Genomic DNA, 144,179 nt, shown 5'->3' with positions numbered 1-144,179 from the left:
TTGATATGTCTGTTACTTTTATTGTTTAGGTTTTCCTTTCCTCTTTTTATTTTTTTCCTTGTATTTTATTTATTGGAAAATCTATGTCTCATCTGTCCTGTAGATTTTTCCACATTCTGGGTTTTGCTGATCTTCATCTAACCATTTAGCTTGTTTCCCTGGCCACTGTTGATTCCTGTAGCTATTGCTAATCTTTAGTCTCATTTTTTGTCTCTTGACTCCATCCTTCCAGCCATACATATACCTACCACATAATAGAGACAACTGAAAACAAAACCACTAGATAACGAAGTTTGATAGTAGGACGAAGTCATCTCTATTGTCAGTGATTCTAAAGTTTTCACCTGCGAAATTTAAATCTCACTTGTTCTATTGAAAGAGCATCGCCCCCTTCTACCCCCTCACTGTGGTCTAACCAGATAATTATTCACAGATGATTCACCACTTGTCTCAAAAATGTGTATTTAAACAAAGGTAAACATTACCACATGTAAAGCATTAATTTGTTTTGGCTTTTGTGTCCCACTCCTGCGTTTCTAATTTCTTTTTGTTTACCAGACGATGCCTGGTGCCCAGGGATCTGCGATATGCTAATCTGTTCCCCATTCACTGTGGGATTGAGGTCACCCCTCAGGGAGCAGGCTTTCATCTGATTAGACATATTGAATGGCTGATTTATTTCCATTCAGGCCTCTGCAGAGCAGGCAGACAGTGGACTCTCCCCTGGGAGAAGGTGGGCCCGTTACTAGACAGAATTTGATACACTCACAGCTGAGAGCTCCTGAAAACAAAGGCGGGGGGCGGGCAGGAGGCAGGAGAGAGGGTGCCGTGTGGTATTCAGAGCAGGTAGTTGCAGTTTAACAATCGGACAAGCCATCCACAAGCTGACCTGTTGTGCATGAATGCGGATTGGTACGGTGGTTTCAGGTTTGGCCTTTTGGGTGATAGTAGCGTTGACTCATATCCACTCATTGGGCCTCAGCATTCTGTCATCTCTCGTGCTCTTTAAAGCCTCTCCAAACTCTGTTATGTAAGACGTGTATATGCTAGTCAGCTCCATGCATCCTTAAATGGCTTTGTTATAAATAATTCTCAGTTGCATGTGGCTTCAAATCTATTTTATCTTTTGGGAGAGTAGTTATTTTTATTGCCTCTGAGTTCCATTTTATAACAAATGAATTTGCAAGCAGAAAAAAGCTTGAAGAAATGAAAACCCAGAACCACACTACTGGAGAAAGCGCATTTGGTGTTTGAATGTCAGGGTTTGAAGGAAAATTTGGACGTACCCAGAAGTACAAAGCGGTGAGCATTGCTGGAGCCACTCTCCAGACAGGTACCTCAGGAGGTTGCCACTCAGTCTAAAACCCTTGTGAAAAAATGAGATTTGCTCAACAATTAAAAATAGGCATGTCCCATGCCTTTAAAGGGAATGGAAAGTAGGTGCTTGGGAAGAAGGGCATAACAATACTTAACGTTATAGCCTTGGCAATTTACAAAATGCTCTGTCATTTTAATTTTAAGACATCCTTGTGGGGTGTGGCAGTATGCTCATTTTTAACAGAAATAAATGAGGTAAAGGGAGATTAAATGACTTGCCCAAAATCACAGAGTAAAAAATGGGTTTGAGAACAGGTCTTTGGATCCCCTCTGCACGGCCCCCCACTAGCCTACACCACAGAGCCCACATGTTTCACAGTATCAGCCTCCCCATGTTTTTCCTATTGCTTCCCAGCTGCCTTTTCTGGTCCCTGTAGGGACAATAGGAAGTGGCCCCTTCTCCTTACTTCCCTTTTGTGCACTGCTGGATATCTATGTGCCAACTAACTTACAGGGTATCCTTGAGCAAGTTGCTTCTTTTTACTGAGCTTCATTTTCTTAATCCTTATGATTTCTACTACTTAAATGTTCTATATTTTGATTATTAGAAAAATTTATTTAACAAAAATGTTCGGTATAAAAATATACACGACTCAATTTTTATATTGTAGTAAAACAGGTGATGTGGAGAGGAGACATGTGGAGGTAGCTGACTTCTCTGGTGAATCCAACCATTCTTCATACTCGTTCCAAGGCTTCAAACATGGTGGTACTATTTCTTCGTATTATCATCGTTCCAATACTGTTCTGTTACCCACTAGTTGCCATCTCCACACATTCATCTATTGCAAGATTCATAAAGTGATCAAATCCCTACAATATTCCTTGGATAGGTCTGTCATCATTTGGGTTGAGGGTTTGATCCCTGGTCAGGCACATTCTGGAGGCAACCAATCAATGTTTCTCTCTCACATTGATGTTTATATATAAACTTCAAAGCATAATGAAAACAATGTCTACCATTTCTTGAGCCCTATTGAGAATTAAGTACTGTACTGAAACCTCTTATACGCATTGTTTCTACCTCAACATTAACTTGACTGTATGGTAAGTCTCCTGAGCCACAGGGGAGCAAAGCAGCTCATCCCACGTCTGTGCACCCTCATCATCTTTTGCCTGAATTATTGCAACAGCCTCTTGGTTGGTCTTCTTGTTTTCACTTCAGCATCACCACTTCCATTCCCCACACAATGTTCAGAGTAATCTTGTTGAAATGTATCAGAACAGGTCTCTGCCCTGATGGCTCCCCATCCATACCACTTCGCTGACCAAAGCTCAGACTCCCTAGCACTTTCTTCCTTTACACTTCATGGTGTTCAGAATAATGTCCCCCACCTGCCAAGATGTCTATGTTTTAATCCCTGAAACCTGTGAAATTGTTACCTTACATGGCAAAAGGGACTTTACAGATTTAATTAAGGAACTTGAGGTGGGGAGTGGCTTTTTGGGTGATTATCCTGGATTATCTGAGTGGGCCCAATGTATTCACAAGTGTCTCTTATAAAGAAAAGGAGGAGGCAGCGGGGAGGGGGAGTGGGGAGTGGTCATAGAGAGATCTGAAGATGTTAGGCTGCTGGCTTTGGAGATGGAGGAAGGGGCCGTAAGTCAAGGAATGCAGGCAGCCTCTGGAAGCTAGAAAAGGCAAGGAAACTAATTCTCACTAAAGCTTACAGAGGGCATGTGGTCCTGCTGACACCTTGATTTCAGCCCAGTGAAACCCATGTGGGATTTCTGATCTACAGAACTGTAAAATAATAAATGTGTGTTATTCTAAGTCACTAAGTTTCTGGTAATTTGTTACAGCAGCAATAGGAAATGAATATATATACTCTCTCGCTGATGTTTTGTACTTCTAACACAACAAACTTGTTCTGGCTTCAGGGACTTTATACTTCTTGTTCCCACTGCCTAGAGTGCTCTGCCCTAAAACTTTGGAATGACCACCTCACCTGAGGCATCTTACCTGAGGCATCCCATCTGCCCATCTCTCTCTGTCACCTACTTTATTTTGTTTTCTTTATGTCATTAAGACCATGTTAAGTTACCTTATTGATTAATTTGTTTGTTTTCTTTTTGTCTCATCCAACAAATATAAGCTCCATAAGAGAAGGGTCTTACCTGTTTCTTTTGTTGCTATATCCATGTCTAGGACATTGTCTGTCACACAGTGTCCCTCTGCCTCACTGTAGACAAACAGTAAGTGATTTCAGGGGGGGGGTTAGAAATGGCAGTAGCAGTACTCAAGTCAGTTTACCCCTAAATATTTATAAAATATGCCTATTGCTCAGCCATCTCGCCTCGCTCTGTAGATGGTTTCTTCTGTAGCTGTGCCAGTTTGGAAGTGGGGAGAAGTGAGATATATTCAGAGGAATAATTTTGCCATGCTTTTCTTCTCATGGTTGGCATTTTGTTAGTCACCATGGAAGACATCTGGGAAAAGAGGAGAATGGATTCATTTCAGAGGTCCTAATGAACTATAACACTTTAAGACTCTTACAATATCTAGTATGTTTACTGTATATAGAGTAAATTCAATATTTATATTCCACTTTTATAATTAGAAAACTTGAATATTCATTTAACTTCATTCTAAGAGGCCAGATCCAAAGAAGAAAATTCAAGTGATTTCTTACAAATAGATATCTGCCCCGTCCCCCCATATGAATATTGGCAGTAATATTAATACCACACATTTACATAGGTTGACATGGTTCTCCTAGAACATGTATTCTGAGATTTGTGTGGAAAACATGGAAGTCAATACTTTAATAGATGTCATTAAAATCATTCTAGAGCATCTCAAAGAGCTGGAAAATGTCAACAAGGGACAGTGTTGGTTGGCTCTGAGGGCCTGGGCAAGAGTCTGCAAAGGCATTCCCTGACCCCAGCACCACAGTGGTTGGTCTAAGTGAGAGTATGGGGAGGTGGAGAAGAGAAGGGGAATGGCCCCAGGCACACCAGGCATACAGCACTCTAATCAGTGTTAGCTTCCCAGAGGAAGAAGTACTGTCTCTTTCTTAGTCCCTCCATTCAAAATCCCATGAATGAGTCTCATTGGGTTAAATGTCTGTCCCTTAACCAATTTCTGTGCGTCTCATGACTACCTCCAAATTTAGGGTCAGCATCAACTCTATTTAACAGTTTCAAGGAGAGATGGAGAGAGGCGCTTTCCTAAGGAAACAGGGATGTTATTACCAGAAGGAGAAATAGACGCTGGGCAGCCAAAAGCAAGATATCTCTTCTACATTCCCTGATTGCTAAAGGTGGAATTTCAAGCATCAAGACTCTTGGATAAGGGAGATATTTTTGAAGTGCTTCTTTTGGGTCCTTAGATAACCCCGTGTTACCACCAGCCTACTTAAAAAGCACTAAAGAGCCATCTGGTCCGGGCTTACTATTCTATCCATATGCTTACAGCTCTAGTTTAAATCCCTTGGCGTGTAAAATCAGGTAACAGCATTTAAACATGCTGAATTCTGAAAATGTTGAGATTATAAATAGTGCACCATATTTTATAAATGCAAACAGCAATTTTAAGAACTTTAGTATCTCAAACCCTCCAGCAGGTTTTATGTTGTTTTCTATTTCATAGTGTATGTTAGCTAGTTAGTTTTGTTTTGTATACTTGAAAAAAGATGATATTTTATTATCAACAATTATTCCTACTCTAAACAAATGATATTAACAAAAACTTTCTGTACAGATAAAAACTTCAAAATGCTTATTTTTGTTTCTTTTTTTAATTGTTGACACTATTACAGATGCTCCCCATTTCCTGCCCCCCCTTACCCACCTCTACCCAGCCCCAGACACACGTCCCTCCCTCTGGCTATCACCACAATGTTGTCTGTGTCCATGGGCTATGCATTTATGTTCTTTGGCTAATCTCTCCACCTTCTTTTATATAGTCCCCTTCAGTCCCCCTCCCCTCTTTAAAATGCTTATTTTATTTCTTAAGGCTATGTTTGTTTGAATATTTTAGAATGTCTTTGTGTTTTTTACTTTCTATACTAGGTTGGTAAAAAGTGTGTTATGTTTAAAGTGAGTTAAATTAAAGCTTTATTTCTTATGAAAATAAAAAGTGAAGGGTATCAATTGTGTTGCTCTGATTTGAATATATGTCCCATGTCACTGATTTGCAACACTTAAATTATATTCTTTTCTGAAGTTTTACTTTATAGGGCTTTGCTTAATATTATTTTATAAAAATATTTTAAGTATTATTTTATTTTTATTATTTACATTTGTATTTTATAGATGGTTGGACTAGGCATTGAAGTTTATTTCATCAACTTTACTTTGGTTATGGAATAAATTCTAATCTAGATATACTACAATCATGTCTTCTAGGATTTGTCTGCCACCTACTTCTCCAGGTGCTTATCCCCCCTTAAGAATTTTATTAGGGGTATCTGTTGTTTTCATTTATCCTGCATCCCTTTTTCTTTGTTAAGGGCAACAGCCTCTTAACTGCTCCTTCTTTACTCCATGTGGTCCTGGTGGGACTGCTAACTGTGACAGAGATGCTTTTTGCAGAAGACTTTAGTAAGTGATCCAGGTTAGGCTAGTTGGTCACTGGAAATAAAGATGTTGAGAAATGGAGAAGCCATGAGATTGGGTGGACCATTCATGTAGATACTGAAATCCAAGAATGATGATGACAGGAAAATGGAGGAGAGAAAGACAATAAACCTGGTGTTGAAATCTCTGAGAAACGTGTGGGAGTGACCAGGAGGACAGGGAGAACCACTGCAAGGAGGCCTGGAGGCATGTGCCCTGACCGGAAATCGAACCCATGACCTCTTGGTTCATAGGTGGACACTCAACCACTGAGTCACAATGGCTGGACATTAACCGTATTTTTAAACATAAAAATAAGATTTTATTGAAAATGCATCTGTTAATGAAATGGAAGGGCTTTTTTCCTTCCCAGTGGATTTGTGGATGATTATTAGTTATAGCTAGAATGGGACTGAGTTCTGCCCCAATTGTATTCCTGCATTTGCTTTCACAGATATAAATGCTGAGGCACTTTATTCACAGAAAGAAGTAGACGGCAACGGGAGAAACTTGTGGCAGTGCTACTCAATTCCTCAAACTCCTTTCAATCGTATGCCCAAAATCATGGGATAATCTATCATTTAAATTATTTTTCATGGTCTATCAGGTGACACTTTTGTTTCCAGCCATTGCAGTCATTCCCTTCAACACTAAGACTGGCTTCTAATTTTCTGTGTTTTGTGCACCTGGGGTCAAAGCATCATCGTCAGACGTGGGATCTGTGAGAATGCCTTTTTTTTTGTTAAGTGGAAAAATGGCAATTGTGAAAGGGGTGGAAAAGAGACCACAAGCATGTTCTCAGGCAGATATGTTTTAGGAAAGTGTAGAAATGAGATTGAGGATGTAACATTGATTCCCTTAAAGTTGTCCATGCTCTGGACCACTCAGAGAGTCTTCATGTGCATGGGCAGAGAGTGGCTATCCCAGTTCGAAGATTCCTCTTAATGAATCAACAGGCATTGGAACAAAGATGGTTGGAGAGCAACAGAGTTAAGGCAGTCCTGAACTGATTGGTCATGGCATTGTGGTTAAGAGAAGAGCTCTGAAATTTACTAGCTGGATAATCTTGTGCAAATTATTTAACCTCTGCCTTCTTAATTCTTAATCAAGAAGTAAGGGCAATAATGACACCTATTTCATATGGTTGTTGTGAGGGCTAAACGAATTGATTTGTAAAGCACTTAGAACAGTGCTTGACAAGAAGTAGTCACTCAATAAATCTTTAATATTAATACTAGGAAATAATTACACGTGACATAAAAATGAAGATGATAACTCCTAAATAAGTTAAAGTTCCATATATACTTTGTTATTACTGAAGCTAACTGGTTTAATTTGTAAATTAAATAAAAAGTCCAAGTATTCACAGCAAGTAGGGGCAGAGCCAAGATTCTTACCCAGAGTTTGTACTGTTAATGTCTTGCTCTGCTGACTCTTGAAACATAAATGCAACAAAAATAGATGAAAATAGAAGGTATATGAGTTGTAAAGTTATCCTTTCTAGATCAATGGTAGCCTATGTAAGGTAAAATTTATAATATGCTTATTTCAGAGTGACAAGAAAAGTGGTGTGTTCTTTCTTCATCTTGGATAACCACAGAAAGTTCCATTATTTCCATTTAGGACACCTCCCCTCCCCCCACACATATACTTATTACTAAATATATCATCCAACTTTTGGTGCTTAGAGGTTCAGTTGCCTTGCTACTGTTACAGGGGCTGCAGGCAGATCATGTTCAACAGTTTTATCTTCGTTAAATGAAAATTAGAGGTTTTTTCGATATTATTTCACTTCTCTGGTATTTCTAATTGTCCCCAAACCACCCCATTCTCAATTTCGGTTTTAGGTTTGATAGCATGTACCATACATTGACAAATACAACAAAGAGCTTGAAAACCCTCGTTTGAATAACATCGACTTCAGGAACAGCTGCTAAGATAAAATAAATCCAAGAGACTCAGCAACCAGAACCCAATTGCTTTTCTTTTTAAAGGGACAGGCAGATTTATATATGACTACCGAAATACAAGTAATAAAATCAAATAGAAATTTATAACTAAGATAAAATAGAATTGCCAGTTGCAGAATAAAAGGATTTGAACTGTTTTGTTGATCATACCACCTCAGCCTTCTGTTGTATAATTCATATTACAGAAAACTCATTAAAATACTTTTACCAAAGTCTGGGTTTCAAATAATGATGCGTAAAACTCTTAAGGAAATCTAGCATTAAAATGTAATCTTAAGAGAGCGAACTCATGGACATGGACAACAGCTTGGTGATTGTGCAGGTGGAGGAGGATGGGCGGGGTGAAAGAGGGCATAGAGGGGATAAATGGTAATGAGCAAATTAAATTTAATTAAATTTTAAAAATAAATACAAAAATGTAATGTTATAGAATTGATAAATGATACAGAGATTATTTGTTCTACAATGGTGTCATTCATCATGCAAAGAGAGTATAGTAATTTTCTTTTAAACATCGTTTCACTAGTACATTTAGGACATGATTTGATTTCTAAATATATTATTTACACATGACTTTTGCTAGAAAAGATTTATAACATAAAGCAAGTACTAGCAAGAAAACATAGTACTGTACTATGGCCTGAAAATCTCAGCATAGCAAACCGTTTTGTGAAAAGAGCATTAATTATCAATGAGCATTAATTGTTCTGGCCTAGTTAAATGTATGTGTGTGTGTGTATATATATATGAAAAATGTTAATATCTTAGATATATATTTATAATTCAAAGCATAGAAACAGTTCCACATTTCCTCTGCTTCTCATTTAATGATCCCAGTCAATCAATCAGTCCTTTGTAAATAACTCCTACACTTCATTTTCCACTGACTTTTGCTCACTTGGCTGTTTCCACTTGGGACACTTGAGTATATTTGTACCAATAAAATGAAATATCACACCCTCAGGTCACTTTATGAGAGTTCTTTTTTTGGTGTACTATCAGATAAGATGCTTTTAACTGCAAGTAATAAACAACCTAACTAGTCATGATTTAGGTCACAAAGCACTTATTGTTTACTAACCAGAATGCCAAGAGAAAGGAAGCCCCAGGTTGGTTTGGGAGTCAGTGATGTCAACATGGACCCAGGAGCCTGAGCCAGTATTTCAGCCCAGGCAGTCTGATTCATGTGCGTATGGTACAGGCCACTTCTCTCCAACATTTAGACTGTCATTACTCTGTCTTCCTGGGAGACTTTGAGTTTCTGTGGGAGCAGGGACTTGATATCCCCTCAATGGTAATCATTGGCACATGGTAATCACTCAATGAATAGTCATTAAACCATTGAGGAAATTTTGAAATGAGAGCAAGGGAGGCTGAGACTATGTAAAATAAAAGGGTGCTTTGGTGCAGAATTAAATTAGAACATTCAAGTTGATGCTGGACCTTTCTGCTCTGTGGTTTTTAAATAGAATTCAGTATAACTGAAAAAAAAAACAAAACATTTTGGGTCATTTATAATCCCCTCACTTCCTTGTAGGGTCTTTTGTTGGTTAATCAATACTGTGGGTTTAAATTTACAAGTTTAGAAATGTAGATTGAGCTAAATTGCTCTGTATGAGAAAGGTTTAGAAGCCACTGTAGTCAGCAAGGTTAGCTGTGTGTGTGTGTGTGTGTGTGTGTGTGTACTGGAAGAGAAGGGAGGTTGAGAAAAAACCAGGCAGCTAGAGGAGAGACCCAAGAGGAGAGATGTATGATTGGTGAGGTTTTAAAAAGTGAAATGTTATTCGCTATGTGATGAGACCACGTAAGTTTTCAGTAAAAATCAAAATATACGTACTATGAATACTGAAGATAATGAATATGTTTCAAGGACTTCAGTTAACATGGTCAAATTGTTATATCAGAATTCCAGACAGTCCCCCTGAATGCTCAGCATGTTCAAAATGATTGCCTATTGTGTGTGTGTGCACGTGCATGTGTATCCACTGCATTTATTGAAGGAGGCGTGCTTTTCTCTTGGAAATACAGTATTGGAGAACTCCTCTGGTTGGTACCTGACCACTTCTTTACGATAGCACCTTATTAACTGTTTGAGTAATTTATGCACAATCAAGTTTTACATGGCACATTTGAAAATTAACAAATCAATTTGGGAACAAATGGAGAGCTGGAAACCATTGTGTTAGAGCTTGATAAAATTCTATCAGGCATTCTTGCTCAAAAAGAACCCTTTCAAAAGAAATAGTGGGGCAGAACACTCATCAGACCAGACAAAAATCTAAAGTACTCAGGATGGAGCACCCAGAAGATGAGCAGGATTCCTCTGTTCTGTGTGCTTGTGTCTGGCGGGCTGAGGTAGGGCAGGGTGGGGAGGGCAGGGTGGGTTTTGAGCAATCACAGCAGTCTGTTTTTCCTGCAAACTCAGCCAACACTTTATAAGTGGCACAGGGCTGTCATTTCAAGCTGGACTACTACTGGCCCACAACCAGAGGGACTGGCCAGAAATGAATCATCTTTGGAAACGCAGCATGATGCACAGATTCCCTCAGATGGCCAGAGGAGCCCAGCCCAGCTCACCGCGAGGCCCCCTTTGGAAGTCAGGCAGCAGAGCTGGTGGCCCGGGGTTGCCAGGCGTGCAGAGGGAAGGCTGCCTCGAGGCCCTGCGCCAGCTCCTTCTCCTCCTTGGAGTACGCTCTGGCCACTTCAGCCCACATTGTGGGACTCTGAGGTCTTGCGGCCCTTGGAAGATGTTCTATACTATTTTGCAGTTAATTACTAACAGCCTTAAATTTTCCTTGTGAGTAAAATGACGCCATGGATATGGAGTTCCCAGCAGAGTATCCAGTAAGACTTCATTTATACACCCTGCCAATGCTGGGAAGAAAGTGCTGGCAGAACACAGGATTAATAAGTGTGGGGCCATTAAGGAACAGTGACTCAGCCCATCTCCTCATCTGTTATGGCATACAGGCACTAACAAGAAATGCTCTTCACGAGATCCAGAAATTGTTGCTGCTATTGAAATAATCCAGATGGTATGAATTATAGAAACTGTAATTCACAAAAGCCCATCATTACCCAGATTGAATATACATGTTAGTAGAAGCTGTGTGGCCTGAATGTTTGCTAGTGGATTTGAAACACTAGTTTCTGAGAAACACATATTAGTAAATAAGGGTAGATTATTAACTTAATACATATTAAAGTCAGAGATTATTTTTTTTCTGCAGAATTAAAATATTTTAAAATTACAATACTACATACTTATAAAAATTCATGTATAACAGGAGTTAATAAAATGAAAAGTGGATGTTTCCTTTTCTCCTATCCACCTCCCACACAATTTCACCATTAAAGGTTTGGGGCTGGGGCTACAGAGGCAAACACAGCCAACAAAGTCCCTGCCTTCGTTGGGCTTACATTCTAGCACAAGGTTACAGGCCATAAGCAAGCAAGCAAACTAACAAAACCAAGCCTGGGAAGTTTGCTTTATATATGGAAGTGGGATCCAAATGATGAAAAAGAATCATAGCCTTGAACCCTAGGACAAAAGCCTTCCAGGCTGACTGGATGGCAGGTGCAAAGGGCCAGGGGACAAAAAAAAGGGGCTGCTATGGCTGGCACTTGTGTGCCGAAGTGAGAGTTCCAAGATGGGGACAGGAGCCAGATCATGTGTGTGCCCGACTGGGAAGAAAGTTCAATTTCATGCTAAATACAACGAGAGGCCATTAAAGGTTCTTAATTGCAGGAGATTGGGGGAGAGGAGTGGAAAGGACTTGATTTTCATTTTTGAAAAACTCTGATGTAATGGGGGCAAGAATGGAAGTCAGCAGACAAGATTGCAAGAGATTCATTCACACATACACACAAACACACAGTGTTTAAAAAATATATGTGCTTTTCTGAAACTTGTTACCGGTATACATTTTTAGAACTCCTCTCTGAAATTATGTTCAGAGTTAGTTTACTGTCTACCTTAGAAAATCAAACACATCTTGCTTTCTGACCTTTCCCTATCCACCCAAATGCAGTAACTTAGTTGGAAAACACAGGTTTGGCATTTTAACATGGCTCCAGGATGTGTTCATCAGATTTGGCTCTGACTAACTTTTGGATTGTTCCAAAAATTAGATTCTCAAAGAAAGAATTCTTTTCAACATTCATTGCCTACTAATGTGATATCTTTTGAGCAGCATCATTGTAATAAGTATACAGTAGCCTGCCAAGGTGATTACTCTGAAATTAAAAACATTTATTTGAAGTTATGTTTATTTATCCACCAAAAATGATTGAGTACCAACACTAAGTACAGGCACTGTTTTAGGCACTGTGGATATATCAGTGAACAGCAAACGAAATTTCTGCCTCTGCTGGGATTACATTCTGGTAAAGGGAGATGGACCAAACAAATGAACAAACAAATAAAATACGTAAATGCTATATTATGGTTGAAGATTACATTAGAGGGAGGTAAGAGATTTGGAAAGCCATGGGGGGTTTCCAATTTTAAATAATGTTATCAGGTTGGGTCTCACAAAGAAGGTGACTTTGGGTAGACTAGGAAGGGGAGAGGTAAGCAATGTAGATGCTAAGCGGGAGGACATCCAAACAGAGGGAACAGCTAGTGCAAAGGTCCTGAAGCACTAATGTGCCTGGCAAGGTTGAGGAACAGTGAAATGGATAATGGTTACTTGAGTAAGGGAGAGAGTTGTAGAGCACAAGATCAGGGAGGTGAGGAGATGGAGGACAGGTAATAAGAACCTCGTAGCTATGGAAGAATTTTGGCTTTAACAATGAAGGAGGGGAGCCAAAGGAGAGAAATGACATGATATAAATTATATATATATGTTTTTTGTAATTAAAAAAAATTATCTTTATTGTTGAAAATATTATTCTTTGGTTAATCTCTACCCACCCCCCACCCCCCACCTTCCCTCTGAGATCCGTCTGTCTGTTCCATGCCTCTATGACACTGAATCTATTTTGTTCACCAGTTTCTTATGTTCTTCAGATTCCAAATATAAGTGAGATCACATGATATTTGTCTTTCTCTGCCTGGCTTATTTTGCTTAGCATAATACTCTCCAGGTCAGTATTATTCATACTCTCTTTAAAAGAATGACTCTGACCGCTGTGATATACCTGGACTATAGAGGAGTAGGGGTGGAAGTTTTGATGTTTTCTAAAACAACACTTGATATCACATTCCCTTAATTTTGCCAAAAGAGGAGAAAGTAGTCAAAGTAAAGCATTTAAAAAATATTTCATATAGCACCTTTTCCCTTTTTCTTTCCTTACCATAGCAAAGTTCTATCAAGTCCAATTCCTTTAGCCCTGTGCTTGATGTGTCCTTACACTATTTTCAGGCTGACGCCAAATTCCTTGTCTTATTCTATATGTCAGTCAAGGTCTTCTTGGCTGCAGGTAACTGAATACCAGACCCAAACTGGCTTAAGCAATAGGCCATTTACTAGCTCAAACGTGAGCAGTGTGGAGGTGTACAGAGCCAGAGTAGGTTAATTTATCTACTTAGTGACAACTGGGTTGCCTTCCCTGTTTTTTTTGTTGTTTTTTTTTTTACCTTTTCTCTCATTGTTTCGGGATATGACACTGCAGTTCCAAATATGTCTTGCTCACTGGAACATGGCCAGGGCAGAAAGTAAGGAAAATACTTCCTATGGGCTCCCAGGGCCAAAACCCTTCCCCTGAAGCACCCCCCCCACCCCCACACAAGTACACATACTTCCCATTATATACTCACCAGAGTTAGGTCACCTGCTCAATTCCTAAAACAGTCATTGACAAAGGATACATCATACCAAGATAGGTTTAGACCAGTGGTATCCCCAAGACCATCTCAGGAAGTCTACAAAATCAAAACTATTTTTATTATAATACTGAAATGTTTACTCCAATTCTCTTACGAATGTACAGTTTTCCAAAGGCTACCTGAGATAGTGCAACAGATTGAATGCAGCAGATATGAAAATCAAATTATCTTCCATTAAGCCAGACATTAAAGATATTTGCAAATTTTTAAAGTAATACCACTTTTTCAGAAAAGTTATTTTCCATTAAATTGTACTTTTTATGTTAAAATGTAATTTTTATTATTCTTTATTTTTTATTAGTTTTTAATCCTCACCATAGGATATGTTTATTGATGTTTTAGAGAGAGAGAGAGAGGGAGAAATTGATGTGAGAAACATGGATCAGATGTCTCCTGTAGGCACCCCTGACCAAGGATTGAACCCACAAACTATGTGCCCTGATGGGAACTGAACCTGCGACCCTTTGGTATATGACCTTTCAGTGTATAGGACCTTGCAGTGTACTGGTGGACATTTGTACCAACTGAACCACACTGGCCAGGGCTTATCATTTTTTAAATAAATATTTTTAAATCTGTTTTAATTTCTAGTATGGTAAATATCAATAGATATAACCCACACAAACAAAAGCTCGTTGGGGTTCTCAATAATTTTTAAGAATGAAAAGTGGGTCTAAGAGCAAAAGGTTGAAAACCGTTGATTTAATCAGAAAGGTCTGATTCATCCTTGGAGTTGGGAGCGAGGCCTAATGTTTAGGAGTTTATCTTAACCTGACCCAAACTTTCTTAAAATCTGATTCTGTAAGTGGTTATGTCACAAAAGGGTATGCTGGACGCTGCTTATTTAATTCATCTATCTCAGCTCTGCTAGCTAATCAGAGTGTGGGCTCTCGCTTGACTGTGAGGAGGTGAAATAGTCAAACTGAAGCCTTAAGTGTTATTTCACAGAAAAACTGTCATTGTAAGTTGCTTTTTAAGATGGGATAGGATGTGTGATTTGGGAGCCGAGAGTTGAAATTGCAAAACCCCTTTTTGGAGCAGAGGACCCCCGCAACACATGTCATCAGCACTCTGGGGTAGGGAATAAGGTAATTATTGCCCCCCCCCCCCAGCCCTGCACTAACAGTGTCCTTAACAATGATGGGTCCTAACGGGTTAGTGGGCTGCCATTCACCTAAGCTCCATAGTATCCGGCAGAGCCTCCAGATCGCTTAGTTTAGGCCAAAGACAAACAGGAGGAATTCGTTGGATTCTGAAGTTGTCACCATGGCGTGCTCATTTTCTTGCCTGTCTTTCATCCAGGATGGGGGATATGTGCGTGTAAATAGGGAGGGGGCACTCGTCCCTCCCTTGTTCCTCATTGTTAATATTTCTTTTTCTTGTCTCATACTATTTTGGTATTTTAGTGTCATAGTGCTTTCTGGAGCCTCCTTAAAATACCAAACCTTTCCCCCCCTCCTGAGTAAAATAAATCCTTTGGCCTCCACACACACACACACACACACACACTCCATGAAAGTACATCTTTGTGTTTATAACTCAATTCATATGCCTGCGATTTCCCCCTCTGATCTTCTTTCCTTCCTCAGGCCTCTCTCCCTCCCGGAGAGCTTTAGGGTGACGGCGAACAGGGGAGGAGCCCGCCTGACCCCGGCTGCGGGTGCAGCAGGCGCACATTTTCTTCTCACATATTTTGCTGGGTGGATGGGAGACATTTCTGCAAACTTCTAGATCATAAGTGCCCTTTCTTAGTCTTCCCATTGTCTCCCGCCTAGGTCATCTTCTTTGCCCTAATTTTACATGTAACTTTCTCCAGGTTGGGTCGTTTGCACCCACCGTTCCCGACGCTTGAAACTTCCTTCCCTGGCCTGACCTAATTCTGGAGGCCGGCTGTCGTTTGGTTCATTTCTCCACTTTCACAAGTGCACGTGGCTCGTCGGGGACCGTCACTTTCGCTCGCTGGGGTGGGTGTTGGGGTTCACTGGGGCCCGGAACACGTGCTTTAATGCACCACAACCCCCGTTCCCCCAGGGGGCCCCGAGCCCCGCGGGCAGGAGGAGGGGCAGGGAGCGCAGCCCGGGCGGGTGAATCACGGGGCGTAACAGGTGCCGCGGCCGCAGCTGCGCCAGCATCCTGCCCGGCTCTAGGGATAAGGTTTTCTTCTTCTCGGGGTTTTTTTGGAGGCGGGGAGGAGACTCCGGAGGCCCCCACGGAACCAATGCGGGCCGCGGTTGTTCATCGCCTAGCAACGGGCGGAGCCAATGGGAGGCGGCCAGGCCTGCGGCGCGGGGCGGGGTGGGAACCTCGCGAACCTGCGGAGGCGGGGAGGTGGCGGCGAGGGGCGGAGCGGGGCCCGGCCTGGGACCGGGAAGGCGGGAGCCGGAGGCGGAGGCGGGGCCGCCGGCCCGGGGCGCTGCGAGCCGCGCGCGGTGCGGGCCCTTGGGGCTGCGCGATCCCGTCTAGGACGCCGAGCGGTGTCCCCCCTCCCCCCCCGCGGCTCCCGGGGACGGTGACGGTGAGAACCTAGCCCCGCGGCGGGGATAGTGACGCGCCAGCTGGGGAGGGGCAGACCCTCCGGGGGTGGGCGCCGAGGTGAGCGTCGGCACCGGGCTCGGCGCCCCGCTTCTCTACGAGAGGGTCGGCGCGGCCGTTGGGGCCGTTGGCGGAGGCGGGCGAGCGTTGACCCCGGCCGCGCCCGGAGGTGGAGGTGGGAGGTAGGTGCCAGCTCGGGGACCGCTCCGGCCGGCGCTGCAGTGCTGTGCCTACCGGAGGGGTCGGGCCCGGGGAACCTAAATCCTCTCCCGGATGGGGAGGGTGGCGCCTGGCGTGGAGTGATGAGCGACGCGGGGACCTGGGGGTGGAGGGGATGGCCCCGTGGGGCTGCGGTGTCTGCATAGGCTGCGCGGCGTGCGGGCTGCGGGGTTGTTAGCGGGAGCCGCGAGCCCCGGGAGCCGTCGTTAGAATCGAGTTGCTGGGTGGCCCGGGGCCGCTGCAGAGGAAGAGAACCCCGGTGATAGTTAAATGTCTAGGGGAAGAACTTCCATCATCTAGGAAGCGGGCGTGGGTGAGAATATTTCGGTGTAGAATTTTACAGTGCGGTACAGTAAACTGAATGAGGAGCTCCCTGCCCCCTTTTATACTATGCTGATCGCCCAGTTATGCAAGTCACTTGGGCCCAGGAAATGGAATCTGCTAAATAATTGGTTCCCAGCACCTGTAATATGGGATCTTTAGATTATTACCCCACTTCAGGGTTTATGGTTAATGATTGCTCCATTTTCACTACTCGCATCGCTGATAGGGTTCTTGCTGAGTATGAGCGAATTGAGATTTCCCGTTTCTGGACACCATAATGGGGTATTAGAAGAGGCACTCCTCTGAGGGTGGTTCAGACATGTAAAGAGGGGGTTTCCTGGAATTAGAAAATGCTGGGCTTCCCTAACAATTCAGATTGGAGTCTAGGTCTAGAGTTGGCTGCGAGTGATGGGTGCCTTGGAATCCTTCAGGACTAAGGAGGGATTGGTTTTCTGTTTTAAGTAGAGGAAAATTCTGGCAGCCTTGACCCTGACCTGGAAAGGTAGGGTATGACTTAACACATTTAGGGGACTGAACAGAATTTGAAAAGAGTGAGAGATCTGGAGAAACAGAGAAAAAATGCCTTTAGAGTTAAAATTTAGGTCAAGCTATCTTGAAATGTAGAAGAAGATGGATTTATGAACTTGGATTCAGTCAGCAAAACTTAATCCATCCAATCCTAGAACTATCTTAACCTACAGGCCTAGGAAGCTTAGGTTATTCATTCAAACTAAACGAGGAAAAGCTAATAATTTGAAACTATTCTGCCTGTGGTCAGTGAAAGTTTCTGAAAATGGTTCTTTGCAAAGAGAATGAAGTAACTGATGGTTAAAATGAAGGCTTTTTTTTAGTGACTTGCTGGGTCTTTTCAGCCAAGTCATTGTATACCCTTTCTTCCCTTCTCTTCCCCACGTGTACAATGAAGATAATAAAGCCCCAGGGTTAAGTAACAAGAGTGGAGCAGCTTGGAGATAACTGCAAGGACTTGTTATTCTAGGATGAAATGTGAAGATCTCCTCCTAACACATTGCACCATATGACAAGACTTGTTAAAGTATATTATGTTCCATACACCCTGAGGCGGTATATAAGAAAACTAAAATGTTAATTGTTCAGATGACTTGCCAAAGCCTCAAGGCCAACACGAAATCAGGTTATATTCTTGGCCTACCCAAAATCCTGAGATAGCTGCTCTTTAACAAAGCTGGGTATGACACAGTTTTTATAAAAGGAGGCATTGAGTATCTTCTATGTAATATGCACCTAGAGAGCCCAGAAGTGTGTGATTTTAATTCATATCACATGCTTAAATTGGAGCAGTTCCAAAGCTTTTTAAGGGATGTTTTTCCATACCGTTTGACCAGGTCACAGAGAGGTTTTGGTATTTCCTCAGTGGGTCTGTTTTGTGTCTTTGGTGATGGTGATCATGATCATGATTAGCTGCTGATGAAGGTACAAGCTATATTGAATTCATGAACTTATAGATTGAGATAGAATAGAAAAGTGTACCATTCATTATTGATAATGGAAAACTATCTAAAATTTTTACTTTTTATAGGTCAGTATTATATAGTACCAGCAGATTTACTGAATTATGCTTTAAATAATTTATTGTTTTAATAAATATTAAACACTTACTAAGCCTCTACTTTGCCAGACCTGAGGATAAAAATATTGAGTGTTGCCTTGTGAAGTTTGTTTTAGGAAATTTATAGTATAGTAAGGGAGAGAGCAAAAATAGAAAATAAAAAATGCAAATATGAGAAGGCTTTAGAAAAGAGAATTTCAGCTGTGTCCTGACCGAGGCGGAGGAGGTGGTAGTGTCGTTCACCTGTTGAACACTTAATGGCGTGTTCTGTGCGCTGTACCGTTGGGGAAGTACAGGTGGTTTGGTAGTTAGAGCCAGGTGGGGTGGGTTAGTGATAAGGTTAGAAAATCAGAATATGACCTTTGACCAGTAGGTAATAGGGAAGCTTAAAAGGTTTTATCCAGGGGAATTATATTATATTTGATGTTTACTTTAGAAATATTTCCACCAAAATTGGTAATTTGAGTGATCCAAAAGTATTCTGAACATAGACAACCTAAGTAATATTTGAGAGACAACAGCCCTACACAGCAATTAAAAATTTTAAAAATATTTTATTGAAGCCCTAGAAACTTTAAAATAAATATGGTTATTCATATAACCAACCTATATTGAATATCTTTTTTGTTTCTGTATTTTATTATTGAGGTATAATTGACATAACATTAATTTCAGGTGTATAATAATGATTCAGTATTTGTACGCATTGTGATATGAACGCCACAGTAAGTCTGTCTTCTACTTTTAAGGTCAAGGGAGTAGAGATGCAAGGATAAACAAGATACAGCCCTGTTTCCAAGCAACTTGCAATTCAGAAGGAGAGATAACGCAATTATAATGCAGTGCAGAATCTGAGTGTCATAAGAGGCATAAAAATGTCACATTTTAGCAATGTATGAATCTGAGATGAGAGAAGACAGAAATTCAAATTAATAATAGTTCTTAAATAGAATTTAAACTGTGGCCAGTTTAACAATCAGTGCAATCTTTTTTTTTTTTTTTTTTTTTAATATATCTTTATTGATTTCAGAGAGAGGAAGAGGGAGAGAGAGAAACATCAGTGATAAGAGAGTGGTCATTGATTGGCTGCCTCCTGCACGCCTGCTGCTGGGGATCAAGCCTGAAACCCAGGCACGTGCCCTGACCAGGAATCGAACCTCAATCTCCTGGATCCTAGGTCTATGCTCAACCGTGGAGCCAAGCTCCGCAGGGCAATCAGTGGAATCTTAACTAACATTTACAGTTCTCATCTATTAACCTTTACTTCATATTCTGCCCTCCTTCTTAACTCTTGAGTGAAATTTTTGGTTTGACCACCATGCTACTAGCTATGTGACCTTGAACAAGTAACTTCTTTCCCTTCTCTGTGTCTTGGTTGCCTCATTTTACATTAGGGATGATAACACCTACTTCTTAGTGTTGTGATGATTAAATAAGAAAATATATTAATATCCAGAACAATTCCTGGAAGGAAAAATAGCTTACATTTACTGAGCACTTAAATTTCTATTTGATATAGAATACTATAACTGAATAAGAACTAACTTAAAGAGAGGACTTCTGTCTGTCACTCATGGATCCACCCATGAGCATCTGATAAAGCCTCTACGTTCAGAGAGGCCAGATACGTTCTGTTAATCTAAGCTTCTGAACAAATTATCTTTGTTTATTTTCTCCTTATTTGCTGATCACTTCTCTGAAATCTGATTTCCATTTTTGCACCTCAGCTTTGTCATAAAGTCACTAATCACCAAATCCAACATATTTTTCTACTTGGATCTTGCCCTTTTTATGGCATTTGTTTCTGTTCATCATTCCTTCCTCTTGAAAACTTTTTTCCCTTGGCTTCCTAAAGCCTGCCCACCCCACTGTTTTTATCTCTTACATCTAGGTCACCTTCACTCACCTGTTATATGTTGATGTTCTTTCTGCTTCCCCTTTTTTTCTGTATGGATGCAGCTACCACATATATGCTAAATCTGCCTTGATGTCTAATGACCTCCAGGCCCTAGTTTATCCCCATTTGAATGTCTCATGACAGCATCTCTAAACCCAGTGAGTTCATTATCTCCACACACTTTGAACCAAACTCAGTTTTATTAACCTTACTCTTCTGTCTCTTTACTTAAGTGACACTATTTTCTGTCTGGTACCAGAGACAGATTTTTACATGGAGAATAAATGCCTTCCTTTTGTATACTTGTCACCATGTTTATTAGTTCAACTTCTGAAGTAATTCTTATCTGTCCTTCGCTATCCTCATTGTCACTGGCTAAGTCAGCCAGCCAGCGCCTGACCATCAACTGCCCAGTAATATTTTTGTGCTGAGGCTGCTGAAAATGGAGCCCATTTTGGAAACATTAAATGGGAGGAGACTGCTAGAATATTGTTCTAAAAGAGTTGTAGCTCTACATATAATTTTAAAATTATGTACAGAGTTTGAGTGGCCAGTAGATGCTGTAACCAAGATAGGTAGCAGCCATTGCATGTACTTTTTACCTGAGAGTTAGTGGTCTGGATTATAAAGGTCCTGGTCTCAGGTTAGTCACTCTGTTGCCAGTTGATTGTAATCTGGTGGTTGTGCTTTCCTGTCTAAAAGATGGCACCTTCAGCATTACTCTTTCTATTCTGTATCTACGTTTTAGAAATAGCCTTCCCAAGATCGAGCATGTAAAAGCAAGACATTTTAGAAATCTTCAGTAAATACAAACCATCATCAGCTGTGTTATTTTTTTTAAAGGAGATGGGCTCAGAGAATTTATATCACTCGCTCTGGATACTGGTTGAGTGTCAAGAGGAGGCCAGAATCTGTGAGGCTTTGGAATCACAAATATCTAGTTTTTATACTTACCTTCCAGATTAAATAGATGGGTTTTTATACCTGCCTTCCCGGTTTGTATCCGGATGAGTTAACTAATCTCTTTGTTACATCTACTTACTAGGGCCATCATAAGGATAAATGCCATAGCCAGTGAGCCACATCTGGCTGCAGTAGAGGCTCAGCGGTGGTTCTCTCCTACAGTTCCACACAGTTAGCTAGCACTGGAGTTCTTAACTTCCCGTCCCTGGATCCTTTACAGATTTGTGGATGCTTCATGGATCCTCTGAAATGAGCTAGAACTGGCTGTTTTTATACTTTTAAGGAGGGAGGGTCATTGGCATTGAATTCTGTGACCCAAAACAGTTTAACCCCTGAGTTGGTGGTGGTAGTCTGGCCTAGGACCCAGGGCTCTTGATGTCTCATAGCCAGACGGGGTAGAATTTAGAATTGTTTGAAATATTTGAGGGACAGTATATATTTAAAAAACACATTTTAAAAGGACTTTGGGTACAAAGAATCAGATTAGTTATATTCCTTGGCTCAAGACACATTCTCATAATTGGTCCATTTATTTAATTTTAATAATATAATAGGCACCATCTACATAAAGCTAAGACCTTGACAGCAACCTTAATGTAACCAGCTGGGCCCTCCATCCCTTTTCCTGCTTCCCTCACCTGAGGCAACTATTTACTGACTCCTATATTCATGATTTCCTTGGTATCTTTTAAAATATAGCTTTATTGTATCTAACTATATGTTACATGTCCTGTCTTTTGAGACATTTTTCACTTTATAATGCTGAAATTCATCCACTTAAAATTATATTGCTGAGGCTTATCTATATTGTATGTCACTGAAGTTGTCTTGCTGCGTGACATTTTGTTTTACAGAAATGCCACAGTCCATTTTCCTGTTGATGGGTGTGCGGTTGCTTCCAGGATTATGCTCTTATGTTAGTTTGCCATTGTGAAGAGGGCTGCAGCTTATGTTCACACCTCCTGGCTTATACCTTCTTGGATTTATACCTAGAAGTGGCTGTCTAGGTTGTAGAGTGTCTGAATAGGATATATGAGTTTCAGCTGCCATGCTGCTGGTTTTTCAAAGGTTCTCCCCGCCCTGCAGTGTTTAATAAGCCTTAGCCAGGTGTTCGTAGGACTATTATTTTCAACTTTCATTTAGTACTTTGGAACACTTTTACATTATTGGAATCCATTCCATAGCACCCTTAGAAAAGAATACCTTTTCGACATTCTGAAATCTAAACTGCATAAACAAGAATACTAGCTGCTTATATATAGAACCACATTCTATAGAGTACTACCACATTCTCACACTTTATGTGTCAGAGCACATGAAGGTCTGTTAAAACACTGATTTCTGAATCTGTAGGTCTGAAGTGGGACTTGAGAATTTGCATTTTTAACAAGTTCCTAGGTGCTGTTGATGCCGCTGGTCCTGGAACCACAATTTGAGAACTAGAACCAATGATTGAATTTGGGCTAAACATTGAAAAAACTGTTACAGAAAGATGATTACACTATTACAGAACACATTAATGAATACTGATTAGTTTCTTTGTTATTTCCATTGCCTTTAGTAGATTTTGTTACCTCTTAATTATTTTAGTAATGAAATACCAATAAATGGTAATTGTTTTTTTATCTTATTTGGACTTCTTAGCTGACTTTCAACTTTACAAAGTAAGCTAGATTTAAAAATAGTGCTTCTTTTTTGTTCCTTTTCTTGTAATCCTCATGTAAGAGTATGATTGCTGTGTTCCTACCTCTGCACTGGAAGAATTTGAAATTGGTGTACTGTCTGTAAATTGTCATGCTCTTGATTCGTACACTAAATCACCTTCCTGCTTCTCTTAGCTGGCACTAGTCAGGATTCAGAGGGTGTGTTGATTGCCAGAGGGAGAGGGGGTGAGGGTAGTGGAGGTGTGCCAAGGCGGGCTGGGGGTCGGAGGGAGGGAATGGGGACAGAAAGAGACTTTGCTTGGGGCGACAGGCGCACGATGCAGTGTGCAGATGACGTTTTATTGAGTTGTACACTTGAAACCTGTATGGTTTTGCGAACCAATGTCATCCCAATATATTAAATTTTTTAAAAAGCCTTTGTAAGTTACAGCATGGCTAAAGTATTGATTCTTGTTTATCATAATATTACAATGCCATGCTTCCCACTAATATGTCATTGAACTTCATTGACATTCATTCAACAAACTTTATTGGGTTCCTACCCTGGGTCAATTATGATATCTCAAAATAAAGGAGGGTACAAACAGTATGATGACAGGCCTGCTGACCAGAAACTCTGTTTAGGTGGAGAGAAGAGTTTCATTACAGTTGGATCTGTACTGTGATAGGGTTAATGCAAAGTGTTTTGGAAGCACAGAGAGAAGGGGGTGATAGTTTGGGGAGAGCCTGGCAATTTAGGCTCTCTATTCACTAGATTTTTCAAAAATGCTGTTTTGAATTGCTTATTTGAATTTAATATTTTGTCTGTTTTTGTACAGTTCACATTCCAGTTACTCAATTGAAATAGTTACTGTCTGATTGTAATTTAGTCTCAAGGTGAGATGATAGAGAAATGAGTACCTGTGTGTGTGTGGTTTGAAAAAGCAGCTCACATTTTGTATATTCCCTCCCTCTCCTACATGAAAGCAAGGAGGGTGTGATAATTAAATGTGTTGGACTACTGTGGGTTGAATCTTGGCTTTGTCACAGCCTAGATATGCCGCCTTGGGCAAGAAAACTCTCTGGGCCTCAGTTTCCTCATCTGTAGTAGGGGGAAAATAACTTTGAGTTATTTTGAGATTGGATGAATTAATATATGTTTTCATGTGCTTTAACTTGTTTCAATTAAATGGTTTATGCATAACAAATTTTGTTTTTATTGTTAAAATTAAGTAGAATCTCATTGGTTAAACATGTGGTTGTGAAGACAGCATGTGCACATTCTGTTATAAAAATGTGAAGAAGAAATTTTGATATAAATAGCTATACTCGATTCCATTTTTGGTCCCTTGAAAAATGTAACAATCATAGATGACCTGAAAATTCTTTAAAGGTCATCTAGTGTGACCTCCTGTTTTTACAGATGTGGAAACTGAAAACCAAATAAATTATGACCTCAATGGTAAGATGATAGAAGTGGTAAATGATAGAAGTGGCACTGAGAACCACAGCCCCTGACACTCTGTCTGGTACTCTTTCAATACCCTGTGCAGCTTCCCTGAAATGACAGTGCCCTGAAAAAACTAAGTTTAATTGGAGAACCAAGACCAAAATAGATGAAAACATTAGCAATAAAAAATCTGTCTATAATGAAATACCAGAAAGTGTGACATAGACTCTAAGTATCTACCTATGTAACTTTGTGAGCTGCTCTCTTGAAGCTGAGAAATGCACCTTATATGGAGGTTGATAGATTAAGAACATTATTTTTTTGAAAAGAATCATAATAGTTATAAATCAAAGTCAGTCTCCTCCCTTCTTTCCTCCCACCAAGTTCAGATTACAACTGAGCTAGAGGGAGCGTCCACCTTTGCTAGGTTGGCCAGTACTCTGTGTCTTTGCTCTTCACAACGTGGGGTGGGCTGGATCCCCACAGACATGCTGTGACAGCACAGTGTCAGTGTGAAGACTGCATCATCCCTGCTCACTTGTCTGCATGAATATGTGCCATACGTGCTAGCTTTGTAATTGGTTGTCTCAGTTGATATTTCCACTGAAGGGCAGGGGTGCTACTGTCTGGGATTGAAGTGGGAATACTTTCACACACTTTATTTCATTAAATCTCCATCAATCCACTGCCTCTAAAAATGTTACGAACTATTCATGCCTCTAAAACATTCCAGCTGTATAAAGGTATGTTATGGAAGAAAAGAAAGCCCTGGCCCATCCCTCACTACACCCACTCATCTCATTCCCCAGGAATGTCATTGGTAACAGTTTGTAACTTTTCCAGACCTTTCTCCTAAATGTATTTAGATATTTTGATTTAGCAAAAAATGATCTTACTGTTCTCGTTATCCATAACCTTTGTTCATGCTACACATGCAGATCTCCTTCACTTTAATAACCCTAAGTACCCCTCCTTCACTTTAATAAACCCAGAGTACCTCTTCTGGCTGTACCATACATATGTATTTGGGTTTTCACTGTTTCTCTATTGATGGATATTTAGATTGTCTCCAGTTTCTTGCCATTACAAATAACACTACAGTCAACAGTTTCATCATATGTCATGCTTGTTCATGTATGTGATTGAATATGTGATAATAGATGCCTAGAAGTACAATTGATCAGTGGGAAGATTTACACATTTAAAATTTTTGTAGACTCTCAGGTTCCCATCTAAAACTACAAATTACTGACCTCTGGTAATGTTCTATTTCCTTTATATAATTGATTATCTGAATAACTCTGAGACGTTTTATAATTTCTAACTAGCTTTTGCCCAACAGGGCTGCTTGTGTTAAGGTACTGTAGATTAACTGACTAATCTGGAAATATGTTTATTCTTTATTACTCAGGCTATTCTGCCATTAGTTTTGGTGTATGAGACTGGTGCTATTCATTCCCATTGCCTCTGCTTATCACTGTGACTTCCTTTTAAAAACATGGATTTTTTTCTCCTATGAAAAACATTCACTTATAGAAAATTTGGAAGATGCAAAAAAAAAAAAAAAAAAAAGATTATCCATATCTTTTTTTTTTTTAAATATATCTTTATTGATTTCAGAGAGAGGAAAGGAAAGGGAGAGAGAGAGATAGAAACATCAATGATGAGAGAGTCATTGATCGGCTAGCCCGCAACCCGGGCATGTTCCCTGACCAGGAATCAAACCCCGATCGCCTGGATCCTAGGTCGATGCTCAACCGCTGAGCCATGCCCGGCCGGGCAATCCATATCTTTATGTGTGTGAAAATGCACGAAGAAAGGGATGAAGTCCTGCCCTTGCCCCTCCCTTTTCTGCTCCCAGGTTGGTCTTCTAGTTTTTCTTGTTCTGTCTTTATAGGGCAGAATTTATACCTTTGCATATATACTCATGTATACTTTTTTAAAGACCAAATAAGATCATGTTAGATATTGTTCAGCTAACAAAATACCGTGGAACTCTTTTCAAATTAATAAGCTATCTAATAATAGCTAACTGATATTTTTGAACCGTTGCCGTGTACCCAAGACCCTTTACATGTATAAATTATTTAATAAAGTTATTAATAAATTTTGCAGCTAATTTTATTATGTAACCACATTATAATCCTTTGAGGTAAAGATGCTTTTTACTCTCCTTTTGCAGATGAGGAAAATGAAGCCAGAGATTTTTATTCAGGGCCACTTAAGTGCTGGGAGTGGGCTTTGAAACCAGGTGGTCTGACTTTGGTCATCCTGTGCTTTTAGTATCATAGCATACTGTTTCTCCTACTGCAGGAATACTTGGTTTAAGGGTGTATATATGGAATTTAATGTAGTTTCCTATTCAGGTACTAAGAGGGTCCCTTTCTAATGGCAAATTCTGGCTTGAAACATCACTGAGATTGTATCCTTCAACCGAAAGGGATACCTGTGAAAGATCTTACCATAATTTGTGCCTTCACACTATTTTGTTCAGTCTTTGTCCAGTTGGGAGATTTGATTTAATGAGTGGTTGTAGGAGATACTGCTTCCTGAGCTTCACATCCACTGAAGCCACAGCATATGATGGTTAAGAGAATGGGCTCAGAGCCTGGGATGGGAAATACCCCCAGCTCTGCACTCGCCAGCTCTAGGACCTTGGGCAGCCTAACCCTTCTGTCCTCAATTTCCTTATCTGTAAAAAGGAAATAATATAACACATAGGGTGGGTGTGGGGACTGACTTCATAATATATGTAGAGCATGTGTTTGTTAAATCAGTCCCCTGTATCCTAGGCACACTGTGCTTAGTTTTTTATCCGTTACCTCATATGTACCCACAATCACCCCACGAAGTAGACAGTATCACCCCGTTTTCCAGGTGAGGAAACTGGCTCAGAGGGACTTGGTCAGAATATGACCGCTGTCTGACTCAGGCCTGTGAGGCTTGCGTTGTTTGCACTGGGCTTTCCAACTGTAATCCTCCTCATAGCAAAAGACTCCGTAAAGGGGGCAGATGATTAAGGGAATACCAGATTTTGAGTTTCAGCCATTCAGATATATATTAAAATTTAACTTATGCAGAACTTATTTCTGTGAAAATAGCTATACTATTAAATTATGCCACTTAGATGAAGAAATAATTTAGATTTTAAATTTTGTAAAAAAGATTTTTCTAGAGCTTGAATTTTTATTGTTTCTATTCTGATGTGCATGTCTGAATTGGGATTTTATTTAAGCAGAGGCATTTGTAATGGAATTAAAAACTATATAGTCTCCTTTGGGAAAAAAATATCGTAGAAGGTGGTATTAATTTTTTAAACAATCATAATTTGGTTTTTGAGAGAAATAACATCTATTACAGTATGCTGGTAACTACATTCTCAAGTTTTATGACTAAGTTTGTAAGACAGGACTAATGTTCAAAGACTTAGTTTTAACAATTTTATTTTTTTAACTCAACGGTTTGGTAGCTCTAACTCCATGAGATTTTAGCAAAGACTTTAGTTAGCTGTTTGTGAAAATCCTGTGCAATACTTAGCAGCCCAGATGGTATAATGTTACCACATCCCTGTATAATGAGAAGCTATTCTTTTCTGACTCTTGGTTGAAGTTTGTTTTAGAATTCTGATTAGGTAGGCAATTGCACCTTCTCAAGTTTGAATTGCAAGTGAACTTGAACAGGTAAAAAGTGTACAGTGTGAAGGAAATCTTGTAATCGTGATGCTACTTGGGTTTCTGCTGAGCTTTCTTTCACTGGATAGATGCGTTAGGAGAGATTTGGGGAACGAAGAGCAATACTTTTCTCTAAAAGACTCACATCTTTTGCATCTTTTCCATCACTCTTTTCCTTTACCCACTTTTGCTTGCTGGAATGAACATGTTAATTTGCCATCAGTTATTTACTAGAGTATTCATTGATTATTCCATCTATTAAGATGAAGGGGGAGAATACAGAAATGTAAAATGTGTGGTGAAGACTAGCTGGGAAAGATGGAACGAGCTAGGAAGCGTATGGCACACTCCCTCCAGCCTGTGCTCCGCCTGTGCGTGCTTCCTTCCCCTCCTCCAGACTCTTGCTTCTTCCAAGCCCAGCTCAGCCACCGTCATCCCCTCCACACAGCCCACGAAACCCCATTCCCTAGCTCCTCCATACACTGTTTGTTAGAAGCTAGTCACTAAATCCATCCGCACTCAGAGCAGAATAACCCGAAGGTATGGGTACCAGGAGGCAGGCGTAATTGAAGGCCGCCTTAGAGGCTGCCTCTTCTGAAACTCTGCAGGTGACTGACGCATATAGAGTCCCGGAGTCTCTGGGTAGAGGGAAGGGGAAGCCAGCCAAGGAACTTTTCTGGTGGGAAAAAAACAGGTGTAATTAACCTGACTACAAGTGTTTTTGCTGAACTATAAAGTTACTTTTGATGTCTTAATATTTATTACAGAAAATGGTAAAGAGTGTTTTCCTCCTCATTAAACTTTCTATGTAAATGATTTCATTTCTGGGGATTGTTTTTATGCCTTTTCAAAACAAAGTGTGTATAAATGAGAGAGGCTATTGTTTGTGGCATAGCAGAGAAGTTTTTAAGTGTGCCTGAATTTTAAGTACTAGATATGTTCCTTTAAAGTTGTATGCTCTGAATGGAATCATTAAAATAAATTATGGGAACTCAGTCTTTTAAAGAAAGTTGATGAAAATCTTTTTATTATATTCTACTTTGAAGACAGATATATCTGAATGTACAGTGTTGAAAGGTTGAATGGTGATAAAGTGAAAGAGCACAGTTTTAAAACTGAGATCTGTGTCCAGACTTCACAACCAATTAGAAATGTGACTTCAGGTAGTGCTATTGACTTCCCTGAGCTCAAGTTTCCTGCCTGTAATATAGATAAGTATATGTGAAAGAAAATTCTTTGACATGAAAAAATGATAGATTTATGAAACTTAGTAAAATTATTTTCTTTCGGAAAGGGTATAATTATATTAAATTTAAATGTCTCACTGCTTCCCAATTTTCTGTCAGGATTCTAACCTAGAAAATGCTACTAGATAATTCTTATGTTCTGCAAAATCATTTACCCAGAAGAAACCAGAATACCCTTGCTTATTTTACATCTGCAGTATATGGCATTGGCACTTTGCAACCCCTATTAACCTAGAGGGAAGCCAAAGTAGTTCTTCGGATATAGTAAGATAACATTTTTTTTCTGAAATGATTACAGTTTTACTGCAATTAGTAAGCTTTTCTGTTATGAAGACTTATTGAAGTGTACATTGAGAAATACTTGGGATGAGGAAGTTTATTAGATGTTATCCACCAGTAAGAAACAAAACAATGTGTCTGAATAGGCGAAAGAATTTTTTTTAAAAAAAGAGATCAGTTATTTAGTTTTGTTCTTCATAAGAAACTTAGAACACCGCTTTGTGAGGATAAAGCCCATCTGTGGGAGCACAGAGTGGAGGTGGCCCAGGAGCTGAGGAGCAGCACTGATTTGGCAGGATTGGCAGTCCATGGCTTTCTGGTCAACCTCGCACTGCTCTGGAATCTTGTATTTCTTTTTCTCTGTTGAAGATCTCACCCTCCTGGTGTCTGGGCTTGCACAGCTTCTTGAACTAAGCATCAGTGAGATGTTTGGGGATTTTCACACCACTGATGATCAGTTTTGATGTCAGTGGAGATGGCAAATTTCTGGTATGTTCTATCCTCTGATTGAGGGACAAGAGGTCCAGTCACAAGTAGCAGGCCGCTGCTCAGCTGCTTCGGGAAAACCGCCCTCTTGCCTTGGGGCGCCCAGTGAGGAGGATCGGAATGGCCTGGGGTGACATGGGCCGCAGCTTTCTCACGCCCACCCAAGGGTTTCTTGCCCTGACTCAACAGCTTTCGAGACGCATCTTCAGTAGGACAATATCTTGGCATTCTGCAAAGTTGAACCACTCGGATACCACCATTCTTGTTGCCACCAACTGGTTTCGTGGCAGTAGCGAGAACTTTTCCTTTTTCTCTTCAATCCTGGCTTTAGCTGCTGAAGACTTCCTCTGTCCACGGCCTTTCGGGAGCACCTGCCAGTCCCTCTGACCAGGGCAGGGCTTCGCCTGCAGGCGGCTGCCCTTCTTAGGCATCTTGGCCTTGAGGTGCCCTTCCTCCCTTTCCCAGCCCCGCCTCCAGCATCAGCCTTTTTGGCTTCAGGTTTCTTCTCCTTAGTATCCAGCTTCTCAGTTTTTTCACCACCATCTTGCAAGATGGGAAAGAGAGGAGAAAGAATTCTTACTTACGGAATACTTTATAGGTTTTTATTTACTTTAATATATTTCAGAGTTGTTCCAGTCTTGGATAAATGAAATGATGTTTACAAGATGTTTAAATTCTTTAAGCTTAATTTTTTGTTCATAAAATTCACTTGTGATTTTGACCCGTCTTAGAACCTGGGCAGCTGTCCTAACCACTGGTATAGAGAGAGAATTGGGGATTACAGATTACTGGAACCAAAACACGATTCACATTCACTATTAGCTTTTTTCCTTTCTTCTTCTATAATGAAACTGTAATAACAATGCTAGCATAACCAGATTTGTTCTTATATGACTTATCATGGATAATTATGCCCACTATATAATGGTTTGCTATGACTTAATATATGATAACATATGTATTATGTCGTATATATTTATGTAATATGGAACTTAGTTCTGGGTTTATTAAGTCTTTCTTGGAAAAACTGGTTGGGTAACTTTTATCACAAGCCTTTTACCACAATTAGTTGCGTCATTGAGCAGAAGCGGACATAGAAGCTTCTAGATTGTGTGGAACCATGTACTGTTAGTAACTTCTTTGTTTCATAGCAGCTTAAAATGGAGTTCTGGTTTTCATCGTGAACATTTAACTAGACCTGCCTGAATATTTTGCAGTGTTTTGTTTTTGTTTTTGTTTTTCTGAACAGGACAGGCAGCAATTTGCTGTCTAAACCTGTGGACACTGGAGAGCTAAATTCACAGAGAAAGAGTAACTGGCTTAAGTTATAATTTTAAAGAAGATATGCAGTAGACACATTATGGTGTTTGATGATCTTTTTGTATGAGGAGAAAAGGCACGTAGGGCACTATTGTGTCTTTTTCAAATATCTTGAAAGAAAAAAAAAAAGGACTTGGAAAGGTGCCATGGCTGTTTCCTTCTGATCTTACTCCCTCCTCCCCCCAAGTTAATGATTGCAAAGTTAACCCACTGCCAGGTGTGTGTTTTTATAAGGATGTTTGTCTTCAGACCTTCTAAGGATTTATGTTCAACTTTTATGAAGGGCAACAGTGCATTTTGTTACAGGTTTTAGAATCCTGTCATTTCAGCAGTCAGCTCTGTATCTTGATGATAACAACCAATAGTAATTCTAGGTGTCCGTCCCATATGTCAGGCAGCGTGCTAAATACTTTATGTGCATTATCTCACTTAATTCCCAGAGGAAACCATAATAATGACAATTTACCAGTAAGGAAACTGGGGCTTGGAGACGTTAAATAACTTACCCAAAGCGGAGCTGAGTTAGAGTGGATGGGTTTGTTGTTCCTTGGACCCTCCTATCTCTGAAAGCCAAAAGTAAAATCATTGTCTGTCTTGATGCAAATTCAGCCTTTATCCTGCTCATTCTGTTGTTGAAGGCGCCTATTTAAGGACACTGTGAAGTGCAAAATGAGTAGAAAAGTGATAAAAGATCAGTGCCACTGGATGACCTTCTGTGTGTGTGTGACATCATAACATGTAATACATAACATCATTTGCATTAGCATAAAGAGTATGCTGCTATATGACATAGGAATCATCTGTGATTTTTTGTTTGCCTATATTTTAATCCAGCTGCAAGTCCTGAAGTTTCTATCTCCAGAACATATTCCCAATTTATCCACCTGTGTCTTATTCTACTGTTAGAACTTTAGTGTAACACTGGTCTTGCCTCAACTCTTGCAGTAACCTGGTTTCTTTCAGCCTCCACTATTGCTCACCTATAATCTACTCAGAGGGTAGAGTAGCCGAGTGATCTTGTTTTAAAGTGTAAAGAGGTCATGTTGCTTTCCTGCCAAAATTGCTTCAATAGCATTTTATTGCAATTCAGAGAAAGTCCAACTGCCTACCATCTATCCTTGCTTACTGTGCTTCAGACGTACTGACCTTTACGTTTTTCATACTTACCAATTTCATTTCCGTCTTGGGTCTTTCCCCCTGCTGTTTCCTCTACCTGGGCTGACCCCTTATCATTTAGGTCTCAGCTCAAATGGCAGCTTCCTAGTGCAGCCTTCCTTGACTAATCTAGATACCCTCACCCCAATACTCTCTCATGTTATTGTGTTTTATTATCTTTATAGTTCTTATGACCCTCCTAGTGTTGTGTTAATGTAATTTAAGTTACTCCTTTCTTATCTATTTCTATCCCCACCAGAATGTGAACTTCTTGAGAGCAGCGCCTCCCCTGTACCTAGAGTAGTGTGCCTGGCACAATTAAAAATTTATTGAATGAATGAAAATTTTCATCTCACTTTAACATTGTATTTTGAATATGTCCCCAACAGTCTTATATATTCAGAACAGGGGTTGTGAACTCTTGATCCACAGTCCAGATCTGGCCTAAAGAAACATTTTGTCTTATTAAAAAGTGTTGTTTGAGGTGCTACTTACATCCTGTCAAATGTGCAGATCTTAAGTGTACAGTTTGATGAATTGCACTACTGTGTATACCTTCGTAACCACCTTTCAACCAAAATATGGAAGGCTCTCTCATATCCCCCTCCCCTGCCATTCCCTCTTTCCACAGGATAACTTGAATAGTTAATCTTTTTAATTGGCTTCTAACTAAAAATTGGGAGAGTTCACTCAAAACTCCAGAATTCCAACTAAAAAATGGAAAGACGTAGCAACACAGAACGTGCTTTCTCTTTGGCCACAATTTGTTGTAGCTGAGAAGCAGCTGTCCGAAGTGATGGCATGTGTTCTCAGTGTGCCTCCAGTCTTGACCTCTCCTCCTGCTATCCCTGACCTGGAAATCAACTTCCAGTTGCCATCTATAGTTTCATTGCATTTTTTTAATGATGGGGAAATATTTATTTCTTCAGTTATTTCTATAAAAATGGAAACATGAATGGCAGACTAAAAAGGTTATGTTTCTTAGTCTACTTCATTCATACGCATTTCTTGCCTTATATGTATTATTAGCTATCCTAATTCTACTTGGTTATGTTTACAGGTTGCACAGTGCCCTGTTGCAGAAATGTATCATTTATGTAAACAGTCTCCTACTGTGGAACATATAAGTGATTTCTGTGGCTTTTTTGATACTGTAAAGAATAATAGATGAATTTTTGTACAAATCATTGTTTTATTAGGATAAAATTTTAGAAATGGAATTTCTGGATTAAAATATATTTTCATTTTTAAGAATTTTGATACAGTTGCCAAATTGCTTGATAGCAGTATAAGTTGATATAATCTTGCTGGAGAGTAGTGTATGGCAGTATTTATTTCTCTTCATCTATGTCAATACTGGGAATTATAATTGAAAAGTTTTGCTAATATAGTTTGTAAAAACAAAATTGAGAATGCTGGCCAAGAATTTTTTCATCTTATCTGTGTAAATAAGAATTATACTTATTTTAAAGCATATAATACAGAACTATTTATTACTACAGTGCTGTACCTTGGGTTTATATTTGAGTTAAATCATGTACCATGTACCTTCTATGTGAAGTAATGTGAATACCTCAGTATAACTGGAGAAGCCTTTAGCCTTAGCCTTACACATACATGTGTACAGACACACACAGCACTTATTAAGTTCTACCATGTTCTATGTGGGTGTACACGAGAGTAAATAAGGCAAAATCCTCTGTTTTGAAGCACATAGAACCAATTCTTACACACTGGTTTTATATTTGCTTTCATATTTTTAATTAGATGCTTTTATTCTATAATTTTCCTTTTAAGGAGATGCCTACCTAGAAGGGTGACAGCAGCTGGACTAAATGTTTCACTGCTGAACTGGTTCCTCAGGTATCCTGGCTCTGGCGATTGCTATGGGAGATTGGATGACTGTTACAGATCCAGGTAACTGAGTTTAAAATAACTATAAGCTAAAGCAGTAATTATAAAGGTGATTTTTTCAATGAAACTGTAAAATAAGTACCACAGGTATTGAAGATGTGACTGATGAGAGAAACAAATAATTATAAAATGTCTAATTTCCATCTTTAGTAAAATTATTAGGGAGAGCTAAGAATTGTGCCATAATTAGTGGGTTAACTGCTTTGGATGGATGATCGATCACTTGATTGTTACTGTTTTTGAGGAAATTTTTATGCATTTGAAATAAATTCATTGGCTGCCTCAATACATTTCTCTGATATACTCCTTTAATCACATAAACTTTAGTGCATAGACAGGTGATGTTTGTATGTTATTTAGGAATCTAAAGCACTGCAAATTAAGGTAGCATATTGTAGCTTAACATGCCTAGTAAGAGCACCACTTTATAGTTGTGTCTTTTTGGAAAAAAAAAATATAGTTTTCATACAAAACCAACTTTGCCTTAATTTGAAAATACTTAAAAATATATAAGTCAAAATCTTTGGTAATGGAGATTATGTTAACATTGCATGCACTTTTATAAATTATTTACATAAGTGCCTTTTATTCTTTCAGAAAGCAAAAATATCTCTCAATATACCTCAGAAACAAAGATGTCTCCATCAAGTCTATACTCACAGCAAGTGCTATGTTCTTCAATACCTTTATCAAAAAATGTGCACAGTTTTTTCAGTGCCTTCTGCACAGAAGAGAATATTGAACAGAGTATTTCATACCTTGATCAGGTAATGTTTTTTTTGGGTTTTTTGGTAAGAAGCAATAGTATAAATCATGTTCTATAATAGAACATATTGAAGTTATGAGAACACTTGTTATTACAATATATTGTTGTGTGTTGGTCCAAGATTTGTATTAGATTTGTGAAGATCCTTGGTGATCAACTAACTAAATAAAAGGTAGACCTTTTTATCTGGAGCAGGTTGGCCTCCCATTACCCCAGGGCCTTCTCCACTGTGAGTCTCCGCCTTGTTTTACTGATGTAGAAACCTGCCTGCCTTGCTCTAAGTAACTGCAGAGCAGAGGTGAAAAGAGCCCAGTTCTCTCAGTTCTTTGTTCTTAACTGTCACAGGATAGTTTTCTCAGAAAAGATTTCTATCTTTTGTTTCTTTTCTAAGTTGTCTGGTAACCAACTTTTAGGAATACATTTTCTCCTGCCAGGAATTGACTACTTTCGGTTTTCCTTCATTATATGAAGAATCCAAAGGTAAAGAGACAAAGAGAGAATTAAATATAGTTGCTGTTTTAAATTGTATGAATGAGCTACTTATACTTCAGCGGAAGAACCTTCTAGCTCAGGAAAATGTAGAAACACAAAATCTGAAACTGGGAAGTGATATGGACCATCTACAGAACTGCTATGCAAAACTCAAGGTAGAAATTATGTCAATTTGAATTTCAATGCCATTATATCATTTGTGTTGGTAGTGACCGAGTGAATCTCACATTTGACATATATAGGACATATTAACTGGCCCAGAGGCTGTAAGTTCAGCCATGCCAAATGGTCTGGCATGATAGGAAATTTTAAACAAGAGGGTGTCAAGATTTTTGACAGTCTGAGAGTTACCCAAATTATAGTCCTAAATTTTCTCTATCTTCTTGAGATCCATTGCACAGAGATTATGCAAGTCTCTGTTTATGTCAATTATGACATAACTTGAGTGGCTTTTATATTTTATAAAGATAAAGAGGACTTTAAAAGTTCTCTAGTGGTTTCATGCAGAACTTGGTGCAGTTTCTCTAGAAACAGGCAGAATGAATTGAAAGTGAGCATCTTATCCCATACTGATTCCAGGATCGCTACCGTTTCTCTCTGGGAAAAATCTTCAGAGTTTACCGCCTGGAAGGGAGAACTGGTGGCAGGCTGTAGTCTCACCCTTTCAGACATAGCTTTGAGTCACTTTTGGCTCTTTCTCAGAGTGTGCTATAGAAGGATTAAAAAGTATTAAAAAGAAAATTTTTAAATATTCAGTAGTGACATCACTAGAATAAGTGAAGAGCCTTTCAGGGGATCCGTTTTGAAGCTCTTCTGAATATACATAAAAAATTTGGTACATAAAATTTGATACTTAAATAAGTTGTATAACTTTATAGTACTGAGCTCTATAAGTGCTTTAAAATGTTTTGTTTACCTCTAAGCTTCAATTTTAGTGAACAAACAGTAGTATGTATAGCTTGTTTTTACTGGTCTTTTAACAGTTCACTTGCTCTGAAGCCTGTGTTAATTTTAATCAGAGTCGCATGTGAATGTTTTAGGAACAACTGGAAACCTCCAGGAGAGAAATGATTGGGCTTCAGGAAAGAGACAGACAGTTACAATGCAAGAACCGGAATTTGCATCAGTTACTAAAAAATGAGAAAGATGAGGTGAGTTGTCAGTTACTGCAGATAAAGTTTAAGTGAATTTTTTAAAAAACAATTTGATATGACCACAAGAGCCACTTCACTTTAAAGCAAGAAAGAACAATTTATTCATCCTGTGTCAAGTTTTGTGGTGGACCTCTGTGTACAATATTAGATCATATGTAACTGAGGTCAGGAACCTTCCCCACAGCCCCCTCTGCCAGGCACATCCATTTGGCTTACATGTTAGTCATAGCTCGTGACAGCCAGTGTCCTTTACCATCCACCCTGGATGCACAGGTACCGTCACTTCTTCTCAGGCACAGACGGGGTGCTTTACATGCAGATCTTTTACTCTCTGCCAAACCCATACTTCATATCTGGCCTGCCTCTTCTTGGATCATCTTAAATACTGACATTGTTCATCCAATCAAGCAATTAATTGATTATTTTAGCACAAGAGTTATTGTTTAAAATGACAAATCCCATTTTAAAATCTCATTTTTGAAGCTAAAGGCATAATTCTAATCTATTTCTGCTTTAATGGTTACTTAGTATATTTGGACCTATAGAGTTAATGCATTTGAAATTATTTTTAAATTTATGTAAGAAGAAACTGTTACGTTTTTATTGCTGTGCAGTTTGATCCCTGACCTTGTGATAACTGTAAAAATATAATACATAATATAATTTCAGTGTTGTATATTTTGTTTTAACTATAATTAAAGACTGTTAGGAGAGTGTATTTCTTTAAGGACCTTGTAGTGACTTATCTTACCGTATTTGGTTATTTAGTAGTATATTTAGTAACTGGTTAATGAATTATCTTAAACCCCAAGGTTGCTTATATATTTCCTTGAGTTCTTTCTCAGAAAATTTTGACTTGGTCTGTTGATTATCCATAAGTGGTTTGAAGTAGTCCGCCTTCAGTAAGGATCAGTTAAGCATGATCGTCTCCAGCAGATACTAAGAATGCCTGTGTGGAATAGAACTTACTTTCTATTAAGGGCTGCCTGAGAAGCCATAGTAGAAATTAACATTGACCATAGTGCCCGGCATGCAGTAGATACTCAGCAAATGTTTGAACCGGATTCTGCTGTTTGTACTTATTCTAATTTGATAACTGTTTATGGTCAGAGAAAAATGAACCTGTTTACCTGCTCCCATGAACCATGGCTAATTTGCCTTGTCACAGATTGATAAGGAATCAGGTAATTCAAGTCATTCATATAAGGGAGTCACTACAAATGATCAGGTGAATTCGACTTGTTTCAGGTGAAGCTTTAATCACTTTAACACTTCCAAAAATGACTTCTTGGCTTTTCAGTGACCAAGAGCCTATGTGTAAGGTGAAAGGTATAGAACAGTGATTTTCAACTGGCGCACCCCAGGATTTTTAAAGCATGCAACACCTGACTAGTCAGGGGCACTGACCTCTTTTCCCTTAGACTGTCAAATAAAAAAATGACAACAGCCAACACAATAGCTGTCCAGTGTGACTGAATCAAATTGTATTTATTTTTTTGGTCAGATCAGCAAAAAAATTTTTTTTTTTAATTTTTTATTTTTTTGGTGTGCTGCCGAATTTTAGTAATTAGTTTATGTGTGCCATGAAATGAAAAGGGTTGAAAATCACTGGTATAGACGATAATTTAGAAAGTTAGCAACACTGGAAATTTCAGAATTAAAAATTCGATGTGATTCATTTTAATGATACAGTATTTTAAAGAGTGATTTCCAGTAGCTATGGAGAGGGGAGAATCATCTTAGAATTTGAAAACTATTTTATGGGGAAGTGACTGCTAGGACCTCCTTTCTCTTTTGAATTTGTGAGTTTTAACTGGGTCTGTGAATCCCAAAGGGACACATTTGATGGAAATTCTTTTTTCAGGTTCAAAAATTACAGAATATCATTGCAAGTCGAGCTACTCAATATAATCATGACATGAAGAGAAAAGAGCGCGAATATAATAAACTAAAGGAGCGTCTGCATCAACTCGTTATGAACAAGAAGGATAGAAAAATAGGTACGGAGCGGCTGGCGAGGGGGCGAGGGGCTGCGGGGCTGCGGAGCAGCGCCTGTGCTGCGGCGGGAACGCGAAGGCGCCGAGCAGTGGCTCCTGAAGTGTTGTTTTCATGCTTTACACAGTTCTTTAAAGATGGCATATGTCCTATAAACTAGAAATTGAGGCAGCTGATGAATAAAAAGTAGTAATTTTGCTTCGCTTGTTAGTTGCATATAAGAATTGCATTTCTTGTTAACATGACAGGTGTAGGACTAATCTATAGAGAAAAACTAAGCCGGGGACACTTTACTCTTCTATAGTAAAGAATCAATAATATTAAAAAATCAGGATCAGTTTCTAAGTATCAGCTGAAGTATGCTATTGGTTTAATCCTCACTGGAGGATATTTTTTCTATTGATTTTTTAGAGGGAGTGGAAGGGGGAGGGTGGGGGGAGAGAGAGAAACATCTATGTGAGAGACACATTGATTGGTTGCCTCCCACACGTCCCAACTAGGGCCAGGGATCGAACCTTCAACCCAGGTACATGCCCTTGACCGGGAAGCCAACCCATGACCCCTCGGTGCGCAGGCTGACACTAACCACTGAGCCACATGAGCCAGAGCAACAGAAGTGTGTTTTTGAGAAAATTGTTTATCAGACCAATAATTTGTTAGAGTTCCTTTAAGTTGATTGTGCATTTTAAAAAATACATATATTGATTTCAGAGAGAGGAAGGGAGAGGGAGAGAGAGATAGAAACGTCAATGATGAGTCATTGACTGGCTGCCTCCTGCACGCCCCCTGCTGGGGATCGAGTCCACAACCTGGGCATGTGCCCTGACCGGGAATCTAACCGTGATCTCTTGGATCATATACCAGGTTGACTTATGTCCCTGGTGTGTCATAGAGTGTATTAGGGTTTTAAATACTTAAACATGTATGGTGAGAATTGGTTTTGTTTTGTGTGTTCTTATTTGTAGCTATGGAAGTTTTAAATTATGTGGGGAGAGCTGATGGAAAAAGAGGATCTTGGAGGACTGGTAAAAGTGAAGCTAGGTAAGGTCCAATTAAATTGATAAATTTAATCAGAGTTTTATTTTTATACTGTATTTTCATACTGACAGTTTTTTTTTTCAGGAATGAAGATGAAATGTATAAAATTCTCTTGAATGATTATGAATATCGTCAGAAACAGATCCTAATGGAAAATGCTGAGCTTAAGAAGGTTCTTCAGCAAATGAAAAAGGAAATGATTTCTCTTCTTTCTCCCCAAAAGCAGAAACCTAGAGAGAGAGCAGACGATAGCACAGGAACTGTAAGTGGCTCTCTCATAAGTCTTCACGTTGCTACTTAGAACAGTTGAAACACTAGACAGGTATTGTTAGTGGGGACACTATTGGTATTTTGGACAGGACACTCTCTGCTAGGCTACCCCGGTCACTGTGACAACCAAAAAAATGTTCCTCTGCTCCTTGGCATGTCCTGGGAAATGATGGAAATTATTTTCTGAGTACTTAATCTGTGCCAAACAGTGTGATAAGCACTTTTATAAGCATTGTGTCATTTCATTCTTATAATTTGATGCTTTCGATACTATAATTATCCACATTTTATAGATGAAGGCACCTGAGGCACAATAGTTAGCCCAGTATCACACATGACAGAGTCAGGATTTGAATCCAGGTCTGTCCTACTCCAGAGTTTATGTTTTAACCACGGTGCCAAATAATCTTTGAGTATTTTAAGTATTGTGTACTTATGCAGGCTCCACTTTTCAGAGAGTGGAACCTTTGTTAACATTAGGAACCAAATAATCATTCAGTTCATAATAAATTAATTGAGTGTTCATTATGTTCTAGCCCCTGGAAAGAAAATGCTAAAATGAATTAGACTTTTCCCGTTGTCTTTGTTTGGACTGCTATAACAAAGTACCATAGACTGGTTTATAAATAACAGAAATTTATTTATCGCTGTTCTGGAGCCAGGAAGTCCAAAATCAGGGTGCCACCAGATTCGCTGCCTGGTGAGGGCCCTCCTCTTGGTTGCAGATTGCTGACTACTTATTGAATTCACACATGGTGGAAATAGGGCCAGAGAGCTTACTGGTCCTTTTTATAGAGGCACTCATCTCATTCATGAGGGCGCTACTCATGACCTAATCACCCCCCAAAGGCCCCACCTCCTGATACCATCCCACTGGGGGTTAGAATTTCAACATGAATTTTGAGGGAGCACAACATTCAGTCCATTGCATCTGCAAGAAACTCTTTTTGCCGGGCCGGGCGTGGCTCCATGCCTAGGATCCAGGAGATGGGGGTTCGATTCCCGGTCAGGGCACAAGCCTGGGTTGTGGGCTAGGCAGCTGATCAATGACTCTCTCATCATTGATGTTTCCATCTCTCTCTCTCCCCCTCGTTTTCTCTCTCTGAAATCAATAAAGATATGTTTAAAAAAAAAAAAAAAGAAGAAGCTCTTTTTGGGAGAGAGACACATGTAGAGAAGTTACAATTCTATAATTATTATAGGGCTATAATAGGGTGGTGAAGTGTGTAAAACTAAACAGTTATGGCAATGAAGGAAGCCATCACAGAGCAAGTGACATTTGGGTTGGCTCTTAAAAAAATGAGTGGGTGTTTTTGAGGTAGGAAGCATGGGAAAGCATTTGACGAAGGGAGAATAGTAATGTGCAACGATCTGAAAAAAAAACAAGTCACATAATGGTGAAAAGTTCTCTTAATTTAATTGCTTTACATAGAAGTTTAAATTCTGAATTCAAGATCCGTGACTAAAATCTGAAAATAACAATGCTGATAGAAAGTGCTAATTACTGGCCAGTCACCAGAACGTGTTTTTGTATACCCTCCTTTTTGAAAGTTTGCCTTACGCCACTTTGCTTTTACGAAAAACCTACATTAGTACGGGTTTTCACTAACCAAGAGAAACCCGAAGAGCATTTTCCCTTTTAAATCAGTAGTAATTGCTCCTTCATTTTACCCCATTTCAGTTTATAAAAGGTTCAGAGAGGCTCACTCTACTTTCAGGTATATCGGGGAAACTGGTATTTATTTGTGGTATCACAGATTCGTCCAACCCATAAACCCATCCCACCTCTTGCCTTTTTTTTTCCTTCTTTAAAAACAACATTACCTGAATGTTCTTTTAAACTCCACAATTTGGGGCCTGCTTGACGTCTTATATTTAGTTAACCTTTTCTCCCAAAGTCTCTCTGATCAGTTCTTAACATTTACTAATACCTCTCCAAGATTAGCATAGTTTCTGTTATTTCTGTGGCTGCTTAGTTTTTGGCCCAACCTTTACTAACCTCTCATTACCAGCTTTTAGTCAGAAAAAGTATGTGGTAAATAAATAAAGATCTTTCTCAGATAATTAAATCCCCCCTCTCCCCAGTTACTCAGCCAGCAGTAGTATCTGTGTAATTCATAATTCAAATGTTTAGGTTTGGAGAAACAATCTCTTAAGTATATTTTCTGTTTTTAAAATATCTGTTTCTCTAGATACTTTTTCTGTTAAAATTGAAGTACTTTCCTATGAGTTAATGTCTTGTTAGATTTCATAAAGAAAAATAATATCCAGTTTTATTTTTTAAAATTATACGAGAAAAATAGGATTAACAGTTGCTTTTACTTTGGAGTTTATTTCACCAGCTTATTTAAACAGCCTAAGGTTGGAGACAGGTTGATGTAACTTTGTCTCGATTCTGCCACTTGTCTGTGAGACTTTGGGCAAGTTACCCGACTTCTCTAAGCCTGAGTTTCCCCACATTGTAATGTGATTTGAGGATTAATTAACATATGAAAGCATCAAACACATTAGACAGGTAGTCACTCTTCCTCACACAGCTCCTTGACTCTTGTTGATAACTATATTTGGATTCCGATTCAGGTTTGAAGAGACCTGAATTGGGGAATTTCCACCTCCAATATTAATTGTTTTTTCTCAAGATATTTCTGTTTAAGTTCTGGGTCATATATGCTTAAGATACAGCACAGAAATGATTTTGATAAGTATTTGGTGATCTGCTCACTTCTGCTTGAGTATCTAAAGCCATGTTAAGATTCCAGTCTTTTCCTCTCTTGTAGGTTTTCTCTGATGCTGAAGAAGATCCGGGGGAGCTGGGTAGAGAGAGTATGTGGGACCTTTCCTGTGAAACTGTGAGAGAGCAGCTTACAAACAGCATCAGAAAACAGTGGAGAATTTTGAAAAGTCACGTAGAAAAACTTGATAACCAAGGTACCTACTGCCTAAATGCATGCATATGAGTAGTGACACTCAGTAAACTTACTTTTCAGTCACTTAAAAAGCCATGTTATGGGCTCAGGCCTGAAGTACTTTAGCTCAGTTTGGTGGTTTAAAGAGCAAGACTGTGTGCTTCTAGACCAAGGCTTAAATCTCACTGAGAAAATACACCTGGCTCTCAGAGTGAATCTCTGAAAAGAGGACATCATGATTCATGTGCTCTGAATGCACGATGCACCTGGATAAGGTGATCAGTCTCTTACTGAATCTGGAAATCAAGAAATATCAGTCATCATATAGTACAAATATGAACCTTTTACTTATTCTAGATACTTGTATCTAGGTCCTAATAATCCATTTTAATTGTTTTCAAAATAATAGCTGTTAAGTGTTTTTGTGTCAGTTAGGGAATCCATAACAGAATATTCAGGTCTCTGTGTGTAACACTTAACAGTTTGGTGCACATCTTTCTAGACCTTTCTCTCTGTATTTGCAAAATATTTATTTAAAAAAGGACAAAAACCAAAAATTGAATATTTTAGACACCTTTCCTGTCAATACAGATAGTATAGATAGATCTACCTTGATGAATATATCCTTAATATTTTATAATTATTAAAGTTTACATGCTTTTAAATCAAGAAAATTAAATTTCTGCTCAGTAAGTGAAGTCTGTTTTAAAAAAAATTATTCTAAATTGTCAAAAATAACAAATTCAGTTCCAGTTGTCTTCAGTAATAAAGAGCAATCAGCAAAAGTATTATAAGTACCTACATTAGTTTACATGAGATTTTATTGATTGGCGTGAGTCATCATTGTCTGTTAGTAAATAGCAAGCATGTGTGGACTTCCTGTTTGTTGAATTTAATACCGGAGAGCAAGATCTGTAGCAATGCATTGATCTTTGAAAAAGTGTCAGAAGAATATAGTTTATGAAGGCTAATTATATTTCTCTTCTTGACTATAGGTTGTCCATTTTTAATTAGGACATAATCTTGAATAAATATGGATTACAAATTAAATGTTGGCAGTAAAGGTCCACTTGTATGGATATCATTTTTTATAATTCCTTATAGTTGCTTTGCTTTTTAAAATTTTTCAAGTGTTAAAATAATAGCAATTTGATTTTGTTATAGCTTATGAAATTTTTGAAGAGCACAGGGAAATAGCTATCTTTCAGAAAGCCTCTGGGATTCCAGAAGGAGAGAAGTTCTGAGAGCCTTGATTTTTAAATATATGTCCAAAAGACACCATAAACTGAATGGTGACTGTTAAACTTACGTCAACTCACTGCTCTTGTGTTAGTTTCAAAGGTGCACCTAGAAGGTTTTCATGATGAAGACGTAATCTCACGGCAAGACCATGAGGAAGAAACCGAAAAGCTTGAGTTAGAGATTCAGCAGTGTAAGGAAATGATTAAAACTCAGCAGCAACTTCTACAGGTAAGTGTGTTACTTTTTAAACAATTCTTCCTTGAGAATGACCAGAATGTTACTGAACCTTACTGAATTTTTATTCCTTTATTTCATAAGCTGTGTAGTATTTGATATTTGTCTGATCTAAGCTGTTCTCTGCTTCCTAACAGGTAGATTTCATACCATGGCCTAGTGGCCTTTGCCAGTTAGAGTAGAAGCATTTGGGAAAAGACATACATCAGCTGACTCTCTAGTTCTTCCTAATTTCTGTCCGTTCCCTAAAGTTTAACCTGCCTTCCCTTGTTCCATTTCAACTTGGTGGAGAGTTGCAGGGACCCTCTGGAACTTACTATGTCTTCACTCTAATAGCAGCAGCTTGCTACTGCATGTGATGACGATACCACATCCCTGCTGCGAGACTGTTATTTGTTGGAAGAAAAGGAGCGCCTCAAAGAAGAGTGGTCACTATTTAAAGAGCAAAAAAAGAATTTTGAGAAAGAAAGACGAAGCTTTACGGAAGCCGCCATTCGCCTGGGATTGGAGGTATTTTAAACAATTGGCTTTCCTTGTAGAGCTTTTGAGAACTGTGGGAGGCCTCAGTAGAATGCATCTAAGTTCTGTGTCAAGTGTTTAGCTTCACAACCGAGAGCTCTTTTGGGCATATGTCATCTATCCATGTGTGTAGGTGTGGTGTCAGAAGAGCATGCTTGTAGTTTTGTTTTTAAAAAGGAAGTGTGGTGAAGAGTACAGTTCTCCCTCTTTCCAGTCCCTCACCCAGGGATGTGTGCCTCACCAGTGAAGTTTGGACTGTTGTGTATGCACTTCTACAGCTTGCTTTTTTTACTTAGCGGTGTATTACCTACACATTTCCCTTTCAAAAATTATAGAAGTAATGTCAGGACATGGTGTAAAAATAAAATCAACCCATACAAAAAGCTACAAAGTGAGACAGTGTCATCCTTTCTTATCATCAGTTTCATTCCTCAGAGGTAACCACTGTCACAAGTTTCTGTTTATCGTTCTTCTGGAAAGTATTATTCTAACTTTAATATGTTTCAATGTTGTTGTTTTCTTTTTGTGTTTTGTGTTACAATAAAACTTTATTTACAAAAGCAGGGGATAGTCAGACTAGTTTGCAGCCCCTGCCTTTCCTGCCTCCTTAAATAAGAAGATACTACTTAAGTATTTTCTGTTTCTCAATGCAAACATCAATATACGTATTAGAAAATTTATAAATTATTTATAAACCAAAAAAAAGGTTGAAATAAAAATCACCTATATTCTGCCACCCAGAGATTAGAATGTACACTTTGATGAATATTCTTCTGGTAGAAAGATGTTCTTTTTGTGTGTGTGATGGAAAAAATAAAATGAAAACGTATGATTAAAATCAAATATTACAACACACACAAAAAACATTTTTCTTGATGCCAGTCTATTGATTGCCTGCTGTGAAAGACAAGGCATTTAATGCCCCTATCTTACCTACCATCTACACTGTTCCTCACTACATCTGGTTTCTTCATAACATTGTTACTTTTTAAATTACTTTTTATTTTAAATTGTTTTTTCTGGTTAACCAGCAAAGTAGAAGCATTAAACATTTACTCAAAGTATTAGCTTATCCTTGCAATGAAAGATGACATTCTACTAGTTATACTTGTTCCACTTCTCTTGCTTCTGTACTTCCCAAATTTTGTGATATTATTTTCATTGTCAAGTGTTATCACATTTATATTCTGTCCTGTAATATAATCCAGGTGTAAGTACTTTGTGTAAGGTTGAGACTTAAAAATCGAAAACCAGGAAAGAACATTGATAACATCACAATTATGTAAATATTATTCATTTTATAACCAAGTAATATGTTTGGACACATAGAAGATATTCTGTGTCATTAAGATTGCCACCTGGAAGAGAATCTTCTGTGTACCACTGTGGAGTGAATTCTTTGACTTTCTTTGAAGCTTCTTTTAGGATTTCCTGACTCAGATTCAGTGTCGTGTTTCTTATACCTCACGCTGCCCTCTTTCTTAGGTTCCTTTTTCAATATGCTGTATTAGCTTATTCAGTTTCTCATAAGTAGTGTGTGAGTGAAAATATTTTGAATTCTGGAATGTACAAAAATGTATTCATACTTTATTAGTTTGACTGGATATGGGAGTTAGGTTCCAGCTTTTCTCCTTGAAACTTTGAAAAAGTGATTCCATTTCTTCTTGTATGTGGTTTTGCTAATGAGAAACCTGACTACAATATAACCTAGAATACTTTGTAAATACCCTGTGTTTTGTTTCCCCCCACCCTGCTCTCTGGAAGCTTTTGGAATTTTATATTCGTAAAGTTCTGAAATTTTACTAGAACCTGTACATGGCTCCTTTTAGCCTGAAGATACGGTATATTTCTTTAGGGAAATTTTCTTCTGTATTTTTCCTCCTCTGACTTCTCTCACATTGGGAACTTCTTTTAAACAGATGTTTGGCCTTCTGACTGTATCTATAGATTGACTTCATGTTCTGAATTTGGGGATATTCTCTCACCTTATCTTGTGCATCAGCAACCTGGTCTCCAGCAAGGCCAGTTTTCTTATTCAGTTCATCCACTGAGCTTTTATTTCAGAGTTTATCTTCTAAGTTTTTAATGTCTTTATATTTTGCTTTTCTTTATATAGCATTGTATTTTATAGGTGTTCATAAATCTGTCTGATAATTTGTATTACAGTTTTTAAAAAATATTTTTTCTATCTTGAACTGTTATCCAGGATCAGTTCTCTTTATCTTGGCCTTTCTTCTCTTATACTGTTGGTTTTCTTCAGTGTGTGGTGATGCATGGTTTTGTATTAATATTTATGAGTGAAAGACTGTATGTTGGTTATTTTAAAAAGCTAACATGGATTTTCTCCATGATTGTGAAAGTAATTTCCTCAGTAGCTATATTTCTCAGGAAACAAAAACAATTTGTTTATAAAACAGCATTTTCTCTGTTTTATAGGATCACCTCTGTTTCTGAGCCCATATCCCCCACCCTACTCCAAGAGATACTCTTGCTACTTTGCATATCACTCCCAGTTCTCTGCGTGGGAATCTCTCTGCCTCTGGTCCCTGGGGGACCGTAGGGCTAGTGAGGGGTGGGAAGGAAGGAAGGACTAGAAACCTGAGGGCTGGGGGAGAAATCCATTTAGGAATCATCAGCTGTGCAGAAGGGGGAGGTTTGACATATGCCCCCTTGTGGTTTAGTGGTGCTGCTGGTACTAGTAGATGGAGAATGACAGCAATGCTTGGTAAATGACAGCAATGCCTTACCTTCTTTTTTTATGTGATTAATTTACAATGGGGCATTTTCCTGTTGTTTGTGATTTTATATTTATATTTATAATGTTCGGTATGTTCAAAAGTTATGCTAATATTCTCTATGTTTAAGTAATGCTAATATGCTATTTTTTTTTTTTTTTTGCATTGTCCATTTGAAATTATTCAAAATTGATGTGAAAAAATGATTAGTTGGTTTATTAGGTGAAATGGGTGACTTTTTATTTTTTAAGCAATTTTCTTAAATGAAATTTTTCTTAGTTTTCTAGGTTAATTCATTTGACTTAAGAAATATATATGTAGGATAGCCAGAAGAGAAACACAAATAGCTAGAGAAGTCATGTGAAATGACAGCTGTGTGAATGTTCAAATATTGATCAGTGTCTCTTGGGTTTGCCTGTTATGGTAGAGAAAGGCATTTGAGGAAGAAAGAGCCAGCTGGTTAAAGCAGCAATTCTTAAACATGACTACCTTTGACCACCAGAATTCAGAAAATGTGAGACTTTCCAGTGCCTTCTCAGGAAGTGAGTATTTCATAAACTCTTTAATCTGAAAATGCATGTAAATAAAATAGTATAAATTATTAATATAAAACTTTGGAGAGGATCAGTAAGAGCTTTCTAATTGGAACCAAAAAAATCAACTTTAATATTTTATTTGCCATAGTCAAAATGGGAATGACAGGAAGACTGTGTATACCAGAGACAATTTATGTTGTGTAATAATGTCAAGTTTTTGAAAACTTACAAAGCAGAAGTATTTTTAAAACGATCCTTCTGAATGTTTGTGACAAAGGTTACAGGATGAGCTAGACTAGAGTTCTGTCTCAGCCCTTACTCAGGACTGCGAGGGCTTCCTCACAGTTAATCGCCTTCACTATGTTTAATACTCACCATATGTACTGTCTCCTTTTGCCCACAGGTTCTGATCGGGACAATCTTACAGTGCACTCAAGGCCACGGCAGAAGCCCTTCAGGGTGTCTGGCGGGTCTCCAGTTTGTACCTCTAAACTGACGAAATCTCTTCCTGCTTCTCCTTCGACTTCAGACTTTTGCCAGACGCGTTCCTGTGTGTCTGAACATAGGTACTGGTGTATAGGTCATCTCTTGCATACGTAACATTGCTAGGGTTGCATTGCTAAGGAAAAGTTGGTGTGTTTATAGTATTAGCAACAGTAGAGGCTCTTGAGATGAATCCAATAGATTGATTCATTTATTATGCAAATACTAATTGGGTATCCATTATCTATAGACAACTGTTAGGTATTGGGAATACAGTTGTGAACAAGGCAGATCTAATCCCTGTCTTCTGGGAGCTAAATGATATAATGTGATTCTTTTTATTTCACATCTAAAATACAATTTTAAATATAGTGTCATTTACAGGAATCACTTATTATTTTAAGTACTTTGATTTTATTAACTAGAAGGGTATTGTTTTGACAGTCTTTGTAAAGGACGTATTTTAGAGTTTTTTTTACTGAGCCCATTTCATTGGTGTTGAAGGGCAGAGCACTAGGGAAGCCTGCTCATCTTGACTGGAAAAGAGGGCCTGTGCCCAAGGATGACGGGGCCCAGCACTGGCTCCCCAACCCAGGAAAACCATGTATGGCTCTGAACTGCTGCATTTCGGTATATTCCCCTGTCTCCAGGTGTTAAAACATTTTCTAAGATATAATATCAATTCTCTGCCTCATAGCCTATTCCAGGATTAGCTTTGAACTAAGCAGTTAGACCATTGCTAGTGATACAGAGAAACAGAAAAGAGCTAAGGCTGAGTGGGACAGTGTGCTGATGATTGCTGTCCTTTGAAAGGAGGTGACAGTGACCTGAGAGCCTGCCAGTTTGTCGGTGCCTTAGAAAGCAGGAGCCAGCCTGCAGCCACTTGGCCTGTTGTAGTGAGAGGCTGGTGTGGAATAAAGTGTTGAAGAAGCCAGCCAGCCCTCGGACCAAGAATTGTTAAGTAGATGAATTTAAAACAATATGAAGCTTTTAAAAAGGACAAGACCCTCTAACTTATAGTTGACTTTTGAAAGGATTAGGACTCTAAGTAAATATTAGAGGTAAAGAAGAACTGGGGGAAGGCCCCTCCAGGCAAGTGTAGGGACCCTGAAGTAGGGACTCTGGTATGCTTGTGGGTGGTGAGTGTAGTTAGCAAGCAAGACCAAGAGGTGGCAGGGGGTGTGGGGAGCACATCCTTTAAGGCCCTGGATGAGTAGATTGGGGTTAAAACGTTATTATGTATAAGTTCAAATATATGTAAATTTAGAGAGAATAGGAACAGGAAACCCTGTGTGCCCATCACCCTGCTTCAGCATTTGTCAACTCATGATATTGTTCACATCAACCCCACTCTGCTGTCCCCCCACATACACTTGAGATTTCATTTATAAAATAGTTTAGTCTGTATTGGTAGGTCAGATATTATTCTAAGGGCAGTGCAAAAGCATTGGAGACTTTTAAGCAGGAGACTGAAAAAAAAAATTAAGTTTTAAAAAGGTTACTCCATATTTACGTAGGAAATATTCTGGGAGCCAGAAATATAAGCCAAGAGACTCAGGAGGCATTAGTGGAGCGGAGGTGAGAGATGATGCTACTGTGGGCGAGGGTCAGATCCTGAGGGTAGAGATGTTTGGGTTTAGGACATATTCTGCAGTTAGAGCCAGTAGGCTGACTGACAGGTTGAGTGTGAGAAGTGAAAGTTTATTTAATGTATAATAAATAAATAAAATGTAAGATCAGAGTATTTTCTTATATAGAATGTTATTGAAACACCCAAATTTGACCAATCAAATCTATGTATATAAATTTAGACATAAACCCTAGTAACCATTTACAAATAATGCATTTTGTATCTAAAAGAGAATATGGCGTAGTTGCCTCAATTATTTTTACATATTTAAAATTTTTACCTTTTTAATTAATTATTTTTAGTTGTGAAATATTTGATGTAAATATTTCTTGAAGACACTATTTAGTGTTTAATAAAAGTCTGACATTTAGTACTATATCATAAGGTGGTGTGAAATTGTCAGTATATGTTAAAGCACTTAAAACAGTACTTGGGCCATTGTAAACCTTTGGTTTACAGGCTATAAAAATAAAAATATATGTAAACATAAATAGATTATAAAATGCTTTTCTGTTTCTTATATTCCAAGATTTTACACTATACGATGACATTAACATAGAAACAGAATTTTGAACTTCAGTTTCATTAAGCTATTCACAGTTGCTGGCCTCGCAGGATAAACCATAGGAAAGAATTTGTAACTAGTTATCAGGAGAGAAGCTGTTGCCGCTTGACGTAGTTCTTGAAATTTTATATTTGGTAAATTTGGGTTTCTGCTCCTGAAGCACCTTGGATCTGGGTTTTGTAATAAGGTTACAGCAGAGTAATCAGGAGTATTTGTGGGTAATTTCTCTAACGTCCTCATTGCTCCTTCGCTGCAGGATGGGATTTTACAGACAGGCTGGGCCTGGGTTCCCTGCGGAGTAACCGCACTGAGTTAGAGAATTGAGTTGGTCACTGACCTTATCCCATCTGAGCTGGCAGGGATTCTGAGGCTGAATTATAAGCAAGCTCCTTTTATTTTTAAAGCTATTTTTAATTATGTTTTTGGTTTAACTTTTTATTATTAAAGCAACATTTTTTTTTTTTTTTAAAGATTACCACATTCTTAGATCAAGTTGCTAAACCAAAGTCAGAAAACATGAACATTTAGGAAAAAAGTTTTTGTGAAAAAAATTATATAAGGTATTCACTTGATAAAAATGTATTATTCATTGGCTCAACCCAGTAAATTTGAAAGTTATCACTTAACTAGATGTCTTTGTTTTGAGGCTGATTGCAGAGCATACCTTTGAGATTGGATGGCAGAAGGTAGGAGCTGTGTCTGTGTTCAGACACTAAGATTGTTATTGCCTGACACAATTAATTGAGCACTGTTGTAAGTGCTTAGTATATGTTAACTCATTTATTTCCTACCCCAACCCTATGAGATAGGTTGTGCTATTATTTCTGTTTTATGGCTGAGGGAGCTGAAGAACAGGGAGGTTTAACTTGCCAAAGGGACATAGTAAGTGGTCCAGCTGGGGCGTGGACTCTGAACCACTTTCGTAGGCACGCATTAACATCTGAGTGGGTGAAGGGGTGGGCAGGGGAAACCGTGGTTGCACAGGTGGATGAGTGCTGACAGAAACCGCAGAGAGATTAGAAATAGTGGCAGAAGGATGGGGATATGGGCAACATTAGCTATGAAAAGCCACATGTTTGCCCGGCCGGGCGTGGCTCAGCGGTTGAGCATCGACCTAGGATCTAGGAGATCGCAGTTAGATTCCCGGTCAGGGCACATGCCCGGGTTGCGGGCTCGCTCCCCAGGAGGCAGCCGATCAATGACTCGCTTATCGATGTTTCTATCTCTTTCTCTCTCCCCCTCTCTCTGAGATCAAGAAAGAGATATTTAAAAAAGAAAACACACATGTTCTCTGTCTGGCTTGGACTTTAGTTGGGCAGCGAGCTCTTTAGAGTTAGAATAAAGAGATAAATAAAATAAATAGGTGGATAAGATAAAAGTGAATAATTAGGCCATTTTGAAACACTTCTTTGTTCTTGGTCAGTGTGTTCTCAAAATATACTCCGCATAGAGCGAGGGAGCGGCCAGCCTGTAGACACTGAGGCGTAGCTGAAGCACAGTTGGAGGAGTGGTCATTCAGATCCACCTTTCTCTCCCCACAGCTCAATCAACGTGCTGAATGTGACCCCTGAAGAGACTAAACCGAGTCAGGCTGGGAGAGAGGGCGCAAGTCAGAAATGGAGTGTGGCATCGAGGCCTGCGTCGCAGGAAGGCTGCTGCGGATGCTCCTTGACCTACACAAATTCTCATGCAGAGAAAGATGACTTACCTTAGACATGCGGACTGGCATTTTTTTCATTAAAATGTCCATCAAATTTCACATCTAAATTGAAACAGGGTGTGTCATAAAGTCAATCATCTCTAATAATTTAAGATGCTCTGAGTTGTTTGTTCGGACTTCCTGTTCTTCCCCCAAAGAACTAAAATGTTAAATCTATTTAAAAGGATATAAAGGTTTGGATATGTATTTTTAGTAACAGGCATCTGGTTCTGTGAATAAAGGAATGTATAGATGTTTGGGTGAAAACAAAAGCACTAGAATGAGTTTCCTCTTAAAGGTATTAAAAATAGCACTTTTAGGAAACTGATTGTTGTCAATGTTTTAATTTTGTCCCATATATAGATGGCATTGAGAGTTTAGCTTTTACTTGAATGTATACTGTAGATTTTTAACAAAGCAAGTTCTATATTTATTATGTTCAGTGTGATTTGAAATTTGCTCTTTCATGTTTTAAATAAAGTGAACTTTATGTATGTTTTGTACATAGATATACATGATTATGTTAAGAGGCTTTAAGATTGAAAAATTTTACAGACCCATGATTATAGTATTTCATGCCAACAAACTTTGTTAGTGGGATTCTGTTTACAGGTGTATTAGAGCCATCGCTGCATTACGTTTAAGAATTTTTTGAACCCATTTGAGCAATAAATACTCAAAAGCTATTCCATGAAGCCAAGTTCTTTAGATAATTAACATTACTAACGTACATTTGTCTGATTTCTACAGCATTATATTTTTTTTATATATGTAGGATATTATTATTTTTCAAAGGAGTGTTGATTATGGGGTAATAGAGGTAAGACAACAAAAGTACCTTTGAATAAAGCAATTTAAAAATATTGGCTCAAGATGTTTGGATAATAGAAGATATTAAGATATTTAAGCTGTTTGGATGGTGATATTTTCTTTACCAGATGGGTACCAGTACTGTACCAGCTGTACCAGCTGAGGCTTTGTATAGTTGTCAGTAATTTTTTAATAATTTTTCAATGAGGTATTTGCCACTAATGTTAAGGAAATCTGACAATGTACAAGCATCGGATGTCATTTTCAGAACTGATTGCATGTTTCTTCATATATGTCATTTATTGATAGTAATGGTAATACGTGCAGACCCAGGCTCTTTCCAGGATTTTCATCAAAAGTTTTAAGTGCCTAACCTTATCTGTCTCTGTATATAGAAGCCTTCACAGATCCCATCCTTGCTGGATATTGTAGTTTAGGTCCATTTTCTAGCAGTTCAGCCACTTACATATACTTGCCCTGTGTGGCTGTTCTATTTAAATTTGTCATGTTTAAAACAAAAAGTACTTTTGTCATTCATTCACTATATATAGTATAACTCTTGGGAATTGTGTTGCAGCAGCCATTCTTTCCGGGTTAATAGGCTATCATTGAGTATCTTATAAGATTAATATAACTACTCATGAGAAATTAACCACATTTATAACCTCAAAAAATCCAGCTCTTGAACAAAAGTAAATTAGTCGCTCACTCCCTTCTGCTCAATGCATGGTCATTTCTTTACCATTTGAAATATTAGAAAATGATACAACATTTCAGAGACAATGCCATATTCCAAAGGAAGAAACAGCTGGGATATAAGTCTTTTGCTATTGAGCAGTAATGTGATCAAAGAAAAACAATAAAAAATACTTAGTCAATGATACATTTGTCAAAAAAATTCCTCCCCAGAGGTTTCCATGATAGACTGCCAGAAATAAACATTCTAATTTTCATAGTAAATCTCTTACTTTAGGGAATATTGCATTCCATGACAATGGATTCCTACAAAGCAGCATCTGTTTTTTGTTGTGTTTCCATTTCAAAATTGGTTGAATTCTCATATTGGAAAGAAAATTCCTTGAGACTTAACCTTAAAATCTAAGGTGTGGAAGGAACAGTAAAATGAAGGCCAGGCTCATTGTACTTTGATAGAAGTCAGCAGAGATCTGCTAGAAGTTGTGTTTTAGTTAACAGTATTAATTAACAGTATTAATTTTGCTGTACTGTGTATCTCACTCCAAAATGATTCTCAGTCACACTAAACTTCCCAGGATGTGGAAACGGCTGCATGTTGGAAAACTGACTCCACACGAAAACTCCTAGGATTTGTTTCCTTTTCCTTTCTAGGTATTTGCAGTGTACGGTACTAATACAGCTGCACTGCAGGCTGGGGTTTCGCTGGGGTACCACAGTGTACTTCAGCCTGAAAGTCCTCCTGGTAACCTTAAATGTTTTCTTGTTTACCAATATGTAAATCTGAAATATTTTGTACTTGAAGTTTGTTTTAACATGACATATCCATTTTGAATTTTCAAAGCATAAGTGGCAAAGAAAATTTAAGAGAAAAACTTTATTTCTTACTCTTAAATTTTGTATCTTCAATTTATGATGAGAAACTTAATAGAAGAATCATGCCAGAAAATATTAAATTTTAACTTAATAAATAGGTATTTTCTTGTAGAAGCAATATATTAAATGTTTACATTCATAGAACAGTCCACAGCAAATTGCTTTCCTCATAGCATAACTAAAATACTATTGTTACTTAGAGTTTCATACCTTACTGGACTTGTCTGTAGGCCTGTGATGACATGATTTCCATGGGAAAATGTATTCCATGGTGCACAGTGAGCAGAGTGAGTGGCCTGGAATCGTCTCGACCACCCCGGGGGGTGGAGCAAGAGAGGTTTTGCAATGTGTGCTCCCCGAACGCTGAGAGAGAGCAAGCCTCTCATGTGATTGCCCTTTTGTAAAAACCTTCCAAGTGTGTTGCCCTAAGTAAATCATGCTCTTATTTCTAGATTGGATTTAAAGTATGGGTCGTGTAAGTCTAGTAAATACACTTTTCCATGTGTTTGTCCTTAATTTTTTTCAATCATGATAAGCATTTATAAAGTACCTGCTGTATGTCAGGACCTATTTCTACATCCTAGCCGATGGGGATCGGAAAGCACACTCCATGCCACTGAGATCTCGGAGTTGAGTGAAAGACCAGCTCTCTAAGTTGTAATAACTAATAAATGCTCTTTAGACATTGTCTGTTAATAAAACTTGGACTGATTGTTCTGCTCCAGGACTTCGTAACAGTGATCTGGCGAGGCTTCCCTTCCAGTTAGTCTTGGCATTATGTCCTATGGAAAGTACTATGGAGTTGATATGTTATTGTTTTGTTTTGCTGCATTTTGTTTTTATTTTGTTTTTAACAAAATACCTGCAAAGCAGTATAAGATTTTCTGCCCACAGAAGAATGTATTGGCTAGTAGACGAAGTATTTACAAAGCTTTGGGCCATGTACATAAGGATAATGAAATAGGTTATTCCAATCATTTTTCTAAACAATGTGTTTTTTCAGGCTGGATGTAAAGTAGAGTGGACTATTGATTAAATTGTTTGATTTATATAAAATCTTCCACTTGACTGGTTAAAATTTATTTTGAAATTTTAACATTTACAGATAACTGATTTTGAGGTGTTAGGAGTTACTGTAGAGCTGGTGATTCATAAATATCTGCAATATTTATATATCTTATGTTCAGAAATATTTATACCCAGTATAATGCGTATTAACACAGTAAGCACATAATATTTGTGAATGAGAAATATAAATTGAAACAAATAGCAAATCACTTCATTGGCATAAACAGACTATAAATTTCAGATCAAAGTCCTAAAACTTTTCCCAGGAGGGTAGGAACTTTTGGGGTATACTTCTAACCCTATATAGCTTGGTTACCTGCACAGAGCATTAGGATGGAATAGGCCATGGTACAAACAAGCACAAAATCGGTATGACTCAATACAAAAGTTTAATTGTTGCTCATGAAATGTTCGACATGGGTTGGGCAGTCTTCCACCGTCCTTATGCCACCTGGAACATGTGGCCCCCAACATCATCAAATTGGAGAAAGAACCTACCGGCAGGTGATGTTGGCTATTAAGGACCCAACTTGAAGAGAGATGGTTTCCACCTTCATGGCTTTGCCAAGAACTTAGGCCTACAGCCCGAGTCTAACTACAAACAAGATGGAGAGAAAATAGCTGTTTGGTGATCAAGGACAGGATTACACGTAGTTCGTGCTTGATAGTTCATCCATTCAGTTACTTATTTAAAAAACAGTATTAAATAAATAAAAAACAGTATTCTGTGCAAAGGACTTGTTGCTGATTAAAGGCTTCAAATATTAATTTTTATAAGGAATGTATTTGAGTCCTCTAACCTTTTCATAATATGAAATTTTAAAATGTTCACATGCTGGTTTTACAGTTACTAAAATACAGTGCACAGAACACATTTTCTTTTGTGTGTTACCATGTGAGAGATTATTATTAAGCATGTTTTTAGAGCTGGTAACAGACTCACGTTAAGCGATGAACCTAAGGTCACATAACTAATAAGTGATAAAATCACAACTTAAAAACCGAGATCTTGTGATTTCTAAATTTCCAACTTATTCCAGACTGCCACCGTGCCTTTCCGTATGGCTTCTTAAGTGCAATTGTTCCATTCTTAACCCCTAATCGGCCACCTTATCATCTACACCAAAGGTACTTACTCTTTATTTGGTCCATGTGAGAAACTACCTTGTTTTATGATGGTTACTGTGGCAATCCCATGCAGAATTGGACCTAAGCTTTTAAAGATTAGGGCATTAAGGCTATCATTGAAATAGTTTAATAGCAAATAATACTCAATACTGAGTGATCCAAGATACACCTGGCTAGCCTACTTTTTCTGCCTTGTCTTGGCAAGGTTAGTGTGCGCACCATGTCCCTCTGTGACTAGAGGTGACCAGAAACACTTTTGTCCAAAGGTCCGGTAGCTTTTTGCAGATATTTCATCATGAAAAATTAAAAAGTAGTGGAATTAAGTAATGTATTTGAATATTTTTACTCAATTTAAAAAGAGCAACAGTTTGCAGGACAGGTGAGATTTTCTGGTCACTCTGCTGCATCTGCAATAAGATGATCCATTTTCTTATTTCCCGTCTGTAAGACAGTTTCATTCCTGGTTACAGGTCTCCATTTTTTTTTTTTTTTTTAAGTCACTGATGAAATTTTTGAGTGCTGTGCCCCGAAATCTGTTTCCTCCACATTCTGTGGTTTTTATTGTGCAATTTTGCACAACATGGTAATTGTTGGGAGAGCATTTGTATGAAAGCTGAACTGATGAGAAAGAGTAGCCTTGCTCTGGCTGGTGTGCTCCTTCGGCCCATGCACTGAAAAGTTTTGGGTTCAATTCCTGGTCAAAGACACTTAACCTGAGTTGCAGGTTTAATTCCTGGCCCTGGGTCAGGGCACCTGTGGGTGGCAACCAATCAATGTGTCTCTCTCACATCAGTGTTTCTCTCTCTCTCCCCCGCCTCCCTCCTTCCCTTCCACTCTCTCTAAAAATCAATGGAAAAATATCCTCAGGTAAGGATTAACAAACAATGAAAAAAGTACTAGCCTTTTGTCTGCCCATTTATAACACTGCCTCTTGTAATTCCATGCCAACTTCCTCAATCTACACATCTGTAACCAACTGTTCTTTGCAGGGCTGAAACTAACCAACTTTCAGATAGCTACCTAAAATTCACTGAACCTTTGCTGTGTGCCAGGAACCACACTAAACCTTAATAAGCAATGCCTTTTACTTCTCCCGAGTCTTGGAATATTCTGCCAGAAAGAGCGATGTACGCCTGAGGCCCTGGGCCGTGCTGTACCAGTGTGACAACATTGTTTATCCTCACATTGTGACTTACGATGAAAGCCTGCTCTTGCCCTGTTGGGCTGGCGTCTGCGTAGCCGAGGTCTGTCACATGGGTGCTTCCTGCCTGTGTGACTGACTCCCAATAAAAACCTTGGACACCAAGGCTGAGGTGAGCATCCCTGCTTGGCAACACTTTGCACACTGTCGTGACTCCATTAGGAGAGGCTACATGGAGGCTTGTGTGTGGCTCCTCCTGTGCCTTTGGGTTTAGCCCATATGCCTTTTCCTTTTGCTAATTTTTAACCCATGTCCCTTTTGTTGTAATAAATCATGGCCATGAATATAACAGCCTTTCTGAGCCTTTCCTAGTGAATCATCAAGCCTAAGAGTGGTCCTGGGGACCCAGAGAGGTCTGGGCTAGATACTGAGTTCTGGGAATCGACACATAGGTAGTGATAGGATCTATGGGCATTCATGAGGTCAAAAAGCTAACAGAACAGGAAGCAGAAGGTAGTGCCAAACTTGGCTCTCACTGGCACCCAAAAGGTAGGTACGGAAGCAGATGAGCCAGGATTTTGAGGGTGAATCTCAAGAAGTTATCATTAATCACCTCTAGGCAGGAGAAAATGTCAAGGAAGTTCAGGTTAAAAGGTTGAATTTATTAAGAAACATCAAGTCTACAGCAAAAGCTGATTTAAAAGCCATTCAGTATTTCATAATAGTGGGCGAGGGTGTTTCCTCCTTAGAGAAATTTCACTCTTGGCCCTGAATTCAAATAATCACAATAAAACTTTATTCCTGCCAAGCCATCAAATTGCTGTGTGGCTGGGAAAGTGGGGATATTCACCTCCTATTTCTGACAAACCTTCACAGAGTTGACAACGGTCAGGTTCACGAGAATGAAGGAAATTCACCGTTGGGACCTCCGGTTCAATAACATAGCTATGGTGTCATTGCATAACAGACCCAGATAGACTCACATCTTTCTGTGCGGTACCTACTGCTCCACACACTTTTACCACCAGCAGTTGTAATACATCTTTGCAAATTCTACTCCAGATTGTACTAAATTAGTGTTTTCTCAGTCTTTGAAAATCCTGTCACTTGTAGTTCTATGCCAGCTATTGATAGAGGCTAATTCTTCTGTCACTTCAAATTTGCCATTGACTCCTCAAAAAACCAAACGAAACCAAACCAAACCAAACAACAACAGAACACAACTGGGCAGTATCAGTAATAGCTTTGGACTCATCAAGAGCCAAGGGCAACCACTTGCCTTGGTTTTCTAAATTGACCACTGATGTTGCTCCCAATGTTCTCAGCTCTTAGAATAACTGTTCTTGCCAAAAATCTAATAGTCTTGAGCAGGTTCATTTGGTCTGGACACATTTCTTCAGCTGCAGCAATTTTAATCTTTAACTCACCACTGGTAAACAGCCTCGCTAACAAATGAACTTCTTGGAAACTCAGTTTGATTGCAGCCTCATTTTCATTTCTTATTTTTGTGAAGAAATTCTGCTACAATAAGATATTCCATTTTAAAGTTTCTAATTTTTTGGACCACTGCTTTGCTGTGAATTGGAAATTCTGTGAAGAGTGCTTATCTAATAATGTCTGTAACATGCATTGTATTCTTTCAACACGGCTGTAGTGTCATTGCATAACAAAACCATGCTTTGATTTCGAGCTTGGTAACCACATTCCCCTGTGCCTCAACAGTATAGTGTGCAAAGTCCACCTTTCTCTTCTGGTTTGGTCATGATGGGCATGCACAGATAATAAAAAGAGTTTTTAAATGTCACTGTGTGGTGAAACCTATGGCACTTGAAATATTGTCAAATTATAATTGCGATTTGTACTTCACAGTTATAACTGAGCAGCAGAACAAAGCAATGAAAGCATCACATACGGCTCCTGTCATGACGACTCCACTCAGCCATTCAAGGAAAGGAAAGCCGTCATAATAGTACGTAGCTGCATGAAAATGATTGTGTTAGTATGAAACTTCAGTTATGGCCTCTGAAGCAGAATTTCATGTTTTGTTTTTTTTTAAATATATCTTTATTGATTTCAGAGAGAGGAAAGGAGAGGGAGAGAGAGAGATAGAAACATCAATGATGAGAGAGTCATTGATCAGCTGCAGCCCGCAACCCGGGCATGTGCCCTGACAGGGAATCGAACCCTGATCGCCTGGATTCTAGGTCGATGCTTAACCGCTGAGCCATGCCCGGCCAGGCCATGTAATTTTTATTGGCCACAAATTCTTCTTCTTTTGAGGGAGACAGTTGTGGACTTGATCAGATTGCTGGGCCCCTCCCTCAGAGTTTCAGATTCATTCAATCTGGGGTGGTGAGGTCTGACACTGCATTTCTGACAGACTCCAGGTGGTACTCCTGCTGCTGGTCCAGGACCACTCTCTGCGAGCCCTGGGAGGCCAGAGAGCAGAGGGTGGGAGTGGGGAGCCAGGAAAATGTGGGCAGTAGAGCTGGGCTTCACGAGCTAGCTCAGGAGTTTAGATTATATAAACAACGACGGCAATAAAAACTGTAGAAGTTTTAAGGTGAAGAGGATACAATCAGATCTAGGTGCACGAGTGCATTTTAAGGACACACAACCTCAGAAAAGACGACACATTGAGGAGTCGAACCAGGGGAGTTGCGGGTGGTCTGCCACTAGCTGTGGGCGCCCAGTCCCCAGCCTCTCAGCCCAAGCCTCTCCCCGGGGTGTGGCTGCTCCTTTCTCTTCATCGCGGAAAGAGAGGTGCCTCTCCTCTCCGGGGTTCAGGTTTGCACTGCTGCCCGCCATCTGCTGAGCCATCGTCTCTGGATATGCTCCCTCCAAGCATCATCGCCTTTTCCTCCGCCGCCCCTCCTGTTGGGCATAGCTGACGCCCACCCTTCAAACACAGACAAGCTCCCAGAATCACACCACCCAGCTGCTCCTTTTGGCTATTATTGATAATTTTTGTTAACCAAAAACTTCTCAACGAACAGTCATCGCCTGCCCCGTGTCCCCACACCCCGTCCTTACCTCAGTGTCATTCTGCTCCTGCGTAAACAACGAGGTTGCGACTTGTTTGAGTGATTTGCCTTAATTGTGTCACTCATATCACTGCCAAAATGTCTTAAGAGAACCCCACATGAAGAGTTCCTGTAAAAATAGTTAACAGATGTTGAAAATGTCACAACAGAATTGAAGTTTTAAGCGTTCAAGCCTTTCTTCATCTTTTTATTTCAAAACAGCTTACAGGAAATTCACGTGATGGAAATATATGACTGTTCCTAACTTAGCCAGCGTAACCCGAAAATGTCTAAATGATGCAATTAAAATAAAATTAAGACTTATGTAAGTATAATTTCGTTGAGATGGGTGTCTTATACTCTCCTGGTCTGTCTCCCTGCTCCTTTGAAACCGGGTTTATCTACCTTTGTACTCATTACTGCAGTAAGGTGTTCATGAATTTTTTCTAAGTGTTTTAAAGGCTTAAGATACAAATGGGGCTTTTGGGATACAGGGAGCGTAAGCAAAGTCTCCTCTTAAAAACTGTTCACTCAAATGTCGTAAACAAACATGGAGCGTCACTGTCTCCAGCTCAGGCTCTTGGATGTGTGACCCGGTTTATTTCATGAACAGGCCGTGTTCTGCGTGCTGCTTATAGCTAGAGCTCTCACACTTCTGAGCTTTCCCCTTTCTTCTGGACCATTTATATTTCTGCTGTAAATCTTTGATGTCATGTAGTCTTTTCACAGGTACCTTCCAACAGTGAGGGAGCTGGAACATTTCCAAAAGAAATTTCTGACTAAGGCCTATCAGAAGAGTTAAGAAGTTACAGAAACTGGACAGAGAGGCCCATTTGTTGTTAGCACATTGCTCCTTTTCAATGTGTTTCTTCCACTTTCTGCTATGGCTTTGCAAAAATTCACAGTTTTCTCAACAGTTCATATTCTTCCCCGGAAGCAAAAGGAATGATTTTATTTTTCTAATCAGTGAGAACACCAGCAATTCTGTCATTATTATCAGAATTTCCTAGGGTTAAGGGCTTCTCTCGTTTTAAGGCAAGGCCTGTCCTCTTTTAAACACAGTTCTGAGTCCACTTATTTTACTTGATTAGGGGGCACAGAACAGAAAGCCTGTGATCTTATTTCCCAGGCTTCCCTTCCACTGAACCCACCCCTCCGGACAGTTCACACTGCGGGGGATTCACCCCAAATGTGCAGGCAGAGCTGAGGCTCTGCAGCATTCCTGAAGGGAGCCCTGCAAAGCCCAGTGAGATGGAGCTGGGGGATGGTCAGGGAAAGGAGAGGAAGAGGTGCTCTCTGTCCCTCTCTAACTCCAGTAATCACCCCAAATGGAAAGAGAAAATTGGCCACATCAAATATATGATGCACTCCAGTGAAATCCAGTGTTTATCTTACCAGTATAAATAATTATTTTAATTGCCATGTTGTCATTTACAAAACACTTTAATATATATTATCTCATTAAAACATGCCCAGTGAATAATCATAGATTTAGATCACAGGGTCTATCTAGTATATTCCAAATACATTTCTGAAGCCCAGTGTTTGAATTTGGTGGTTTGATTATTACCGACTCTAGTCCTTTGCTTTTGCAAAGATGCCAACGAATTCCCCATTTCTCCTAGTTACCGCTCCACCCAAGGCTGCTTGTGCTCTTTTGTTTCTGTGCATAACTCTTGGCTACACAGCTGTTACTGCAGTTTCTTTTTTCCTTTCATCACTGTATTCGCTTGAGAGTGTACCTTGGGCCTGAAACATTCCCTTACATGGAGAGAAGGAGCCCTCACAGCCTGTGCTGGACTATTGCCTTCTTTGAAAAAAACTTTCCCTGTTCTGAGTGCCACGTGTACTTCTTTGTTCTGTTTAAAGTGTGTGCTTCACATGGGACCTAGCCAACTCCACTGCTATCTCTGTTCCTGGGGAAGAGGGAAGGGGGTTCATTACCTGTAAAAATGGGGAGGGGCTTGCAGTTCATCTCCCTGCACCAGCCCCACAGCAAGCAAGATCCACTGGCCACCAGGGCTCCTGGGCAGGTAGATCATCTCAGATTGTGAAGGACACAATTTGAAAACCGCTGATCACATCAGTGTGGCATTGATTCAGGAGAGAGGGCACCAGGTGCCATGCCCCTGTGGTGCTGACTGGGGGAAGGTGCTGGGGAGCTCAGTGTAGACTGGGAGGCCAGTCACATACACAGTCCTACTAGTTTTCATAGCCTTCTCTTGGCTGGGCGGGTGTTCTCAGATGTTCTCGATCTTGCCTGCAATCATCCAGTTGTCGTTTCTGCCTTCTTGAATGCCCTATCTGGTGGGCGAACTCCAACGATGCCGACTGCAGACAAGAACACTAAATTTAAATTTCTGCTTTGTTTAAAATGTTTTAACACAAAAACCGGCACAAGGATGTTTATAGCAACTTTGTTCATAATTGACAAACGTTGAAAGCAATCAATACGTTCTTCGGTAAGCGAATGGATAAACTGTGGTACATCCAGACAATGGGATACTATGCAGTGCTAAAGAGAAATAAACTATGAAGCCGTGAAAAGACATGGAGGAAACTTAAAGCATATTCCTAAGTGAAAAAAGCCAATCTGAAAAGGCTACATACTGTATGGTTCAAAATATGTGAAATTTTGGAAAAGGCAGAGCTAGGGAGGCCGTGAAAACACCAGTGGTTGCCAGGGCCTGGGGATGGAGGGGGGACTAGACGGGGCGCAGAAGTTTTGGGGGGCAGTGAAACTATCCTGTACGACATTACAATGGTGGATACTTGCGAAAACCCACAAAATGTGCACACCAAGAATGACCCCTCAAATCGCGCCCGGGCTGCAGGGCTGGCGCGGCCCACGGCGGTGGGGAGCGAGTGGGGGCGGTAGTCGGGCCGGGGGGGGGGGGGGGGGGGGGGAGGCGGCGAGACCCCACCCCGGGGACCCGACGCCTCCGTTCCAGGAGGGGGAGCGAGCGCTGCGCTTCCACCCGCCTCTTCTTGACGGAGCCAAGTGCGCAAAGGCTGCCACGAGGACACACGAGGGAAACACTTTATCCGTTCCAGCGGCTGGAAGGACACTTGGGCTGAAGGGGTCCAGCGGGCACAGCCTCCGACGTGGGCAGCAGCCCGCGGAATCAGCGAGACCTTCCAACAGCCGTCGGGGGCGGGCGCCGAGCGCGGGGGAGGGGCGGGCCCGGGAAGGAGGCGCGGGTCTGCAGCAGGGCGCTGCTGACGCGCGAGCCAAACAGGGCGGGCGGAGGACGCCTGGAACCGGGTGGCGGCCGCACCCGGGGCACCGCAGCCTCCTCGCGGGGGGGAGCTCGGGTAGATTGGAAACGAGGAGCGTTCGTGAGCAGGGTCGAAGTTACAGGGAAGGTTCCTGAGGAACTCGAGCCGTGGCTGGTTGGCGGCTGGGGCGCTCCCCCAGACACAGCTCCGGAATAATGCAGCATGTCCTGTGTGACTCCACGGGGAGAGAGCTCTGGAAAGCCTGTGCTTGGTTTCCTCCGGCCTCCACCCCATGTGCCTTTTCCCTGGGCTAATTTTGCTTTGTATCCTGCTGCTGTAATAAATCTTAGCTGTGTGTACACGTTTTTGCCGAGTGCTTCGAGTTTTTCTAGTGAATTACTGAACTTGGGAGAGGTCTTGGGAACCACCAGCGCAGGCAGATGTGCGTTTTCTTCTGTTTTACAGAATAGCCTGATACTGTGGGAATCAGAAGGCTCTTTCTTGTTGGTGAAAAGATAGCTAGATTCAGTGAAACCATTCATATTAAGAGCATACTACTTCATTGAGTTTGTCAGCCGCAGCCCTACACCACCGTTACTGTGCATCTCATTAATAAAATGATGTTTTCCCTGACTTTCATCTTGACTGCCTGTTTCCTCCGTGACTACTGACAAGTGGCTGTGTGTGTCGTCTGCAAAGTGTCCAGCAGGGCCCAGTCTGAACCTGATGCTCTGTGATGCTCAGCAGTTATTATGGGATTTGCCATCTTTTTCTTGGGGGGGGGGGGTATTTACATCTTCCCTCTTCTACTTTAGATCTATTTCTTGTTTCCCTTTTTATGCCTCTTTACTTCCTTGTTTTGGTGAAACATTCTCTAGTAGTTTCTTGAGAAAGGGTGGATAATAAATAATCCTTTGAAAGTCTGCATGACTTTCCCACTGGATTGATAATTTGGCAGAATTTTAAGTGGAATCACATTCTTTTAGAATTTCAAATACTTCATTGTCTTTGAGTTTCAGGTGTTGCTGTTGAGAAATCCGACGACAATCTGATTCTCTATCCTACATGACTTTTTTTTCTCTCTGGAAGTTTTTAGGATTTACTCTTTGTTCTTGAATCCTGAAAACTCATGTCCTTCAGTCCTGAAAGTTTTTCTTAAATATTTAATTCATTTCTTCCCCTCTGGACTGCTCTTCCAATTCTGTTGTCTTTCTCTTTGAAGAGTATTTTTGCTCGATTTCCCTCACATCTTCTGTGCGCTTTCCCCCCTCACTTCTGCTATCTTCCAATTTCCAATAACTCAATTTTCCCACCCCACCCTTTTTTTTATTGCATACTGTAGAGGCTACATCTTAACTTTCTGTGAATATTCCTGGGACTTTTTTCACCCTGCAATGTCTGTTTCTCCCACATTCCTCTCTCTGTTGTTAAGGCCCCTTCCTTTTATATTATTGGATTTTCTTGTTTGCTGTCCATGACTTAGCAAGATAAAAAGTAAAAAGGGTGGGAGCTCTGAGTGAAGGGGTGGGTCGTGCTCTTGGCTTTGAATTTCAGTGCAGAGTGCCCTGGTGCACAGTTTGCGGAGAAGAGCCCTGATGCCAGTCTCTGGTCAGGCACAGTCACTCATTTCCCTTTCTAGGTATAGTACCCAAGCAATTCCTAGAGATTCTACTCTCTCCAGAGAATTAAACCTCAAAGCGCCAGCCTAGGTGGGAAAGGGGCAGCTGCCTGGAGACACAGACTGGAGGGGAAAATGTAGTGATCCAACTGCTTCTCATGCAACTTTCCTAATCCCCCTTGTTTTCAGCACCCCCCCTTCAATCCTAATTTTTGAGGCACCTCCTGCAGCTCCAGAGCCTTTGGAGGCGTCTATAGTTTAAACTGAGTTGTTCCTCAGCTTTCCCCACTCTTGGGGCCTGGGGCATTTACCTCTCCTACCTGTGCTTTCCAGCTTCCAAAATTTTGTTGCTGTGGTCCCCCCATCCTCGTGGGCTTTGGTGTGACTGCGGGTCACTCATGCGAGGAAGCGGAATGAGATGACTAGTTAAACCACCACCTGAACTCAGAAAGGATATCTGTATCTTCAGGATCTTTTGGCCATTCCAACCATGTTGCTCTTCCTTCCTTTCCAAGGACCCCTACTTCTCCCTTTTGGGGGAACCCTCCACCAGCCTACTCCACAAGGAGCGCACGCACAGCTAAGAGCTGCAGGGTGCTGGTGGGGACAGAAATGGTACAGAGGATATTGGCTTGATTAAGTCAACTGGTGGGCTGTGACCAGCTCCCTGGAGTCACCTGTCACAAAGGCCTTTCTGTAGCCCCCACCCAGCCCGCGCGCACCCAGCCGAGGCTGAGGCCCGGCCCCTCCCCGTGCCACCCCGCGAGCACCGCCCACCCACATGACCCGAAAAACTCCAGGCCCCGCCCCTCCGCGCCCGGCCCGAGTGACCCCCGGCATGGCCAGGCCACCGCCCGGACCCCGGCGCCTCCGAGGCGGCCGGTGGAGCGGCGCCCCCGGGATCGCAGGCCTGCTGCTGCTGCTGCCCCTCGCGGCCGGGGCCCCGTGCCCGTGCCGGGACCCCGCGCTGTGCCAGCCCGTCCGCCGCCGCCCCAGCTTCGAGGTAGGCGCCTCCCGCCTGCCCCTCCGCGCCCGGTCCTCTAAGCTCAACAAGAACTCAGAGCCCTGAAAGGAGGTGGTGCGGGTGCTGAGACCATTTTGAACACTCGCGCAGGGACTTTCTTCTTCTTGATTTCCTTCATCTTTTAAATGAGGAAACGCGGGCTCCGAGGGGTTGAGTAACTACGCCCACTTCTCACAGCAAGTTCGAGCCCAGACCCGGCTCCAGGCGCGAGCGCCGTTGGTTACTGCGGTGTCGCTGCGGCGCGGCAGCGGGCGGGCGGGGAGCTGGGCAGTGACGCTCCCTGAGCAGCGAGGGGAGGACGCCGCCGGGAGGGGGCGCTGCAGCCGCGCGGGCGGGCAGGGTGCTCTGCCTCCCTCTGCTTCCCTATACCCACCCCCTTTCCTCGGGCTTCTCAACCACCACCCAAAAAGGGGGGTAAAAATGGGCCTTTCGGTGTATTTTCCTTCTACTCACTTAACAATTTGTAAGGCCTTAGGCAACTTGAATCAAACTGTTTCGGAGGCAGCGTGAAAACTACCTGACCGCCTAGAGTTTGATGACTGCAGCAGAAACTGGACATCAGAGAGGTGAAAAGGCTAAGTCCAAAGATGATTATTTTGTAGTGCAGGAGCAATTGCCAGTTCTTAATCTAGCCATTTCAGTTTGTGCTGGGCAGTTCAATGCCAATTTAAAAAAAAGTACACATTGTTTAGGAGAAAAAAATAAAAGTGGCGTAAAGTTAACGATGGAGAACCTGCCTAGAATGGAAACCTAACATCTGAAAGACTTAACTGTAGCTGCAATACCTCTTAGCAGGGTAGACAGTGCTGTGGGCATTTGGAAAACCAATTGTGCAAACAAGCAAAACATTTTTATGCTCATAGTAAACGGTCTTTTTCTCTACTGACCTTTTCTATATTTTTCAAACCCCCAAGACTTTTTTCCCTTGTATTTTCAATTGGTTCATCTAGCTATTTTTTAGAATTTCTATTATATTACAAGCCCTCATAGTTTTAAAAACAAGTTCAATTTTAATTATCAGAATGAAAATAAAGATTAATAAGAAAATAAAGTTAAAGAAAAACTGGCCCCCAAAATTGATGGGATCTGTCATATAATCAAATATAAAAAATTCTAAATAAAACATTCAAAATAGTTGCCCTGATCTCTTTCCCCATTAGCATTATTAACATTTTAATAAACTCAGATAAACATCAGAGCTGGAGTGAATCTCTGTGCAAAGCACTACTGAAAAATGGTTCTGAAATCTGATTTATGAAAAGTGATAATCTGTTGGACCAATGAGATTATTTCAATGGAAAAAAAATAAAGGATAAGGTTTATGATGGAAATATGAATCTAAAAACAATGAGCTGTTCAATTTCACATTTTAAAATTTTTATTACTTGAGAGGGCAATTGCTTAGCAGAAAAATGAGTTATGCACAGTTAATTCTGAAAAGTAAAACAAAATAAAACAAAACAAAAATCTGGAGGTTGGAAAATTGAGAAATGCCCAGTTTAACTTTTGTAGCTAACTCTCCCCACTACTCTTCCCTACAGCGGCCAGGTGATCTCCCACTGCTTAAAATACTCTAATGGCTTCCCATTGATCTCAGGATAAAATATAAAATCCTCCCTGCTCTACAAAGCTTTACTTGATCTTGCTACCACCTACCTTACTAGTTTCATCTGATTCCATGTACTTAAAGGATTTTGTGTTCTAGCCACACTGACTTTCTTTTGGTTCCATAAATTCAGAATTCTCTTGACGTATTGAGACCTTTGCATTTTTTTTTATCTTTCTGAGATTTTTTTTTTTTTTGTCCATAGGTATGTTTCCTCCATCCTGTCCAGATCATTGCCCAGATTTCAGTCCTTTCCTAAGTGTGTAGTCCCCAGTGAAGTTTTCCTGCCCAACTTGGAAGCAGGTCCCCCTTATGAGCTGTCAAGGCCCCCTCCATTCCCGTGCAGCCCTTAACCTATAGTACTTAAATAATGGGCCTCTTCTCTCTTTTTAACCTCTTTGTCACTAATGCCTAGCAATATACTCTTCCTATACCTTACTGGATGGAATTCAATAAGTATTTACTGAATCAATTAATTAACACCTTATTTGGGATAAAATAATAATAATCAGTGAGCCTTCTGTGCTTCTAGAATTATCTTTGGGGTAAAAATACTGGAGAAACACAACATTGTCTGCTTTAGAATTTAACTTGAGTACTATTCTAAGAAGTCAGGTTCACCAAAACTCATTCATAGAAATGCAGTATCTATGGTTCCACCTACAGCAGCCAGAAACTTGAGGGTTATCAACCTCCTCTTTTTCTTTTGCTTTACTCATTCAAACAGCCACAAAGTCCTGCTAATTTTGCATCCTTGGGTCTTTCAGATCCGTTCATTAATTTCACCTGTCTGCTGCTCCACATCAGTTGAAGTCACCATCATCTCTCGCCTGGATCCTCCAACAGCTTCCCTATTAGATATTCTGCCTCCAGTTTTAGCCTCTCTTGAATCCATTTCCACTTCAGTTGAAGGGATTTTTCTAAAAATGCATACATAAATGAAGACCTACAATAGAAATGTATGAATTCTCCTTTAAGTCCTTTCCTTCAGGATAAAGTATTAATTTCTTAAGAGGGCTTTCAAGGCCTCTTACAATTTAACCCTGCCTGCCATTCTCTGGTTCTTCCTGCTTTCGCAATCCAAATTCTAGGCGAGAGCCATACTTAGTATTGTTACACAACCACCTGTTCTCTCTGCCTCCAAACCCTGGTACTTGCCACTATCTCCTCCTAGCTATCCTTCCCTACTTTCCAGGTTGGCTACTTTCCCCTGCCGCCAGTTATATTGGGACCCCTATGCCTATGTCTTATTCACTCTTGTACTCTCAGAGCCTCCAGAGCCCGGCATATGTTTGGTGTTTAATGTTATTTTGGGGAGGTCAGTATATTATTCTTGGTTTAAGTGATGGTGCTTGCTTATCCCTGTTGTCTTGGCAGGTCTTTGTGTTTCATGTTGGTGACAAAACTTGGAAATCTTATGACTGGTCACAGATTACAACTGTGGCACTTTTTGGAAAATATGACTCAGAACTTATGTGCTATGCTCATTCAAAAGGAGTCAGAGTAGTGCTGAAAGGTGAGTGACAGTTTTTGGTAGGTGTGTCTGGACAACTGGTAAGTTTACTTGCATCATGTGCTATTCCTATTTCCCAAAAAATTTCCTTTCATGTTCATCTGGTATATTTTTTAGCATCCTAAACTCAATCTTAAATATTGTTTAATTCATTTCGCAAATATAAGTATTATTTAAGAATTAAATAAACCACTGCATCATTTTCAGCAAAACGTGACTCCTAATTAGCGTGACGACCTATAGCTAGTCCTGGTCCACAATTTCTGCTTCTACTTTGAGGATAATTTTACTAATTACTCATAACAGTTATTTTGAAGATAAATGAGTAATAACTTTTTATTACTTTGGTATATTATTTCTCCATTTGGAAGACTTAAATTGGGAGCTTACTATTCCAAAATAATGAGATGTTTAAAGGACATTTTGAATTCTTTCGAATGGGTTTGTGAAGTAAATGTCATTAAAATGTGAAAAGCACATATGCACAAAAGATGTGTATTTCTTTCACAGGAGATGTGTCCTTAAAGGATATCATTGATCCTAATTTCAGAGCATCCTGGATATCTCAGCAAGTTAGCTTGGCCAAAACACAATACATGGATGGAATTAATATAGACATAGAGCAAGAAGTTAATTGTTCATCACCTGAATATGATGCATTAACTGCTTTAGTCAAGGAAACAACAGATTCTTTCCATTGTGAAATTGAAGGATCTCAGGTAAAAATTCCTTTGATATTTTTGGAAATCTCTAAGTTTTCTTATCAAAATGTATTCATGAAGGTATAACTAATAGGATCTCAGTTTTATAGTAATTGAGTAGAAAAAATTTCACTTGTGTCCTAAAAAATATTTCTGGAACATTGGAGGTTTTATTAAAGAAGTTTTATAGGATTTTAAGGTGGTAAATCTAAGATGTCTCTAAATCTGACATCAAGATACAACACAGATTGCCTCACCTTCTAACCTCAGAGCAGGACTAGAAATATTAGATAGGCAAAGTGATCAGCAAGAATCGGGAAGGGCTATGCTGTTCAGGCCTGCTTTCACCAGTTCAGGACAGAGACAGCTCTTGCCTTAGAGTAGAGGTACGTCAGCTGCTCCATAGACTCTGAATTACTTGTAAAGCTCCTGAGGCCCACTAAGGCTCAAAGGACTAACTCCATAGATCTAGTCAGAGCTATGACAAAAGGCAGTGTGCTTCCCACTGCCATAGTGAGCATGATTAGAGCAGAAGATCATAGTGCAAGGCATCTTGCCAGGCAATTTATGGGTAACAAAGGATAATGTGGCCCCAGAGTAGTCATTCTCAATCCTGGCCATATATCAAGATAGCAAGTAGTCATGGGAAAAATACACATACACACACATACTCTCACACTTACACTCACACTGGAACCAACTCCCAGAGATTACTATCCACATGGCTTAAGTGAGCCCAGAGTCCATATTTTTAAAGAGTTTCATAGGAGATTATGATTAAGAACTCCTAGGCTAGGAGATTCTGAACCAAATGGAGACACAGGAAACTCTGGACTTTCCTGCCTCAAGTGGACACACGGAATGTACAGCTACAAATGAAACAATTTCCTTGGAGAGAAATCCAGAATCTAGCTGAGTGCCTACACATCCAGTGATTGAGAAAATAACCACATCGAAATGGGTAGGAAAGGGTGAGACATGCTCTTGCCATAAACTCCACTCCTGACACAGTACCATACAATAGGGAGGGAACCCCCAACTACAGCTTCTCTCTGAGGAGTGAAAGGTTTGGAAAGCACATTTAGTGCTCCAACTTTTAAGGCTCCCACATGAAGGATAGGCCCCCCAAACATCTAGCTCTGAAAGCCAGCAGGGCTTGCATTCACCAATCTCACAGGATGGTAGCAAACAAAGAAGAGGTTCCCACGGCACTTGAGCACTTGCCCTGGGTATTCCCCGCAGGGCTCAGCTCAGAAAGAGCAGACAAAAAACCATGTCTTCTAGTCTTCTCCTGGAAGGGGTTGACTACATACTTTACAACCTGCTGCAAGAGGGTCTGGCTTCTAATTAGAAGACCTCTAGGTAGGGACTGCAATCCTCCCTAGACCCCAAACAAAATAACAAGATGAAACATTATAAAAAGACCTTGATGAAACTGAGATAAGTGATTTACTCAATAGTGAATTCAAAATAATAGTCACAACGTGGCTCACTGATGTTGGGAGAGTAATGTCTGAACAAAATGAGAATTTCAACAAAGAGACAGAAGATATTAAAAAGTACTAAGGAGAAATAGAAATGAAGAATAACAACAGAACTAATTCAACAGAACTGGGTTCAACAAATAGTGAATCCAGCAGAAGGTCGGTAAACTTAAAGGCAGAGAATTTCATCTAATCAGAGCAGTAAAAAGAAAAAAGAAGGAAAAAGACTGCAGATACCTTAAGGAACTTATGAGACACATCAAGTGGACCAATGTATGTTGTAAATATCTATGCATCCAACATTAGAGCACCCAGATATATCAAGCAAATGCTAACATATTTGAAGGAAGCAATAGACAGCAATACTACAGTAGTAGGGGACTTCTATACTCCACTTTCAGCAGTAGATATGTTGTCGGTGGGAAACAGACTCTTCCACAGGATTGCAAGAAAAACATTTCAAGGATCCACACATGAGCGATTGTGTGATGCCTCGTCGTTTATTTGTGATGCAATATCAAAAGAGTGCTCTTCCTGGCTTCCCAATGTCCCATCTCTCTCCATCCTGCCATGGGAAAAGTCCAACCATATCTTCAGCAGGGCCAGAATAAAAATGAATGCCCGGAGTTTCTGCTTCATAGTCCTTGGGAGCCTGCACAGTTTGCCACGGGCCAGGTGGCCACTAGACCTGCATGGGCATGTGTTCCCAGGCGGGGGAGAACACTAAGGAACAGGGCTGGTGCGTGTTACCGAGCAGAGAGAGCTTCTTTGTTTACCTGGAATTATGTATTCTCAGGCTTGGGAGGTACCAGAAGCTTATTCAAAATAATGAATTAGCTTCTCACTTTCTAGGGCTTGCATTAGGGTCTACTCCCTAGCCAATGATCTTTTCCCCAGATTAGACTGACAGGCCTCTATGGTCCAACACCTCTCCCCTGTGCCATTTTTACTTTATTGGGCATGTGTTTGCCTCTGCCTTTTTTCTATCCCTTTCCTCAGTGATCTGTGGGCAAAGGACTGGTGGTTCTCTGGGGGGGAGTATGAAGCTGTAGCTTCCTGGTGAAGCAATCAGGCCTCTGCTTCCCAGCTGAATATGCTCAACAATGTCTCCCCCTTTGTTTCCTTTCCCATCAATAATTAGCTAACTACAGTAACAGATAGATTATGCAGACAGATAAGTAATAGGGAGACTTCAATAAGGAAATGACATATTAGAGCACCAATTTTCAGCTCCTTTCATCTCATGGCACACACAAACTACTAAAATTCTGTGGCACACCAAAAAATAGATTTTTTGCCAGTCTGACAAAAATTGGTATATTTTTTATTGATTTATTAAAAAATTATAATTATCTACCCTTTTTGCTCCAAAGTGACTTTTTAAAAAATCAGGTGCCTATACTTGTATATAAGGATTTCTGGTACCAAGAATTAGCCAATCAGACACAACCTTATTATACAACATGACAGTAAGATGAAGCTTTATTATATGTCTTATATATTTATGGTTCAAGACAGGGCAACACCAAAGGCTATTGTTATGTTGGCTGTTGTCACTTTTTGACAATCTAAGGCAGGGGTGGGGAACATCTGGCCCCTGGGCCCTATATGGCCCGTGCAATTATTTGGTCTGGCCCTGCCAAGGCAACCGAAGTGGGACTCAAAATTCAATACATCTAGGAGCTCTTTTCATAGCTAATTTTTAAGTTGATAATTGTGTATGGCCCATAAATAATGTTATAAATATCCAAATGGCCCTTGGCAGAAAAAAGGTTCCCCACCTCTGATCTAAGGGAAAAGAGGTCAATGCCCCTGACTAAATAGTCAGGTATTTCATGTTTAAAAAATTCTTGCGGCACACCGGTTAAAAATAGCTGTGTTAGAGCAAAGTGACCTAAGAGACATACACAGAATATTCCATCCAACAGCAGCAGAATACATATCTTCTCAAGTACACATGGAACATTTTCCAGGAGACAGCATATGTTAAGCCACAAAACACATCTTAATAATGTTTAGAAGACTGAAATTATATCAAGTGTCTTTTCTGACCACAATGGTATGAAACTAGAAATCAATTATAAGAAGAAAACTGGAAAACTCACAAATATGTACAAATTAAACAGTGTGCTACTGAACAACCAATGGGTCAAAGAAGAAATCAAAATTGAAATAAAAATATCTTGAGACAAACGAAAGAGAATAAAACATGCTAAAACTCATGGGATGTAGCAAAAGCAATTCTAAGAGGGAAGTTCATACTGATGCATGCTGTCATTAAGTTGAAAGCTCTCTAATAAACAACCCAACTTTACACTTTAAGGAAACTAGAAAAAGAACAAACGAAGCTCAAAGTTAGAAGGAGGAAATAACAATGATCAGAGTGGAAATAAATGAAATAGACTATCAAGACAATAGAAAAGATTAATGAAACTAAGAGCTGGGGCTTTTTTAAAGTAAAACTGACAAACTTTTAGCTAGACTAAAAAAAAAAAGGACTCAAATAATGAAAATCAGTAATGAAAGAAGAGACATTACAACTGATAAAACAGACATCCTAAGGATCATAAGAAACGACTATGAACAATTATACAACAACAAATTAGATAACTTAGAAGAAATTGATAAATTCCGATAAACATACAACCTTGTTACTGTTGGTAGAAATGTAGAAATGTAAACTCATACAACCACTACAAAAAATAGTTCCTCAAGAAATTAAAAATAGAAGTAATATATAATTCAGGAATCCTACTTCTGGGTATATATCCAAAGAAAACAAAATCACTCTCTCAAAGAGGTATCTGTACTCCCATGTTTATTGCAGCATTATTCACAACAGCAAAGATATGGAAACAGCCTAAGTGTCTGTCAACAGATGAATGGATAAGAAATGTGATTAGACACACACGCAGGAATATTATCCAGGTTTAAAAAAGAAGAAAAGCCCTGGCCATGTAGGTCAGGTGGTTGGAGCATTGTCCTGATGCGCCAGGGTTGCGGGTTGGCTCCCTGGTCAGGGTGCATTCCAGAATCAACCAATGATGCACAGATGGGTGGAACAGCAAATCGATGTTTGTTTCTCTCTCTCTCAAAAAAAGAAGGAAATCCTGCCATTAGTGACTACTTGAATAACCTGGATGGAATTATGCTCAGGGAAATATGCCAGACAGGCAAAGGCAATTATTGCATGGTATCGCTTACGTGTGGAATATTAAAAAAACAATTTGAACTCAGAGGAACAGAGAGTAGGTGCTTGCCAGGGGCTGGGAGAAGTAAAGGAGTCTGGTGAAAGGGCATAAATTTCCAATTAAAAGATGAATAAAGTCTGAGGATTACTATATAACATGGTGACTATAATTGATAATTGATAATGCTATATAAGTGAAATTTGCTTATAAAGTAGAATTTAAGTGCTATCACAGATTTAACAAAAAGTAAATATGTGAGTTGATGGATGTGTTAATTAACTTGATGGAATCCTTTCATAATATATATGCCTATCAAATCATCACATTGTACACTAGTATATTACAATTTTATTTGTCAGTTATACCTCAACAAAGCTAAAACAAAATATTAGGCCTAGACAGTGATTTCTTTGAAGACAGGGACCAGCCCCTTTAAGCATGTCTAACACAATGTTTAAAAATTGTTAATCAAGTGAATGAATGATACCTGCCTTTCAAAAGTTTAAAATAATTAATTAGAAAATATATATATGTTACATATATATGTAAAATATATTTTATATTCTATATTATGTAAGTAATATTTACCAGTGATTCTAAACCTATCTCAAACCTGGGAGTGCTTGTTAAAAATATCCCCAGTGACTGACTGAGTAGATCTGGGATAGAGCCTAGGAACTGTATTTTTATCATGTTATGCCAGATGATTCTGATACATTTGGTCAGCATGAATTTGAGAATTATTGAAAAATTAATAAATGATATAAGGATTGATCTGTGGATTTATGCAGGTAGGGAAGGTCTGTCAATGTGGAAACCAGATTTTCAGATGAGTACAATTTAAATCGAGAGCAGCAAATATCTGGTATGCAGGCTACTGGACTCCTCTCCTCACATGATTTGGTCTCAGAAACTTTTCCCTCATTCTTTACATTGCTGTTATTAATAGATTAGAATTGGTATGTGAACAAAATAACCTACTTGCTAGTGCTGATTAAGCTATAGTGAGAAGGAAAGGAGGAAGAGATTGAGTAGACTTTGCAGGAGGAATACCTATTTCCCTGTTCGAGGGGTAAGTAAAACAATTTGGGCTCCTTTGTCAAGTTCATGATAGGTAAATTAGTGGGAAGCACAGTTGCCAAGATAGGCTAGATTGTAGAAGGTCAAGAATATCAGACTGAAGAGTATACATTTTATTCTGTAAGCAACAGATTACATTTGTAGAAGGTGCTTGGAGAAAAATCTTCTGTAGCAGTATATAAACTAGCCTAGAGGAGAAAGGGAAACCGGTAAGGACTAACCCAAAAATACAATAATGGGATTTATGGTTTGGATTGGGATGATGGCATAACCCTAACACTCAGCAAGTGTTCAATAACTATTTATTGAATTAATTAATGGGAAGGAAGGGGCTAAACAATTATGAGAAGCCCCCCAAAGGAAGATGTGAGATTAGTGATGGGGTGTAGGGAAAAGGAGTCAGAAAGGTTCTTAAACTAGTTACCCCCCCCCCCCCCAATGACTATAGTAGAGTATGGAAAGAGAAATGTGTTTTGAGGAAAAGGTGATAATTTAAGATTACAGAATTTTGGTCAGAGAATTAGCTAGAAATGCTCTTGAAGAGTTCTTTCCACACCCTCTTTTTATAGGCAGGAACACAAATTTAGATGTTTTAAGTTACACAGACCTAGTTACAATAGAGCCAAGACTAGAACCAGTCTTTTGATTTACCTAAAATATTAATACTGCCTTTTAAAAAATATGAGATTAACAATGAAATCCAGGTGAAAATACTTTTTTATTTTCACTGCCTCTTGGCACAGGGTTCCTGAGCTCTTGGGATCCCGAAGAAGTGCAGTCTATGGCAGATTGGAGGAAAAATGGTGCTCTCTCCAGCTCTATAAGCACTTTGTCCCCTGGGCCCTGCTTGTGCCTTGAGTGCCCCAATGAGTGACTTTCATGAGAAAATGTTCTCCAGATTCTCACTGCATAATCTCCCTCATCAGGGTGGATCTAAACCAGTGCCTTAGGCTCTGTGAGGGGCAGATGAACTGTTTCACTGATTTTCATGGTCCCTGCCTGTTTTCTCCCCATTTTCCTCTCTAGAGCCTTATAGGTACTACCACTCTTCAGAGAAAAAAACACTCTCCATGCTCATCTCCTCAGTCAGAAAGATGTCCAGGAACATAACTAGCCAACTAGTTCCCCTCCAAAACCTGACCCTGACACAGACCATGTCTTCTTTAACTTTGTATCCTGAGTGCCAGCTCAGTGCTTGCCACACAAAAAAAAGACTTTTACTTGTTGAATTAATAAATCAATGTTGTTAAATTAATGAATTTAATCTATTTCATTATTGAATTAAGGAATCAATGATGAATTAATGAATCAATGTTGTGAAAGGGGGATTTACATATAATCTAGGGAGATGCGACAGAACAGATGAAAATACTCTTAATGCTTAGGGGAGAGGTAAGGACTTACAAAGTGGATTTGAAATTTCCCAGCTTTGAGATAATCATTTAGTTTCTTCTTTACAATAGTGTAGCTCTCATTTTGTAATAGGAAGCAGTGATAAAACAGGGTCCAATAAGGAAAAATTTCACTTTATAATCTATAAGCTTTTTTTTTTTTGTAAATCAGTGCTTTACAAAATGTCCATAAAATTAGACCATTTAAGTGATTTGTTCAACATTTCAAGTTGATTATCTATACCTGTAGCTATAAAACACCACTATTCTTTAACTGTAATGTTGGAATGAACCTACCGTAATAATGTAATTGTAAATCAGGGGCTCAAACTTCCAACACAGGCCAGTCAGCTTGTGCCAACATATGACTGACTGATTTAGCCTGCACAATTTAAAAAAAACTTTTGTATTTGAATTACTTTAGTGTGCTTTTATTTTCCAGTTGCTCAGAGGCTCTACCACACCCTACCGTCATTACACCTATTTCTTTCAATTTGTTGAGTTTTCAGTCTCACCTTTGAAGACATTTGAGTTTAAAACTCCCCTTCTACACAGCTCTCTGCTCCTAGTCATTGTATATGTCCAACTATTTCTGGGTCCAAATATATGTATGTTATCCAAATATATATCCAAAACATTGTCCAAAACTATATGTCTGGATCAGTTCATGTAGGCAAAAAAATATTTCTTAGAACTTGTTCTAGTTCCACATATGTCAAACCCTACATTCATATATGAAAGCAGTTCTGTTTTCTTGGGTAGTAAGAGGCAAGAGAATATGTAATTAACAATCTGATATAACATGCATATTTTATCATGTTACATAAAATGGTTTGCATTTCTCCACAGGTAACCTTTGATGTAGCTTGGTCTCCAAAGTGCATAGACAGAAGGTGCTATAATTATACTGGAATTGCAGATGCTTGTGACTTTCTCTTTGTGATGTCTTATGATGAACAAAGTCAGATCTGGTCAGAATGTATTGCAGCAGCCAATGCTCCCTATAATCAGACAGTAACTGGTAAGATACACCAAATAATCATTTATTGCTATCATTAATTCCATAACCTCAAACACTAAGACATATTTTAGTATTTCTAAGTCATTTGTATACCTTTTCCATTGTAAAGCTTTCTTGAAACATGAAAAACACTTAATTTGGAGAGCTTTAAAGGTGACAAAAAGTTTTAAAGTTTTCATATTTGCAGGATAAGTATGTTATTTATTAACCATCTATTACACATGAGATGAAGGCTGTTATCTTGATTGCACAGCTATTAAGTATTATATAGTTGAAATTAAAGCAGGTGTTTTAACTTCACTTTAACATACTTCTCTCAGAATTACATGAATGAGATATTTTTTAATCTAGAACTTGACAAGATATTTTTTGTTGAAATAACCAATGTTAAATAATTTAACAGCAAGGATAGTTATGATGTGGGTACCCTCTATATATGATTGATAGGACTGGCTTTATCTTACTTGACATTTACTATTAGTACACATGCTGTATTACAAATTACATGCATACCTAGGAGATCATGTAGGTTTGGTTCTAGACCACAGCAATAAAGCTAGTATCGCAATAAAGCAAGTCATAATCATTTTGCTGGTGGAGAGTAGCAAATCTCTGAAGTGCAGTAAGGAGAGTATGCCTGTCCAGCATCACACTTAAGAGTACTTCTGATCTGTCATTCATATGATGTGGCCTTTGCAGTATCCTTTCCAAAGTTTGGATTGGTTTGTATCCCATCAGTCAACTGAATTAAAGATTGCTTGCTGTTTTATGGACTCAAGTGAATTTTTCTTAGGTAGTTGGCACTGATTTAATTGTTGATTGGTTTTCATATAGAGGTAAAACCTTAGAACCTGGCCTCATTTTATTATGTCCTAGTTGTTTGGACAGAATAGTCTGATCACAGCACATAATATTAAAAATTTGGCAAATAATTTGTTACAATTTAAAAGTAATTATTTAATCTAGTGTTCCAAAACTGTTTCATAGAAGAGATAATAATTGTGTTCTATCAATAAAAGTTTCATAATCAAATATGTTTGGGAATGATGCATACCCCACCCCTTTCTTGGATATTGAATGGTACACAATAACTTTAAAGGCTCTGAAAGGTACCAAATTTGCTTAATATTGGAGCTTCTCTTGGTGGAAAACATATTTTGCAACATTGGACAGAAAGGGACTGATAGTACTAATAATTTCATTTTTCTCTTTGTTTCTATAGTCACAGATTATCTAATACAGAGTAAGAGGGGGACATTTCTCATCCCCAGCTGTAATTCATATTTTTAGGATATTTGTAAAACATGGAACACTTGTGCTTTCTATAAGAAATTCTGCAACCACCCCAGACAGAAAGTTTAAAATTTATAGAACTTTATCCAAACTTTAGTATCTAGAATATCAAATATACACATTAGCAATTAATAGACACAATCAGCATGCTTTCCTGAAATGTGTCATTCTTTCTAGAATTAAATTTTGTAATTTTTTGCACCAATTTGATTTTAATTGTTTTGCATATTTTTATTACTTAAAAGAAAAGGATTAAAAAGTGACTTAGAAGAGGGGGGGCAGATGCCAGGTGGAGGGGTCAATGGGGGAAAAAGGAGACATCTATAATACTTTCAACAATAAAGATACATTTTTTAAAAAGTGGTTTAGAATTTATAGTTCTTAAGGAATGACTTTCAGAATATCAGAGAAACACTTAGTGTTTTGCATAAATGCACCTGTTTTAAAAGGGTAACGCTGCATAGATTGTACAAACATATTAGTAGGTGAAGAGAAAAAATATGCTTTTTCTGTCCCTATTTGATTAGCATATGATGACTACATCAAGATGGGCATTAACCCTAAGAAACTTGTAATGGGCATTCCCTGGTATGGTTATGATTATACCTGCCTGTCTCTATCAGAGGTAAGAACAACTCACTTCTTATGTAATTTTTTCTTTCTTTTGTATATTTTTAGACCTTGTTTTCATATATATATATTTATAAATTATTCTACATATAGAATATGTAAACTTTAAAATTCCTGAAATATATTTTGAGACTAAAAGGGAGAGTTTATTTTTAAATATTCAATCCCATGAAAGTGTCTGAATGTTCTATATTTTCATTTAGTAATGAAATTTAATATTAATACTGTGTAGTCAGGATATATATAGTATATATTTTTCTAATAAATAGTTTTTGATATATTTTCTGATTTTACTCTTTGCATATGCTTAATTTATAATCTATAACATGAACATTCTTGCATTTCTAGGATCATGTTTGTACCATTAACGAAGTCCCTTTCCGGGGAGCTCCTTGTAGTGATGCTGCAGGACGTCAGGTGCCCTATAAAAAAATTATGAAGCAAGTAAATAGTTCTATTTCTGGAATCCTGTGGGATGAAAATCAGAAGTCTCCATATTATAACTATAAAGTAAGACTTTTCACAGGTTATGAACATTTATTTCTATTAGTTTTCATAATTGCATATTTTCACAATTACATATTTGATATGGAGAATTTCTACCAGTTTTCTTTTAGGGTACAGCATACGGACTGCTGTTTGCAATAGTAAATTTGTCTTTGAATCTGTGTAATCAGGAACTTGACTTCCCTGGTGAGCAATTTCAGTGATGGTCATAATGGAACTGCACTGCATGGGCCACTTGTCATTGTAGGTGGTGTAATAAAAACATGCCTATCACAAACAGGATTTCCTTAATAGTTGATAAATATGTATTAAGACTGTGGCTTCTAATAAGCTTTGGGCCAATACAAGTTGCTAGCTCTGAAAGCCTCCATTTCAAAGTAGATAAAGACTTATGTGGGAAGGGAAGGAATGAGGCTGAGAAGAAGAGATGCACCATCATGGACTTTACAGTAGAAAATGGCATCATTTCAAATTCATTTCACAATTCAGTGAAACTATGGGATATTAGACCAATGGGAAAAAAACAATGTTAAAATCAGAGACTAAAAATATTACAGAGACTTGAAGAAACGGAGTGAATGATTAGCAATTCTGTCAGTTAGTGTTTGAAAAATAGGAATTGCCATACCAAAGAGGCAAAGAAAAGTTATATTTTTCATAATTTATCTTTAGCATAATAACTTTACACACCTCAAAAATTTAAGTACACACTATCTTTGAATTCACCTTGGATTATGTTACTGTAAAAGGATCCCTAAAAAGATATGATTTAATTCCAATAAGAATATCTATTTTTAACTAATGGTCTGGTACTCTTTTGTAAAAAATGATTGCAAACATACATATTTATTAAATTAAAATGGATTCACGTCTATACATGCCTGTTTATCAATTATATAGAAAGATTTACTGTAGAATTTTCTAAACTTTAGAATCTAGACTTTACGTCCGTCTTGCAGATTTAAAATGTACATCATGTAAAGAATTTGAGAAGTGCCACAGTACATAAGCCATTTAATTGTTTAACATAAAACCCTGTTTCCCAGCACTCTGAGGAATGTTAGGGGAAGAGTGCTTCATGGATATGTCCTGTAAAGACTGTATGTAACCAGTTATACATAATTTAGAAATACGTAAGGTAGAATAATAATGGACATTGTGACATAGTGTTTTTGAATCCCTGTCTTATGTTTTACTTAATGAATAAGAAGACACCTTCTCTAAGGTTTTAGAATTCAGGAAATGTTTTGATGAGCCTTGAAGGCCACTCACTCCATGGCACTTTTACACAACAATCCAGTTACACCTCTTTTGTTCCTTTTTATTCACTGTAAAACTGGCAGCAACCAAAATCACGTTTTCTGGTGTGACTTATGAGGATCATTCTGTCTTCCTATGCTGTCTCAGCAATAGCAGCTTCATCATGGTACTTGATATTCTTGAAGGCATTTATGCCGTAACCATGCATATATCAATCTTACACATACTCAGTTTTCCATCCTTTGATCCTTCACTATTTCGAGGCATTTGAAATTTCAAAAAGGCTCAAAGTACTAGCCAGAATGATGATAAATTCAAAGGTATATGTATTGGGGTTAGCTCCTAAATCTTCAAAAATAAATATTTCTATATTTACATACAGGTTCTTCAAGTTGCCTTTTGATGGTGAATCACAATTATTACCAGAGCATGCATGGCTTTTACTAGTTCTAAATATGTGAAAGAACAGAATATAAGATATAGTATAAAATAGGCTTGTATGTAATGAGTCTATTATACTTAAATACACCATAGCTTATTTACCAAGTGACTATTGTCCTTCAAAGTAGCCGTTTTAGAAGACTATTCTAATTCTAGTGGTGCTACCATAAAATAAAATGTTACTGGCATTAGTTGAGAACTGCCTTTAAAAATTTTCCCAGATGTATACAAAAATCAGTAAATTATTTTTAACCACAGGCCATTCTTACCTCCTATTTTTCCCCTTCTACCTTTTTGCCTAGACCTGCTCCTTTCCTCTTTCCTTTATCCAATAGATGATATACCTTCTAAGAGAGACTGTTAGTACTAGATAGAGGCTGATGCTATTGCGGAGAAGGACTTTACAGGGTAGGTGAGCATAAGACCATTTTCTAGTTTATGGTTTTCATCAGCTGAGTGCATAAGGTAGCCACGGCCTGTGTGCGTTAAGTCCAGACCTGACAGGCTCTTTAGATCAATTCTGTAAGACCTAGAAAAGGAGTTACTTTCCTTGTCTATTGCCATTACCTTTGATTTGACTAATTCATCATAAACAAAAGCATCTGTTGAGCTCCTAACGAGGCACATTTCTAGGAACTGTAGGGAATACAAAAAAGTATATAGCTGGTATATCAGAGAATCACAGCAGTGATCCTCCTTATTAGCCTTGGCTGCATAATTACCTAATGGAAATAGAACACAAAACAAATAAATATCACAGCACTAGCCTGGGAAGTTTTGATTCAATAGGTTTCATTTGGTATGAGTCCCAGGAATCTGTACTTTTAAAAGCTCCACAAGTGACTCAAATATACATCGTGGTTGATAATCATCAGATCAGGGCAAAGAAGGAATCTTAGGGCATGAGTAGGACCTTAAATGGAAGATATTGGGAGGCTTATTTATGTAATCTCTGCTATTGTAAAAATTCCACAAGCACCTAGCCAGCGTTGTTCAGTGGTCGAGTGTCAACCCATGAACCAGATCGGGGTTCAATTCCCAGTCAGAGCACATGCCTGGGTTGCAGGTTGGATCCCTAGTAGGGAGCATGCAGGATGACTCTCTCATGACTGATGTTTCTCTCTCTCTCCCTCTCTTCCTTCCTCTCTCTGAAATCAATTTTTAAAAATGCCATAAGCAATGATATCTACAAAGTACCACATACAGAGCCATGGAATCATAGAGCGGGAAAGTGTTGTGTCCTTAAATTTTTATTATTTCATTGTATCTTTTTTGAATCCTTGAAATTAAGAAATGCTTTCCCTCTTATTGTAATGAATACTTAAAATATCCATTTTCATTTATTTGTATAGGATCCTGCTGGTAGTTTTCATCAAGTGTGGTATGATAACCCGAAGAGCATTTCTTTAAAGGCAGAATATATACAAATCCGTGGCTTACGGGGCATTGGCATGTGGAATGCAAACTGTCTTGATTACTCTGTAGAGCCTGTAGCCAAACAGCAAACTGAAGAAATGTGGGAAGCCTTAAAACCAAAGCTGTGACAGACATGAACACCTTTTGTCAAACTATTAAGATTTTGAAAATGATCTGTAAAAATAGATCTAGTTTCTTGAAGATAAAAAATTTATACATTTTTGTCATCTGGCTATATGTTTTACTTATTAGTATAAAAACAGAGAATAAAGAGATGCTTTGTTTGAATGTGAAAGATACATATATTAACTTCAGTGTCCAGAAACATAAAGGTAAGAAACAAGTCAACTTACTATATTAAATATTCCTCTATGTTTTAATACTGTAATTAGGAACAACTGCTTTCAGAATTTCATGCTAATTTCTCACCATACATGCTTACAAATAAATGCTGATTTTTAAATATATATAATTTGAAGTGGAAATGTTTGCTTAGAAGAGATTTTTAAAAGCCTAGTCCTTGAAAAGCACTGTATTTTTATTTTATTTTTTTTCAATAAATCTAAACTTAAGTCCTGCAATTCAGTCTCCTGTTTAGGTTCATCAAACTGCTGGAAATAATTTTCATGCTCCTTAACTCCATATAATATTCATGTTCTCTGAGGCATATGAATTAAACTCAACCATCCACAGGAAAAAATAAAGGATTAAAATACTCAAAAAATTCAAGAAGATAATTTAGAAATATTTTTCATTAATAGGTTAGACCTACCTATTATTTTCCAACTAAATTTTTTAATGTGATTATATCTGATATTTTACAATAGAAAAAACTTGCTGTTGAACCTGATTGTATCCATTGTCATTTACCCTTCCAATTATTAAAATTCCTTCACTATAAACATCTATACTTTATTTTTGGCTAGTTTTCATGGTTAAATTTTTCTTTATCTGCATTTTACTTTTAATTATCTAGACATTTTCTCAAGTAGTTTATCTTTCTAAAAGAGACATTTTGTGCAAAGAACCTTTCTAAATGTATAAAGGTCTCTGTTCTTCTTCTCAAGGCAATTAAGAACACTGTGTTGCACTTATATTAGTTCCTATAAATACTTAGATTAAAAGTCTGCATTCTTAAACTCTGGGCTTACATATATCCTGCATTCCCTGTACATTTTTCCCCTCTGAATTGAAATAAATGATGATTCAACCACTTGTTATATGAATATTCCATTTCCTATTTACACAATTATTACAGCAGAGTAAGACCAACCATTTTCCATATAATATGCTGAATTTCTAATATCTTTATATTTCTAAAACAAATTACTAAAACAATTTAAATTCTTAGACACTAAGCTCAGTCATAGCTCTGAATGCAAGTTCAATATTCCTATTCTTTTATATTTCCAGATTGCTTTTAATTAAAGTACAACAAATAAATTAAACAGTATCTATTTACATGCAAATTCAAGGTATCCCCCCAAAACGAATACACACTTTAACAGCCGATAGCTCAATTTTGAAAATGAAATGTATTTTAATAAACACTGCCTTTATAATTATTCAAAGTGTATGTACAAATTTGTGGGGGATACCTTATATATTTATATTTACTGAACTATGATTTTTAAATTATATTTTATAGTCATATTAGGTATTAAATTTTAAAACTATTTAAAAATGAAAATTGTAAAATATAGTCAAATAATATGCAATAGATTTGAAACCATCAAAAATAATCAAATAGACACCATTTTGCTTCTATACATCTAACATTTCCTGAAATCCTTTGTAATACCAAAGGATTTGGTGAAAAATATAAACCTTATTACTTACATAAAACACTGCCAAGGAGAACAAAGGTTAAACAAATCTGATCAAATAAATATTTAATATTTTTGACAAAAGTTTTAAATTAACATACCTAACTAAGGCTGTACAGATGTATTTTATTCTGTGTCAGCTCAGCTTTCAGTGTGCATACATCTGAAATTGCTTGTTTTCTCACCTATAAAACAAATTATCTTTCAAAAATGAACTTCATTTTACCCATTTAAAATTACATAATGATCATCTAAATAGAGGTTTTTTATAACTGTCTTCTTTCATTTCCCTTTAATGCCTTCACTTCTGCTGGATTACTATGTTAAATATACAGTTCAAAAATCCTGTTGAACAAGCATGCTTATTTACTGCTAGATAAGCTATCAAATAATTTCATGTATTAGTATATAATCATAATAAAATGAACTATTCTAAAAAACTAAAGAGAAAAATATTTTTATCTTTTGCTGGATCTTCAAAATCTGTTCTCAAGTGAAAAGAAATAGTAAAAAACAACAACAACATAATTACAAAAAAGCCTTAATTCCCAACCCTGAGAAACTGAACAGGTACTTAAATAAAAGTGTTATTCTGTGGCAAGCACTCTTCTAAATGGATTAACCTCTTTGATTCTATAAAAAATTTTATTGAGGCAGATACTTATCTGCATTTTACAGCTGAGCCAACTGAGATGCCTAAAAGTTAAGTAACTCACTCCAGGTATAAAACTAGTAAGTGACACAGCCAGGATTCAAACTCAAATCATCTGGTGCCACAGCCCTTACTATTCCACGTATTGTTTGTGGACTGAAGCGTTCACATCCCTGGTTGCTTCTTAGGAATGAAGAATCACAGGCTTCACTCCAGACCTATTAAGTCAGATCCAAGTGATCTCACACTAAACTTTGAGAAGCACTGCTTGTTCTATACTAACTTGAATATGGTTGCAACAGACTCAGGCTAGGTTTTCTGCCCCTTAGTTCTGAATTCTATAGGTAAGTTTGAGGTTAATTATTCAGAAATCAAAAATAATAATGATGTCTACTATGTGCCATCAAGCATTATGGTTAAATGGAGGACCTCCTGCCCCAAATCTGTAAGCTGAAAATTTGGTTCTCTTTTTCCTATTAGTCTTTCCTGTTTTCTGTACTAGTAATTCTGATATGGGTTAAAATAATTTATAAGTGATATAGGGTTAAAATATACAAAGATGATATGATCTAATGTGCATGCTTCCCAAAAGAAAAGAGCATTGAGCCCAGCTGGTGTGGTCAGTGGTTTAGTGTCGATCCATGAACCAAGAGGTCACTGGTTTGATTCCCGGTTGGGGTACATGCACTGGTTTTGGGCTAGCTCCTCAGTAGGGGGTATGCAGAAGGCAGCTGATTGATGTTTCTCTCTCATCAATGTTTACATCTCTCTATCCCTCTCCCTTCCTCTCTAAAATCAATAAAAACATATTTTTTAAAAAGAAAGAAAAGAGCATTGAGACTCATGATTGAAGGCTCTGAAGGCATTTCTATTACTCTCTTTTACCTACCCAACTATCCTTAAGTGTGAAAGTTTCCACACTGGCTTTCTCTCCTTTTTTTTGAATACACAGAGTTTTCATTCATTGAACAAATTGTGTTTTTTTGTGTGTATACATGCTGTATAAGAATGCTAAATATTGATATTTTATTAAAAATGGTCCTTTGCCCTTTTCCTTTTCTATATTTTAAGTTTTAAGCTTCTCAATGCTGAGTCAAGGATTAGCCTTGAGAATGCTGGTAGTGAAAAGAATCTAGAGCTGAGCTGTGCTGTGTAGTATAGTAGCACTGTGCTCTGAGTATAGTAGCCATTTGTCAAATGTAGCTATTTATATTTAAATTAATTCAAATTAAATAAAATTTAAATTTAAATACCTTAGTCACTCAACAAGCTACACTTTAAGTGCTCAATATCCTTCTGTGGCTAGTGGCTACCATATTGGACAGTGCAGGTATGGAACATGTCCATCATCACATAAAGTTCTCCTATACAGTGCTGATTCTAGAAAGGGGCCATTATTCTGTCATAAATCTATTTCTGATAAAGAGGTAAATTGAGACCATTCATATAAGTATATAAATGAAAATAACCAGAGAGATGAGATAACTACCCAAGAGAGGGGAAAAATTAAATGGGAGCTCAGGGAGCTCAATGGTTTGTCAGATTTATTTATGAATGACTCTAATTCATGAAAACTATTTATTGAAAAATATATTACTGAGTCTTTGTACTGATTCACAGGGTCCCTTTCCTTTAATTCTTACTGGAATTTTACTTTGACCTTGATATAATATGCATCTTTTCAGGATTTAGTTGTTATTTCATTTTCCCCCCACATGTGCTCTTTGTCATTAAGGTAACAATTTTAAAACAGTCAATCCTTACTACCCTTATGCTATTGACACACAAAATTAAAACACCAAAATTATTTCAAGATAAATGGTATAATCTAATTAGGAGAAATGAAAATTACCTTAGCTTCTCTAAGTTTCATTTTCTCAGTATCCAACTTTCTCTTAATTTGGTCAATTGCATGCTGTACCTTAGTGATCTGGATTATAAGGCACTTCTGTGTGAGGTATATTAAGATATCTTTATTAAGGACAACATCTATGCATTTTTATTTTTAATTGCCTTGCTAACATAAATTACAATGTGATAACAAATACCGAAAGAGCAAATCATGAAAATACCTATTCCATAAAATAAACTTATTGCTTTGGAGTAAATTACTATTAATCTGTTGATTTCTTCAGTTTTAGGGACTTCTTTTTCTTTTGTTCTACTACCATCATTCATGTGTTATAAAAATAAATAGGTATTTGTAAAGGTTACCATTAAATTAGTACCACAAATGGCAATAACTATTAGTATAAAAGAAATATGCTGGGTTTAAGATATTAGCAAGGCTTTAGAGATTGGCATAATGCTTCATTATCTGAGTGAGATTAAAAAGAATTTAAAATATTTAATAATAAAATAGTATATTTTAGGTAAGAAAATATATTTAATACAAGAAAATCTATTAATATAAGAAGGCTTTTGGGTTACTTTTGTTCAAAAAGTTTATGAGGTATAATGGTCAACAAAGAAATTATTTAAAATTTTAAGCTGCCTTTGTGAAAAAAAGATCCTATATTTAACTTGATAAAATAGTAAGACAAAAAGTATCAGCTATGTTAAAGAAAAGTGTCAGCTAATATGGACAAAACATTGCTTGAGACTTCTTGGATTTTATATTTTAAATTTATCTAAAACAGTATACTTTTACTCATAGAAAGAAAGAGCACATTGGTGGTTGCCAGGGGTGGGGTATGGGGGAAACAGGTGGTTGCTAAGAGAGTAGATCTTAAAAGCTCTCATTACAAGAAAAAAAAATTATAACTGTGAGGTGGTAGCTGTTAATTAGACTTATTGTGGTAATCATTTCACAGTATATACATACACCAAATCATTGTGTTGAACACCTTAAATCAATACAATGTTATATGTCAATTATATCTCAATAAAACTGGGAAAATATAAATGAGGAAACTTAATATTTCATCATGTCTAACTCTATACTCTTAATCATGATTAACATATTATAAAAACATTTTTGGATAAGTTGGATCAGGCAACAAAAATTAAACAGGTAAATGGCCTCTGGAATTTGTTGTTTAACTATATGGTGGAATTACTCAATTAAGAAATAAACTTCAGGTCTCTAATTTTTCAATATTCAAGACCATATTAAGAAAAAATAGACAAAATTTAATATAATTTAATAACTTCTTTAGAAATTCAATAATTTTAGATTCCATGAATGTTATTAACCTCTGCACACATAAAAAAAGGCATGTAGTAAATACTGTTTGTCCCTCACTGTATTTCATCATGTGTTCATCTCTTTCCCACAGAATCAGAGAAAGTGACCTATCCTCAGGTACAGAGTTGTTCGTAATTGGTCTAAGTCAACACGTAGCATTTCCTGGTATGTATTATCAGTCCACGGTAGGCCTGGTTGAATCTCCACCAAGCAAAAGGGAAAGTGTATATATTCCATGTGTCTGGAAGAGGTTCTTTCTTGGTTTGGAGGCATATATCCCTACTTGCCATTGGCAACTCGATTGCTACCAGGAGGGAAAGAAGTTTTATAACAAACCAACAGTAGAAAATAATGAGGAAATACCAGGAGCACTTAGGCCCTTAAAGACATCATTAAGCTGCTTATTTTATCTCCTCAGCACCCGTTACATGAGATCATGAATTTTCTTATTGTTTAAGCCAGGTTAAGTCAAGGTTTGTTTTACCTGTAGCCCAAAGCATCCTAAATATAATAATACTAACAATTATAAAGCAAATATTTTGAACAGAACTTCTCTACTAGAATGTGAGCACATTTAGTAGCACCTTAGACTCTGTGATGTTTGCCATATTCCTTGGTCTCATCTTGACCTGCCTAGCTTCAAGTTGCACGAGCAATTTTTTATAGTAGAGTTCCAAATCTTCTCGAAGTTTTGTTAAAATCTCCTCCAATGATGCTGTAACTTTCTTTGTTTCAAAGTATTTTTTCTTCCAACTATCACAGGCTATAAAAAAAAAGTAAAGGCTATAGTTTGAGTCTGACTAAAGGATTAAACTTTTAAACCTGGAAAGGACCCTAGAGTTAATTTAAACTCTTCCACTTAAACTCCTCCACTTCTCCTCCCTTATATGCTGAGAAAATTAGAGCTAAGAACAAAATGTTCATTAAATAATAAAAGTACTTATCTACAAATATAGTAAAATAGTGATAAATCCAAAAACTACAACCAAGTTTTTCTTTAAGTTTATAATTATTTCTGGAATATCTTTATTAAAAATAATATGTATAGCAAAATGCACATATTTTTAATTTTGATTACTTTTATTTATAATTATAACTATGAAAAACAGAGGTATAACATACTTTTTCAGATTTTTTCCTTGTTTTTCCAGCCCCCAAAATGAGTGGTATTTTGTCATATCAGCTAATTCTGATTCATCTTTTATCAAAATTATTCCAATTATATTCCCAGAACTGTGTGGGACAGAATTTCTCAAACGTGAGACCCTAAATTAGAAACTAAACACTGCCAGCTAGGGGATCATTTGGCACCAATGAGATTCTAGGTACAAAGTTAACAGCAGCACAAACTACATGCTAAGATACCAGATTATGTTTGTGTTTATATTTTTAGATTATCAAAGAAATGTAAACCCCATATTAAAAAATTCTATATGGTTTTGATTAGATTAAAATTATACACTATATGGAACTTAATTTAAAATTTTAACTGTTGCCCTATATCCAATCCTCATGCCTTTCTTTCTAACTGGTCTCTCTGCTTCTGTCCTTGTCACTCTATAGGCTAGTCCATATAGCTGTTTTTCTAATTTTTCTAAAATATTTTTAATATCATGTAAATCACTAGCTTAAAATCCTCCAATGGATTCTCACCTTACTTAGAATAAAATCCAAACTCCTTGAATTGACCCATCTGTTCCTTGCTGAACTTTTGATGTTATCTCCCTCTACATTCCTTCTTATTTATCATGCTCCAATCACTGGCCTTATTTCAGGTCTTAAGACTGAAAGCTCATTCCTATCTCCAGACCTTGACATTTAATGTTCCTTCTGTTCCTACTCTTTTCCCCCTATCTCTTTACATACTTGCCTCCTTAATAATTAAATCTTAATGATATCTCCACAGAAATGCTGCTCTTGGAAACCCTAGCTAAAGCATTTCTCCTGCCTCATCACTCTTTAGCACACTCTTTCCAATTGACTTCTCAATTCTGTTCAGCAGCTGATATTGTCTTATTTATTGCTTGCCCCCCACTCCTTTAGAAGCAAGCTCCTTAAGGGAAGGGCCATGCATATTTGTCTTATTTACTGCTGTATCCTCAGCATTGAAAACAATGCTAGGAATTGAAGCACATAGTAGGCTCAATAAATATTTGATGGCTGATACATGCCTTAAACTTGAAACATTCCTGTTGAAATACAAAGTGATGGATCATTCTCATTTTATAAACAGAAAGAGTAAGGCACAAAGAGGAGAAATAACTTGCCTATGTAAAAGATTGATCTGGGGGATTTCTAGTCGATTGCTTGAATCTGTCTAATAAAATTTCTCATTTAAAGTACAAGGCTGAATCATTGCCATCGCTTCCAGGATAATGTTTTAATATTAGGAGATAGAACCTTCAGAAATATCTCCTGACATTGCCTATAACATTCAGTCAATTCCAGTACTGAAGCAATAATTCTGCTGTAAATTGACAATCCTAAAACCAGTTAATCCCATACTGTATAACCGTTACCCTCACAATTCTCAAGTACAACCCAAAATGAAAGACTCTAAAACCATTTAACATCTCTCAAACCATTATCCTGGCTCATTTTTCCATTTCCACCGGTCCTAACAACAATATTTCTATTTCTATTGCAAGAAAACTACCTACTTCTCCTACCTAACTGCCCATTCATTCATTCATTCATTCATTCATTCTAGCAAAGCAGACAGACACACATATCAAAAAATTAAGCACCTTGAAGAGACTAAGGAAATCAAGGATTCTAGAATGATATTTAAGCTGAGATTGAATGATTAATAAGAAATAGCCAGGTGAAGTAGGAAGAAGGGGATAGAAGGAGAAGGGAGGAGAAGCAGATGTAGATGGCAGAGGGAAAAACATGCCTGAATGCTTGCATCCAATAGGAGGCACACTTCAGATTCTAGCACATCTTTTTCTGGAAGCGTTTCTTATCTCTTCCATCTAATTTAGGTGCTCATTCTGTATTCCTTTACCATAGTATTCACTGGGTTGTATCATTACTGCTTAACTTCATTATCATTTCCCCACTGGACTGTAAGCTCTTTGAGGGTAGGGACAAAATTGTGCCTGCCTATTAGTATCTCCTCAGGCCCTATAACAGTAGCTAAATTCAGTAGTCACTTAATACTTATTTAGTAAGTAGATAGAAGAATTAATAAATAAATAAATGTCACCTATGAAAAATATTTGAATTTTAATTAAAAAACAGCCTACATAAAGCATGTTGTATTTACTATATAAAAGAAGTTGAACAATGATTTCATGTTTTCTATATTATTTTATATCAAGTGTCCATTTAAACCATAACAGTAAAAAAGTATTAAAAAGCATAAATTCTATAAAACTTGAGTTTTTTACAGTGATAAAAGATATGTAATAAACTTTACCATGATATTGCTGCAATGTTAGTTCTTCTCTTATTCTTTCCAGATGTCTTCTTTCTTCCTTTACTTGTTTTAATTGTTTGATAATCTTCTGTCCTAAAATATAACCCATACTCATCAATGTCTAAAAGATAAAAGATGATTCATTTCCTAAAATATAGTGTGTAAAACTTAAAAGTGCTTAAAACAGCAAGAATAAAATTTACCCCAAATTCTGTTTTTCTTCCTGCAATATAGTATTGCCCCTATGGAAAACAACAAGGAGTCCACTCACTTTGTAAGAGTGATACATAAGGGAATTTACATATATGTGAATACAGTATGCCCCATCTGCACTTACATATGTGTAAAACTAGGTAAAGCTCAAGTAGTTATATGTCTTGGTTTAATTCTTTTGGTAAATTTATCTTGGGCCCAAAGTTGTTATACTTAAATCTTACATGAAAAGTGTAAACTTTAGAGTATGTTTTTAAAAGCAAATATCATATTAGTGATTAAATATATGCACTAATTGACATAACATTTATATACTTTAAAATAATGTAACTTTTTTGTGGTAAAATATACATAATAAAATTACCATTTTAACCATTTTTAGTGTACAGTTCAATGACATTAAATACATTTCAGTGTTATGCAGCTATCACCACCATCCATCTCTGGAACTTTTTTTTAACTTCCTAAACTGAAACTCGTTACTCATTATACAATAATTCCCCATTAACATCATTTAACTTTATCTCATACTTACTCTCAATCTGCAATAAAGAGATTTCAGTTATTCCTGGAAAAACAGCAGACTGACTAGGACGTGGAGGAAAATCAGTAAGATCTCGGAAGATGATGTACTCTTTTCCACCTATCTGAAAGAAAACATGAAAATCAGTAAGATTTGATAGAGTGACATTTATTTTCCTCCCATCTGTAAGCATTTGATAATGTTTAACAGCAGTGCATTTTTTCACTTACATGGTGGTTTTTTTATTTATATGTACTTATACTTATAGGCTTTTCGTTGAACTCCAGTTTCTCTGTTCCACTATTATATGGACATTACACACAGTAGCTGCAAATGTAAAATTTCAAAAAAAAAGAATCCAAATTTTTTCTAAACATGATTTCCTTCCAAGATTTCTGATCTTAGTTACTTCTTTATCATATACATTTTTCTAAGATGGCTATTGATGTTTTTTTCATCTTGAGTCAATTTTGATCATTTATATTTGCTTAGAAAATTGTATATTCTATCTCATTTTCAAATTTTAGCATATATTTTGTTTTCATATATTTTCTCTTCTGTACTTGCATTTATATCACCTTTATCTTTCCTGATTTTTGTGTTTTTGCCCATTTTTTATAAACTACTTCAAGCCTTACCAATGTTGATGTTTCTCCCACTGCCACTTTATAGATCTTGAATTGTTTCAATCCTGCTAGGTTTTTTGTTTTTTTTATTTCTGTACTTATTAGTTTCTACTTTATCTTTATTAAGCCCTTACTACTACTTTGTTTTATTATTCTTTTTCAGGTTTATGTTATTTTCTTTTCTTAACTTATAAAGTCAGATTCTCACAGGATAATGGCAACTGCCTAAATTAGACTCTCTCCACGCATCCTCCCAACTACTCTAAAAAGGAAGCAAATAAAATCAACCATAATTTATGTCTACAGCATAAATAGGGCACAGAATCCTTTAATTTATACATGCTTTCATTTACATGTAAGTGGGGAAAGAAACACCCTAGACTAGCGTAGTGTGTTCAAGAGTGACAACTGAGCAGCCAGATGTGATTATGCATTAGAGAGAACTATGTGAACCCTGAGAAAGAAGATACCTGAGAAAGAAGAAACCCTAGTGGTTAACTGGACTCAAAGTCTAAAAAATGGAGCCTAGAGGCCATTTCTGAACAGGGGACTCTCACACAAACTGCACTTCATGGAGAAGCCTGCACTGTGTTTCTACCTTCTGAGCCAGCCCCTATAAAGGAGTTCCTAGAATCCTATTTCAACCAATAGAATTGAGGCTCTCCTCATCCATTTGGAACTGCTGGGCTATATCCCCATCAATATCACTGATCAATCAGAGCAGATCCATTCTCACAAATCAGGAAAGTGCCTTTTGAACCAAACTGTGAGAATTTGGAGTCCTCATTTGCATAAGAACAGACCAATTAGGGACCAGGGGCAGGGACTTTTGCCTATATAAGCCAGCTCTTGTTGGCTCTGGGAGTGCACTTTGCCAAGACTGAAGATTGTGTTTCTCTGACTGAGCTTAAACACTGGATGTCACCAGAGCACAGCAAAACAGACCAACACAGGGCAGAGCAGACTGGCAGAGCAGCAAGTGCAAAGCAGTTGGAGCAGAGCAGATGGAGCTGAGCAGCAGAGTGCAAAGCAGACCAGCAAGGAAGAGAGCAGAGCAGAGCTAACCAGCAAGGAGCACAGCAAAGCTGTCCATGTGGAGAGAAGCCTGGCCCCAGGGCTGCTTTATAGCCCTGATACATCACAATTGAGTTGTTTTGCTATGAATAAAGTTTCCTTCTTACCACAGCCCAAATTGGAGATTCCTGTTGGCATTGAACTATTGCCAATGACAATCAGTTGACAAGTATGAACAGATAACACAGTAAACATCAACCATAGTTTTGTTTGGAATAAAAGGCCTCTCCCATGCAGTGCAGAAGTAAGAACAAGATCTGGTAAATCAGAGCACTTTCTATGAGGAATACAAAAAAAGGGGCTTGTAGAATGTAGGGGCCAGAGGTGGGAATCATGGGAAGACATAGCTTCTGAGAGGAAAATGCTTTGAAAATGAGAGGTATTCCTTTGGGCCTAGGTGGTAAGAGAAAAGTGGCCAAGATAAGAGCTCTGTACAAATTAAATTAGTAGAAACCCCTCCCAAAGAAAACAGACCCCTTCCCCCAACTGCATTTTGCTATATCAACAGAAGAGGGCACTCCTAATCTAAGTAGAAAAGCCACCAAATACCACTCTGTTCCTCCATAACACCTGTTATTACTGATAAAGAAAAATCCAATACAAGTAAACATGAACACCATCTACAAAACAGTCTAGTATCCACACAGTTAGTTCTTAAAAACCCTCAAAATTGAGAACTAAACCAAAACAAAATAAAACAGGTAGCCATAAAGCAGAGAAAGACACTGAAGAAAACTGAACAAGATACAAATAAATGGAAGCATAACCATGCTCATGGATAGGAAGAATTAACAGTATTAAAATGTCCATACTACCCAAAGCAATCTATATATTCAATGCAATTTCTATCAAAATACAGTGGCCTTTTTCACAGAACTAGAACTAATCCAAAAATTTTAATGGAATCACAAAGGACCCAAACAGCTACAGCTATCTTCAGGGGGTAAAAACAAAGTCTGAGGTATCATGCTACATGATATCACACTATATACTACAAGCCTATAGAATCAAAACAGCATGGTACTGGCATAAAGACAGACATACAGATCAATGGACATACTTGAATAGTTAAAAGCATGAGATGATGGTGGCTCAGTCTAACATGTTAGCAGTAGAGGTGATGAGAAGTGCTCAGATTTGTATAATTTAGGCTTTGTGGGCCACACTATAAGAAGTCAATCTATTAGAACTGAAGTTTGAGAAAGGAGTGAAGTATGACTCCAAGGTGCTGGCCTCAGATACGAAAAGGATGGATTAGTCATCACCTAATATGGGGAAAGGGATGGGTAGTAGAAGTTTTGAGGATGGGGCAAATATCTATAGGTCAATTTCATACATGTCTATTGGCCATCCAAGAATGGAGATGTAAGTAGGCAATTGAAAATATGAATCTGGAGTTTAGGAAGGAGGACTTGGATGGGGACTTAATTTGGGAATCCTTAACATAAAGTTGGTATTTAAAGCTATTAGATTGGATGAGATTACCAAGGAATGAGTGCAGATAGAGAAGAGAACAAAGAGCTGACCCCTGAAATTCTCCTATATTAAGAGGTCAAGAAGAAGACGACCCAGCAAAAAAGACTAGGAATGAATAACAAAAAAGGTAGGAGGAAAACCAAATTGTGGATGTTAAAAGCCAAATGAAGGAATTATTTCAAGGAAGAGAGTGATCAATAGTATTAACCACTGTGCACAGACAGATCAAGTATGTGTGGGATAGGAATTAAGTAATACATTTAATAATGTAGAGGTCAATTTAAAAACAGCCATTTTGGTAAAGTATTGGAGTAAAAGCTTGGAGTTGTTTTAAAGACAAAATGGGGCTAAGCTATGAAATAGATGTTAGAACAGTGGAAGAGTGAATGAGTGAGTGGAAGATAGTCTGATTGCCTACTAGCAAAAGGTTCCACTGGAGATTCAGTCATGAATTTAAAATAAGATATAGTCCTTATGCTGGTATAGTTTTCTCCAGCCATGCTCTGCTGTAGGTATAAGTATAGAATTGGATTCACCAGGGGTTTTGTTTTGCCAAGGAGTACAATGAATAGAGAGAGAAGCAAGGAGTCAAAAGCATATGTAAGAGAGTGACCAAGACTGCCCTACAGTATTTAAGCCAGCTATGGAGGGCATCACAGGTGAGGAATGAAAACAAACAAGCAAAACCACAGGTGACTGGAGGTCCCAGTACAATCAGGGTACTTGGGGGAAGTGAGCTAGAGATACAAGCACTCTAATCAGACAATGGAATACATAGAGTTGAGTTCAACCTGAAGTTAATATCTAATACTTTATGCAATCCATATTTTCGTTTCATCAAAATTTTTCAAAGGCACTGGCCTGTGTGGCTCATTTGGTTGAGCATCATCCGTGCACCCAAAGGTCCCCAGTTTGATTCCCAGTCAGGGCACAGGCCTGGGTTTCTGGCTCGAATCCCAGTAGAGGCTGTGCAGGAGGCAGCCACAGATCGATGTTTCTTTCCTTCATCCATGTTTTTCTCTCTCTCTCCCTATCCTTTCTCTCTCTCTAAAATCAATAAAACCATATTTTAAAAACTTTTCAAAGATAATCAGATTTTTCCTATATTTTAGTATAAAAATATTTTCTTACCTCTGATGAAGAAGGTCGACTTGGATTGAGGGACAAATTCACCAATGTCTGAATGGAGTAAGTATCAGTTGGAATTTGGTGGATTTTTTTATTCTTCTTCATTTAAGTAGTATAAAGGTTATAACAGATTTTTGACTTGTTTAAGATAGTATTCCACTCATTTATGGTCTCTCATTTATTCAGAAAAGTGAAAAAACACACCAAAAAAACTTTAAAATAGAGTCAAAATGACAACTTAGGTATGTATAAAATCTTATTATAATTCAAATAGATATGTTACTAATAAATAGGCTAATAATTACAATGAAATGTATATACATCCTATACAACTAAGTAAAGTAGTAAAATATACTATACTTGTGACCAGGATACATTTTAAACAATTCATTTTCTCTTGGTGAAAAATTAAAACAAAATATATATAGTATTTTCTATAAAGTAAAAATACATTTTTAAGTGAGAAGACTCAGATACATGTATGGCAACTTCCTTATTAGATAAGAATTAGTGATAATAATCTATAATAATTACAGTACAGTAACTGGTACACACATTGGGAAGTCAGAATCTTTAGCTCCTATGGATGCATTTAAAAACTTGATATTTTAATTCAGAACAAATTTTTAATTAAGCAAACTCAAGACAGCTCAATCAAGACCTGCTTTACTATTGTCCTAAGGTAAACTGCCCCACTATACTATGGAAAAGCAAAGAAGTCGTGTTTTGTACTATAACTCTTTTTACCATTTCTGATTCTATCAATACTGAAGACCAAATCCTGGCTGGCCAGAGACAAATAAAATGGCCTGGCATGAAAAGATGAGCCCTTAGGAATTAAAACTGGGAGAACTCAAGAGTCAAGTATGTAGTTAGTAGATATTAAAGCAAAAACAAATAAAGAAAGAGAAGTCATGAAGTAGTATCATAGCCACGGGGTATGCCCATGTTATGAGAAAGCTATAATTATTTGTAAACAAAGGTAGAAAAAGAGATAAAGAATAGGCAGAATGACTAACTGGTGAGAAGGTAACTGGGGAGATACATAGGTAATTCATGTTTATAGCTAAGCACTAGAAAGAAGAGTCAAAATTTTTCCTGTTGAGATCTCTAGCCTTGCATCTATTCCCAGTGTGGTTATCAGTGAAGCAGTTCTTGTTTTGTGGATTTCCATATGGTAACTGTCTCCACTACTGCTCTATGTTGATCTTTACAATAATCTCTTCACTGCTTGAGGTAACTTAAGTCTTTACTATCAAAACCAACAGAGGCTTCATTAGCCTCTTTAGGCATGCTTAGAATTTGTAGGTGATCCTAATCAAATCACATTTCACTGACTAACTCCTAACACATAACCTTTGGTATTTTCAAACTCCTTACCTATTATAAATTAGGTAATTAACAAAACAATGGCAATTCAAACAAAAAAAGATTGATAGCTTGATAGCCAAATATAAAGGGACTATATAGAGTTCTAGTCTAATCTCTCATTTACTGTATAATTTTGCTTTATAACTACTCCCCTGCCAGGAATGAATGCTGGCTTTATCTTTCATACTAGATCCCATGAACTGATATTGGCATATTGACTGCATAAAAGTGAGTTACTGAAAAGGGCCCCAAGGCCACATCAGGCCTCATTAGGAGTTACTAAAATAGATTATCATCCCCAACTTTGGGTTTGGGAGGAGTAACAGTTGGTAGATACATCACCTATCTGCCTTCTCTGATCTACTCTCTACTTTAAAGATAATTAGGTATCATGCTTTCTCTGCACTTTTCCAATATGATTTTGGGAGGCAGTAGCAGAGCTGAAAATCAAGCTTAAGAATTTCTTTGTTCTTTATTTTTTTACTTTTTTAATTGAATTTATTTGGGTCACATTGGTTAATAAAATTATATATGTTTCAGGTGTACAATTCTATAATACACCATCTGTATATTGTATTGTGTGTTCACCACCCCAAGTTGTCTCCTTCCATCACCATTTTTCCCCCTATACCTTCTTCTACAGCCCCCCCCCCCCCCCAATTTCCCTCTGGTAATCACCATACCATTATCTGTGTCTATGAGTTTTGTTTTGCTTTGTTGTTTTTTTGCTTAATTCCTTCACTTTTTTCACCAAGCCCCAAAACCCCCCTCCCATCTGACAACTGTCAGTCTGTTTTTCATGAATTTGTTTCTATTTTGTTTGTTCATTAAATTCCACATATGTGTGAAATCATATACTTGTCTTTCTCTGACTGGCTTATTGCTCTTAGCATAATGCTCTCCAGTTCCATCCACGCTGTCACAAAGGGTAAGATTCCCTTCGTTTTTTAGTCAAGTAGTATTCCATTGTGTAAATGTACCACAGCTTTTTTATCCATTCATCTACTGATAGACACTTGAGCTGCTTCCAAATTTTTGCTATTGTAAAAACACTTCAATGAACACAGGGGTGCATATATTCTTTCCAATTAGTGTTTCGGGTTTCTTCAGATATATTCCCAGAAGTGAAATTGCTGGATCATAAGGCAGTTCCATTTTTAATTTGTTGAGGTAACTCTATACTGCTTTCCACAGTGGCTGCACAAATCTGCATTACCACCGACAGTGTGTGGGGGTTCCCTTTTCTCCACATCCTACCAACACTTGTTTTCTGATTATTTATTTTTTAAATATAACTTTATTGATTTCAGAGAGAGGAAGGGAGAGGGGAGAGAGAGACAGAAATATCAATGATGAGAGAGTCACTGATCGGCTGCCTCCTGCACACCCCCGACTAGGGATCGAGCCTGCAACCCAGGCATGTGACCTGAATCCTAGGTTGATGCTCAATTGCTGAGCCATGCCCGGCCGGGCTGTTTGCTAATTTGATAGCCTTTCTGACAGGTGTGAGGTGATATCTCATTGTGGTTTTAATTTGCATTTCTCTGGTGATTAATGACATTGAGTATCTTTTCCTGTCTATCCACCATCTGTATGTTCTCTTTGGAAAAGTGTCTATTTAGGTCCTTTGCCCATTTTTTAATTGGATTGCTTGGTTTTTCAGTGGTGAGTTTTATAATTTCTTTATAAGTTTTGGCTATTAACCCCTTATCACATGTATCATTGTCAAATATGTCCTCCCATTCAGTAAGTTGTCTTTTTGTTTTGTTGATGGTTTCCTTTGCTGTGCGAAACCTTTTTAGTTTTATGTAGTCCCTTTTGTTACTTTTTTCTTTTGTTCCCCTTGCCTGAGGAGATATATCAGAAAAAATATTGCTACAAGCAATATCCCTTATTTTACTGCCTATGTTTTCTTCTAGGATTTTTATGGTTTCAACTCTTAAGTCTTTTTTAAAAAAATATATCGTTATTGATTTCAGAGAGAGGAAAAGAGAGGGAGAGAGAAACATCAATGATGAGAGAGTCATTGATCGGCTGCCTCCTACATGCCCCCGACTAGGGATCAGCCCAAAACCCAGGCATGCGCCCTGACCAGGAATCAAACCACGATTGCCTGGATCCTAGGTTGATGCTCAACTGCTGAGCCATGCTCGGGGGGCAACATTTAAGTCTTTAATCTATTTTTTTATTCTTGTATATGGTGTAAGAAGGTGGTCTAGTTTCATCTTTTTGCACGTATCTGTCAATTTTTCCAACACCATTTTTGTATAGAATATGTTTACCCCATTATATGTTTTTGTCAAATATTGACTGTAGAAGTGTGGGTTTATTTCTGGGCTCTCTAATTCTGTTCCACTGATCTATATGTCTGTTTTCCTGCCAGTACTATGCTGTTTTTATTACTATGGCCTTATAGTATAGTTTGATATCAGGTAATGTGATTCCTCTACTTTGTCCTTTTTTCATTGCCATGGTTATTTGGGGTCTTTTGTAGTTCCATATAAATTTTATGAACATTTGTTCTAGTTCTGGGAAGTATGCTATTGATATCTTGATAGGAATTGTGTTTAATCTATAGATTGCTTTGGGTAGTATGGACATTTAAGATGTTAATTCTTCCTGTCCATGAACATGGTATATATTTCCACTTATTTGTATCTTCTTCCTTTCTTTTCTTCAGTGTCTTGTCATTTTCTGAGTACAGGTCTTTCACACACTTGGTTAAATTTATTCCTAGGTATTTTTTTTAATGCAGTTGTAAATGGGATTATTTTCTTAAGTTTCATTATTGGTGTATAAAAATGAAACTGATTTCTGGATGTTTATTTTGTATTTTATATTTACTGAATTCATTTTTCAGTTCTAGTAGTTTTTTGGTGGAATCTTTAGGGAAGCTTAAGAATTTCTGATACTCTGTTCATTGCTTAGAAATAAGGATTCTGGTGATTTTTATTTCCTGTCTGATTGGATTAGAGAGTATAGGGAGAGATACTCAATGGACTTCAGAATATCCTAAATAAATACTAAAATTAGAAACCTGAAATGAGCTACATTTAAACATACCAATATAGTAGAATCTCACACAAAGTAATTAAACGATTGAGAGGTAGAGAAGCAGGTTTCTTGTTCTTTATAATCTGTAAGACCATTCATGTTACAGTCTTTGAGTAAAGATATTTATTTTTAATCTTCCAAATCTGTAAAGTATGAATGAAGTTAGTCAACAAGCCACCAAAAGTGAAATAATTTAAAATGCTCCTGGGGAAGAGGGAGAAGTGACATTTATTGAGACACTTGTGATCTTCTTAACGTATATAATTTCATTTCATTCCACAAACAACTCTGGGAAGTTTTATTACTTCATTTTGAAATGAGGAAACAGAATCTCAGCATTTAAGTGGCTTTGGGGGGTAGGGGTCCAAGGGTAGATAGAGCCTAAACCCAAAGCCTGGTTTATATATATAATCCCTGTCATTGCATCCATTGTATGAATTAAGTACAATGCTGAAGTACACTGCACATTTTGTAAAATTATTTAAACTGTTCAGTAAATATGTTAGGTTTTGTTGACATAGAGAAAATTATAACGGCATTTTTCACTACACAAAACAAATGGAAATGCATTAATAATGGAATTATTCATATTCACAGAAATCATTAGTATATTTGTTGATGGGCTATCCCAACAGAATAGGAAACATTTGTCCTAAATGTTGTGATGTAACACATACTTTCCCATGGTTGAAACAGCCTGTTTTGCTTGACTAGATCCTACTATCTCCTCAGAAAACCCCTTTGAAGATCAACATCAAGCAGCAGGTAATAAGTTATAATTTAAATACAAAAGAGCAAGCTTTCCAGAAACATACACACACCCAAAATTTGGTTTTTTTGAATAAAATAAGCGTTAACCCCCCAAATGAAATAGATAACAAGAGGACATGGGTGAAATCTTCAACCAGCACCTTGACTTTTTCACAGCCTCTTCCAGAAAACCAGAGGGTAAGAGGCAACGGAAGCCAAGCCTTGAGAAGATCCCGTTTTCTCTGGGAAACCAGCGCCCCAGCTCCCAGTCACCCGAGTGCTCCCTTCCGCCGGTTACAGCGCCCTCCGCGCCCTCTTTGGACCTTAGGGCTCTGACGGTGGGTCGCCCACAGGACACGTCTCTACGGGGATGGGCCGCCAGTGAGAAACCCGGCACTTCTCCCCCCTCTGCCGCCAACTCCGTGAGGAAAACTGGAACCTTCCACTAGGTCTTTTATAAACTCCCTCAAGCGTTGGAGTATCGCTCACCCGTCTTCTCCGGAGTCCCCGTCAGGTCTCCGAGGCCAACGCCAAGCTCTTCCCTAACCTCTCCCAAATCGGCCCCCCGGGGGAGGGAGGGAAGAGATGCTGGGCGTCCAATCCGCGCCCAGGACCCGCCGCAGCCGCGCCCACCGCCCGCCCCCGCCCCTTCTCGCTTCCGTCCCCGCCTGAGGAGCTGAAACAGCCGGCTGAGGAGGGCGCGCATGCGCGCCGAGGGTGGAGCGGCTGAGCAAAGACCGGAAACTTAGAGACAAAGTTCTGAGCACCTCCCCTGGCTTCGCTGCCCAGCCGTCTGGCCCCGCGGAGTCGCGACCGGCCGACCCACTCCCGACAAACCTGCCCGGCTCACGCGTGGAAAATGTCTGGTTCCTCCAGCGTCACCGCGATGAAGAAAGTGGTTCAACAGCTTCGGCTGGAGGCCGGGCTCAACCGCGTGAAGGTGAGCGGGGGCGGGCGGCCGAGGGGGAGGGGAAGGCGGCGGGTACGGGCCGCGAGCTGGCGGGGCGGGCGGACTCGCGTCCCCTGGGGAGGGTGCGCGCTCGGCGTCGGCGGCCGCCCGGGAGCGGCCAACTTTAAAGAGTCTTAGCGGGGAAGGTCGGCGCTGTGGTCTAGGGGCAGGTTAGTGCGCCTTTCCGCTCCAGAATTTTCCAAAGCGGACAGGCCGCTGGGCTCGGCTGCGGCTTTCCGCATTCCGACCCTCCTCCCTCGCTCCCTCGCTCCCTCCCTCGGTGACTCCGCGGCTGGCCCGGCCCACAGCTGGCCCTCCGCGCGCCGTCCGCACCCTTCCCGTCCACCTCTACCCGCCTCCACCGGCTCTCGTCACCCGACACGGTTTTATCCAGCTGCTGATTGAGAACAGACGTGTTTTTTCACTTCGTGTCAGACCTGTCAAGACCCACTCCCTTTAACGGAAATTCTTACCTCCAGCGCCTCTCATCCACCGAACTTGAGAACGAGTTTTTGCATAACTTGAACTATAGGTTAAAGAAGCATGTTTGTTTTTGAAACGTTCCCGGTGTGTAAGGTTACCACCGGTGCCCTGTGTAACCTGCCTCGTACAAAGCGTGCATTTCCTACCTGTTTGGCACAGTGTGCTGTGATCTGACCTTGGGTATATCTACAGGTCCGCATACCCCAAAGAGGCGGTTAGGGTGAACCAGTCTTATTTTGGCGTCTGGTTAGCATTGACCTTGTCTTCGGTTATTTAGTTTGGGGAAACAGCCTTTGCTATTGTGTTAATGTGACAACCTGACATTTAAATGCTATTCCAGGTTTCTCCTGGTTTTTAAAATCCCAAGTGGGTTGGCTTCTTCCTGGTACAGGTCAGCTTACATGTGCAACACTTCTTGTAATTAAAAGAAGAAACGAGAGTAGAGTATAAGTCACTCACTCTGTTCAAAGAAGCAGCCATTTTCCAGGATGATTTGCTTCTGTACTCATCAGGCTAGCCTTCTTCCAGAAATGTTTTGTGGAGTAAGATGGTCTCCCATTTACCTACTTCCTTAAGTAGAAATGTCAGAAACCTAACTTAGTTGTGTTCTCCTCAGGAGGGAAGGGAAATTCCCTTGAGTCTTGGTGTGGGATTCCCCTCCCTATCCTGTGAGTGCTGTTTGGAATTCATTTCTCTCATCTCCAGATTCTTAACCTTGTCCACTGGTATTTATCGTTAGTCAGTGTGCCTTTATAGATTGGGGTGGCCCAGGAAAGAAAAAAAATGGTGGTTGAAACTCTTAAGTGTTAAGTAGGGGTACTTAAGTCCTAGTCTCCAAAGAAAATGAGATGAAGTCCTCAGACTAAAGTACTCCGAGGACTTGATTATGAAAACCTTAGCCCCTTCAATAACACTCCAGCATGATGCCTGCATCCTATACTTAATTCAGTTCTTTAGGAGGCTTCTGATGGGGTCATTAAAGCCACCCTAAGTGACTTAGTTTTAGAGTTCTCAGTTTGTCTGGGACTTTAAATTTTAGATGAGTCGCAAAATGTGGTCAATTCTATTTCATTTTGTGCATCTTTTTGTCCATGACTCTGTGCTAGATGTTTTTTTTTCCAGTGATATTTTATTTTTAAGCTACCACAAGTTTACAGTTAAACCTTTGTTTAAATACAGTTGATAGAAATTGTCGCAAATGCTTTACAAATTCTCCCATGTGTAGGGTGATTGCCAACCCAGGACAATTTTGAGAGTAAAAGAGAGCACTAATCGTTATGCCAGGATTATAGGGTTTCAGCCTCCTGGATGGTGATTATTACAGTGCCATAGGGGCTAACAGCTTGTAAGTTTTAGAACTTTTGTCCTTTTTCCCCACTCCTTGGAATTCTCATCAATTTCACACTAATGGTTACTTGGCTGGATTTCAGGGCATTGAGATCTCAGTTTAAATGTCACCTCCTCAGAGACACCTTACTGTAGGTCAGTATCTAACAAACCACTTTTTTTTTCTTTAGAGCACCTTGTCTTTTTTTCTCTGAACTGTCAGCTCCATAACAGCAGGGACCTGGTCGCTTTTATGGATTCTCAGTGAATAGAAGTATATTTGGCACATAGTGGTGCTTGAGAAGTTTGTGAAAGGGAGTTAAGTTGGAGCTTACTACACTTTAGGCAGAAAATTAGCAGATACTTAACTGTATTTTTACTGCTGTTTTATGTGAGTGAAATCAAGTTATAAGATTGTGAAAAATGATACATTAGCTGTATGCCTACCTTCTTTTTTGGAAGAAGCATAGAGGCCATTTATCATACATAGTACTTGGTACCAGGTATTTTAAAACTACTACACAGTTGCTAACCCTATGGAACTCATTAACCTGGACCATTGTGTAAGCCAAACAAACAAATAGATTCTGAGAGCAGAGTTTAGATTTATCTCCAGATGGATTCTTTCATCAGGTTAATGTCGGGGGTACAGCAATCTGCACACTTTTTTGGTATAGGGTATCTCCTTTTCAAAGGCCAAATACCCTAGCTGGACTGTACAGCTGCTCTCACCCTCCTTGAGGATAGTTAAAACTGAGAATAAATGATTATTTTTCCCATCTTCCTAAACCTCAGTTCAAGACTTAGGTTATTTTATTCATTTGGGGCGTCTTCTGTTCATTCATGTTCTACACCTGAACCATTCAGTTGATTGTTTTTGTATCCTGCATCACCTTACCAGAATATATCATATACAAATAGTAGATGTATAAATGATACAGGATATAAACAAAGTAAACTGTAAAGCCATAGAAGTTCCTTAAATCCTGTTTGGGTGGCATTGCATACACATATGAAAATTATTAAATCACATTTAAGGCAAATATACACTTTCTTAAAGGCAGGCTGCCCAGTGAAGTTAAAATTAACTGAAGTTTGCTATCAGCTTTCCAGTCACCTGTCACTGAGCAGAAAACTGTCACTGTCCAGTTTTGTAACATTAAACAGCTGATGATACATAATACCAAAACAATGGACTGAATGGTTTAGATTTAGAACATTATGTTCATTCACAGTAGTAGCATTTTTCCAATATTACTGCTTTCAACATTAAGTAATAGTTTGCTAGAATTTTAATGCTTTTTGCTTAACCTCTAATACCATGTGTACTGCTTCGGGTACTGCTTTTTCATAGAAAGCAAGATGTTGCTTACCCTCAAGGTTGTACTTGAACAACCTGCTTAATAATAAACTAGCGAGGTGTGCTGTACTTTGCAGATAAACGAAATTGTACTGTTTGTGCTGAATCATTTGATGCTTCTAATAAGCAAAACATAGTCTTATTTACATGCAGTGCTTTAAGTGTTCAGTATGACTGTTGTCCTTCAATTAGTATGTATCTTTTGAGCTAAGAGAAGTGTTTATTGCAGGTATTTTGAAAGATTTGAGAAAATTTTTCCTTAAAACATTCTTATCACCTCCCATTCCCTCTCCCTTTGTGTATAGGTTTCCCAGGCAGCTGCAGATTTGAAACAATTCTGTCTGCAGAATGCTCAACATGACCCCCTGCTGACTGGAGTATCTTCAAGTACCAATCCCTTCAGACCCCAGAAAGTCTGTTCCTTTTTGTAGTGAAATGAATCTTTGAAGGTAAGTTTCCTTAGAGTAAACCAACAAAACTGTACTTAGCAAGAATAACCAGTTAAGTCTTCTTTGCCACTATACACTTATGTTTGGCACTGCAAATTTCCATTCTTGTTTTGTGAGGAAAATAAGGATTGATGAAATTTACTGATTTAGTAGTCATGAAGACTAATTGTTTCTATTTTACCATAAAGAGGGTTAAATAGATGATTTAATAACCATACAAGAGGATATAGGAGAGTTACTAGAAAATTCCACTCCTGTAACAATCCATGCTACTTTTTATATCATTGGCCTAATGGTATATTTTGAGGCCTCTAAATACTAGTTTAATTTTTGTGTACATAGCAAATACTTAGTTTTCAAAGAATCTGCAATGTTTATAGGATGACTTTTAAAGTACTGCTAGTTGATTTGGATTGATTCTGATGCTTTTGCTCTAATAGAATTCAGGTATATTCTATTCATAGCAAAGAATTGGGAGTTGTGAATACAAGAGAAAAATGGGACAGTTGAATAAGCTGACTTCTAAATTTTAATCTGTGCCTTCCAAATCAAATGTCAGTGTATGTGAAAACATGTTAGTCCAAAAGAGATGTGACCAAAATATGCTGTGGATAATTTAAAATGTAACCCAAAGGTGCTACCTTTTATAAAGCCATGGTACTTTAGTCACTAATAGGGACCTATGAGAAGCAACCTTAAATTGATAGTGCTTAAAAAACACACACACACCAAAAAAAACCCAGAACAGACTTTGTATGGCATACACCTTTTACAAACATTCTAACTCCTCAAAGTCCAGGAAACTGCTTCCCAAAATACCATGTTGCATAGTTGTACCCTCCCTAATTAAGTTCTGTAGACTTGGGAGTATCCAGGAAGTCTGTATAAGTACATGTTTCCAGTACATACAATGATTGGTTAAGTTGGTTAAGATTTTTGAAACGCAAGCAAGGAAAAAGCACCTTTGAATGACAGGTTTCCCATACGGAAGTAATTCTTTATAACAGCCTAGATCCTATTTAAGTTTTAATAGTTCCTTGCTTCTGGCAGTATTAATTGTTCATGGCAGTTTTCGGAAATTACATATTTTATGGTTTATTAAAGATCCTTTTAAAACTTGTTCCAGTTGTATTCACTTTACAAAATGGCTGATTTTCATTTGATATAAAATACTGTTAAGAAGTCTGGCTCTTAACTGGCTGTTAACAGTCACATTTCACAGGAGTTTACAGGTAAGTGTTTAAATATTGCTGAGATAATAACCCAGGTTTCAAAGTAAAATAATGGTTATTAATCCTGGCAGTACAATAAAACAGCTTTGCTGACATTAAGATTTAGAACATATAAATATTATTATGTAAAAGCATTTCTTCTCACATTTGATATATCTACAAATCAGCTTGTTAAAATACAAATTCTAATGTAGTGGGTCCAGAGTGAGGCCCTACAATCTGCATTTCTTACAAGCTCCCAGGTTATACTAATGCTGGTGGTCCTAGGCCCACAGTGAGTGACATGAGTACAAAGAATCTACAGTTGAATGTTTATTATACCCATAGCTTTTTAAAATATATGGTTTTTATAATTAAAAGAAAAAACAGCATAGGTAATTTATCAACAGCTAGTACAAGGAAAATACAAATTACTATGATTGGTATATCTAGAAATAACCATTGTTAGATACTACTTTTTACAAGAAAAAAAATTATTGTTTAAAAATGAGGATCAGCCCTGGCTGGGTAGTTCAGTTGGTTAGAGCATTGTCCCAATACAACAAAGGTAAAAGGTTCAATTCCCAGTCAGGGCACATATAAGAATCAACCAATGAATGTATAAATAAGTAGAATAACAAATTGATGTTTCTCTCCTCCCCCTCTAAAATCAATCAATAAATGAGGTTCATAGTATTAGTTTTTTATCTGCTTTTTAAAAACATGAGTTTTCTTAATTCATTAAATATTTGTAAATAAGATGTTCAATAGTTGTACTGTAACTTAATTATATTTCATTGAATATTGAAGTTTCCAAATTTGAAGCTACACTGAAGGGAATATTTTGGTACCTATATATTTATATATACTTCACCTCTCTAATTTCTTTAAGGTACATTTCTAGAAGTAAAATTACTCAATAAGGAATGACATTTAAATTTTATTAACACTACTAGTCTTTTTGTTAAACTTTGCTGTTCCATCTGGAGCTTGATGCTGAGCCCTCGCCAGCCTATTTGCTTCTATTTTCTGCCTATCTTATTTTTTGTGATTTGCACTGATTCAGATGTTAAGTGGAGCTGAACATTTTGTTTTTGCACCATTGATTCTGTTTATGCCTCTTGAACACTTTTGTTATGGAATATCTCAGATTTTCAAATAAGTATACAGATGAACCTTGTGTCTGTCATCCTAAAGTAAATAATTTACCTTGTTAATTTTCAAAAGATATACTTTTCCTACCTTTCCACATAGATAACATCTTGAAGTTGTTATGCCCATGTTTTTACTTTTAACTATATATATTTCTTGGTTTATCTCCATATAGATTGTTTAGTCATTTAATTGACTGTGTATGAACAGTCGTGTATGAACCTTACATCCATTCCCGTTGAGTTGCTTTTAGGCTATTTCCAGTTCTTTGCTGTTAAAATACTACAATAGGCAGTATACATGTACACGTTTCTGTGTATAGGTTTATTTAGGTAAACAGAGAGGTGTGATTACATCTTCTACCTTAGTAGATATTACCAAACTGCTCTCCCCAATACTATTGCTCATTTTAAATTAAGATAGAGTGTATTTTGGCAGTGATCTTGGCAACTTAATCTTTAAATCTTTATTTATAAACCATAAATAATATATACTTGAGTGGTTTTGAAAATTAAGAGAAAGTTATGTTTTACACCATAGTCATTTCCCATCCTATTTTTCATTTTTTCCCCCAGAAACCCTGTGATGTGTCTGCTTTTTTCTTTTTTTTAAACTAGGTGTAGTTTAATTTAAAGTACTTTATAAACTGACATTTAGATGAATGCAGTAAAATATAAAATGTACTGCTATTCAGAAAAAACTGTTGTTCTTTAACATTTTACCCTAATTCACTTTTTTTTCCATTTCAGGTGTTCTAAACCACTTTTCTTGAACTGGTGAATATTCAAAGAGAGCTGAAATTGAAGCCTGTACAAAAAGCTTACCCTATAACATGTGCCACACTATACAGACTTCTGCTTTTGTCAGTCCTTAACATCTACCTCTCTGAATTTTCATGAATTTCTATTTCACAAGGATGATTATTTTATATACACTGGCAGCAGCAAATGAATAAAATACTTAGTATAAAAAGGTTTTTTGTTTAATTATTGGTAATGCACTGTATATTAATTTATTTTGAATACTTAAGATAAATGGCAATTTTCCCATTGTCATTATGGGTTAAGTTTTAGTTTGTTGCACCAACTTCTCTCACATAACTTTATGCCATACATTTGCAAGACTGCTAGAAAAGTAAAGTGGCAAACTTCTTTTATGGGTCAGAAGGACCCCTAAACTGCTAATACTACAGTTTCTATTCATGAGTTTATTTAGAGTTAACTTTTTAAAAAAATATATCTTTTATTGATTTCAGAGAGAAGGAGAGGGAGAGAAAGAACATCAATGATGAGTCATTGATCGCCTGCCTCCTGCACAACCCCTGATGGGGATCAAGCCTGTAACCCAGGCATAATGCCCTGACAGGGAATCAATCCCTGATCTCCTGGATCATAAGTCAAAGCTCAACTGCTAAGCCACGCCAGCTGGGCTCACTTTGTTTTTATAATAAATATTTCTAATGAACTCCTTTGTTAGGGGTATTACCATTACACCTAAGTTACTTACTTATCTCCTATTAAGGATAGTAGAGAAAAAACTGGATGGAAGAATTCCATTTGAAGACATAAAAACTTCAGAGTTTGAGACAACTCATGAGCGAAGTACTACAGGGTAATGATGTATAATGTAGCAAGAAAAAAAGGAACCAAAGGTTGGCTTCAGTAATTTGCAACTTTGCTTTAAGTCCTTGGTAAACCACTTTGCTTAAACATTTTTTTTCTCTTGAAAGGTTTAAGGGAATGTTAAAACATCCCAAACACCCTGGCCTCCATTCATTCAGAAAACTAAGTTAAAAACTATGTGCCAGATTCAAGATTAGTCTGATGGAAAACCAGTGAGTTGTTTACATAGTAATCTACCAAGCACTGTATTTTTCTCTAGCCCAAGTGTTCCAAGAAAGTGCATATGGGAAAGTTAGATTGAGTCTTCATTCCAACTTAAATTGCTCAGTTACCAAAAATAAAAATTAAATTTCAGGAAACCTAAATTACAACTTAAAACTCTCACCAAAATGACTTTTATTTATATTTCCTACAGAAACAGTGAGGAGTAATTTATGGCACTTGGTAGTTTGTCCAGACATGAAAGAAGGTGTATGAAATCAGTAAATGCCATTTTGAAGATTCTTCTGTCACAAATTCAAGATAGGCCCGTTCAGCAAAATCCAATACTATTCCTTTAGTACTTCATAAATGGAATTTTCTTCTACTTGTATCCATTTCCCGAGGCTGAAAGTTAGGGGGTAAACAAGGTTAGTAAACAATCTATGTATGGGTAACAATGCTTAAAAAAATTGTCTCTGAAGTATCAGTCTTTAGGTCTAATATAAAAGGTGTTGGAAGTTAACTGTTCCAATAGATGTGTGTAAAATACATAAAATTTTTTAAAAATCACATAAGTGAAATACTACCTACTAGACAGAAAAGATTGTTTTAAAATAACGATGTTTTCATTTATGATTTTTTATGATGATTTCCAAATGTCTGCAAAACCTCTATATAGCAATAGTTCTCAAGCGCGCACCAGAATCAGGGTAACACAGGCTTATAATCCATCCTAAAGATCAGTGACCAGAAGCATCACCTACAAACTTTGTTAAGAAAAACTACTGGGCCATAGATCTACTGAATTGGACCCAGCAATCTATAAGCCTGTGTTACCCTGATTCTGGTGCACGCTTGAGAGAATGGTTCTTTTAGCTCATGAGGAAAGCATAACTTAGGTATAAAAACCCAAAGCTTAAAAAGTACACAATTTCTTTCTCATTCCATAATTAAAATCACCTAAATAGCTTTTCAAGCGTAAGCACATACCTTATGGACCCATTCATATTCTCCATATTTAGAATCAAAGGTTCCTTTCTGAAGAGATCTTAATTTTAGGGTAAAACGTGGTCCAAGTTCCTGAATTCCCACTTTCTTTTCACTCCTGAATATGTATCTTCAAAGGTAAAGAAAAAAGTTGAGGAAATTAGCATTAACCCAACTGTTTGTTGTTTAACATTATGACAGGGTTCAAAGAACAATTTCTCCTGTATAATACCTATCATAATACATTAGAAAACAGGTTTAAGTTGAAAATGTATTTCATGCTTAAAAGTCAAAGTCCAAGAAGTTCAGGTACCTTCCTCACCTGTGAAATCTGAAGAAGATATAATCCCTCTGATTGTGGAATGTGGCAACCTGCCTTCCAATAAACTGAGGATTATGGGGGAAGAGAGATGCAAACATCCGTCCAACAGAATGACCCAGCCGTGTTGTAAAATTATTCAAAATTATTTCAGGTGTGTGTTCTGTGGGGTCCTTGCCTCTTCTCTAGAAAAATGGTGTAAAATCACAAGTTTAGTGACAAAACTGTATCATTGCAATTTTAAGTTTTATAAGTTATATGACAAATATGAAAAGTTTATCTCAATGACAACCACAATGGCTTACCAAACCCATGAAGTAAGATGTATCTAAAAGTATTTTATATGCTGTGAATGCCACGAAGAATGTTCTAGAAAAGTAATGTTTCATAGTAATGAAGGCTATTGCCTGTCTGCCATAACTCAACTGTGCCAATTTCACAAGAAAATTGTCATTAGATAAAACTATTGCTTTAATCAGGAGAGCAAATGCCTTTACTAAAATCAATCAGCTCTATTAGTTACAGTCTACTTAAGCAAATACTATGAGGAGACCAATATCAATCAAACAATGCCTAAAACTTACCTTAATTTCTTTACGGAGACGAACACTGCTCATTTTAAAATGAGCAGTTGGTCCATTTGGCAAGTGACTCAGAATTAATCCATCTGTTCATAAAGCTAAGAACATAATCTTGAATTGTTTAAATAAGTAATTGGTGCTCTATGCCCAAAGACTCCTAAAGTCTATAGTGAGGTAAGTAGGTGGGTGCACGTATTCCTCTGGGTTAACAGAGATTTTCTTAACCTCAAACACAAGACACGTAAAGCAACATAAATCTTCCAGAAAAATGGATTAACCCATTATCCTACCTTTTCTCTTTTCACAATATGAAAAACAGCTTATTGTCACTTTCAACAAGGTGACTGAGCATTCAACTACAGTAGGTGAAATAATTATTTAATGTCCATTACTCTAACAGGAATAAGACAACAATAGATTCTAGAGTAACTATAGCATTGTAAATACAGTATAAGTTTACCTCCATGTTACAGGCCTTATAACCCTAAAAATGCACACTTTTATATGTTTATATACATATTTTATATCTGTAAGGTTAGGATATGCTATCAGCTCTGAATATCATCCCACAAGACCAGAGACTCCTAAACTCTCTTCTTGGTAGAGACAGCTCTTATTCTTGGCATTATTATACCACAAATTAAAATCAACTAACAATTTACTGATTGTCTGCCATAAACAGAGAATAACAGTGCCAGAGACTCTAAACTACAAATGAAATAAGACACCTACCTACCCAGCAGTGTTACGCCAAGGGCTTTAAAAGTCCAGGACGCAGCAAACTAAGATTACTACCTATATAGTATTCCACAAGCCTTTATAGCACAATGAACCCTAAAAGATCAGAATCAGGCCCTTTTCAAATATTTGCACATACTAGTTTAACAAAACGTCATCTTTTTTAAAGGGATCAACACTCCTAATAATCCAGAGTAGAAGTTATGGTTATCTTCAATTTCCTCCTCTCCCACCAAGTCCTACTGTTTTACATAAGTCCCTCACTTCTACATCTGCTCTCCCTTACTGTTATTGTCTTAGTTGATGTCCTTGAGATTTCCCACCTAGATTATTAAAACAATATCCTGGCAGGTCTGACCTCTCCACCATTTCAAGTACATCTAATACGACTGTAAATCAAGTCTGGATGTAGGCCTTGGTTATAAAACCAAGTAACAAGCTATGGGACTTAGCTTGTCACTGTATCTGTACCAGTTCCTCAGATGCTAGGTGAAAACGAACAAAAAAACTAGATACCTTGATTCTTGACAGCTAAAGCTAATTTTAAGCCACTCTCACCAGACTTACCTACAGAATAAAACAGTATGACATTCATAATGCAGCTCCAAACTACCTTTCTAACCTTTCTCCTCATGGTGTCTCCTAAATGGTAGGTAACGGTACTCTCTCTTACATACCATACACATTAATCTCAGGTTTGTTTTTCACTCAAGCTATTTCAAATACCTGCAATAATTTACTCATCCATTAAGGCCCACTTCAAATGCCACCTTATTTCTCATATTCAAAATTAAACTCTAAATCTCAGTTCTCATTGTTACAGTTCTGCTATTTGAGTTACAGTCATATAAATGCCTTTCTTCCCGTCTCATCTGCCAGCTTGTGAAAGATCTGTTTCTGACAGATACTAGTGCCTATCACATAGTAGATTATCAGGAAATGTTTGAATTCTTCTCAAAGATTCGTCACAGGTTCAACTTCACGATGCATAGCCAAAAGTACTTCTGTATCATTTGCACACTGAAAAAATTAATCAAATCTTAAGGGGCTTAAGACAGGTAACAGTCATTTCCTACAACCTAAATCAAGGCTTGAATCCCTTCTAGAATAGCCCTACTAAATGTGGTCTGTGTCAGAAGCAAACTACAAAATCCGAATTTATTAATTCCTAAATACCTGCACTGTACAAAAAAGTTTATGTTACTGCTAATCTCTAACACAAACCATGCAAAATAGGAGCTCTTCCTTAAAAAAACAAAGGATACTTGGTGTTTTACGATCTTCATTAATAACGATCAGATCTGTGAAATCTCTTGAGATGCACTGTGGAATAATTTTTTTCAGAGCCAGTCCTCTTCTGTAATAAACATGTGAGTTTGGTATAACTGTGGAGAGCTGTTCACAGAGTCGTACTGTTCTCTATAAAACAAAATAACAAAAATCCTCAAAAGTGAAAATAAAAATCTTACACCATATATATTTATCAGAAAAGGTATATTGATTATTATAAGATAATGTCATAATAGAGACCAAGGATAGGAAAAGAGTAAAATCTGAACAGTGTTTCATCCTTTACTAAAAGCTGATCACCCTAAAGCAGTGGTTCTCAATTGGGGATGGTGATTCTTTTCCCCCAGGGGACCTTTGGCAATGTCTGCAAACATTTTTGCTGATCATGACTGGGGATGGGAGATCGCTGGTACAGGTGGTATCTAGTGGATAGAGGCCAGGAGTGTAGTTAAGCATCCTATAATGAGCAAGACAACCCCCATAACAAAAAATTATACAGCCCAAAATGTTAATAGGGCTGAGGCTAAGAAACCGTATCCTGAAGAACCATGCTTAGTGAACCTACACTGCATCACCAGTATTACATTTTATCCAGCTTAATCACAAGGCATCATGTAAGGTAATCACTAATCAACTCTTCTGAACAGAGCTCCTTTAAATAGTCTAATAAAAGAAAATTAGGAATTCAAGAACTATACTAATTAATGTATTTGTTACCCCATGAGGTCTATCTGATGTTGTAATGAGAATCTTGGGAGAAGTTTGTCTGTTGAAGTAAGAAGCAAATTCATCTGTAGCTTCATCAAAAGCAACCTAAGAAGAGAAAAACAAAATTAATTTTACGTCAAATACTCTACTGGGCCAAAATTTTAAAAGTAGTTCTGGAAGGACTCTATGATAGTGACTACCTAGTTGATAGGGGATTTCAAGAAGGCCTAGAAGGGACTTATATTAATGGCAACATGAAGAACTTGGGTGATTTCCTCACTGTAGAATATAAATATAAACCTGGAAAAAGTTATCAAAAACAATTTCAGAGCACAACTGAGATGTGTTTATTCTTGAAATATGGCTACAATGGTAGCCAAGAATATCAGGAATTTTCCTAGAGCTATTCTTTCCCCCATCAACTTGGTCAGTGAAAACAGGAACTTATCATCAACTTCAGGTCTGATGGTAGGCAAGAACCAGAAATCTTGAATCCAGAGGTGGTGGGTTCAATTTAGGGTGGGAAGGTGTTGTGTGTGTGAAAACCCTAGCTTTGCCAGTCCTAGGTTACGGACCCACTTCAGGATAGGTGTGAAAATGTAAAGAATAAATAAATATAAAGGAGAGCTCTGGAAGTGAGAGCCATAGAGAGACTGACATAACCTCTCCACAGATCCCTGGCTGGTGGCTAAACTACACATGGAGGAAATTACACATGGAAGAGACCTGAGAATCCAGCATACCTGATAGGCAGGGGAGACTTGAGAAGTGGTTGCAATTTGAAACATTCCTCAACCCAGACAGCTTAGTTGGCAGAAGCTATGTATGTCTTAGTGGCTCAAAGTGTCTTTTGTCCAAATCACTGGCTGACCATTAAGCCATACAAACACAGGGGAAATCCCTACAGAGTCAGTTTAAAAACTGGGTAGAGATATAGTGCAACTTGTCAGGTAGACAGATTCCACATTTTAGTTTAGGCAACTTCCTAAAACAAAAAAACCAACAGCCCTTAAGAAATAATATAATCCAGAGTTATTGAAATAGAATGCCCACTTTTCAACCAAAAAATTATATATATACAAAGAAATAGGAAAATATGGCCTACAATCAGGAAAAAAGCAGTGAGTAAGAACTGACTCTGAGTGGGCCCAATATTGAATTTAGTAGGGATTGTGGCTGAGTGGGATAAAGGGCTGCTGGAGTCCCAGCCAATTCTTCGTAAAGGACCTGCACATGGACCTACTCAGACTCACTCCCTCTAAGCTCCAGTGCTGGGGCAGCAGCTTGAAATGAACCAGGGATATATGGGAAGAACTGAATTGTCTGGCATCAGAGAGAGAGCTGGGGGGCAGCTTTATGCCAGACAGAAGTGCTGGAAGAGGTCACTGTTCCCTTTGAGAGCCCACCCCCACGCTCACACAGAGAGGTGGCAGACTGGTGCCCTGTCTGAGTCTCCATCAACCTGGCTAACACTATTAGCCCTGTTCTGGTGATATTCTGAGACCCTCCCCCACCCAACTTATGAGCCCACCCAAGCTGTTTCCAGTGGCTTATTTATACAAATGGCCTGTCTTGGCTCATGCTTCAGACTTTCCTAGTCTCTTAAGCAGCATCTAGCCTTAGAATACCCCGTAACTCTCACTAAGTGACCCTGGGCCCAGCCTCAGTTTGCAGCTTGGCCTCACCTGGGCACCTCCAAACCCACCACAAACAGCAGATCGTTTTGTAGCTCATGCTAGTGGCCCTGTGCAGAACACAGGTGGCGGCTGACCTTGGTCTGCACCTCCCAAGAGGCTCCACATGACAGCTTCAGACCATGTAGAAGCATCATCACCCAACTACCTCCACAAGCGACACACTCAAGGGGCAGATTCAGTGGGCACAGAGCTCTGTGGGGTGAGCCCCTGCACAGCTGATCCTCCAAGGTGGTCAGTGGTCACAGCCAGTCCTTGCAGCTGAATGACCTGGGTGGTAAATCTCTCCCATTGATGTGCCAACAGCAAACAAGGCTCAACTACAACAGGAGGGTGTACACAGCCCTCATGGTGGGGGGGGGGGAGGTGGAGGAATGGTGCACCTGGAGTGCCCAGCTTGGGTGATAGGGAGGCAGTGCCACTGGACCCCACAAAATACCTACTACGTAAGGCCACTCTACCAAGCAGGGGAGACATAGTAGCTCTACCTAACAGAAAGAAAACACAGGGAGGCTGCCAAAATGAGGAGACAAAGAACCATGTCCCAAATGAAAAAACAGAACAAAACTACAGAAAAAGAACTAAACAGAATGAAGGCACGCAATCTCCTAGATACAGAGTCCAAAACACTGGTTATAAGGATGGTCAATGAACTTAATGAGAACTTCAACAGCATAAAAAAGAACCATTCAGAAAGGAAGGATATACTACCTGAAATGAAGAATCAACAGTAGAGCAGATGAAGCCAAAAAGAAAAAGAATACAAAAAAATGAGGATAGTATAAGGCATCTCTGGGACAGCTTCAAGCATACCAACTTTCGTATCATGGGGGTACCTGAAGGAGAGTGAGCAAGAAATTGAAAACCTATGTGAAAAACTAATGACAGAAAACTTCCCTAATCTGGTGAAGAAAATAGACATATAACTCCAGGAAGCACAGAGAATCCCAAGTAAGATGAACCCAAAGAGGCCCACACAAGACACATCATAATGAAAATGCAAAAGGTTAAGGACAAAGAGAGAATCTTAAAAACAGCAAGAGAAAAGCAGTTAGTTATTTACTAGGGAGCTCCCATAAGACAGTCCTACGATTTCTCAACAGAAACTCTGCAGACCAGAAGGGACTGGCAAGAAATATTCAAAGTGATGAAAAGCAAGAACCTACAACCAAGATTACTCTACCCAGCAAAGCTATCATTTAGAACCAAAGGACAGATAAAGAGCTTCCCAGACAAGAAAAAGCCAAAGGAGTTCATCACCATCAGACCAGTATTATATGAAATGTTAAAGGGTATTCCTTAAGAAAAATACATGTCAGCAATTGAACCTAAAAAACAAAAAAAAAATGAACAAGCAGAACAAAAAAAATTTTTAATGACAATGTTCTGATTTTATGCATTAGGTGAATTTAAAACCTAATTCATTTTTTCCCACATAGATAACAAAATATCCCAGATCAATATATTAAGTAGTTCATTCTTTTCCCATTGATTTGTAATGCCATCTCAATCATATACCAAGTTTACTTACAAATGTGTGATTTTTAAATTTCCTTCTGTCCCACTGATCTCACAATACATCCCTATGAATCACATTATAGCTTTATAATAAACTTTTAATTTTTTATTAAAAAAAAAAAAGAATTGATACAGTGATAAACTAACCAAGCAAATTGAAAGCCCAGAAAAAAGCCAAACATATATGGATACTTGATATATGACAAGCATTACAATTTGCACCTACTTTGAATGGTGCTGGGGAAACTGGTAACATATGGTAGGGAGAGGACAGGGGAAGAAGGAAAGAAATTGGTTTCCTTTCTCACACCAAACAGAGAAATCAATGCCTGATGATCAAGTACAATAAATGTAAAAGGCAACTCTTCAATTCTCTCTCTCTTTTTTTAATCCTCATCTGAGGATATGCTTTCACTGATTTCTAGAGAGAAAGGAAGGGAGAGAGAGACAGAGAGAGAAACATTGATCGGTTTGCCTCCTCCATGTTCCCTGACTGGGAATTGAACCACAACCCCGGTATCTGTCCTGACCAGGAATTGAACATGCAACCTTTTGGTGAACTGGATGACACTTCAAGCAACTGAGCAACCAGGTCAGGGCAATCCTTTTAGAAAAAGATACGAGAACATATGATCCCAGGATAGAGAAATGTTTCTCAAATATGACAAAAAGCATCAATATTTAAAAAATTGAAAACCAAACTATATTAAGGACTTCTGTTTATCAAAAGACATCATAGAGAAAGTAAAAAAACACACAAAAACCACAAATTGGAAGATACCTGTAACACATAGAAAGAATCAGTATCCAAATTATAAAGAGAAGTTCTACTAATCAGTAAAATACACTATAGGATAGAAAATTAGGCAAAAGATGTAGCTTGGCATCTCTACTGCTTGGCATCTCTACCAAAATCACAGTACATACACAAAAATATAGTCAATCAGCCCTGGCTGGTGTGGCTCAGTTGTTGGAGCGTCGGCCCATGCACCGGAGGGTTGTGGGTTCGATTCAAGGTCAAGGGCACGTACCTGGGTTGCAGGTCCAATCCCCACCCCGAATTGGGGCATATGCAGGATGCAACCAATTGATGTGTCTCTCTCACATGGATGTTTCTCTCTCTCTCCCTCTCTCCCTCTCTCTCTCTCCCCCTTTTACTCTCTTTGAGAGACAATGGAATACAATATCCTCAGTTGTGGATTAAAAAAAGAAAAAGAAAAAGAAAAAAAAAAGATGCTCAATCACATTAGGAATCAGGGAAGTGCAAACTCAAACTAAAATGAGTTAGCCCTTTATCACTAGTCTGACTATAACAAGCACTGGCCAGAATGTGGATACCCAGAAACATTGCTCTTATATAACGAAGTGCAAATTAATACCACCACTATTTTGCAAAACATTTTGTCACAATCATGTAAAGTTGAACATTTACACATCCCCATGACTAAACAAATTCTCCCCTAGGTACATATTTAGGAAAACTTTTACCTACATATATGTGGCCTCGATATGCCTATGCCCCCCATTTATCTCTAGCCAAGACCTCTTCCATATCTCATCAATAACAATGCTATCCTTTTAATTGCTCAGGCTAAAAACCTCAATACCATTGTTGAATCCTCTCTCTCACACCCCATACATAACTAATCTGTCAAATTCTAGTGGCTCTAATTTCAAAGCGTATGCAGAAAAAAACCAACAACAAAACACCTCAGAATCAGATCAATTCTCAACACTCAATGTCACCACCAAGGTCCAAGTCGTCACTGTTATCGTCCTTCTCATCATCTCTTTCCTAAATTACTTTAGTAGCTTCCTAACTAGTCTGTTCACCACTTTAATTATATCCTCAGTACAGCAACCAATCACTTTTAAAAACAAGTCTGATCATATCATTCCTCTGTTCAAAACCATCCAATGGCTCCTCATTCCACTAAGTATAAAAGCCAAAGTCCTCACAATAGCCAACAAAGCCACTGATCTGGCTCTCCCTCTCTGCATACTTTCCCAGCACCTCTTCTACAACTCTCCTGCATTGCTCACTTAATTTCTGCATGCTAGCTTCTTTGTTTTTTCTCAAAAACACGCTAAGCATGCCCGTTTACAGTTTTTATACAGGCGGTTTCCCCATCCCAGAGTACTTTTCACCCAAAGATGGCTAATCTCTTCACATCCTTCAAGTCTTTGCTAAAGGTCATCTCAATGAAGCCTACCCTGACCCCTGTATATGAAACTGCAACCCAAAACAACAGAAAAATGGGTAAGAAAGATGAACAAGTAATTGATTAAAAAGAGAGAAAAGATGTTCAACCTCATTCTTAACAAGAGCAAATTAAAACTATACTAAGATATAATTTCTCACCTATCAGATGGAAAAAATTATTTATAATAGTAAAATCTTTAGTAAAAGTTTGAAGAGTAACATTTATATAATTTCAGAGCATCTGCACCCCCTCCCCCCAATACTTATTAATTACAAAGGGAAAAATTGTAGCTATAATGGGAGAAACCTGGCAAATATTTTAATAAAGTGGTGAAAGTTAACATAACCAATAATGGGAAAATAAGTATTATACAGAGATTAAATGCCAAAAAGTTTAAGTAAACATAAAATATAATACCTTTCTAGAAAATAAATCACCGCCTCTTTCTATACCATTATTGGGAAATTCCATTATTAAACAACCTACAGCAAATAAGATAACATGCCAACATTATAGCTGACTCAGTTCATTATATGAATTCACCAGCCAGTATTTTAAATTAAACATCAACATATGGAAACAGACTGAAGGATCTCAGAGGGAAGGTGGGGATGGGGCAGTGGGTGCGGAGAGATTAATCAAAGAATTTATATGTTTATAAGCATAACCCATGGACACAGACATTGGTATGGGGAAGGCCTGTGGGTAGGGTGGAGGGGATCAATAGGGGTAAAAAAGGGACATCTGTAATATTTTCAATAATAAAGATTAAAAATAAATAAAAATTTAAAGAAAAAAAAATAAACATCAACATACGAACAGATAATTTATCAAGTGTGGGCAGCCAAATTAATTTAAGACTTTTAATGTTACCTCTTCATCATTAGGGTCTACTGTGGTTTCATCATACACTCGCTGATTGTCAATGGTCTTGGGTATAGGCTTTGGTGGAGCCTAAATAAAAGGAAAAAGATTAAGTAGTAGAAACATTTTACATAAATAATTTTGCATTACAGAATAAAAGAAATTAGCAGACAATCCAAAAACTCAATCTGTTCCTCATTTCAACCCACTGCTACATCAATCCTAACAACATTGAGTAAAAGGCTTTTTAACTCTTTAAGCAGAAACACACACATACGAAAAGAATTGACAACACTGAATAAAATGGCTTAAAACCAGACAGAAGTAGCAGAAAGAAAAAAACTGATGAAAATTAACTATCCACTAAGAATAAAAGTATGAAATAAAATGGAAAAATTACAAAAGTACTTATATATGTAGCTTTGTCCCAATACTTCCAAAAAGCTATTCAGAAATATATAACAAAAGCTACAAATCTGTTTCTATCTGCTGAACTAGTAATTCTAGTCTGGGGGATTTATGGTAAGGAATGAAAGGGGGAGCAATTTACACAAAGAAAGATGTTGTATCACTGTTGTTAATAGGAATGAACAGCAAATAGCACAAATGTCCAAGAACAAGGGTAATGTATGGCACTTCAACATAATGAAATTGCTTTTAGAATCAGCAATTATGCACACTCAGCTTAGAACAAAAACTGTGTAAATGAAATGTTAAGGAACAGGAACACAGAGCTGTAAGCATACACTAACTAAAATGAATTAAAAATATATATACACTAGCAGAGATAGAAAAAATATGATGTGATTGGATGACCTATTTAGGATTTTGTTTTGTATTACTTTATGAAACAATAAGTTTTAAATAATTTTTTGAAGGAAGTAGTTCTAGGAAGTCATTTTTCAGTACAAAAAATAGAATGGTGATATTTTCAAATGGTGATTAGCATATTAATTTGATTAAAACCTAAAAAGAGACTAAATTGCTTGATAGAATTTTGCAGGCCAAATAGTCTAATATTGGCAATTTCATGTTATTTAACCTAATACGATTAAGAGAATGCATGAAAAAGAGTGCTTCATCTGTAAAGTCTTTATATTTTTCCCTTCTTCAAAAACACTTATCCTTACCTTGTACCTCATTTTAAGAGACAGGAGCAGGGAAGAGTTGTATACTTTTAAAATTCTGCAAGTATAAATTATAACTTAGAACTAACTATAAGTAACATGAAACCAAATGAAAATAATTTAGCTGTGCAATACTGTGGAAGAACTTAGTTCTTTTTAAAATTTTCAGTAGAAAAATTTCACTTCTGATCAATACCACAAAAACAGCTAAATGCTTTCTTGATGCATTATCTTTGCTCTCTTCTTTGCCATAACCTATACATGTATATCATCTTCTTTCATTCCCCATTCTCACTCTTCACAGACTCGTAACTTGTGTCAGCTTGCATTCTTATTCACCCAACCCTGTAACAGAAGAGGGTCTGTCCTGCCTTTCAACATCCTTGCTTGCTGTACAAAGAGCCTTGGCTTCAGATCACAAGGGCTTCAGCTACAGGCCTAAATTAGAGAGTTTCTCCCATTCCCAAACTCAAGGAGATGTGTTTCTGCCTCTCAAACACATAAAGTAAAATAAGCAAGTCAAAATATACATAACATTTATGTGAAAAATTTTAAACATGCCAAACATCACCACTGTGCTTGTTCTGGAACACAAACAGACATAATAAAGGAATAAAGGAGTACATGGGAACAATAAACAGCAATTTCACGAGTGGTTATCTTTGGAGGAAAAAGCAATCAGAAACACACAACGGGCTTGGAACATTATTTGCTAATGCATTATTTCTTAAGCTGGGTAAAGGGTAGAATGGGGTTTGTTATATTATTTTTATACATCTGAAATATTTCATGATAAATTTTAAAAGAAAGTCATTCAACATAAATACCAGGGAGCATTCCTTAATATAAAGTAGAAAGCAAATGGCTAAAAATTTTATTTACCTTATCACCAAGAGCCTCTCTCTCTTTTTTAAGTTTTTTCTTAGCTGCCAACTTTTCCTAAAGGGTTTAAAAAAAAAAAAAAGAGAACACTATTGAGAAACCATTAGTTATATCACAAACACATATTGAAACTACAAATTACTAATTCTAAGAATACTTACACTGAGTAACCTTCCTAATTTATTAAATTGTTGACATAGATTTTCATACAGAAGTTATAGTAAAACAAGTGAGCTGTCCAATCAATAAGATTTCTGTAACAAAGATCTTGCCTCTTAAAAAAAACCAAAAACCTAAATTGGCCAATTTTGAATATTTAAAATTTCACTACCTTTATCTTTACTGTAAAATCTCAAATTACGTGAAAACGCACAATGTATACCTAAACAATTTTTTGCTGTTTTTTTCCTGCATTCCTAACAAGTTGCGTCCTAAAGAAAACCATGGCTATGCTGGTTGTTTCTCTGGGAAAGTACTAAAAATAAATGGGAATGGGAGATTTGTCTTCATGTTGCTTTTAGTAAAAGCATCACTAGCTATCCATATATTTTATAATTAAAATATGCTTTTAAAATGATTAGGAACTTGCAAGGTAAGTTAAGTTTGTACTGTGAATGTGTATCATCTGGAGATTTCTGAACAGAATGCTTGACACACAATAGAAAATACTGTTTTCCTGCGGCGTTTATTAAGCCTCAATCTATCAGGTCTCAAAAAGTCTTCTAGGACACCCTTCCCTCATACTCTCACACCAGGACGGGCAGATGCTCCTTCTGTGTACTCCAACACCACGTTAGCACTTAAGACGTCTAAGACACTCAGTCCAGGGCCTCAGAACATCTAGTAAGACGAGGCAGGCACATAAAAAGAGTATTATGTGCGTGAAATTTTATGACGTGCAAGAATAAGCAAATGATTGCTTTCAACTGCATTTTAACCACAAATGAACACTGTGACCTTAGGCTTTACTGACCCCCCCATACTTGTTTACCTGCAGGAATCAAAGAAGCATCACTTTGAATTTATGTATTGATTATATTAGGTTCTAGGAATTAATCAACCGGAGGTGGACGGGGCCGAGCGGAGAGGGAGCCTTGTGCCTCCCTGGTGAGGAGCGAGTCGTTTTCACTCCTGGGAGAGCAAGGAGCTGGCAAGAGGGAATCCTGACGCTCAGGCGACAAGCAGGACGAGGGGGATCAGGCCCAATCTTTGGGGTTAATCACCAGGGTTCCGGACCCCAGGCTGGGGTGACCACGCAAGTGCAACGCCCCCACCCACGCCCCCACCCCCTGCGCGCCCAGGACGCCGCGCGTGCGCCCTGCCGCCTCCGCCCCTCTCTTACCTTCCGCTGCTGCTGTTTCCACCGCGTGAACATTAAGTGTCGCCGCTGTTTGTTCTTAATCTCCGAAATGCTGAAGCCTGGGGGAAAGGCATTCGCTTTCGGGGGCTGGCCTCCGCTTTCCGTCGCCCCATCCTCAACGACTGCGGCCCCCTGAGGGTCTTCCGAAGCGCGTTTGCGTTTCAGGCCTTTCTTTCGGCTACCGCCGGTCTCCTCCATGTTGTTGGCTTCAGGGCGCCTCTACGGAAACGGAAATAGCTTCTTCCTCCCACCGGCTTTCTTGGGCTTTTACTTCCGGGGGCTGAAAGGTCTTAAAAATAGTGGAAGCTGCCTGAGCTTTAGGCGTTTAAGAAGGTGGTGGAACTTAGGTTTGAGGGAAGTTAGTGGGGTGGGCCAGCTGAGTGGACAGTGAAATGATGAATTCGTGGAATTCTCTACTGAATGTTTCCTATGTGCCGAGCCCTCCAGTTGAGGTGGGAGAGACTTACGATGGAGCAAATTTGAAGGGTAACAATCAAGATTTCGGTTCAGGAAATGTTAAGTTTGAGACACTTATTAGTCATGATTGTTTTCAAGTAGTCAATTGGGATGTATGATTCTGCAGCAGGAGAGAGAGGCATGGGCTAGAGATCAAAATTTGGGAGTCGTCAGCATGTAAGCGGTATTTCAAACCGTTGCAGTGAGCGGAGCTAGAGAAGGGAGACAGACAGAGGGATGACGGACAGCCCTGGAGCAGCGCCGCGGGCGGAGCTGCGGAGGAGAGGAGGATCCGGTGAAGGGGAGCGAGGAGGGAGAGGCAGGAGAGCAGAGTGCCAGGGAGCCGAGGGAGGGAAGTATTTCCCCAGTGGTTAAAGTTTTTCTATTCCTCATTTCAATTTTATGAAAATACCCTTTAAACAGAGACAAAAGACTTTTGATTGACTGTTAGGAGTTAATTTTCCAGAACTCGCCTTAATTTCAAGTTACATTATTTCAATATTGACACCCAGTGTTTTTTAATTCAATATTTTGTTGTCAATACTGCATTTCTCACTTGTTCAAGTTCTTTTAAACAGGATATGAAAAACAGCAATACTATGTCTTCCAGAATAAAGCCCCATCAAAACCTGCTATTCAGCCACAAATCCAAAATTGTGATTAGAAAACTAAAACCATTATGTTTAGATTCAAAACTAGATTTGAATTTATACAGTGTAATAGAAAGGGAAAAAATAGGGTTCAGCTTTAAAAATCACTGACATGGGTTTGACTACAATAAATTATAAAATTTTATAAAGCGTATTTTAAGAGAAATAATCAGATCAAAAACGAGGAGGAGTAGTAGAGGGAGGAAGAAGGAAGGCAGGAGGAGACAAACCAAGCATTATCTAAAAAATAGAGGTTAGAACAATATTTTGGAAGTCTCTTCTAGCCTTAATATTTTATCCTCCTATGTATAATACATCCTTTCCCCATGTAACACAGTATAATACTAAAATGAATTTATATAGTTGTCTTGAATTTATTCAGAGGGGCCATACAAATGAGACCACAAGCTGTTTAAAATAGGACTTTCTTTTTTCCTTCATGGCTTATTTATAATAACAGCTGTGGGAGTTGAATGAAAAAAATTTATTTTTTATTTTTCAGTTACAGTTGACATAAAATATATTAGTTTCAGGTGTACCCCCCAGTGATTAGACATTATATAACTTAGTAAGTGTTCATCTAGATTAATCTAGCACCCATCTGACACCATACATAGATATCAGAATATTATTGACTGGATTCCCTATGCTGTACTTTACATCCCCATGGCTTTTCTGTAATAACCAATTTGTACTTCTTGGTCCCTTCACCTTTTTCAACCATCCCCCCAACCCCCCTCCCATCTGGCAACCATCAAAAGATTCTCTGTATGAGTCTGTTTCTGTTCTGCTTCTCCATTTATTTTGTTTTTTTAGATTCAATTGTTGATAAATATGTATTTATTGCCAGTTTATAGATCATATTTCTTATCTTTTTTAATGTATATTTTTATTGAGTTTTTAGAGAGAAAGAGGAAGGGAGAGAGGTAGAAACATCAATGGGCTGCCTCCTGCACGTCCTACTGGGGATCAAGCCCGCAACCCGGGCATGTGCCCTGACCAGGAATCAATCCAGTGACCTCTTGGTTCATGGGTTGATGCTCAGCCACTGAGCAACACTGGCTGGGCTCTTTTTCTTCCTAAAGAAGACCCTTTAACATCTCATATAATACTAGTTTGGTGGTGATGAACTCCTTTGGCTTTTTCTTGTCTGGGAAGCTCTTTATTTGTCCTTTGGTTCTAAATGATAGTTTTGCTGGGTAGAGTATTCTTGGTTCTAGGTTCTTGCTTTTCATCACTTTGAATACTGCTTGCCAGTCCCTTCTGGCCTGCAAAGCTTTTGTTGAGAAATCAGCCAACAGTCTTATGGAAGCTCCCTTGTAGGTAACTAATTGCTTTTCTCTTGCTGCTTTTAGGATTCTGTCTTTGCCTTTAACCTTTTGCATTTTCATTATGACTCTGCACCTCCTGGACTTCTATGTCTATTTTCTTCACTTGATTAGGGAAATTTTCTGTCATCATTTTTTCAGGTAGGTTTTCACTTTCTTCCTCTCTCTCTTCTACTTCCAGCACCCCCATGATACAAATGTTGGTACACTTGAAGTTGTCCCAGAGGCTCTGTACCCTGTCTTAAATTTTTTGGATTCTTTTTTCTTCTCTGTTCTTATTGGGTGTTTTTTGCTTCCTTATATTCCAAATCGCAGATTTGATTCTTGGCTTTATCTACTCTACTGTTGATTCCCTGTAAATTATTCATCATTTCAGTTAGTGTATCCTTCATTTCTGAATGTTTTATTTTTTTATGGTTTCCATTTCTTTTTTTATGCTGTTGAGGTTCTCACTAAGTTCACTGATGAACCTTATAACCAGTGTTTTGAACTCTGCATCTAGTAGATTGCTTGCCTCCATTTTGTTTAGTTCTTTTCCTGGAGTTTTGTTCTGTTCTTTCATTTGGGACAGGTTTCTTTGTCTCATTTTGGCAACCTCCCTGTGTTTGTTTCTATGTATTAGGTAGAGTTGCTACATCTCCCATGCTTGGTAGAGTGGCCTTATGTAGTAGGAGTTTTTTAGGCTTCAGTGTAATAGCTATCATTTAGAATTGTAGGACAGATAAAGAGCTTCCCAGACAAAAAAAAGCTAAGGGAGTCGTTCATCACCAAACCAGAATTACATGAAATGTTAAAGGGTCTTTTTTAAAAAGAAGAAGAGCCCTGGCCAGGTGGCTCAGTTGGTTGGAGTGTCATCCCATACACCAAAAGGTTGTGGGTTTGATTACTCATCAGGGCACATACCTGGGTTGCAGGTTTGATCCCCGGTTGGGATGTGTATGGAAGGCAATGGATCACTGTTTCTCTGTCTCTGCCTCTCTGTCTCTGCCTCTCTCACCCTCTCTCTGTAAAAATCAATGAATGTGTCCTCAGGTGGGGGTTAAAATGAAGAAAGAGGAGGATGATAAAAAATATGAATAATAAAGTGGCAATAAGTACATCTATCAACAGTTACTTTAAATGCAAATGGGTTAAATCCTCCAATCAAATGACACGTGGTGGCTGAATGGATAACAAACCAGGACCCTTACTTATGCTGTCTACAAGAGACTCCTTCAGATCAAAAGACACACATAGATTGAAAGTAAAGGGATGGAAAAAGATATTTTATGGAAATGGAAACCAAAAAAATAAGCTAAGGTAGCAATACTTATACCAGACAAGGTAGACTTTTAAAGAAAGTCTATAACAAGAGGCAAAGAAGGACCCAACAATTCCACTTCTGGGTAAAAGAAAGAAACCCAAAACATTAATTCAAAAAGAAAGATGCATCCATATGTTCACTGCAGCATTATTTACAATAACCAAGGTATGTAAGCAATCTTAGTGTCCATCAATAGATAAATGGATGAAGTGGTGCATATATACCATGGAATATGACCCAGCCATAAAAGAGAATGAAATCTTGCCATCTGCAACAACATGGATAGACCTAAAAGGTATGGTGCTGAGTGAAATAAATCAGACAGAGACAAATGTCATATGATTTCACTTATATATGGAATGTAAAAAAACAAACAAGATGGAAATAAATTCCTAGAAACAGCTTGATGACTGCCAGATGGGAGGGGGTTCAGGAAGATGGGTGAAAAAGGGGAAGGGATTAAGAAGTACAAATTGATAGTTAGAAAATAGTCACGGGCATGTAAAGTGTAGCATAGGGAATATAGTCAATAATATTGTAATAGCTATGTATGGTGTCAGATGGGTGTCAGATTTATCGGGGTAACTTTCTAAGTTGTATAAATGTCTATCTAATCCCTATGTTGTACACCTGAAATTAAATAATATTGTATTTCAACTGTAATTGAAAAATAAAAAACACAGGAAAGAAGAGAGATTAATGCTTGGCTACAAGATCATGTTTACTTTTTGCTAAAAGCTAGTTGAGAATCTGACACTATAGTGTGCCCAGATGGCTCTTGGACATTCAACTTATTTTTATTACTGCTCACATAATTGTTTTGGCAGTGATTAGTCTTATTGCCCAGACATGGCTGATTTTTTTAAATAACAGCACTAAGACATTAAAATCTCTTTCTGCTAAATGTAATGTAGTGTATGGACTGACTCCTGGAAAAGAAAACAGATATTAGTGGAAAACAAATAATCTGAGTAATGTCCAAACTATAACTATTACTTTTAGTTAAGAGTAATATACCAATATTGGTTCTTAGTTTTGAAAAATGTATTATGGCAATGTAAAATGTTTACATTAAGTGAAATTGGATGAGGGTGTATAGGAACTCTATTATTTTTTTATTTGTTTTTGTTTTTTGCAACATTTCCAAAAATCTAATAGCATTCCAAAATTGATAATTTCTTTAAAAAAAAAAATCTCTTCCTTATCCTTCACTTAACGAACCTTTTGAATTATTTTCAGGTCAAAGAAATGAAGCTACCAACAGTCACAAAACACACTTTCTAAATATCCAGGACAGGCATTTACTCTCCATTCCTTGAACTTATATATACAGAGTTTCCACTTGAGTACTTTGCACTTGATGATATGTTGTTTGTATAATAATCCTCAAATAATTTATGGATGACTGATTCCATCCACCCCCGCCCTCCTCCAGAGCACTTAATGTAGTTTGCTGCAGGAAGCAGGCATTCAGAGCTCAGATTTCTCTGACTAACCAACTGACTCAATGTGCTACCTGTAATTATATTTTAAAATTTATTCAGAGCAGTTCTAGGAACTCAAGGCGATAAAGTCAAAATCAACTAACTATTCAAGTTAGGCTTGCATAAATTGTCTGCAGTGAATAGACTTCATCAAAACTTGTCAAAATGCAGAATTTGTCAGTGGAAACCAGAATATCAAAAATTTAATCATCCATATGAAATACGCTCAGGGCTGAAGGTGACTAGTTCGTGGTGAAGTTAACATTTCTAAAATAAATTTTGGTCTGAACAGAAAGTTACCAGTCTTACTTCTTCCATGCTTTTTGTTTCACTGTATTTTGTTTTTTTAAGGTAGTCAAGGATGACAAATGTTATCTTGCTTTGGCTGTAGATATGTGTTGCAAAATTCTGAAAAAAGTCTGTAATGGAAGAAACCATTTATCTCTCTGATCTTTATCACTAATGTTTATGTAAACTAAAGCCAAAACTACTTTAAAATACCAAGAATTATGATACATCTAACATTAGAGATTCTCAAAGTGTTTCCAATGTATCATCTGAATCCTTCTAAAATTCTTATAAATAGATGCAAGGCAGGAATTATCCCCCTTTTTCCAGTGGGAAAATGGAAAATTGAAGAACTAAAAACAGCACCCAGATAAACCAAGAATCATAATTCTTAGGCCATAGCTCTTTCAAATACTCATGTGTCATGCCCTTAGGTCCATATTACTTAGAATGAATTGTTAAGTGAACAACCCCATGCATCTGCATATACTCATTTTCTTTTTTTGGCTCTGCAGTGCATGTTCAGGAACAAAGCCCTTGATGAAGTGCAATGTGGATCCTTTAAAAGAGGCAGATGCATGAAATTTGGAGCAGTAAATGGAAAAGCAATATTTGTTTTTCAGTTAACTATTTCAACCCATTTTTTCTATTGCAGAGATGGTAGAGGTTGATACAATTTTGGCAAAATGAGTTTAAGCAAAAAATATGGGTATTTGATCTATTGTTTTCCATATCTATAATTAAACTAGGCAGACTTAACTCAGAGGGCCCCAATTATAGAAGGTGGGAAAGAATTATCTTTATCATTTCCTGAGGTACTAAACTGAAAATTATTTGGTTGACATGATTACAAAATTGTTAGTCAGAGACCAGGGAGAATTATTGATTTTTCTCCGGGTTTCTCTCAGGAATAGCACAGTTTTCAAATACTTGAATTAGATTTTACTTTGAAACCATTCACAGGGAGGCTTAATATTTGAGCTGCTAAAAAAAGGTTTACCACTTGAATTACTAGGACACTGTGCCTCTAGCCTTATACAAAATGAATATGCACCTAATGTACTTTACATAGCTGATAAAAGATACTATCTCATATTTTATCTCAAATTAGCATAAACATTTGTTGTGAAACTAACATCTAACATAGCGTGGTCAGGGTTTGGTATTCTAGATAAGGAAACAGAGTGTTATATACAGAGGAATATTGTATTGTCATATCACACATTTAAATAGGATTCATGGTATTGATCCATAGGCATCTTCACTGAAAATTGAAGTCTCCCTAAACTTGGAAATGTATTTAATGAATATAGCACATTTAGTCCATATAAACTATTAAGTAAGATGATTCCAGAACTTATTTATTCATTCATTCTATAAGCACTTCTGAACCCTCACAACCAAGCATGGCATTGTGAGGAAGCCAAAGAACAAAACACAACATAAGGCCCCTTTCCACATGGAACTTAAAATATGATGAGGTATCAAAACATACAACATGAAATCTTATACCTCAGTTCAGGCATGAAGTAGCATTGGAAAAGAACTGTAGAAGTTAGAAGATTATATCTATCAGTAAGTACTGTGATATTAAAGAGAGAGCCCTGGTTTTTGGAAGCAATGTATTATAGTGGTTAGGAACACAGGTTTAAATTTTTAAAAATTTATTGTACAATATTATTGCATATATTCATTATATTGTGCTTAGATCTCTATGGCTTATTTACTACTAGTTGCAAGTTTACACTCTTAAACACCATCGCTCTTATCTCCTTTCCCCACCCTAACCCCCTGGTAATCACCATTTTACTCATTTTCACAAGTGTAACTTTTTTAGATTCCACATGTACCTGATATCATATAGTACTTTGTCTGCCTTATCTCACTTAGCATAGTATGCTCAACATCAATCCATGTTGTCACAAATGGGAGGATATCCTTCTTTGTCATGGCTGAATAATATTCCATTGTGTATATGTGCCATATATTTTTTATCCATCCATCCATCCATCCATCCATCCATCCATCCATCCATCCATCCACCCATCCATCCATCCATCCATCCATCCATTGTCAGGCATTTAGATTGTTTCCATATCTTGGCTATTGAAGAATACAGGTTTTAGAGTCAATCAGATCTGGGTTCCAGTCCCAGCTTACTCGCATTAGCTAGTGATTTTCAGCAAGTCCCTACCTTCTCTAAGCTTCTGTTTCCTTTTCCTTTATAAAAAGTAGATAATGAAAGCACTGAGCCAATGGAGGAGTTGCAATGATTAGATAAGATCGATAATGCATGAAACAACAACTTTAGCTCAATTTGTTTGCCTTTTAGTGTGTTCTCACTAAGTACCTCCTATTATTAGCAGTTTACTATTATAATCAGAGAAGGTTTCCCAAAGAAGACAAACTAAGGTGAACCTGCTCAGTGTTTGAGTTGAGTGCAAGCCCTACCTCTGCTGATAATGAGGAAAAGAGATGATCAGTGATGCCTCGGTTGGAAATCTACTTAACGACTTTGGGTAAATTAATTCATTCATTCATTCATTCATCAAATATTTCTTGTGCCTTCTCATTGCTGGCTACTGTGCTAAGTGCCAGGAATACAAAAGTAAGTAAAAACACTCGGACCCTTCTTTCATCAAAAAAACACATAAATATACATGTAATTATTACAGTGAGTGTTATGAAGGCAAAGTCTGTCTTCTGGGAGTATATAGCAAAGGGATACCTCCCTAGTTTAATGAAGGCTTTCCTGAGGAGGTGATGTATGAGCTGAACTCTGAAGGAGTGGGAAGGGGAGATGGGAAAGGGTGTATGGGCAGGGAAACAACATATGTGAAAGCTGAAGTTGGAGTGCCAGAAGCCTGAAGAGACCAGTGTGAGTGAAATGAAGAGAGGGGAGACGGTCAGATTAGACTAGAGGCAGGGCTTTGGGGTCAGTAAGATTTAGATCATTATTCCAAATGTATTAATGGTAAGCAATGAAAAAGTTTAAGTAGGGTCATGAAATAATCAGATCTGTGTTTTTCAAGAACACTGTGGCTGTAGTGTAGGAGGGTCAAGAGTGCTGGACATAGAAATGAGTCTCTGTGGTTGATTATATAACCAGGAGATTGAAGGGACTGAATTCAGTGGGGATATGAACATGAAAAGATTCTACTGTTGTCACTAACTACTGTCTTCAAATGTGCCAATACAATTTCCTTAAAATTCCTTAACAACGTCTCCAGCAGATAATCATAGCTTTGAGATAATTTTCTGTTATTAAAAAAGCCTGCCTGGCCTAGTCCAATCTTATACCCAGTTTAAACCTTTCTCTCCCCACTTTTACCCCCAACAACCTTCCAGTTCAGTCATGACCCAAGGACTAAGGGACATCCCCGGAAGTGAGGTTAGCATGTGGTCTCTTTTCTTACCTTCAGTAATACTGGTTTTCCTTTGTTCCCTGACCAGTGGGACCTTAGGGGAAAAGCCTCCAATGTCTTCCACTTAATCAGAGCCATTGCTGATATGCTCTGTTTGCTGGGTATAAATGCTGTCTCTGTCTGATGAAGCACTTTTCATAAGGATCTTTCATAAGATCCTGGGAAGGCCTCTGCACAGTTCTCAAATGTGGGAGGTGTCACCTCTTTTGACACCTTACCTTAGCAATGTACCCCACACCATTTTGCTGCAGGGGTCCCGTTGTATGGTGTATGACCCTCTTGGGCAGGTATCAGTAATTTATTTCAAGTTTGGCTTTTTTGTGTGTCTTCTGAAAAATCCAAACATCTTGCCACCATCACTGGTATAACTTCTCTTTGTTCTCCAATTCTTGTTTTTCTACTGCTCAGAGTGGCTCTGAAAGCAGATTAGCAAGTCTACTACTTAAGTAGATGTTCAACCCAGCAATGAGGTGTTTGTACCTCCATCCTGTAGGCATTTCTTGTCTTTACAAGTAATTTGATTGGGTTTCTTACCTTAGCTTGTGGGGAGGGGAAGAGGCATGTCATTTGCCTCCAGGGAATCCCTTCACGTTCCTCTAGTATATAAATATATAATGCAGTAGGTAAACACAGTACTCACCTCCTCTCACAACCACATCAAAATTACAACTAAACTACCAAACAACCATCATTTAGAACTGCCTGAAATCTGGCCGAATGGAATTAAAGAAGAAGCCATGTTGAGACTGGTAGGAGGGGTGGAGATGTGGAACAGGCTGGTCCCACACCCACTTGTGGTGGATGAAAATTACAAAGGATATCTCAGTTGCAGAGGTTCCCCCTAAAGAGTGAGGACCCCAGCCCCACACTAGGCCCCCCAGCCCAGGGGTCTAGGAAGAGAAGTCCCCATGAGGGTTCAGGCTGAGAGACACAAAGGGCTGCTGGAGTCCCAGGCAGTTCCTCTTAAAGGGCCCATGCATGGACTTACTCAGACTCACTCCCTCTGAGCTCCAGCGCTGGGGCAGCAGCTTGACAGGAACCAGGGAACATATGGGGAGGAGCTGAATTGTCTGACATCAGGGCCAGAGCTGGGGAGTGCAGTTTTCTCCAAGATAGAAGTGCTGGCAGAGGTCGTTGTTCCTTTGATGAGCTCTCCCCCTACAGAGTTGGCACGCAGTACCATATCTGAGTCTCCATCAACCTGGCTCACATGGTTTGCCCCACCCTAGTGATTCCTTGAGGCCCCTCCCCACCCTACTTTCAAGCCTATCACAGCTGTTTCCAGTAGATTATTCATACAAATGGCCTGTCTTGGATCATGCTTCAGACTTTTCTAAAATCTCTCAAACAAGCTAAGTGGCCCCAGGCCCAGTACTAACAGCAGCTGGCCTTGGTTCACAGCTTGGCCTCAAATGGGCACCTCCAAACCCGCCACAAGAAGAAGCCACCTGCTGACTGCTTTGTAGCTCATGCTGGGTGGCCCCATGCAGAACACAGGCAGTGGCTGACTTTGGTCTGCACCTCCTGGGAAGCCCCAGAACCAGTGCACCTAGTGGATAGCTTCAGACCACATTGAAGCATCATCACTCAACCACCTCCACAAGCAACACACTCAAGGAGCAGACTCAGTGGCACCAGAGCCCTACTGAAGTAAGTCCTGCTCTGTGGGGTGGGCCTCTGCACAGCTGATCTTCCATGGTGGTTGGACATCAGTGGTTGATGGTTGCAGCCAGTCCTTGCAACTGACCGAGCTGGGGGTAAATATCTCCCACTGACATGTCAACAGCAATCAAAGCTCAACTACATGGGGGCTGGGGGGAGGCATGGTCTGGGGTGGGGGGAGGCATAGTGCACCTGGAGTGATGGGATGGGAGGCTGTGCCACTGGATCCTACAGAACACCTACTACATAAGGCCACTCTACCAAGCCTGGGAGACATAGCAGCTCTACCTAATACATAGAAACAAACACAGGGAGGCTGCCAAAATGAGGAGACAAAGAAACATGCCCCAAATGAAAGAACTGAACAGAACTACAAAGAACTAAACAAAATGGAGACAAACAATCTATTAGATGCAGAGTTCAAAACACTGGTTATAAGGATGTTCAATGAACTTAGTGAGAACCCCAACAGCATAAAAAAGGACCATTCAGAAATGAAGGGTACACTATCTGAAATGAAGAATAATTTACAGGGAATCACAGTAGAGTAGATGAAGCCGAGAATCAAACCAGTGATTTGGAATATAAGGAAGCAAAAAACACCCAATCAGAACAGCAAAAAGGAAAAAAAGAACCCAAGAAAATGAGGATAGTGTAAGGACCCTCTCTGGGGCAACTTCAAGTGTATCAACATTTGCATCATGGGGGTACCTGAAGGAGAAGTGAGAGAGCAAGAAATTGAAAACCTATGTGAAAAAATGACAGAAAACATCCCTAATCTGGTGAAAGAAATAGAAATACAAGTCTGGGAAGTGCAGAGAGTCCCAAATAATCTGAACCCAAAGAGGCCCACAGCAAGACATAATGGAAATGCAAAAGGTTAAAGGTAAAGAGAATCTTAAAAACAGCAAGGGAATAGCAGTTAGTTATCTACAAGGGAGCACCCATACAACTTTCAGCTGGTTTCTCAACAGAAACTTTGCAGGACAGAAGGGAGTGGCAAGGAATATTCAAAGTGATGAAAAGCATGGACCTATAGCCAAGATTACTCTACCCAGCAAAGCTGTCATTTAAAATGGAAGGACAGATAAAGAGCTTCCTGGACAAGAAAAAGCTAAAGGAGTTCACCACCAAACCAGTATTATATGAAATGTTAAAAGGTCTGCTTTAAGTAGAAGAAGAAGAAGAAAAAAAGAGTTCAAAGATATGAACAGTAAAATATCAATAAATACATATCTATCAACAATTGAATCTAAAAAGCAAAACAAACAAACAAGCATAACAGAAACAGACGCAGATACAGAGAACATTTTGACGGTTGCCAGATGGGAGGGGATTTGGGGAGATGGGTGAAAAAGGTGAAGGGATTAATAAGTGCAAATTGGCCATTACAGAATAGACTTGGGGATGTAAAGTACAGCATAGGGAATACAGTCAATAATATTCTAATAACTATGTGTGGTGTCATATGGGTGTGGATATGTGTTTATCCTATTTGTCTAATTCATTGATCAGTTCCTTAAGGGTCCCTCTATTGAAGTGGTTTTGTATTGTTTCTTAAGTCCTGATAATTACAACACCAAAGAACCTGAATCCTGGAAACAAATAAACTCATGTTTATATGCATTCTGTTATTATACTGCTCATTCACTGTATTATTTTAATAACCAAAAGAATTGTGGTAATATGGTAGAGAGTGTATTTTATTGCAATAATAATGGTGGCTAACATTTATTTAGTACGTTTTACATGCCAAGCAATGTTCTAAGCACTTTACAATGTGACTCATTTAATCCCCTCAACAATCCCATGCACTGGATACTATTATGGGTCTCATTTTTATAAACTAGGTCTCTGAGGCCCAGAGAGATTATATACATATATATATTCTGAGTCACCCGACCAGAGCCAGGATACACACACACAGGCAATCTGCCTTCTATACTCATATTCGTAAGGGCTCTGCTAGAAAATGATCCACCATATAAAAACAAGTGGTTCATCAAAAATATGGTAATATTTTGGAGTATAAACTTTATCACTACAGATCTGAAATGAGGATAAATAAAAATCAGCAAGTAAAGTTGGCAGAAAATGGTGCATTATGCTTGTAAGTGGATGTGGGGATTAAGTGAGATTGAATATTTGGAAATTCTAATAAAAACCTTATATCCTCCCTAGACCACTTTCCGCTCTCCACTGATGATTTGCATACCCCAAGTAGAGAACTGCTGCTTTAGTAAAGATTCTGCATAATTCCCTACTATGCCTTCTATATATAATTCCAAGCAGAGTGGACCTTGAGGAATATTGGTGTCTCACTGGAAAATTCACTAGTTCATTCAACAACCATTTATTCAGAACCTACCCCCCAAAAGCTCATAGATCTGCAGGGAAGACAAACATATAAACAAATTGTTACAACACGGTAAAATAAATTTAAAAAATAGAGACATGTACAAGATATATAGTGGTGATACCAAGAAGAAGAAGAGAAGTGATGGAGGAAAGCATGATAGGGAGAAGAGGGTATCAGAAAGGCATGAAAAGCAGTTGCGCTGGGTCAGAGAGTTCTCCAGACAGACAAGGAATAAGGTGGGCCATTTGAAGCAGAGGGTGTCACCTTTGTAAAGACCCATTAATATGAAATAGGATAATGTGTTCAAATCTCACGGGATTATGGGGACATAAGCTGCAGGGTAAAAGAGAATTGAAAATTAAACTGGAAGGATGGGCAAGGACAAGAATATGAAGGAATTTGGAGCTTTACTAGATAGAATGGGGAGTCAATGAATAGTTGTAAGCAAGAGAGTTCCACAATGAATTTAATACTCAGACAAATTGAATTCCAACTTCATCCAATTGATTTTCACACATGAATAATATATTAAAAAGTAATCAAGCATATGAGATTTTTATTTATCTAAAGTGGCCATCTGTAGTGGGCATATATTGTTTATGTCTGCCCAGCATCCAGTCTTTCTTTTTTAAAAATAGCACCTTGACTTTCCTTTGAGGGTGGAGGCTCTTAACCTTTCCACAATGCCTACGATCTCCTACAACTATCAAACAAGTTGTCCTACTTTCCTTAGCTGAAAGTTGAGCAAGGGATCTGAGCAAGTTTCCTTCAGTTCCTCCAGGAATTTAAATTTTGTGAGGAGTGACTCAAGGATGGGAAAAGATTATAGTTGATCCACTTGGTGTCAGCACCCTGAAGGAAGCCCATATTTCCTGTTCCTCAGGTCACTAAAATGTTCAGAATGACCTTAGTCTTTCCCTTTCTGAAGCTAGGTGCTCTCAGATTGCTTTTGAGTCCTTAAATTTCCCCATAACCTTCCAATAAATTCCATTTTGCTGAGATAATACATTCTCAAAGCAGGTTTGATTTGCTTCCAAGCTAAGGACCATAATTCATACGACACCTTTGGGGATGGTCTGCTTACCTTTACTTACTGGAACTAGCTGGAAATTTTGTACTAAGGTGGTTGTACTTTACCAGTCTAGCAGCTTTTTACTCTCTGGGTTGTGCTGCTTCACTAGCATGCTGGCAAGACGTGGGCTCAGGCTTGCTTTGCTCTCAGAGCCTGCGGTCCTCCCCCCCTCTCCTTCTCTTCTTCCCTCAGCCACCAACCTGGAACAGAGGGAATCTCAACTCGTGAAAGTCTTCTTACCTTTATATTTCTGATCAAGACACTTTTTCTATGTTTAACACAAACCCTTTCATGTCTTTCACAAAACCACTGTGTTCTCCCACGGTCCAGGAAGAGTTATAAAAGGCTTGTTGGCCTCTCCCGCTGTCCACCTTGCCCCAAAGCTCCTCTGAGACAATAAACATATAATTTCCGAAGTGCTTGAATTGGGAAGCAGGTTGGAGGCAGAAGAAAACTGAAAAGACACAAAAGAGGAAGAGAAAAGAGGTTCACACTTCAACATGCTTCAGTAGTTTAAAAGTAAGAAGAATACCTTTCAAAGTATTTTTATTGTTGTTTATTGTATTTTTGTTTGTATATTTTGTGTTATTTTATATTTTACTCATGGATGGAGAACATATGTCTCTTACTAGATGTATTGGGTTGTTTCCTTGGGTACAGAGATTCTTCTTAGTCATTGCAGTGCCAGCAATGATTACGCCTATGTCCAAAGGTGAACAGTCTTCATGTATGTTTCAAATCATCTGAAAGAGTTCTCAGAAGCCACGCTTCTCATCAGAATGTTTGGGACACAGCCTGTCCATCTCGGTTGCTGGCTTCTGGGTCATCCACAAGATGTTGTCCTTAGTCATTCTTTTCCTGCACACTTTCTGGCCTCTGGCATTCGAAGCTTCCTTTTACGTAACATCAAAGCTAGGCGGTGGGATGTATGGGGGCACCATAAGTGACTGGGGGCGTTTTAACATGTGTCCTGACTATGAGTTTTAATGGTGGGCTTTTCTCTCCTAAGTCTCCAAGTCCGCCGCATTTTGAAATAATATTCACCAGGTTATGCAGGTATTCCCATAGAGCCAGAGCTCCAGGGAGAGAAGTGGTTCCTCCTCTAACCCTGATCATGCTCTCATTCTCTCTTCTCATTTCATTCCTTTTTTTTTTTTTTTTGCCACAGAAACTTGGAATTTTGCAGCACAGGGAAAATGGAGGCAAAAAGGAAAAGGTAACAAAAGAAGAAAAAGTCAGTAAAAGAAGCTGAAGAGAAGAACAAAAATCTGAAAGAGGAAGACCCAATACTCATGACATTTTTGAAACTATTCAAAAGCAGTGATCCTACTTCTTGGCCTATATCCTAAGGAACCCCAAACACCAATTGCAAAGAACTTATGCACCCCTATGTTCATAGCAGCAAAATTCACAATAGCTAAGATCTGGAAACAGCCCAAGGGCCCATCAGCAGATGAGCGGATAAAAAAGCTGTGGGACATTCACACCATGGAATACTATGCAGCTGTGAAGAGGAAGGACCTTTCAGCCTTTGACACAACAAGGAGGGAACTAGAGAGTATTATGCTAAGTGAAATAAGCCAGTCAGAGAAAGACAAGTCACGTGATCTCACTTATATGTGGAATATAATAAACAAAATAAACTGATGAATAAAGTGGATCCAGAGACATAGAAGCTTGGAACAAACTGAGGGATCTCAGAGGGAAGGTGGGGAGGGGGGTGTGGGTGGGGAGAGATGAATCAGGGAACTTGTATGTTTATGGGCATGGTCCAGGGATGTGGACATTGGTGTGGGGAGGGCCTGAGGGTGGAATGCATGTGGAGTAGAGGGGATCAGTGGGGTTGAAAAGGGGGGACATCTATAATGGCCTCAACAATAAAGATAAAGAAACATTAAAAATAAATAAATAAATGAATGAATAAAATGTACTAACTTGCAAAAAATAAAATAAAATAAAGTATTCAAAAGCAAATGATTAGAACTAATTGACACAAAGGGGTCCCTTATCTCCCCTCCCCTCCTTTTATATCTGCAGCCCCACCACTATCCACTCCTCCCTCCTCAGGCCTTTCTGTCACAAAAGTCACAATGGTTTTGAGCATGTTTTTTTCAATATACGTATTAGAGCTATTGCTCGTCATTGCGTGGGTGCCTTAATTACAAAGCTTCTAACTGCTTTATCATTAGTAGTTGTGAAGGTGTCCTTGCAAGGGACTGCCTGAGAGGACGATCCAAGAAGGGAATCAAGGTTTGAACCCACGTCTTTCTACTATCCTCAGGAGGGAGGTAAGCTTGTACTCCGGACTTCATAGAGTCGTTTTCTATTCTGGTTCATGCTTCTATTTTATTTTTATGATTTTTTTTGCCTGCATATTGTTGGTATTATTTAAAAACTTCTGTTTGGCTTCAGCTGTTTTCTTGGATAAGATGTAGCTGATGCTAATATAAATGGTAGTTTTCTCAAGGGGGATGGCAAAGAAAGCTTAGTTCAGTTCTTATATTATAGGTTTGCCGTCTAAGGAGAGGCCACACTAGATGAAGGTAGCATTATTTAGGCTAGCAAATGTCATTTGCTTGTGGTGTTCTGGCATTTCTTTCTTTCTTTTTAATGTCCTGATATAATAATAAATATAATAATAAATCTCTTTTTTCTTTCATCCAGTCAGCTTAGAAGATGAGAGTGAGAGGTGGCTTCCTCCAATGATGGGACCTCTTCCTTTGGGGATTTGTTGTAATAATTACCCAGGCTTTGATGTCTGGGTTTCCATATTTGTTGCCATTCTGCAATGCTAGAAGTGATTTCCCTCATAGCCTCTTGTCCTCATAACTTTACTTCCCGGAGGCAGAGGACGTGCTCTGTGCCTGACAACATTACGAAACACCTGGGTCTGTCTGACCCATCCCTCCGCAGGCTGCACCACCCAGGACAGGACATCATGAAAATGAAGTTGCCACTGACTGGAAGTCAGTAGTAATAATCTGCTGGGTTCAGATGAACTTA

General features: G+C 38.4%; 5 protein-coding genes and 1 pseudogene across 9 annotated transcripts; 3 read left to right on the top strand and 3 right to left on the bottom strand.

Moving 5' to 3' along the window:
- Window positions 1–16,059: 16,059 nt before the first annotated feature.
- Window positions 16,060–56,127, top strand: SSX2IP (SSX family member 2 interacting protein). Of its 4 annotated transcripts, none has more exons than XM_081146251.1 (14): window positions 16,060–16,252; window positions 34,309–34,428; window positions 35,023–35,192; window positions 35,626–35,838; window positions 36,724–36,834; window positions 38,702–38,837; window positions 39,798–39,873; window positions 39,955–40,132; window positions 42,918–43,068; window positions 44,380–44,516; window positions 44,862–45,032; window positions 48,204–48,318; window positions 48,716–48,878; window positions 52,532–56,127. In XM_081146251.1, exons 2-14 carry the CDS (start codon window positions 34,398–34,400, stop codon window positions 52,701–52,703), a joined length of 1,824 nt encoding a protein of 607 aa, XP_081002377.1. In that variant the 5' UTR covers window positions 16,060–16,252; window positions 34,309–34,397; the 3' UTR covers window positions 52,704–56,127. The 4 variants fall into 4 exon arrangements, with proteins under 4 accessions (XP_081002377.1, XP_081002375.1, XP_081002378.1 ...); XM_081146249.1 differs by having other exon boundaries at window positions 44,859–45,032; XM_081146252.1 differs by having other exon boundaries at window positions 16,100–16,451; window positions 44,859–45,032.
- Window positions 29,729–33,127, bottom strand: LOC308560950 (large ribosomal subunit protein eL6 pseudogene; annotated as a pseudogene). The gene is made up of 2 exons: window positions 33,007–33,127; window positions 29,729–30,579 (listed from the first exon to the last, which is right to left on the bottom strand). The product of its transcript is annotated as a large ribosomal subunit protein eL6 pseudogene (transcript).
- A 10,957-nt stretch (window positions 56,128–67,084) lies between the features above and the next one.
- CTBS (chitobiase) lies at window positions 67,085–86,036 on the top strand. The gene is made up of 7 exons (XM_081145736.1): window positions 67,085–67,268; window positions 70,273–70,411; window positions 70,919–71,127; window positions 79,105–79,276; window positions 81,097–81,194; window positions 81,548–81,709; window positions 84,760–86,036. The coding sequence occupies exons 1-7, from the start codon at window positions 67,104–67,106 to the stop codon at window positions 84,949–84,951; spliced, it is 1,137 nt and encodes a 378-aa protein (XP_081001862.1). The 5' UTR covers window positions 67,085–67,103; the 3' UTR covers window positions 84,952–86,036.
- Window positions 79,245–104,677, bottom strand: SPATA1 (spermatogenesis associated 1). Its single transcript, XM_081145738.1, has 9 exons — window positions 104,614–104,677; window positions 98,953–99,122; window positions 94,658–94,769; window positions 93,910–94,002; window positions 91,073–91,251; window positions 89,154–89,249; window positions 86,751–86,834; window positions 81,562–81,621; window positions 79,245–79,256 (listed from the first exon to the last, which is right to left on the bottom strand). The coding sequence occupies exons 2-7, from the start codon at window positions 99,052–99,054 to the stop codon at window positions 86,751–86,753; spliced, it is 666 nt and encodes a 221-aa protein (XP_081001864.1). The 5' UTR covers window positions 99,055–99,122; window positions 104,614–104,677; the 3' UTR covers window positions 79,245–79,256; window positions 81,562–81,621.
- A 159-nt stretch (window positions 104,678–104,836) lies between these two features.
- On the top strand, window positions 104,837–112,026 carry GNG5 (G protein subunit gamma 5). The gene is made up of 3 exons (XM_081145739.1): window positions 104,837–105,064; window positions 108,548–108,691; window positions 111,804–112,026. The coding sequence occupies exons 1-2, from the start codon at window positions 104,984–104,986 to the stop codon at window positions 108,671–108,673; spliced, it is 207 nt and encodes a 68-aa protein (XP_081001865.1). The 5' UTR covers window positions 104,837–104,983; the 3' UTR covers window positions 108,674–108,691; window positions 111,804–112,026.
- Window positions 112,027–113,052: 1,026 nt separating this feature from the next.
- On the bottom strand, window positions 113,053–127,632 carry RPF1 (ribosome production factor 1 homolog). Its single transcript, XM_081145737.1, has 9 exons — window positions 127,132–127,632; window positions 125,790–125,846; window positions 123,790–123,870; window positions 117,510–117,605; window positions 116,768–116,921; window positions 114,768–114,850; window positions 114,187–114,368; window positions 113,868–113,994; window positions 113,053–113,282 (listed from the first exon to the last, which is right to left on the bottom strand). The coding sequence occupies exons 1-9, from the start codon at window positions 127,345–127,347 to the stop codon at window positions 113,241–113,243; spliced, it is 1,038 nt and encodes a 345-aa protein (XP_081001863.1). The 5' UTR covers window positions 127,348–127,632; the 3' UTR covers window positions 113,053–113,240.
- Window positions 127,633–144,179: the final 16,547 nt, after the last annotated feature.

The sequence above is a fragment of the Miniopterus schreibersii genome (assembly GCF_964146895.1).
Source record: "Miniopterus schreibersii genome assembly, chromosome: 8".
Taxonomy (NCBI): Eukaryota; Metazoa; Chordata; class Mammalia; order Chiroptera; family Miniopteridae; genus Miniopterus; species Miniopterus schreibersii.
Note: the sequence above shows the minus strand (reverse complement) of the source record. Positions and strands in the feature narration are given on the sequence as shown.

What these genes read in the sequence shown, in the direction of transcription:
- SPATA1 (XM_081145738.1), bottom strand. Translation starts at nt 99,054, where the DNA reads ATGAAGAAGAATAAAAAAATCCACCAAATTCCAACTGATACTTACTCC. An exon ending in CTCTTTATTGCAGATTGAGA is followed by an intron (nt 94,003 to 94,657) that starts GTAAGTATGAGA and finishes GTTATATTTTAG; the next exon opens with GACAGAAGATTATCAAACAA. An exon ending in CAAACATCACAGAGTCTAAG is followed by an intron (nt 89,250 to 91,072) that starts GTGCTACTAAAT and finishes TACCTCACACAG; the next exon opens with AAGTGCCTTATAATCCAGAT.
- RPF1 (XM_081145737.1), bottom strand. Translation starts at nt 127,347, where the DNA reads ATGGAGGAGACCGGCGGTAGCCGAAAGAAAGGCCTGAAACGCAAACGC. An exon ending in TAGACCCTAATGATGAAGAG is followed by an intron (nt 117,606 to 123,789) that starts GTAACATTAAAA and finishes TTCTCTTCTTAG; the next exon opens with GTTGCTTTTGATGAAGCTAC. An exon ending in ATCTTCTTCAGATTTCACAG is followed by an intron (nt 113,995 to 114,186) that starts GTGAGGAAGGTA and finishes TTACCTTTGAAG; the next exon opens with ATACATATTCAGGAGTGAAA.
- CTBS (XM_081145736.1), top strand. Translation starts at nt 67,104, where the DNA reads ATGGCCAGGCCACCGCCCGGACCCCGGCGCCTCCGAGGCGGCCGGTGG. An exon ending in GCCGCCGCCCCAGCTTCGAG is followed by an intron (nt 67,269 to 70,272) that starts GTAGGCGCCTCC and finishes TTGTCTTGGCAG; the next exon opens with GTCTTTGTGTTTCATGTTGG. An exon ending in CTCCATATTATAACTATAAA is followed by an intron (nt 81,710 to 84,759) that starts GTAAGACTTTTC and finishes TTATTTGTATAG; the next exon opens with GATCCTGCTGGTAGTTTTCA.
- SSX2IP (XM_081146249.1), top strand. Translation starts at nt 34,398, where the DNA reads ATGGGAGATTGGATGACTGTTACAGATCCAG. An exon ending in ACTGCTATGCAAAACTCAAG is followed by an intron (nt 35,839 to 36,723) that starts GTAGAAATTATG and finishes TGAATGTTTTAG; the next exon opens with GAACAACTGGAAACCTCCAG. An exon ending in TAAAAAATGAGAAAGATGAG is followed by an intron (nt 36,835 to 38,701) that starts GTGAGTTGTCAG and finishes TTCTTTTTTCAG; the next exon opens with GTTCAAAAATTACAGAATAT.
- GNG5 (XM_081145739.1), top strand. Translation starts at nt 104,984, where the DNA reads ATGTCTGGTTCCTCCAGCGTCACCGCGATGAAGAAAGTGGTTCAACAG. An exon ending in CCGGGCTCAACCGCGTGAAG is followed by an intron (nt 105,065 to 108,547) that starts GTGAGCGGGGGC and finishes CTTTGTGTATAG; the next exon opens with GTTTCCCAGGCAGCTGCAGA.